Here is a 139,139-nt window from a genome sequence, read left to right on the forward strand (position 1 = left end):
AAATTACAGAGTGAAGTTCCAAGTTTGGCACACTTTTCGGTTAAATTTTTTCACCATAAGTGATTCAATATTTAGGTATGTTATTCAAGATCATCTTTACAAATTTCATCTAATTCGAACATCGTTAAGGTATTGAAATTAGATTAAATCAATGAATGAATTAAACATGTTCAACATGAACCGTTCATGTAAATCTCAATTTAAAAAGCCCAAATCATTGTCGAATTAGATGAAACTTTGTAGAGATGATCTTGAATAACATACCTAAATATTGAATCGCTTATAGTGAAAATATTTAACCGAAAAGTGTGCCAAAATTGGAACTTCACTCTGTAATTTTAGAGTGAATCTTCACTCTGGATAGAGACTGTATACATATTGGACATCGTTAAGGTATTTAAATTAGATTAAATCAATGAATGAATAAAAAATGTTCAACGTGAACCATTAGTGTATATCTCAATTTTGAAAGTTTAAACCATTGTTAAATTAGATGAAACTTTGTAGAGATGATCTTGAATAACATACCTAAATATTGAATCGCTTATGGTGAAAAAATTTGACCGAAAAATGTGCCAAAATTGGAACTTCACTGTGTAATTTCAGAGTGAAGCTTCACTCTAGATAGTGACTATATATATATATAATATTTTTAATAATTTACGACAATTGTTTCATCTCAAATTACTACAACTCACTAGAGATTAATGGTTATATGATAATTTCTTATGAAATATAGTAGACAATTGATCAAATAAACATCTCTCAAAAATTTATTCAAAATTTTCATGTTTTTATAAAAACATTTCCATCAATTTATTCAATTATTTTAAAATTCGATATTTTCTCAAAATTTTCAATTTTTAAACCCTCGATATTTCCATTCTCACCGAAATTTTAGTTTGAGAGTGAGAATTAAAAAAGACCAGAAAGATGAACCCACCAAACCAAGGCTCGTCAACGGGCCGGGACAAATGTTTTCACAAATATGAAAATTCAAGCCTGCCCATCTAAAGTGGGTCTTGTTGGCTTTTGTGGGTCAGGCCTTACAGGCTTTTACGGGCCGGGTCTTGCGGGCTTGTATAAGAAAAAAACATAATATTCTTATAAGAATTTCGAACAATAAAAGAATTCTTGAAAAACATTCCATTGACTGGGGCTTTGCCAAATTGATTTCCTCAATGAGACCATGCACGATCGGTAACAAGAATTATGTGATTTTAGTTATGCAAACAGATTTCGGTGTTCACATCTTAATAATGGCTCTTCCCTTATGACATATTAGTGGTGTTTTTGGTTTACCGAAAATTTCGATGGTCAAACTAGGTCCGAATTGGATGCAATTTTTACAGGGTCACTAAATATATATACCGATCACATCGGTTGGTGTCGATCGATCCCGAGAAGTTTCTTTCATATAGTCGCTTCATAATACAATAGTTTTATTCTAAACCTAATATAAAGGTTATGATACATTAGTGGACACTTTGGCGATTGACAACTCTAGTTTGAAATATGGTCAATCGACACCAGAAGATGTGATTAATTATACATTTAGGGATTCCGTAAAAAATTCATCTGTTTTGAACATGGTTTGACCGTCCATACATACAGTCAACCAAAAAAGAGGTGTTTTGACATATTAAAACTCCATTGACCGAGGCTTTGCTAAATGGGTTTCCTCGGTGGGATGACACACAATCGATGACAAAAATTAGGTGATTTCAGATATGCAAATGAGTTTCGATGTTCAGATCTTGGTAATAGGTTTTTCCTTAGGGCATATTAGTGGTGTTTTTTGTTTACCGAAAATTCTGACGGTCAAACGAAGTCCGAATTAGATGAAATTTTTATAGGGTTACTAAATATATATATACTAATCACATCAGCTGTGTCGATTGATCCCGATAGTTTTCTTCATAATGCGATAGTTTTATTCTAAATCTAATATAAAGGTTATGATATATTAGTGGGTACTTTGGCAATCAACAACTCCAGTTCGAAATGTGATCGATCAACACCAACAAATATGATCGGTATATATATTTAGGGATCCCATAAAAATTTCGTCCTTTTGAACATAGTTTGACCGTTCGTACCTACAGTTAACAAAAAAAAGAGGCATTTTGACATATTAAAACCCTATTGACCGGGCATTCGCCAAATGGGTTTCCTCGGTGCGACCGCGCATGACCAGTAACAACAATTAGGTGATTTTAGATATGCAAACAGTTTACAACGTTCGCATCTTGGTAATTGGTCATCTTTTAGGACATATTAGTGGTGTTTTCAATTTAACATATATTCTGACGGTCAGACGAGGCCCGAATTAGATGAAATTTTTACAGGGTTACTAAATATATATACCGATCATATCGGCTGGTGTCGATTGATTCCGAGAAGTTTTATTGATATAGTTTCTTCATAATGCGATACTTATATTCTAAACTTAATAGAATATATATGTATGATATTTTATTATTTTGCAGGCTTTTACGGGCCGGGCCGGGTTTCACACTTTTAAACTAAACATGACCCTCTACTCACTGAAGCGGGCTTTGGCAGACATTCTCGCGGGCCGGGCCGGATAGAAGCCCATCGGGCTTGTGGACCTTTGTGGACTTATCGGATCTGCGGGCTAAATGATGAGGCCTGCACCAAACTTTAACCCTTTGCTGATATAGTAAGAGACCAGAGTTGGCCACTTCACTTATTCTGACTAGCATCTTTCGGTGGAGCAGAGTTCAGAACATGCCATGAGCACAGTCGACTACATGTCTACATGAAGTTACTGCCAAATGTTCACATTTTACCAATACCCAACCAAATGGCTAGGTCCATGACACATTACTACCAACATTAAAATGGCTCAGACAGGTATATACAGCACCAGACAACTTGAATTTGGGGAAAATGATTCATGCCCTTGACAATTTGTGTGGAAAATGTAGAGATAGACTTTCATGGAGTGATTGAGAGAGACGAAGTTTACTGGAATTCAAAAATTAATGAATTGTGTCAGTTTATGGATTGGGAACATGCTCTGGAGGCGTTTACGAATTGGAACTCATGAAGATTAGGCTCATTCAAAACTTTTGATTACAACTTTACAAGCACAACTAAGTTCCCCACTAAGTAAACCTATGAAGCAAGCAAAACCATATCCAAACATTGTGCATTCCAGCGATATCTCATAGTCATACTTAAGATAGTTTTCATACTCCAGTTATTGAACTACCTGGAACTGCTTAAATGACAGAAAGCTAATCATTAGCTCCTATGTCCCTAACCATCACTGTAATTCATTATCTAGATTCTAGATAGCAGTTCTTAGTGTCAGATACCAGCATGGATAAAGTACTTCAAAATTCAAGCTGCTGCTTCATCAGCAGAAGAGACCATGGTTATTCCTGCGCTATTTAAAGGGATCTGCTGGTCAGGGTATTGTTATGAAAAATCATGGTCATTGTGATATTCTGGGATATACTGATGCTGATTGGGCAGATAATGCCTTGGATAGAAAGTCCACAACTGGTTTCTGCACGTTTGTTGGAGGTAATGCAGTCACTTGGAGGAGCAAAAAGCAGGCTATGGTTGCAAGATCAAGTGCAGAAGCTGAATATCGAGCAATGGCCTCGCTTTCCTGTGAATTAATTTGGTTGCAGGCCCTTGTTTCTGAATTAGGGTTCAAGAGTTCTATGCCAATGATCATGTTCTATGACAATCAATATGCCATACACATTGCAAAAAATCCAGTATTTCATGAGAGGACCAAACACATAGAGATTGATTGTCATTTTATTCGTGATCAAGTGCAGGCTAAGGTGATTCAAAATGTGTACACTTGCAGTGAAGATCAAATAGCAGACATGTTCACTAAGGGCTTACCCTCTACAAGATTTCAGAATTTTCTCTCCAAACTTGGATCAATTAATCCTCTTGATCCAGTTTGAGGGGGCGTGTTGAAATTTGTTCTAGGTATCTACTCCTTGTACCTTGCAGACAAGGATACAACTGTTCTCATGCTTCCTCTCTTTTTGTTCTTTTTCCTTGATTTAAGGAAGTTTGTTCTGTTGCTTTTTCCTAAATTAAGGAAAGTAGTTTGACTCATTGTTGTATATAATGTTGTTAAACTGATGTAATTGATAGAGAATCGAATATAGAGTTACTTTTTCTCTTATTCTCCACTGTTCAATTTCCTTCCATGTATGCGGTCTAGCGCATTCTCGGGGAAGGAAAGTATCCATGGTTTTGTGATTAAGAGGAGTCTGGAAAAGAACAGGTATGTGCAAAATGGACTTATGGATATGTACTCTAGAATGGGGAGAACAGGAATTTCAGAGACTATATTTAACAGCATGGAAGGAAAATACATTGTATCATGGAACACCATGATCACTGGTTATGTTATTTCCGGACGTCATGATGACGCCCTTAATCTGCTATATGAAATGCAGTGTGGAAGAAAACAAGGATACCAGTGGTACTGGTTATGATAATGAAAGAAGGGTTCCCCTTAAGCCGAATACTATAACACTTATGACTCTTCTTCCTAGTTGTGCTGTATTATCAGCACTGGCTAAAGGGAAAGAGATTCATGCTTATGCTACTAGACATTTGCTGGCACTAGATATAGCTGTAGGTAGTGCACTAGTTGACATGTATGCTAAATGTGGCTGCTTAGATTTATCTAAGGCCATGTTTAATCAGATGCCGGTAAAGAATGTGATCACCTGGAAAATGTGTTTATTATGGCTTATGGCATGCATGGAAGAGGAGAGGAAGCCTTAGAACTCTTTAAGAATATGGTGGATGAAGGAAGATGGAACAAAGAGAAAAGGCCTAATGAAGTTACATTCATAGCCATTTTTGCAGCTTGTAGTCATTCTGGGATGGTAGATGAAGGTCTGAATTTGTTCCACACGATGAAACAAGACCACAGGATTGAGCCTGCACCAGACCATTATGCTTGTGTTGTGGATTTGCTTGGTCGGGCTGGTAGCGTGGAGCAAGCATATGAAATCGTCAAAACCATGCCTTCTAAGTTTGATAGAGCAGGTGCCTGGAGTTGCTTGCTTGGCGCTTGTCGACTTCACCAAAATGTAGAGATTGGAGAGATTGCTGCTAATCATCTCCTGCAGCTGGAGCCTGATGTGGCTAGTCACTATGTTTTACTCTCTAATATGTACTCATCTTCTGGACTTTGGGAAAAAGGCTATGGATGTCCGTAGAAAAATGAAGGAACTGGGAGTGAGAAAAGAGCCTGGTTGTAGTTGGATTGAATTTGAAGATGAGGTTCATAAGTTTTTGGCAGGGGATCTGTCGCATCCACAAAGTGAGCAGCTGCATGAATATCTCTTAACCCTTTTCAGAAAGGATGAAAAAGGAAGGCTATGTGCCTGATACTTCTTGTGTACTTCACAATGTTGATGAGGAAGAGAAAGAAACTTTACTCTGCGGGCACAGCGAAAAACTGGCAATGGCATTCGGCCTCCTCAACACCCGTCCAGGGACTACCATTAAAGTTGCCAAGAACCTTAGAATCTGTAATGACTGCCATCTTGCAGCGAAATGTATCTCAAAGATGCTGGACAGAGATATCATTTTAAGAGATGTAAGAAGGTTCCATCGTTTTAGAAATGGAAATTGTTCATGTAGAGATTATTGGTAGAGCAAAAGTATTATTCACATTTTTCTTCAAGATTTGGTACCATGTCAGAATTTGTGGAGTTTTCAAAACGTCTTGAAGAAGTATGAGGCACATAGCCATGGCCCATGGCTAGGCAAGAGATGATTTTAGAGTTTTTTTACTCATTTAATGAGTTCTGAACATTATAGCCAATGCCAATATGTTTCCAGATAGTTCAGCAGGATACTTTCATGAAAAGAAAGGTAAAAAGATATTCTACTTCTCAGTATGATTTCATACTTTCATATTTAATTTTGAGTTACAGGATTACTAACAGAGCAACTGAACATAAATTATACTATTGATTGTTGATAACTGAAGATGGGGTGAATTTAGCATTCTGAATATAGAAAAATTTGTCTGAAACAATATATATATCCTTCCACATACAACTGGTACCACTGTTTAAAAAAAACTGGGACAGCAAAAATTGAATTTATTTTCAAATAAACTAATCAAAAGTTCAAATCCTAGTGGTCTCTTTATTCAAACACCATTCAAGAACCAACTTCAACATGTCAAAATACTAGCTCTTGCGCTTAGAACGCTTTCCTTGACCCTTCTTGGGCGGTCCTTTTCCTCGACGCTTTAATATTTCAAGCTTGTTGGTGCGCCTGCAGGGTAGCAAGTGGAGATGAATCAAGACTATAAGCTACTGAGCAATTCTATTCAAATCAGAGGGGAAAAAAAGAGAGGAAAACTGATTTCTTAATATAAAGTTGGTGGCAGAATCAAGAGGCTGACTCTTTTGTATAATGCAGACACCATGAAAGTGATAAGACATTAAATTATAACCTAACCATTATCATGCTTCCTCTTAATCTGTAACTCGATTGTAGTGATGATGTATTATTCTCATCCTTCTACAATGCAACGCCATTAATAATGAAATTTTACAACGTTCCTTTGTAATTTTATACGAGATTGAAACATAAGCAAATGGATAGATAATAGAGCAAATGAGATGAGCAAGAGAGCATACTCTTTTTCCTCAGCTTCCATGACTAGGGGGTCATCTTTCCGGATGTCATGTGGGTACCACTGGGCAACTTTCTCCCCAATCAGCTTCTTACGCAGAATCTTATGCGCAGACTTCAGGCCTGTGGGGTTGAGCATATGCCCGAATATCCTTGCCCTAGCCTCAGTTACCCCAGTATTAACCGCCACACTCAAAATGCTCTTTAGACTTGCCATCTCACTTTGCCTTTGTAATTCAAAGACAAAAAAAACTTTCAGCTTTCAAGGGTTACTACAGTATTTTACCTATAACAGAAAAATGCTTCTAAGGCAGCACCACATTGCGAGCTAATTCTTTCATAATCTCAATTTCCTTTCAGAGGTTTCACAAGAGAAGTAAACAAAAATGCACCATCTATAAGTGCAGATCACATAAACATACACATAACAATTACAAAATGATTCACTTGCCTAAAGAAAAGTATAATCCTGCCAAACACTCAATATTTGATTACTGTGTTAAAAAAAAAGGAAATAACACATACAAAATCACTTGTAAGGTTACAGTTACTATCTCAGATAAAAAAGAACCAAAACCCAACAGACCTTCATCAAATAAATCCAAAACAAAATCAACCTCTACCAAAACTCCAACTCGGGAAATTCCAGAAAATTACCCCACCCCAAAATTCCCACATATCTTCCTAACACAAAAGGCATTATGTATCTCATATAACATAACAAACACAACCAACCCCAATCAAACTTTAGTGAATCTAACTGAAAAACAATCACGTTATAAAAGAAGAAAGTAACTTCCTTCACCAAATAAAGTAACACATTCTCGAACTTGGATCACCGAAACTAAACAATATAATCAAACTCATAAGGCGACATTGACAGGAAACCCAAACTCTCAATAAGTGTAAGGACAAAACAAAACAAAGTTCAGTATGCAGATGCTTCCTCATACTACTCAGAGATTTCAAATGTGAAACTCAGATATGAAAAGCAACAGGAATGAAAACATCCAAATTTAATTTCATAACACATTGATAGACATCAAACATTCACACGACCAATTTCAAAACGAATAAAACAAAACCCGTAAAAAAAATAAGAGCCCAATATCTTGGAAAAAGAACACAACTTCAAATGTGGAAGTCACTCACAAGTCCCAAACCATTCCAAATCTTTGACTGCTAATGGAAAACCGAAAACCAAAAGGAACAGAAACAACGCAAACCAAACTAGCAACAAAGCTCCTCCTTCACCCAAACCAAATCCTACGACAAGAGCCATCACCAAAACACCAGAATCTCATTCATGCCCTCAAAATCAGTACCCAAAACTCTCTTTACTACCTTTTTGAATGGCTACAACAGCTAAAGGAACCATGTAAGGCAAATGGCACTACCATATCATCTAAAGCGGAACACTTTGATACCGAAATGAAACTTAAGGGTCTGAAACTGTGCTTATGTATTCACTGGGGCATTTCATCGAACACTTGGTGTGCAACCCAAAAACCCATTGATTTTTACAGATAAAGTCATGTCCTTGTATCAAACTGATACTTAACACTCTTTCCTCGCTACTTTTCCAACCAAACAAAAGCCAGAGAATCACTATGGGACCGACAGAAACAAAGAGTGCGTTGAGGAGTGAGATACCTGATACTAATGTAAGTAAGAGATGACTAGTGAGACAACGTTGTTAAGGCATACGATGATTGCGATGGAACGAGGTGGAGCTATATCAGTCTCAGGGAACACTTCTGGTCGGCGTATGTGTTTAGTTTCGGTCGGCGTCCTATTGAATTATTTGAAATTAGTTTTTTAAATAGCAAATACGCCCCCGTTTGGTAACTTCTTTTTCCTTTCCTTTTTTTTTTTTGTTTCCCTTTCATGTGTTTACTAATATGTAGAAATCAGAATTCTATACGAGAATCAGCTTGTTTTTTATAGAATATATGGGAAGTTCTGGATTGAATGGTTAACCTACAATTAGACCTTAGTTATGAGCTTTGATAAGCCCTTATATCTTCCACATTATTATTTTGATATGAATTAGATGCATTGGTGGAAGGTCAGAACACCCACAATCAGAGTATAGATAGCCTATAGCTTATCTAAATCGATCTCCATCCTTTATGTGTTCAAGCTTTATATGGTGGGTTCGTATAGGTATCTTCCCTTTGTATTTAAAACGTTTCCTATCTGTTATTTGTTATCTGCCACAATAGTTCTTCACATTGTACAGGTTGACTTAATCCGACACAATTTGAAACAAAAGAGATGTCAAAAATGCTTAGTCTCTGCAACCACTCATCTTTTCTAGCCTGAACTTCCATAAACTGAAGCAGAGTTTGGATCAATTAGAAGTAACAAAATTTCCTAGCTTTTCTAAATGTCTCAAACTTTATCAGAATAATATTCTTTCTTGATATATATCCAGTGCCTGCATTACTTTCTCAATGTACAACTTCCGGTGCAATCTGTATCTGCACAAGTCCAGACAAGCAATTAAGTCATAAATGCAGTACTAAGAGTTCCCCTACATTTCAAGTCTACAAAGCTATGGAATGGAAAACAGTTGCATACTTGATCACAGCTTCAAGCGTCCTAGTAGTGTCTGGCATAGAATCTGTTCAGATATGACGAAGGCAAGCATGAATTTTTCAACATCAAGAAACAAATTTCACAGAAATGATAATTTACGTAGTAGGCTTGCCTAAGATAGCTTGGTCTTCCTTAGAGTTGGTGGGAAATGCGGCAAGCATCTGCCTGCATTCTTCCTGCAATTCCTTTATTGCTCGTCTTTCCATGCTTGGGATTGGAGGAACATCCCCGTCTGACCAAGTAGGCAATGTTCTTGCTGCTGCAATGACAGGTCCGTCGACAAAAGTATCCCCTCCACTAGATAGGCGATCTGTTACAAAGTTTTACAGGTATTTTAAACTACGGAGATACTTAGTTTAATCAGGTACAAATCAATACAGAACAAAAGCAGTAAAAGAATCTGAATGACTCATACTGTTATGATAGTATTCTTGGGGAAGTCCTGAGATATTGAATACTGACAAGAAGGAATCCAAATGAATACGTGCATTTCCAGAGAATGGGATTACATCCCATGGATTCTGCAATCAAGCCAGGTAAAAGATAAATGACACATTGGATATACTACAAATGATACCATAATGCTTCTATGACTGAACAAGTATAGCCAATACGAAATTACCACAGATGAAGAAAACCCATATCTTTGCATCAACATGTTGTTCTGTTGTCCACTCATGTAATTAATAGTCATCTGTGAACATTCATCAAATTAGTAGCAGACCATATTCATATAGGTGTGCGACATTAAAATGTTATAGCGAAGGACATATTTTTTTACATGATAAAAAAAATTAGTGAAGGAAGTGAGACATTACTGAAAAAAATAAAGTATAACCAATGTGGATAACAAAATCTGCCCAAAACACAGTAGTGACAGTACTATGCGAGCACAAGTTATTCATGTCTCTTGAGGCATGACAAGAGTTGTCAGAGGTAAGGATTAGTTTCTTTATCATAAAAAGTTATATTTTTCAGCTTCTAATATACTCTACATTACAAATTTCAACTCAATCAAAGAATAGGAAACTTTGGTTAATGGATTGCAGGCATGTCTATGGACATTCAGGGTTTTTCAGTCAGAATATCAGACAGCAAACTTACAAATGTTTCCATTCTTTTTCCAGTACAGTTTCTCAAAGAATCAGCTTTCTGACTTTTGCTATTACTTAAAGCCTTAATGTAAGACCACTTGAAAGCTTCACTATTTCCAGCTGAGTTTCATATCAAAATTACAAAATATAGGACAATTACCTCATCACCTTTCTTAATCCGTTGTCCAGCATTTATCATTACTTCAAGCATACGATCCTTAAACCGCCAATGGAGAAAACAATTTGGCTGGAAGGAATGGTTTAGCATGTCTGAAAATTGTGGGTTGATTATTATTATAAAGCCATCTATTTTCAAAATCTCATGCTTAAATTAAAGCTTAGATGATCCATTTATATGTACATAATACAACACAGGGTTCTTACAATACAATGTAACAATGAGAAAGCATATCTTCATAATGGATGGTTTTAGAATAATTTAAATTAAATTGATTTCAGACACAATTTTTTCATTCAGTAAAAAATTTCATTATCTTCATCTATCTATTATGTACAAATCAAAATGGTGGACAAAGGTATGTCATAGAATAATAAAAATTTAAGGATGAATAAGTTTTAGTTTTACCTCCTCAATGAAAATTCTTCATCTAATTCATGAATATAAGAAATAATACATGGAACCAAGAAGAGGTTAAAAGGCTGAAACTGACCTGCATAAGGAATTAGCATATTGGAGTCTTGAACAAGTGCACCAATTCTAATTTGCATGCCAATGCATCGTGATTGTGCCATACTCAGTGCCCAAATGAACCTCTCAGAATCACGAGCGAGGCGTTTAATCTTCAAGGGTACACCAGAATGCTGATACACAAACAATAAGCAAAATGAGTTAAAAGAGGGTAGTCACTTCAACTGGCACGGATGAAATGAAAAGCAGAACAGGTGTTGCTGGGTACCCAATTTTTCTCCCAAAATTCCAGAGCTCGGCGTTGCTGTTCTCTCATTGTTGAAGCAAGATTCTGATCCTGTAGTTCTGAAAGCTCCTCCTATAGCATATATGAAGCACAATTAAAGAAAAACCTGACATAGAATAATTATTCACGAACCTCGAAAGTGAAAAGCTACAAGATGAATATAAAAAAGTTTGAAGCAGTGATAGATATGCATGTTCATGTCATTTCTTCTCCTCCTCCTCCAACCAACCATTAGAAGAGGAGCTGACAGTAGCATCCAATATGACACCACATGATTTCAAGGAAGATAATAAAAAGGAATGACCTAAACAATGAGATGCATTCTAGAATACCACATTATAGCTACAAGATATGTCTGCATCACTAGGCAAACTCAAGGCCACAGGTGCAAATCATACTTAAAACAAGGGTATCTACAAGAAGGGTAAACTATAAAGTTGGCCTTCTGAATGTTTTTTTAGTTTTGTCTATGTTTCGCCTCAAAAGTAAATGATTTAGACTCAAAGAATGTCAAAGCTCTTGGTCTATCCCCTTAAAAAAAAGCTCTTGGTCTTATAGTATAAGTCAAAGCAGATAGATACATCTGTAATGTGTATTGATCTAATCTTGAATCTAGTCAAAACAAAAAAAATTGAAGAAAGGAAGAAAGTTTACAATGAATTTTTTTTAAAGGACAATGAAAAATATATATGCTGTTAGTTCATTCACCTCGCTAGCTAAAAGCAGACTGGGGCACTCATCTGCACTGGGTAAAAAATCACCATACAACTGCCAAAAGTTATCCTCCCGATCAAATGCATACAAAAGAAGGCAAGCTAACCTTAGATCCCAACCTGTCTGCCACCAAGACGAAGGCAACAAAAGTTGAATGTCATTCCATCTTTCAAATGAATTTAATTTCAAATAAACCAAATTGAAGGATATAGATAATCAATGTCAGTTTTTCTGGTAAGTGAATGAGAAAATAGATCAGAATGGAACAGGTATAACATAATACAGATACCTCTGGATCAGTTGAGTTGATGATATCAAATATTGGATGTCCCACTGGAACTATATCTGGAAAAAACATCCATGGCAGCTTTTGGCTTATAGTCAACATCAGCTCTAGTGGAATTTCCATTATCACCTGTTAAATTGATCAAGCATTAAGCTACATTAACATCAAAAACTCAACTTAATTAAGAACTAGTACTATGAGTTCAATCATAAACACTGAACTGCATTGGCCCAATTATTAATGAACTGTATTGCCAGCACACTCTAGAAACTGCAAAAGATTATCTATAAAAACAGAGAAAACAACTCACCCTAGCGCGGCGAAGTGGTTCAACATCCTTGGAAGCATAAACTCCAAACCCATCGGGGCCTTCTTTAAATTCAATTCCATAAGCTCTCATACTTCTAACAAATCCTATCTTGTAGAAATCAGGATCTGCTGGCTCCAACTATAGACATTAAGAACATGGATAAGCTTTTAGCAATGAGATTTAAACAAAGGAAACCAGTTCTCTTTGAAAGTAAACATCTTTCAGTCCAAAATCATAACATGCTGTTCTTGTCTTCTAAGAACACAATTCACATTAGCTACTAAGAAACTGTATGGCTAATTACAACTAAACATAATGAAAGTCGAAACATTTCATCAAAAAAAACAAACTTTGATGAATTCTAAAGTACTATGAAGTTTTAAATTGCATTTCTTTAAGTTCCTGAGCAGCCAAACAGAACTTAAATGTGATTTGGAAATGGGTAATGACCTCAGAGAGAGACTCTTCAGCATGGGGAGACTGAAGCAAAGGAAATGGAGAGGCTTCGGTGGCTGCTCTGGCTTTAAGGGGTTGAATGCGAATGCCTTTGTCTGTGTCTTTAGTGGTGAATGAGAATTTGGGTCTTGGTGAGCCTCCATAGATGAAGCCCTGCAACTTATTCAAATACACATCATCAATAAGGAGAAGAAGAAAATGGAAATGAGAGAGAGAGAGAGAGAGAGAGAGAGAGAGAGAGAGAGAGAGATGGGACCTGTGGATTGGAGATGAGGCAGCGAGAGGGGTGATGAAGTGGAAGAGAAGAGGCCATTGGAAAGAAGAGAGACAGAGTAGTACTAGAATTGAGAATGCAACATGTTTGAGCGAAGCAACAGGAGAGCAACTGAGCAAGGTGTTGGAAGTGAAGGACGAACTAGACAACAACGTTATCCACCATGACAGTCTCCTCTGTTTTAAACGCTACACTCGCAGTAAGAAATCGTTTGTAATTTTATTTTTTTCCCACTTTCACGAGCACTTTCACTTCAAATTGTTTTTTTTCCCATTTGTCGTCACGCATATACTGTATTAGCTTGTGATATGATTTGTCTCAAGCTGTCAAGCATATCCTCATTTACATGCTTTACAATTGTAAACAAAAATTTTACGATTGTACAAATATGTGGATCAAATTAGTGAGAATGACTAAACAAGACTGAAAGGATGGATAATTTCTAGAAATTTATATAAAAGAATAACAAGATTCTGGTCAGTATATTGAAGTATATATGTACACCAGATGTGCATAAATCTGAATATATGCACCATGTTGGGAGGAAAAGAACTTCATGACTCATGAATCGTGACCATGGTTATTGTCAATATTTACCATGACAGGCTACGTTACACTGACCTTGATATTTAGATAGGAGCACGAACAACCGCACTTAGCAAATTGAAATTCATTCCCTGAATGTGGTTACACTAACACTACTTTAATTTGGCAATGACACTTCTATATCGCCCCCCTCATACATCCATAAGCTTTTTCACGTCTTCAAAACCTTCATACTCTTCGAACCCCTTTTGTTCACTAACTACTATATAAAACTGAAGCCTCATTACTTTATCAAACAATTGGCACAACTCTGGTTTCTTGGACATGTATTCATACATGATCTCCAGTCTCCACGTGAGCTTTCCGGAAAGGGGTACTCGGTTCAAGACTTCAAGCACCGTATATTTAAAGCATGTACAAGAACTTGAAAGTGTGCATCTCAGAGCACCAAATCAAATACGGGGCAAAAGAAACTCCATTTTCATTGGGGACTAATCAAAGGGTATCCTTTGTAATCCCGGAGCTGGTTTCTTTGATGGTCACGTCATCAGGGTTCGGTGTTTAGGATGTTGATAATAGGGAATGGACACTGAAAAACCTTGATCTCTCCAAGTTTTCAACTGCGGAATTCGGATCTGTGGTTGGGATTTGGGATACAATTTTTTTCGTTTGATGTAAGATGAGCTCCAGACACTGCTTTGGCAATGATGTTGAAGTTGAACACATCGAGCTCTATTGTATATAAGTGATAAACCAGAGCACAGATACAAAAGAAGACCAGCATGGGTATAGACCAACATCATATCTTATAGAAGATAGCCTTTAATATCATATGAAAAAAAACTCCACTCCAGCAGAGGAAATCAAAATATTAATCAGAGTTACACATACTTTCACACTTAGAAAAACAAAATGAAATACTTCACAGCACCTCAGCTGGAATATATAATCTAGTATTTTTGTCAAAGTTAATTAGTTGAGACTTAATAATTTAGGCATACATTAGGCACACAAACTCATATTCAATACTGTTCTTCACTATAATCTGTTAAAACGGAAGATATTAAATTGACACCAAATTTCTGAAATCACACAGGAATGGCTTCCATTACACAACGGACAAGTGAACAAATAGTTTATGCTGTAGAATCGCCAACTGAAATGATACACAGAATACCCAAAATTCTAAAGGAACAGATCATACATCAGAAACGATCCTTTTATCTCTAAACAGAAAACCAGGAACACATTCGGACATTCGTACCAGAGCTTCATTATAAGATTTATTCTAAACATTGAGCGTGCTCTACATTCTCAACTACTGCCTGATCTATTCTCTCCAATTAGCAATCATATGATCCAATAAAGCAAAAACCTTTCTAAAATCTTCAGAGTCACCACCTTTCTCACTATCCAGAACAAAATCCAAAGCCTCATTCAACTCTAATGCTTCCCCAATCCTAGCATCCCTCAACAGACCCCTATAAACCCACTTCCTCAAACCAAACCCCGGCACAATATTCGCACCCAGCATTGCCCTCAACACATTCAAAGCCTCAAGCACCATCCCATTCCTACAAAAGCCACAAACCAAAACCCCACAAACCCTCTCATCAAGCACAACAGGGGAGCCAGGCCTCACCATCCAGTTGAACATCTTGAGGGCCTCTCTGGGTCTCTTCCTCCTGAGATAAGAGGCGATGAGCATGGTGGTGATGGGTGTGAGATGGGAATGGGAAGGTGGGTGGTGGCGGAGTCGGGTCAGGAGTGACATGGGTCGGGCCATGTCGGGTTGGGAAGTGAAGGAGTGGATGAGGACGGAGAGAGAAATGGAGTGGATAGGTGGGTTTGTGAGGAGGGCTGTGATGGTGAGGTGGGTTGCGGTGTCGAGGTGGTCGGAGAGGCAGAGACGTGGGAGCAGGAGGTTGATGTTCGTGAGTTCGTCCTGGGTTAGCGTTTGGGTTTGAGTTTGAGTTGGAGCTCGGGTGATTGGTTTTGATGAAGTGATTGAAGCAATGGTTGAAGAAGAGGAGAAGGGAAATGAGAGTTGGGTGATGGTGGGTTTTGGGGCAACAGAGAAGAGTCGCTGAGCTTTCTGTACTGATTTCATTCTCCCAAGTTCTGGAGCGGTTTGACTGTGGTGCGTATTTATATAACAGTTTGACTCATTTTGGTAATCATTTTCATTTTCTGTGAGTTTCATTTTTTGTGAGTTTTATGAGTCAAAATAAGCATTACAATTGGTGTTGAGTGAAAAAAGAAATTCCTTCAAATTTTATAAAAATACAAACTCATATAGCGCGGTCAACTTCATCAAGATTATATGAATTTGATGCAACACAATAATTCTATAAAACTTTAATCCTAGTCTAAATAGAAACTAAAATCAACTATACATTTGTAGAGCACTAGAGTTGTGCAGAACTTAGTTTTAGTTTGTTTCAAATATCTCATCTAATTGTAAAAGGGAATTACAATGTACCATTTTGATGTCTTGATTATCTATGTTGTTATAAATGCACTGAATTCATGCACTCAGTGAAAACTAATATCATGTTCCTTTTGCTTCTGTAAAATTGTCACAATTTAAACCTGCAACGAAGCAACAAAGGGCATACGATGAATTGTACATGTATGAACTGTACTAAGAAAAATGTCCCTGCAGTATAAGAATTTCATAGCTCTGTTTGATTGGAAGGATTCTATTACTTATAGGACTGAATTACATACCAAGCCAAATCTAAAGAGTGATGCCAAAGAAATTGCAGTGGAGTAAACTACTAACTGCATTTTCAAATGCCTTTATAAGAGCCACATTTTTCCATAATATATTTTCGTATAAATGGCAAGCAGAATCTTGTTTGACAATTTGTCTTTTGTTTAATCAGTTCTGCTTTGTTTTCGTGTTATGATTACATAAAATCCATGTTCCTCCTCAACCAACAAAATTACATCTCAGCATTTCTATTTACACACATAAAAGTGTTTATGTGATAATGTGAAGAAAGTCCTGTATATAATCACAAACTCTTCCTAAATTGGTGCTTGGTATCGAACTGGACCTTCCCTGCTTTACTTATGAGCTATCTAATGGTAGTTGAGTATCCACAGGAAGCATGTTCATAGAACTATGAACTGTCCCTCTTATGTATGCCCTTTAAATATCAAAGGTTGTTTGGATTTTGTTTCTGCAGATAGCAGGAAGATTTTCCAGTTAAAATCATCTCAAAAGCAAGTAAGAATGCTCATGAAGTCCAAAGTAGTTACCTCATAGTCTTATACTGAGCCTTGTCGTAGAGGTTCTACCTCGGCAGTATGGACTCGATTGGCCTGTTGACTGTCTAGAGGCATGTATTGTGACATGATAGCCATGATCTCAGAGTCCATGTAAGACTGCAGGTGAGAGTGAGAGGTGTTAGCAAGGTTATGTAGTTTAGCATCCAAATTAACCACAGTGGGCATAGAGGTGTTCAAAGGAGCATTTCAAACTTACTCGAAGCCTGTATTTGTAGAATATGTAACCCGCCAAGCCGACCCCAGCCACAGCTGCAAGAACCATGAAAGTTATGAACCACGCAAATCTTGATCCTTGTCTCTCTGCATTGCAATAGATAAACAAAAGTCAGCACACATCTTGCATTTTTAATTGTTCGAGTAATGATATGGATTGAAGTCTTTCTGGATATATATATTAACCAATTAGTGATCATCACTTACCAATACAAGTATCTTGCTCCTTTATATAAAGATGGCCTCCCTTACATTTGCAGTTGTATCCACCCCAAGTGTTCTTACAGCTGCAGCCATCACACTGACAAGCGCTACGCTCCTTGCATTCATCAATATCTGATGCACAACCCAAAAGATTGAAATCAATGAAATATGAATTACAGAGACCTTGAAATTCAAGTTGGGGAAAATCATTCTTCGACAGTCACACTGAGAAGTAAGAATCACCTTCACAGTGATGACCATCCCCTTTGAATCCTTGTGGACACTTGCAGCCAGATAACTCTGAATTCTATTTACCAAAAAAGATAAAAGAATTGATTGGTGAGAAAAATGTGAAGGGAAACGATTTCGATAATTAAGCTGTAACTGAGCTCTCCTAAAAGGCTAATAAGTTAGGTGATAAGGAAAAGAAAAACAGTTCAAGAAGCACAAAGACACAGTGAGAAAAGAGGGAAGGAAAGATCACTGAACTGAGCAAGCAGATATAGTTACTCCATTTCTAGATTCTGACCAGCAACCTCCATTGTCTATGGAGCACCTTGCCGGTCCAAAAGCTGTCCAGAAACGAGTAAACGTTATAGACTTATTGGCGAAAGCTGCTATATTGGTCACAATAAAGGGGAATATTTTACCAGCGCAAGATGTATATCCATCGCCTTTGTATTGAACACCATCCACTACAGGGCACTCACAAACTCTACCCCGAAATGTGTCCTGAAAATTTAGAATTGAATCCGTTGCAGTTAATATCTCTTTCAGAGGTGGCATCAACTATAAAAGTGAATTGTGGAAGTGTTTATACCTTGCAAGCAGTTAAGTTACCTCGGTTGTCCAGCCAACAGCCACCATTTCTCTCTAGACACTCATTTGTTTCAAGATCTGTTGAAATAACACAGTGGATTAGGAGTTAGCAACTGCAAAAGACATTAGTTCATTATCCAAATATCAAGAGAGGCTCACCCCCGTTCAAACAGATATGAGGTTCAGTTGTCTCCTTGAATCCAGCACATATTGCCTTTAAAACACCAGTTCGTTCCAATTTTCCTTCAGATTAATAAACTTAACTTCAGCATTCTCATACAGTAAATGCATAAGGTGATATCAATTATCAAGTGATTATGTCAATATCTTGAATGAAGAGAAAAAAAAACGTTAATAGGCCAGGAGGTTTATAATCAACGCATAGAAACCAGTAATCAACACATAAGTGTGTACAAACCTCGATATTGAACATTATTAATTACTAATGTTGGCAGGATGGTAACATCACCACGAGAACCTCGACCAACCTGCATAACCAAAAATGTGAAGCAACATTCAGAAAGTGTACTAAAGTCAGTCCACTTACGCTGTATGTGAATTTGAAATAGGAATTTCCTGTACACTGAACGACCAATAAGGAATATATGTGCTGACCTGGATTTCTTGTTCAGCTTTCAGCACTTCATTCTCCACATCATCTTCAGGATTGCCCATACATTTTTTAACCTTGTCAGTAGGCAAATCTGTTGCACAATAAAGGTATCAGCTGACATGCAAAACAAGAATTATTAGTATACAGAAATCACATATAAAGCATTTACCAAGTGATTTCATGACATCCTCAGCACATTCTTTGCTGTAACGCTTTTCTTTCATGGAACATCTGATATGGAAGTCTGTCACAAAATCCCACCAGACCCATGACCGGTTGCTCTCCTTGGCAACTCTATGCACACAAAGCTGCCTCAAGTTCTCAAATACCACATCCTTGCCTTGGTACCCTTCTCCGAAATCTTTCTCCGGATCTGGTGCACAGTACCTCCCCTGGTTTATACATTGAGACTTGCATTGAGCGGTAAGGACAAAAGCCTGAGGGCAATACCAGGTTATGTAATGTGGAGTGAAAAGAGTGTAACCCCCTTTCTCAAGAATCTGAGCATGACCTTTGAAGTTTTTGACAAAACTCATTTGCTCATCACAGCGAGCCCCACATTCGTCATTGCTGTTTGTCCAGAACTCATACTCAACTCTTTGATCAGGGTGGGGAACTGACTCTCTCCAGTCAAGTTTCACCACAACATCTTCCTTGTTTTTCACAGCATCCTTCAAGCTGTCACCAAATGATTTCTCTATTAAAGCTGATGGGATTCCAATCTTCTCTATGTAACCATCTGCATCTTTACTCTCCTCTGGCGAGTCCATTGTAATTAGAGGCTCTTCAACACTGTCAGCCACTAAAACGGCTGTAGCTCCTGCCTCTTGAGCATTCCACACCTTCAAAGCAAAGTAGCAACCTACACCAGAAGTAAGGCAATAAACATATAGCGACAATCTCTGTAGCATATTTTGACACATAAAACTCTCTCTTTGAATCAATCTATCACTTTACAGCTAAAAGAGGGTGAATCTTATCAAACAATCTGCATACAAGCCTATTGAATTCTAATGCAATCAAATCATCCCAGTATGAATGTCAATAACAAAGATCATAACTTGAAGAAATAAAACTAAGAACATATCCTTCTGCATGTCAAATGGAAATAGAAAATCATCCAAAGAGGTAAAAAGGAAAAGAGGGATGGTGCTATGGCAGTATGGCACAGTGGAATTGAAAGTATATAAAAAGGCAAAGCCTTTAAAGTAATTGACTTTTGTAAATCTGAGAACAGAGGAAAAGGAGAGCAATCTACATGTAAAGATGCTAAATTCCAAATTCACCGGATAAAGAATTACTCTCATCCTAGCCTGAACACTCTCCAAACTGTAAGAAAACCAAAAATAACATTCACCCTATTCCTAAATTTGTTTACTTTATTAGAATCAAATCAAATCAAAACTCAAACCAGAAATTAACTACCCATAGACTTCATTACAGAAACAAACAGACGCCCATTAAGAACACAAAATAGAAAAAAGCATGGTAATTTAAGACATTTGAGATTGATTACAGATAGAAGAATTGGCTTACCTCCACGATCAAGAAGAAGAATAGTGGGGCGAGACATCTGAGACCTGAAAGGCTTATCACCCTCAAAAGCTTCACACCCAGTAGACCCTTTCTCAGGATAAACCACAGTACCTACCAAGGAGCCTCCATAATCCGGCAGACCAAAGTTGCCAATTGCACCATCATGATGACCCCTCAGAGCCATTGGATACAGAACTTTAATACTACCAGTCTCCACCACAAACCTTCCATAAACACCAACATGGTGCCCAAGAACAGCCAACACCGCAAGTAGAAACGTAAACTTCGATAGCAAATCCATGCAGTCAGGCTTTGATTATCATAAGCTACAAAATCTTGCTGCGATGAGTTTTGTACTGGTGGGAGAGTGGAGAATTGGATAATAAGAAAGGTTGGTTTGGTGGGTTTTCCAGAGGTTTGTTTGTCTTATAGAGAAGGGGTTTAGCTCTCTCTCTCTCTCAAAGCTGTAACGTAAAGGGAACGACAGGTGAGAGAGAAGGGTTGTGAAGACGAAGTCATCGGTACTACGTAGGAAATGGGAGAGGAAGAAAGCCACACATACAAATTTATATTGGAATTAAGTGTTTTTTTAATTGTTTAATGGTAAAAACATGCGTTTTGTTTATTGTTTGTTTAGAGCGTTATCCTTCTCTTCCAGTTTTGAAGGTAAGGTAAGAGAAGAGAACTCATCATGATCATATTATTATCTTGGTCACCATGTGTGTGATTAGCTTTTGATCGGTTGTGGATTGTAAAAGAAACATTCACTTATACTCACAGTTAAAAATTTTGATTTTAAAAGGTGAAACTAATCGCTCGATCATACGTGTAAGAGAAACTTCTCAAGAACTAAGAAATTCGTCGGAAAGATAATGCAAACACTAATTTTTTTAGGACGACAGATAATGCAAACACTTGAAGAAAAGTAATCCAAATAAGGAGATACCAAGCCAGTGACAACCAATCATTGGCTTCTACTAATTTTATGTTAATTGATAACATACTTAACCATAAAGCTTTGTTCGTCTTTGAAACTGAATCTACTCGCTTTAACATGCTCTGATGACTTGAAGATTCAACAATCCAAGTACACCTTATTAAGCAAAATCGGAATCACTAGCAGTTAAACTACTCTTATACTATATGATATCCCAACGGAAGACTTTTAGCATTCATGCTAATATTGATATGATACATATAAAAACACAATGATGCAAGCACATTATATTTTAAATGTTAGGTGCCACTCCATCAATATATGCTTGCATGATGTTTTGAGATGTAACCAAACTAAATATCAACCCCAATTTACACTCAAATTGTTAATTTCTTATGATTACCCTGAGCAGAATCATGTTCCATGCCTTTAACAATTGAGTTTGGATTGAGATAACTCAGGAGCGGTGAGACTATGAGACTAACAACCAGGGGAAAATAAGAATAAGGAAGACTTGACTAATATATATCTACACCTCAAGTCTTCTCTGAAAGGTCAAAGGAAACTAGATGACCTTACAGGGCAGGTTAGAGTGTTTAAAGGGTCGAGAAAATTTAAAATACATGACATATTATGCAGATCACCATTGGAGGGATTTAACAAATTCTTCCTCTCTGCTCAATCTCATTGGGCAAAGTAATCTTTGGTCAACTTGATTGGTGAAGTCTATACATCACAATATGTCCAATTGCTGAAGTGCTACTGTACTACATAGCAAAATCAATACTTCTCTTCTCTTCCAATTTTAAGGTCTTCATGCATTCAGTTGACTGGGCCAAATCCGTTTAATTCTATGATTCATATTCCAAATAGTGATGGTAGTATGGATATAGCTAGTTTTCATAAATGTGTGATCTGTAATACTACAAGTGATCATTTTTCCTTCCCCCCTGATCGATGCGATGAAGACCAGTATGTTTAGTGCATAAGATGAGCTATATGTGATGAACCAAAAGGTGACACACTAAGTTCATACGTGATACGTGACAACTCAAAAAACAACGAAGAAATGCCTCTATTTTTTTAAAAAAGTTTGGAACCTAGCCTAGTTGAGAGGCTCAGTCCCACGTCTGGTTCTGTTTATTAAAAAAATAAAAAATATATATATAATAGTGAAGATTAGACCACCTTACAAAGAGAAAAAGAACGACAAAACTTAAACAAATAAGACACAAAAAGTAAAATAAACTCATGTATATGCATACACGAACGCAGGAAAATAGTACCAATAAAATCGCTAGAATCGATCCCATAGCGTTTTTAATAATTTATACAAAAAAGCTCTTCAAGATTTTCAACACGATGTAGATGCAGTCTTATGTGACTCAGTTGAGTTTGAGGCTCAAATCTGCAAATATTCTTGAGCTTCCAGAGAATTACAGGCCTGTTGAGGATGGAGTAGAGCAGGATCGAGATGATACAATGGCTCTGCAGTCTCATCTAATTTCAAGATAAATCATAAACCATGTTATTGTTTGGGTTAATTATATTCTTGTATACAAATACAATTTTTGTCACCAATTAGGGGAGGAATACATAGTCACTACCCTCTGATTTGCAACACATTTTTACTGACTTTGCCGTAGGTATAGTAGAACATCATATGCCAATTCACTGTAAGAGAGTCAAATATCTAAACCCTAAAAAATATAAAATGAACGGATCACTTACACACGAGTCCAATCTTTTTGTTGGCCCTGCAAATTAGCGTACTTGTGATTCTACTAGATCACTACAAGAGTTGCAGTTACTATTAGTCAGTTCACCATCAATTTGCACCGATATAAATATTTCATACTACCTAGAGACAAGAGTGCTAGAAGATGCTTAAAATTATCCTGTTGTATCAAGATTAATTACTACAATCAACATATTACTTGCATTGTCTACAGTTATACTATTTTCCATATGACAAATTGACAACTAAAATTGAGTTCTTATTAAGAGAGGTATGAACAGAGGAATAAAATAAAAAATCTGCTAAAACTTTGAAAAGCTAAGATGTTTTTCTTTTTCCTTTACAAAGCGAATTAATGCCAACTAAGCCAAAAACACTGAGGCACACGGCTTTATTACGGAAGTAAATTTACCGACCACCATTTTTTTGTCCATTTCTTTAAACTTATGACATGTGTTTTTTCCCAACTCATATTTAATTAATAATTAATTAATTGGACACATATTATGAGTTAAAAATGGTGAGCACAAAATAAGCACAAAAATTTTGGTCGGCGAATTTGTTTCCGACTTGTTGTTGTCCTTTCTGCTGCTTATGCATAAAGTTGATACCTATTACACAATTACACGTGCACATTTAGTGACTACTTTCCATTCTGCTTATCCATAATATAGATAGGGAACGACGTACACCCATATTAAGTGACTACTTTTCATTGTCTTCTTTCCCGATCATGTTTTCTATGGAAACGTGCAACTTTCAGTGCAATTGCTAGTGCTACCTTCTTTTTGATAGTGTCAAAGAATTGGAAATAGGTTTACCTCCATGACTTGTACAGAATCAACGTGCCGAAAACACCCCAAAAGCCTACATCAAAGCCAAGAAAAACACTAATATAGAAACCAAACTTGTCAATGACATCTACATGACTACATGATCTTTATCGTCTTCTGCATGAGGCACATCGTCTTTTGCATGAGGCACATCATCATCATCATCTTCTCCTGGACATTTTGAAAGAGGAAGCCCACAGAATGAAGGATTATTGCCTTCATAAATGGATGGATCATCGAGCGACTGAAGTTGGCTGCCCGAAGGAATCCTACCACTCAAGTTGTTGTAAAACAAGTTCAAGTGAGACAAGAATGTCAGATGGTTTTGGGAGAGGTCAAGTGTTTCGAGCCGAGACAAGTTTCCTATCTTGGAGGGGATATTTCCACTTAATAGATTCATCAACAAGTTCAAGGTACTCAATGCCATTAGACCACTTATTTCTTCAAGAATTTCACCTTCCAAACCATTTGATGAAACCTGGAGGGGGCCATCAGATAGATTATGGTTAAATCTAGGTTATATAGATTTGGAAAGTTGAACCAGAAAGGAAGGTTCTCGCTTATTTGGTTGTTAGATAATTCCCAAATAGATTTGAGAAGAGATACTGGACAACCATTCCTCTGGTATTGCACCCGAGATTCCAACATTCGTAAGTATGGCATCTGAGAGCTTTGTTTGAGATTGAAGCCATAAAGGAAAGCCAGGGCCTACTTGGAAGTTCTCCATCTCAAGTATATGGAGCTAGAAAGGAGGAATCCACTTATAATCAGTCAAACTGAAAATGATGGGCACAAGTTGGTATGTGCTTACTCGGAAAGACTCTAATCTTGTGAGATCTATGAAATGGGCTTCCGTCAAACTCCCTACCCATGAACTATAGTGCAGATCAATGCTCACAAGCTGAGAGAGTTGTCCCACACTCTAAGGAATGGAACTATTAAAATGATTACTGTTGTGACCAAGATGCTGCAGGTTTTTCAGCATTCCCAACGAACTAGGCAACTTTCCTTTCAGCCCACAGAAATACAAATCTAAGGACTCCATTCTATTAAATGAACAGTTTGAAAAACCACCCAAAAACTCTTCAAACCCTCAATCAAATGTGTTGCTTGAAAGATCCAATGACTTGAGCTTGCACAAATTTCCAACGAATTTGGGAACCTGACCGTTGAGTCCCGTACCAAATAACTTAAGGTGTTCTAGCAAAATTTAAGGGTTGCAAATTCAACTAAGGGGTCACTGAAATGAGTAAAACTTAGATCAAGTTTTGAAAGGCTGGAAAGATTGAAAATTCATTTAGGAAATGAAGAATTGAAAAGAAATTGCTTTGACATATCAAGGACATCAAGTGATATCAAATTAATGGAATGTAGTTAGTGTGGAATGATTTAGATATGACAATATGACAAATGCAACTCTAAGAGTGAAGGAAGCTTGTTAGCAACATGTAGCCAACTAGCTCCTGTCTTGCTAAGGTCTACACCTCCGAGATTGAGGTACTTCATGAAAGAGAGACGGGATAGCCAATTCAAGTTTTTGGAATGAGAATAAGAATAAGAATAAGAATAAAAACCAGCATCAAGCCCAAAATGAAGGTCAAGATAGTTCAAATTTAAGAGGATACCAAGAGAAGAAGGAATCTCTCGAGAATTTGAGAGATTGAGATACTTTAAACTTGTTAGCTGCCCAACGAATTTTGGAATGTGAGTCTCATTGACGTCATTGTTGCTTAAATCCAAGTAACGCAGATGTTTCAAGCCAAGCAACGAAGGATTAATTAGCTTACCGCGCAAAAAAAAGTATCTTCATACACCGTGTAGTTCCACTGAAAGTCTTTTAAGGGAGTTAAGGGTGTATGTATTACGGAGGTCAACCATAGCAACATGGCATGTGCGGTTGTTGCATGAAATCCCTCTCCATCGACAGCATTGGTGACCAACCCAAGAAGAAAGCCTACCAGACGGGTCAGTGAGATCTTGTTTGAAGTTGAGAAGTGCTCGTCTCTCTTCCTCCATGCACGATTTCACAGTACTGCTACTGTTTAGGCATGGAGAGGACAAAATTAGCAAGAGCAGAAATTGAAGAGTGAGGCGAGAGAAGGGGTTGAAGTAAGCATGGAAATCCATAATTAACATCAGGCTCTCTGTTTGTTGCTTATGGATGGGATGCATAGCACAAGTGAATTTATAGCCCTCTTCTGATATTTTGAAGTCACATTCTCCACCCATTTTGAAAATTGGCTCGCAAGTTCTTACTCTGTAATTAGCTGAGAAAGATTGATGTGAATTTCGTACTAATATTTATTTCTTGGATGACTCCAACCGCAAGTGTCAATTTGAATATTTTCTCTATAACAGCCACGCCTCGGCAAATGAGTGTTTCTCCCCTTCCTGGCTTGTCACAATTTTACAAGTCGAGCTCTGTTTCAACAAAGACTCCCTGCCGTAGTCTTCACTCTTCAGAGTCTGCTGCAAGCTTCCAGTTCTAGATAGGTCAGGAGAAGTGGACAGATTCATGTTTTTGTTACTTCTGGTAATTGACGTGTAATTCGGTGGACATAGATCCGCTTAACATATCTACAGTTCAGATACTGGAAGTTGGAACCCTCAGAAATTATATGGGAGAAAAAAAAAACCAAACCCCTGAGTATTGTGCATTAGCACGAGTACAAAGCAATGATTTTAATTTGGAACCTTGAAAGGCCTCAGAGATTACATATATTAAGTGTAAACCACAGTAGCAATTTCTCAAAATCTGGTTATATATCTCTCTAAGATGGCAACACACATCAGCCTCTCAGATATGACGCCTCTTAACCTTTGAGCCCTTGCCCTTGCCGTGACGCCTTCTCTTGCCGACCTTGAACACCCGTTGGGATTTCTTACCCACCCCACCAAACGGCTTTAAGGAACTCTTTGTCTGACTGCCATCAGCCATCTCCACATCTGCAAATGGAGAAGACAACATATAGATCAACAAACTTCAAGACAACAAAGAGTGAAGAACTGAAGTAGATGTTTAAATTCAAAATTTCAGTGGTATGTCAAATGTTCTAATTCGCGGGTAAGCTGGTGAAACAGCAAGCTTATCCACCCAAAAACAAACCAATCCTATAACGTAGCGTTCTCTCTATTCCGATGACCATCTAATACTAATCAATCAGATCCTGTATCGACTGTATAACTCTTACGAATCTACTTGGAGGAACCGGTGAGACAGAACAATTCACTGATATATGCCAAAAGTAAAATTTCACTCATGCTTTTCATATGTGAATATGATCTGGTGGGATGCTTGAAATCCAATTACTACGTATAGATAAACCATAATGATAAAGAGCACTGAAACACCCTCTTCTTCGAATTCCATGAAAAAAACACCTAGGTACTATATCAACTTAATCTACATGGATCATACTAGCCCGATACGAGTTATACCACAAGCTCGCATCCACATATATAGAGAACAATATATGCAAGACATTGGCACCTGATCATATTCTCGTTTCAGATGCATACATAGTAAGATCATTGTAGGCAAATACACGAACGTGTTTATTTTAGAACAAAAGGCAAAGCCAATTGGGTTCACATCAAGTTCAAGCAATACAATTCAGCCAAAACTAGCAAATGGGTAGTTGAAGAGAAGCATACCCATGGCGTTATCAGACGGCGTCGAGGTGCTGACGGGGGTGAACTCCATGGAAGACGAGGCCTTAGAGGAGGACTTGACGGGCAGCTTAGGGGCAGCGAGGGCAGCTTCTTGGGCAGCGAGCTTGGCCTCGTCTTTCTTCTCGTAGTAGGGCTCCACCATGTCTCTGCGAATAGCTCGCAGCCTCTTCTCTCTCTTGCATCTCATCGACTTCGCCATTGCTCTCTGCTTCCGAGCTCCGCCGCTTTCTTCTCTTTTTGCTTTTGGTTTTTTTAGGGTTTTTGCGAAATGAGTGAGGGGTTTTGATTCGGGGGTTTTTATAGTTTGGGCGAGTTTGTCACTGTTGTTTGGGCCTGATCTGTCGGGTCGGGTTCGAGTCCTTAGAAGTTCAGAGGCCCTAGTTTTTGTGGAGTGAAATTTGGGCGGGTCAACCCGAACCCGAATGAGAGAATGTTCAACTTTGCTTGATCAGAAGAACTAGCGAAGTTGAATTTCTATTAGAAATCAATAGGTTGTCTGTGAGTTGTGACATGTTAGTCGTTTGAATGAGCGACTCCTAATGTTACTCCATCATAGTGAACTAGAATAGATAAGCTGAGGAGTTTGTACGGTGCTCAAAAACATCAGGTCAAGATTTAGATCAGAAAAACTTTGTGGCTAAATTTAGTTTATAGACTATGAGCAAACAACTTGGTGAGTAAACTAATCATCTTCTCATCAGTGATGGCATCCAAAGATATTCAAAACACTCTGAATTCCACCATTAAGAAATCATTGTCGCTTGATAGAAATACAATCTAAGGTTAAAAACTGGTTTATGAATCTACTGTACCAGCAAGCATGGGAGGAATTCCATCGCCACCAAGAATACCTTGGTCCCACCTTTGATTACATATGAGATGTTCCAAAACACAATACTTAGTCCAACAGTACTCCCAACTTAGGAGGCTAAAAGAATAATGCTAGCTGCTATACTAATGTGTTTAGCAATGTCCCTTTTTCGTTTTACAGAATTATCATATCATCATCATAGCCATGTGAATTAGCTATATAACTGAAAATAATTTCTCAAGATCAAATCTACAAATGGAGAAGACAACATATAGATATAGCTAGTTTTCATGGATGAATGATCTGTAATACTGCAAGTGATCATTTTTCATTCCCCCTGATGCAATAAAAACCAGATATAGTTTGGTTAGAGCATAAGATGAGCTATATGTGATGAACCAAAAGGTGACACTAATAACAATAAAATCCCTAGAATCGATCCCCTAGCCTTTTTAATAATTTCTACAAAAAAGCTCTTCAGGATTTTTCAGCACGGTGTAGATGCAGTTTTATGTGACTCAGTTGAGTTTGAGGCTCAAATCTGCAGCTGTTCTTGAGCTTCAAGAGGATTACAGGTTCTGTTGAGGATGAAGTAGAGCAGGAGATGATGCAAAGGCTCTGCAGTCTCATCTAATAAAGGTTTATTATCTATATTTTGCAAGGTAAATCATGAACCATGTTATTGTTTGGGTTTTATTCTTGTATACAAATACAATTCTTGTCACCAAAAGTTTCAAGAGGACTTAGGGGTGGCATGCATAGTCACCCCCCTCTGGTTTGCAACACATTTTTACTGACTTTGTCGTATGTATAGCAGATCATCATATGCCAATTCACTATAAGACTCAAATAAAAATCTAAAATAAAATTCTAAAGTAAAGGGATCACATACACACGAGTCCAGTCTTTTCGTTGGTTCGCCCTGCAAATAGTCGTACTTGTGATTCTGCTAGATCACCACAAGAGTTGCAGTTACTACTACTGCAAATTATGCCACAGAGAAGTTCACCATCAATTTGCACCGATATAAATATTTCATACTACCTAGAGTGCTAGAAGATGCTTAAAATTACCCTGCAGCTGTTTCAACTTTCAAGGTTATTTACTACAATGAAAGGCTCACCATCAACGTTACTTGCACTATCATTCTACAGTTCTACTATTTGCCGATCAGAACAATAAAATTGAGTTCTTATTCAGACATGTATGAACAAAGAAATTTAAACAAAAGTTAAATAACTTCCTAAGTCCATTCGGCATTTGCGCAACATTCAATTTCTGAGCATCAGTAATACAAGGATAGAGTGTCTTCCACAAGGAATTACAAAATTGCTCAACATGTGCCATCTACTTATGATTCACTATAGTGGAATGTTTCCACACATCCAATTTAGCAAGGGGACTAAAGCGCCATCAAATATTTGTGAGGTGCAGAAAATGTAATGTGTAATGAATATTGAATCAGAATGAGATACTTTTCAGACTTATTGGGAACTTGATTCAACTCAAATCCCTCGAAATATCGAATATGAAAGAAAGAGTTGATATTGACTTTTGGGTTTTAATTAGAAACTTGACTATGCTTCATACATTAGATTTATGAGCATGTAACGAAGAGAAAATTCTTCAAGTGAAAGAAAAATCACCACCACTTTCCGCACATTTAAAAATTTTATTTGAAAGGCAAACTACAAAACGTAGTAATACGTTGGATGTATTCATTGCATAGCCTCACAAATCTACTGATGCATTGATCTAGACTAGAATACGATTTACTTTCCACATTGAAGCATTATCCAATATGTCAATTCTCAATCTAACTAATGCATGCGTTTGGGAAGAGTTAAGTTTCCGCAAAGGCTTTGAAAGCAGGTGAAATTACAGTTGGTGACTTTTAACTCGTTGAAAAAGATGACGATTGAAAAATGAATCATGTCGAATCTCTGTTACTTAGGGATTGACAATTGCATAAAATTGAAGACAATGTCACTGGGCCTTGAATATTGTTCTAATCTACAAACTATGATCCTAATGGATGTTCTAAGACAAATTATAGACCTTATTCGGAAAGGAGATGCAAATCTCTATTAAAGAACAACATATCCGAACGATCATACATAAACAATCATCTAATCGGTTATTTAAAAATTTGGCTTAATAATTATTTCCCCTACAAGTTACGTATTTACCCTTTTATCATTCAATACAAATAGTGGTGCACACTTGTGACACTATACTGCAATGACTGCACGAAAAATTTATAAGGGTACACACTTGTGACACTACACTGCAATGACACTTGTGAAGGTCTTTCGTTGTCTCTTGTAGTTTACAGTGTTATGTCATCAAAAAAGTCACCAAGTGAATGGCACAGAGTTTTAAAGACTTTAAATTGGTATTTAGACAATAATTCAATCCTCAACCATTTGAAAATCTTATTATTTTCTAAATTTTAATGATCTGATGTAACAACTTAAACATTGCTTATTTTATTGTTCATTTTTCTCGGAAGGTTATGTTATCTACTAGAAAATGATCAATGAATTGTGCATAATTAAATGGTTTGTTCAACATAAGAATGAGATGATCACGCCAAAATAATTTGCATAATGATATCTTTTGGGATTTTGTGCACTTCTGCAGCACATTGTAAGTTGTTGAGTAAAATGAATAAAGTAGATCGAGAAAAGTTAAGATGCATTATCATATGCGAGAGCTTTTTTGTCGAAAGACAAAACAGAAAATTTTGGTAATGTTTACAACGGCCAACAAATAATAGATGAGATGTCAACCCGTCGGTTGACAATTCACAAATTGGAAGGATTAAGCAACCTAGCCCGGGTATATCAAAGAATAGTTCCTTCTTGTATTTGCAACTGACATGTCCTCATTATTAGATGGACTGCTTTCACATTTCAAATGTTGAGAACAATAGACTTAGAGGATGTCTAAATCGATATACTCCCAGATGCAATCATATACTTTTTCAATTTGAGATATCTAAACCTGTAGAGCATCTCTCTAATTAAAGAACTTCTCAATTACATTGGGCGTCTGCACAACCTTCAATTTCTTAGCATCAGTAATACAAGGATAGAGTCTATTCCATAAGGAATAACAAAGTTGTTATGTTTCGCTATAGTGAAACGTTTCCTGGCTTCCAATTTAACAAGGGGACTAAAGCATCATCAAATATTTGTGAGTTGCAGAAATGCAATGTGTAATGAATATTGAATCAAAAAGGGACACTGTCAGCCTTATCGGGAACATGACTAAACTCACAGCCCTCGGCATATCGAATATGAAAGAAATAGATGATATTGACTTTTGAGTTTCAATTAGAAACTTGACTATGCTTTAAACATTAGATTTATGAGTAAGTATGAAAAGTTTTATTTGAAAGGCAAACTGCAAACCATAGCAATACCTTGGATGTCTTCATTGCATAGCCTCACAAATCTATTGATGCATTGGTCTAGACTAGAAGACGATTTACTACCCCACATTGAAGCACTTCCCAATCTGTCAAGTATCAATCTAGCAGAGACTTTGTAAAGTTAGTGGAATAACAGTTGGTGACTTTTGACATGTTGAATAAGATGATGATAGAAAAAGAAGACATGTCAAATCTTTGTTACTTAGGAATTGATAATTGCATTGAAATGAAGACAATGTCAATGGCCTTAAATTCTTTTCTAATCTACAAACTATGATCCTGATGGATATTTTAAGAGAAATTATATACCTCATTCGGAAATAAAGTGCATATAGCTATATATTAAAACACATCGCAGTGATTATATATAAATAATCATCCAACTGTTTCTTGAAAATTTTGGTTTAATAATTATTTCTCCAGTAAATTACATATTTATCCTTTTATCATTCTATACAAATAATAGTGCATACATGTGACACTATACTAAAATGACTGCACGAAAAACTAATAATGGTACACACTTATGATACTACATTGCAATGACACTTGTCGCACTACACTGAAATTACACTTGTGACATTCGTGAATGTCTTTCGTTGGCTCTTGTAGTTTTACACAGTGTTATGTCATAAAAAAAATCACCAAATGAATGACACATAGTTTTGAAGACTTTAAATTGGTATTTACACAATAATTCAATTTTTAACCATTTGAAAATCTTATTATTTCTAAGTTTTAATAATATGATGTAACAACTTAAACATTGAAAATGATGAATGGATTGTGCATTATGTTTTGCTCAACATAAGAATGAGATGATCACGCCAAAAGAATTTGCATAATGATATCTTTTGGAATTTTGTGCACTTCCGCATAAGTTGTTTAGTGAAATGAACAAAGTAGATCAAGCAAAGTTAAGATGCATTATCATATGCGAGAGCTTTCTTTGTTGAAAGACAAAACAGAAAATTTTGATAATGTTTACAACGGCGGACAAATAATATGAGAGATGTCAACCCGTCGGTTGATAATTCTCAAATTAGAAGGATTAAAATCAACCTGACCCAGGTATATGAAAGAATCGTTCCTTCTTGTATTTGCAACTGACATGTTTTCATTATCAGATGTACTGCTTTCACAATGGAAATTTAGGAGGATCAATGATACAAGAATGAAGTCTCTTCCATAAGGAATAACAACGTTGTTATGTTTCGCTATAGTCGAACGTCTCCTGACTTCCAATTTAGCAAGGGGAATAAAGCATCATCAAATATTTGTGAGTTGCAGAAAATGCAATATGTAATGAATATTGAATCAGAATGAGATACTTTTCAGACTTATTGGGAACTTGATTCAACTCAAATCCCTCGAAATATCGAATATGAAAGAAAGAGTTGATATTGACTTTTGGGTTTTAATTAGAAACTTGACTATGCTTCATACATTAGATTTACGAGCAAGTAAGGAAGAGAAAATTCTTCCGGTAAGAACAAAATTACCACCACTTCCGCACATTCAAAAGTTTTATTTGAAAAGCAAACTGCAAAACGTAGCAATACATTGGATATCTTCATTGCATAGCCTCACAAATCTACTACTACATTGGTCTAGACTAGAAGACCATTTACTACCCCTCATTGAAGCAATTCTCAATATGTCATTTCTTAATCTAACTAATGCACACGTTAGGGAAGAGTTGAGTTTCTGCATACCCTTTGTAAGCTAGTAAAATTACAGTTTGTGACTTTTGATTCGTTGAAAAAGATAATGATAAAAAAAATGAATCCTGTTAAATCTCTGTTAGTGTAGGATTGATAATTGCATGGAATTTAAGACATTGTCACTGGGTCTTGAATAATTTTATAATCTACAAAGTATGATTTGGATGGATGTTCTAAGAGAAATTAAGGCAATATCACTAGGCAATGAATATTTTGCTAATCTACAAATTATGATCCTTATGGATGTTCTAAGAGAAATTATATACCTCATTCGGAATGGAAGTTCATATTGCTATAAGTTACAACACATCTCTGCAATCATACATAAAAAATCGTTTAACAAGTTCTTTGAAAATTTGACTTAATAATTATTTTCCCTGCAAGGTACGTATTTACACTTTTATTATTGTATACAAATAATGGTGCACACTTGTGACACTACACTGCAATGACACTTGTGGCACTACACCACAGTTACAATGGTGACACTACACTGCAATGACATTTATGAAGGTATTCCGTTAGCTCTTGTTGTTTTACAGTGTTTTGAAGACTTTAAATTGGCATTTACATAATAATTTAATACTCAATTATGTGAAAACTTTGTTATTCTTAAGCTATAATAATCTAACATTATATTTTAAATATTACTTCATTTATTGTTCCTTTTTACTAGACCACGATGATTGAAGTTTCATATCAAGAATGGCGGGTATCTATATGGTCATGGTTTGATATCCCTCTCAAAGTACTAGACTCAGTTTTAGTACAAGTGAGTGAAACAATGAATCAAATGACTACTGTTGAGAATTATTGAGTCACAGTCATAGAGAATGGGTGGTCCACTAAGGTTGGGCATAGATGAAGACCGAAGACTATGAAGAAAGTCTATGGTCCTCGATTTAGACTAACTACCCTAATATCATGTGTAAATGTATGGATTTAACCTTCCTTTTTTTATTTCTTGTAATTTGTATTTGCATTTTTTGTATAAGTGCGGCTATTGCCACCGCATTAACTCTTTTGTTTACCCCTCAAAGATTTAATTACTGAAATACTATATTGCCCAAATACAAAAATGATTGTTAAGTACACCAATTTTTTAAAATACATATCTAATTAATTATATGTATACAAAAAATAATTAATTTGCCATGAAATATTATTATTTTCTACCCTAATTAAAAACATTTATCTCTTATTCATTGAAAATTTGCATCTTTTCTGTTCGATATTCATATGATATTCGTTATTCAAATATTAAATAATTACTGTTAATACCTGATGAACATCACAAATAAAAATTCTAACACCAAAATCAATCTTTTTGCATTGCTTAAAGTTGATAATCTATGATTTTTTTCCACCACTCAAAGTTGTTAATCTATTATTTTGGCATTTATATTAGATAAACACTTAATTATTTTTAGAATAAATTAAAAAGAAATATATAATTAAGAAAGCAATATATGAATTAGATTATGATTATATTTGGAAACTATATCATTCATTTTATATTGCTGTAAATTAATTGAAAGATTGTCTCTAAAAATTATATTTTTCAATTCGATATGTCATCTAAGGACAGTTTTAGAAAAATAAGTGGATGAAATAAGCAAATTTAATGTTAAATTTAAAATGCATGTTGAAATGAGTAGATGTGGTGAACAAAGTAGATAATGCGGTGGCAATAGTCGCACCCTTTTTGTATTTCACTTTTTGAATTCTCCCATAGTCCCATATATTATTATTTCAGTTTATATTTTCTACGGTATTAGTATTTCTGACAAATTCAATTTTTGGTGAAGCTGTTGACACTAAAATATGGCTTCTAGTTATAGTAGCTCGCATTTACCTGTGTATATTTCCACGGACGATACACAATCATTTCAAAGAAATAATATAGTTGGTTTATCAATATGATTTAAAATTCATAATTTCCCACTTTGCACAGGGAAGTAGGGTTTGATCAAAAGACAAATGAGGCTTCTAATTGTGAGCCTGTAATTGAAATGTAATAAACTTTTTCAAGAATAAAGTCTTTTAAAAAAAACCAGGAGCTCATATTTGCAGAATTACTGTTTTATCGGCAGAGTGAGACAAATCTACGAGTGAGGGCAAAATAAGAAGTCTTAAACATAGAATAACTATGGACACAATATATCAGTTATGACTATCAACGATGACTCAATTAAGTAAACACCTTGCATAGTTGAACCAAGTAGAATTGTGGCTCTGTTAAATCTGGGGGTTTTAGGAGCTGGTCTCAACCTAGGTTGGCGGTGAAGAAGAAAAAGAAGATGAGAGAGACGTTGTCTTTTAATCAAATTACTACTTTGACTCAGATGTGTGGCATTATTGTGCTAAATATGCTACCTAGGGTTAAAAGTTGGAACTATGGGGACTTGGCACGAGATATTTATTCTAAATATACAATACTTTACCATTTTTTTACTAGGGGAAAAATCTGAAAACTTATGGGGCAAAACTGCATCACAAGGCCAGATTTCATAATCTCAGTGTGGGCACTCGTCCTTAGCTCGCTCTGCCAATTTACACACTTTTACGTGTAATTGATGGATGTTTCAGCTAAAATGGTTGCCCATCATATTTAATTTTTTTCTTCTAATTGTTATTTTTGGATTCACATCAAATGAAATTTTTACAGTGTGTCTAATATTTTGTACTGATTATATCGGTTGGAGTCAAACTTGGGTTGCTAAATTGTTGTTCAACTTAGGTCCACTAATATTAATACATTAATAAGCATTTTAACTAATTACGACTAAATAAAATACAAGTCCTCAAGTTGAAGATACCCATGTGTCGAGCATAACTGTTTCTGTAGAACTTACCATAAAAGTATACCTGTAAATGATGGCAACAATCCTGAGGTAAGAGCATATGAAGTTTTGAACAAAAGAAACTTCCTAAGTCCATTGGACGTTTGCGCTACCTTCAATTTCTGAACATCAGTAATACAAGGATCGAGTATCCTCCACAAGAAATTACAAAGTTGCTGAATGTGTCATCTACTTATGTTTCGCTATAGTGGAACGTTTCCACACTTCCAATTTAGAAAGGCGACTAAAGCGCCATTAAATATTGTGAGTTGCAGAAAAATGTAATGTGTAATGAATATTGAATCAGAAGGGGATATTGTTAGACTTATCGGGAACCTGACTCAACTCACATCCCTCGACATATCGAATATGAAATAAAGAGATGATATTGACCATTGGGTTTCAATTAGAAAATTGACTATGATTCAAACATTAGATTTACGAGCATCTAACGAATATAAAATTCTTCCGGTGAAAGCCGAGTCACCATCAATTCCGCAAATTCAAAAGTTTTATTTGAAAGGTAAACTTCTTATCGTAAAATATCATGGTTTTTTCATTGCATAGCCTCATAAATTTACCGATGCATTGTTTTAGACTTGAACACGATTTATAACCCTACATTGAAGCACTTTCCAATCTATCAATTCTCAATCTATCTAATGGAAGTGTTATGGAAAAGTTGAGTTTCCGCAAACGCTTTGTAAAGCTGATGGAATTATAGTTGGTGAATTTTTACTCGTTAAAAAAGATGACGATAGAAAAATGAGTCATGCAAAATCTCTATTACTTAGAAATTCACAATTGCATGCAATTGAAGACAATGTCACTGGGTTTTTAATACTTTTATAATCTACAAATTATGATCTTAATGGATGTTTTAAAAGAAATTATAGACCTCATTCGGAATGGAGGTGCACATCGTTGTAATTTACAACACATCCTAACAATTATAAATAAACAATCATCCAACCAGTTCTCTAAAAATTTGCCTTAATAATTATTTCCCTGCAAGGTAAGAATTTGCACTTTTATCATTCTATACAAATAATGGTGCACACTTGTCACACTACACTGCAATGACACTTGTGGCACTACACTGCAATTACACTTGTGACATTACACTGCAATGATGCTTGTGAAGGTCTTCCGTTGGCTCTTGTTGTTTTACAGTGTTATGTCGTCAAAAAAGTCACAAAATGAATTGTACAGAGTTTTGACAACTTTAAATTGACATTTACATAATAATTCAATATTTAACCGTGTGAAAACCGTGTGCTTCCTAAGCTTTAAGGATCTGACGTGACAGATTAAGCATTGATTCCTTTATTGTCTCCTTCTCCCGGAATATTATATTATCTACTAGAAAATGTTGAATAAATTTGGCACAGTTGAATGGTTTGTCCAACATGAGAATGAGGTGATCACACCAGAAGAATTTGCAGAAGGCTATGTTTTGGATTTTTGTGCGCTTCCGCAACACATTGCAAGTTGTTGAGAGAAATTGACAAAGTAGACCGAGAAAAGTTAAGGTGCATTATCTTATCCGAGAGCTTTCTTTGTCGACAGACAAAAAAGAAAAGTTTGGTAATATTTACAACGGGCGACAAATAATAAACGAGATGTTAACCAGTCGGTTGACAATTAATAAATTGGAAGGAATTATCAACCCGACTCCGGTATATGAAAGAATCGTTCATTCTTGTATTTGCAACTGACATGTCCTCATTATCAGATGCAAAGCTATCACATTTGAAATTGTTAAGGACTCTAGACTTGAAGGATGTCTAAATCGATATACAATTGGTGACTTTGTATCAGATGTGTTAGGAAAGAGTTGAGTTTCCACAGAGACTTTGTAATGCTAGTGGAATAACAGTTGGTGACTTTTAACTCGTTGAAAAAATGACGATTGAAAAAGGAGTCATGCCAAATCTTTATTACTTAGGGATTGACAATTGCATGAAATTGAAGACAATGTCATTGGGTCTTGAATATTTTTCTAATCTACAAACTATGAACATGATGGATGTTCTAAGAGAAATTATAGACTTTATTCGAAAAGGAGATGAAAATCTCTATAAAAGCACAACACATCTGAACGATCATACATAAACAATCATCTAATCAGTTATTTCAAAATTTGCCTTAATAATTATTTCCCCTACAAAGTACGTATTTACCCTTTTATCATTCAATACAAATAGTGGTGCACACTTGTGACACTATACTGTAATGACTGCACGAAATATTTATATGGGTACACACTTGTGACAGTACACATCAATGACTCTTGTGTAGGTCTTATGTTGGCTCTTGTAGTTTTACATAGTGTTATGTCGTCAAAAAAGTCAAAAAATGAATTGTACGGAGTTTTGAACACTTTAAAATGACAATTAAATAATAATTAAATATTCGACCAAGTGAAAACCTTGTTGTTCCTAAACTTTAATGATCTAACGTTACAATTTAAATATTGTTTATTTTATTGTTCAATTTTCCTAGAAGATTATGTTATCTACTAGAAAAGTCTGAATAAACTATGTATAGCTGAATAGTTTGTTCAACATGAGAATGATGGGATCACGCCAAAAGAATTTTCAAAAGACTATCTTTTGGAATTATGTGTGCTTCCGCAACACGTTGCAAGTTGTTGAGAGAAATTGACAAAGTAGACCGAGAAAAGTTAAGATGCATTCCCTTATGCGAGAGATTTCTTTGTCGACACACAAAAAAAAAAGTTTGGTAATGTTTTACCACAACCAACAAATAATAGAAGAGATATAAACTCGTCGGTTGATAATTCACAAATCGAAAGAATTAATAAACTCGGCCCCGGTATATGAAAGAATCGTTGATTCATGTATTTGCAGTTGACAAGTCCTCATTATCATATGCACAGCTTTCACAACTGAATTATTGAGGACTCTAGACTTGGAGGATGTCTAAATCGATATACTACCAGATGTAATCACATACTTTTTTCAATTTGAGATATCTGAACCTGAATGACGGCTCTCTAATTAAAGAACGTCCTAAGTCCATTAGGCATTTGCGCAACATTCAATTTATGAGCATCAGTAATACAAGGATATAATCTCTTCCACAAGGAATTACAAAGTTGTTCAACATGCGCCATCTACTTATGTTTCGCTATAGTGGAATGTTTCCACACTTCCAATTTAGCAAGGGGATTAAAGCGCCATCAAATATTTATGAGTTGCATAAATGTAATGTGTAATGAATATTGAATCAGAATGAGACACTGTCAGACGTATCAGGAACATGACTCAACTTGCAGCCTTCGGCATATCGAATATGAAAGAAATAGATGATATTGATTTTTGGGTTTCAATTAGAAACTTTACTATACTTCAAACATTAGATTTATGAGCAAGTACGAAGAGTATATTCTTTCGGTGAAAGCAGAATCACCACCACTTCCGCACATCCAAAAGTTTTATTTGAAAGGCAAACTGCAAAACATAGCAATACCTTAGATGTATTCATTTCTTAGCCTTACAAACTATTGTTGCATTGGTCTAGACTAGAAGACGATTTACTACCACACATGGAAGCAATTCCCAATCTGTCAATTATCATTCTAGCTAATGCATGTGTTATGAAAGAGTTGAGTTTCCGCAGAGACTTTGTAAAGCTAGTGGAATAACAGTTGGTGACTTTTGACATGTTGAATAAGATGATGATAGAAAAAAGAAGTCATGTCAAATCTTTGTTACTTAGGAATTGATAATTGCATGGAATTGAAGACAATGTCAATGAGCCTTAAATTCTTTTCTAATCCACAAACTATGATCGTGATGGATATTTTAAGAGAAATTATAGACCTTATTCGAAAATAAAGTGCATATCGCTATCTATTAAAACACATTGCAGTGATCATACATTAACAATCATCCAACTGTTTCTTTAAAAATTTGGTTTAATAATTATTTCCCCTGCAAGTTACGTATTTACCCTTTTATAATTATATATAAATAACGGTGCATACATGTGACACTATACTACAATGACTGCACGGAAAACTAATAATGGTACACACTTGTGACACTACACTACAATGACACTTGTGAAGGTCTTTCGTTGGCTCTTGTAGTTTTACACAGTGTTATGTCATTAAAAAAGTCACCAATGACACAGAGTTTTGAAGACTTTAAATTGGTATTTACACAATAATTCAATTTTTAACTATTTGAAAATCTTATTATTTCTAAGTTTTAATGATTTGATGTAACAACTTAAACATTGCTTACTTTATTGTTCATTTTTCTCGGAAGGTTATGTTATCTACTAGAAAAGGATGAATGAATTGTATATAATTAAATGGTTTGTTCAACATAAGAACGAGATGATCACGCCAAAAACATTTGCATAATAATATGTTTTGGAATTTTGTGTACTTCCCCAGCACGTTGTAAGTTGTTGAGTGAAATGAATAAAGTAGATCGAGAGCTTTCTTTGTCGAAAGACAAAACGGAAATTTTTGGTAATGTTTACAACGGGCAACAAATAATAGATTAGATGTCAACCCGTCGGTTGACAATTCACAAATTGGAAGGATTAATCAACCTCGCCCTGGTATATCAAAGAATAGTTCCTGCTTGTATTTGCAACTGACATGTCTTTATCATCATATGCACTCCTTTCACAATTGAAATTATTGAGGACAATAGACTTGGTAGATGTCTAAATTGATACACTGCGAGATGCAATCATATACTTTTTCAATTTGAGATATTCGAACCTGGAGGGCAGCTCTCTACGTAAGGAACTTTCTAAGTCCAGTGAGCATCTGCGCAACCTTCAATTTATGAATATCAGTAATACAAAGATAGAGTCTCTTTCACAAGGAATTATAAAGTTGCTCAGCATGCGGCATCCACTTATGTTTCGCTATAGTGGAATGTTTCCACACTTCCAATTTAGCAAGGAGACTAAAGCGACATCAAATATTTGTGAGTTGCTAAAATGCAATGTGTAATGAATATTGATTCAGAAGGGGCATTGTCAGACTTATCGGAAACATTACTCTACTCACAGCCCTCGGCATATCGAATATGAAAGAAATAGATGATATTGACTTTTGGGTTTCAATTAGAAACTTTACTATACTTCAAACATTAGATTTATGAGTAAGTACGAAAAATATATTCTTTTAGTGAAAGCAAAATCACCACCACTTCCACACATCCAAAAATTTTATTTGAAAGGCAAACTGCAAAACATAGCAATACCTTGGATGTCTTCATTGCATAGCCTCACAAACCTACTGCTACATTGGTCTAGACTAGAAGACGATATACTACCATACATTGAAGCACTTCCCAATCTGTTAATTATCAATCTAGCTAATGCATGTGTTAAGAAAGAGTTGAGTTTCCGCAGAGACTTTGTAAATCTAGTGGAATAACAATTGGTGACTTTTGACATATTGAATAAGATGATAATAGAAAAAGAAGTCATGTCAAATCTTTGTTACTTAGGGATTGATAATTGCATGGAATTGAAGACAATGTGAATTGGCCTTAAATTCTTTTCTAACGTACAAACTATGATACTGATGGATATTTTAAGAAATATTATAGAGCTCATTCGGAAATAAAGTGCAGATCGTTATATATTAAAACACATCACAGCGATCAAGTGGTTCTTTGAAAATTTAGCTTAATAATTATTTCCCATAAATGGTACGTACTTACCCTTTTATCATTCTATACAAATAATGGAGCACACTTGTGACACTACCCTGCAATGAAACTTGTGGCACTACACTGCAATAACTCTTGTGGCACTACACTGCAATTACACTTGTGAAGGTCATCCGTTGGCTCTTGTTGTTTTACACAGTGTTATGTCGTCAACAAAGTCACTAGATGACTGACACAGATTTTTAAAGACTTTCAATTGAGATTTACATAATAATTCAATTATCGACCATGTAAAAACCTTTTTGTTCCTAAATTTCAATGATTTAACGTTACAGCTTAAGCATTGTTTCTTTTATTGTTCCATTTTCCTAGAATATTATGTTATTTACTAGAAAAAGGCTGAATAAATTGTGCATAGCTGAATGGTTTGTTCAACATGAGAATGAGGTAATCACACCAGAAGAATTTATAGAAGGCTATCTTTTGGAATTCTGTGTGTTTCTGCAGCACGGTGTAAGTTGTTGAGAGACATGAACAAAGTAGGCCGAGAAAAGTTAAGATGCATTACCTTATGCGAGAGCTTTCTTTGTCGACAGACAAAAAAGAAAAGTTTGGTAATGTTTATAACGGCCGACAAATAATATAAGAGATGTTAACCCGTCGGTTGACAATTCACCCGTCAGCTTAAACATTGCTTCCATTATTGTTCCTTTTTCAGGAAGATTAGGTTATATCGTGGAAAATAAATTGTGCATAGTTAAATGGTTTGTGCAACATGCGAATGTGGTTATCATGCTAGCAGAATTTGCAAAATGATGTTTTTTGGAATTCTGTGCATTTCGACAAATAATAGAAGAGTTTTCAACTCGTCGGTTGACAATTCACAAATTGGAAGGAGAAATCAACCAGGCCCCGGTATGTCAAATAATCGTTATCTTCTTGTATTTGTAACTGACATGTCCTCATTATCAAATGCATTGCTTTCACAATTGAAATTGTAAAGGACTCTAGACTTGGAGGATGTCCAAATCGATAAACTGCCAGATGCAATCGTATACTTGTTTAACTTGATATATTTGAACTTGAAGAAATGCTCTCTAATTAAATAACTTCCTAAGTCCATTGGGCGTCTGCGCAACTTTCAATTTCTAAACATCAGTAATACAAGGATATAGTCTCTTCTACAAGGAATTACAAACTTTTTCAACCTGCACCATCTACTTATGTTTCGCTATAGTGGGACGTTTCCAGACTTCCAATTTAGCAAGGGGACTAAAGCGCCATTAAATATTTGTGAGTTGCAAAAAATGCAATGTGTAATGAATATTGAATCAGAATGGGATACTATTAGACTTATCAGGAACCTGATTCAACTCACATCCATCGACACATTGAATATGAAAGAAAGAGATGATACTGACTTTTGGGTTTCAATTAGAAACTTGACTCCACTTCAAACTTTAGATTTACGCACAAGTAACGAATATGAAATTTTTTCAGTGAAAACATAATCTCCACCACTTCTGCACATTCAAAAACTTTATTTGAATGGTAGAGTGCAAAGCAGTGCCTTGGTTGTCTTCACTGCATAGCCTCACAAATATATTGTTGCATTGGTCTAGACTTGAAGACGATTTACTACCTCAAATTGAAGCACTTCCAAATTTGTTAATTCTCAATCTGACTAATACATATTACATATGTTGGGGAAGAGTTGTGTTTCGCAAAGGCTTTATAAAGCTGGTGGAATTACAATTGGTGGATTTTGACGCGTTGAAAAAGATGACGATAGAAAAACGAGTCATGTTAAATCTCTATTACTTAGGGATTGATAATTGCATGTTGAAGACAATGTCACTGGGCCTTAAATATTTTTCTAATCTATGATCTAGATGGATATTTTACGAGAAATTATAAATCTCATTCGGAATGGAGATGCAAATCGCTTTAAGATACAACACATTTCAGCGATCATACATAAATAATCATTAAAACGGTTCTTTAAAAATTTGACTTAATAATTATTTTCCCTGCAAGTCATGTATTTACCCTTTTGTCATTTTATACAATTAATGATGCACACTTGTGACACTACACTGCAATGACTACATGGAAAACCAATAATGGTACATACTTGTGACACTACACTGCAATGACCCTTATGACACTACACGGCAATGACACTTGTGAAGATCTTCCTCTAGCTCTTGTTGTTTTACAGTGTTATGTCATAAAAACATTAATCAGATGAATGACATAGAGTTTGAAGAGTTTAAATTGACATTTACATAACAATTTATTGTTCAACTATGTGAAAGCTTTGTTGTTCCTAAGCTTCAATGATCTGACATCTCAACTGAAGAATTGTTTTCTTTTTTCGAAAGATTATGTTATTACTGGAAAAGACTGAATAAAATGTGCATATCTGAACAAATGTGGTGATCACGCCATAATAATTTGCATAATGCTATATTTTAGAACTATGCGCGCTTCCGTAGCATGTTGAAAGTTATTGAGAGAAATGGACAATGAAGACCAAGAAAAGTTAATATGCATCACCTTATAAGAGAGCTTTGGTAGACACAACATGTATTTCGAACATTGGACATGGCAAGTGGACAAATTCACGTTTTTATTACTTCATGTTTATATTACTTCTGGTAATTTGGTAGACACAGATCCGGTTAATGTACCGGAGCCCTCAGAAATTATATGGGAGAACAAAACCCAAACATGTAAATCCCTGCTTGAGTTACCACACAAATGAAGCACATATTGCATTAGCATGAGTACAAAGCAATGATTTGTTTTTAATCAATACTCGAACCTTTCGATTAAAAAACAAGGGCGGAAGCCACAGAAAAAAAACTTACAACGAAACAATGAGAAAAAGCAACTAGCTTACTTCTAAAACTAGACAAAGACAGAAATCCATAACAAAGACCAAAAGAAACAGCAGAACAGAGGGCTAGGGAGGGCCTGGAAGCCCGTCATTTCTCAAAACTTGCAGGAGGGAGGTTGGGGGCACATTTGCCCAATCCGAGGAGCACAACCTTGCCATGGCTAGCTTTGACAGGCAGCTGCGCGGTTAGCTACTCGAGGAACCCCGTTCCACACTATTTCATCAAATGAACACCTCAGCAATGATTTTAATTTGGAACCTCAGAAGGGAGCTACCTCACAGATTACATATAATGTCATATATCAAGTGTAAACCACAATAGCAATTTCTCAAAATCTAGTTAAATCTCTCTAAGATGGCAACACACATCAGCCTCTCAGATATGACGCCTCTTAACCTTTGAGCCCTTGCCCTTGCCGTGACGCCTTCTCTTGCCGACCTTGAACACCCGTTGGGATTTCTTACCCACCCCACCAAACGGCTTTAATGAACTCTTTGTCTGACTGCCATCAGCCATCTCCACATCTGCAAATGGAGAAGACAACATATAGATCAATAAACTTCAAGACAGCAAAGAGTGAAGAACTGATGTAGATGTTTAAATTCAAAATTTCAGTGGTATGTCAAATGTTCTATTTAACGGGGACAAGCTGGTGAAGAAGCAAGCTTATTCCCCCCCCCCCCCCCCCCCCCACCACCAAACAAAAACAATCTAATCTTATAACATCACACTCTCTATTCTCATGCCCATGTAATGATAAAAGTAAAATTTCACTCCAGTACGTAGAGATAAACCATAATGATAAAGAGCACTGAAACACCCTCTTTTCGAATTCCATGAAAAAACACCTAGGTACTATATCAACTCAATCTCCATGGATCATACTAGCCCGATACGAGTAATACCACAAGCTCGCATCCACATATTTAGAGAACAATATATGCAAGACATTGGCACCTGATCGTATTCTCGTTTCAAATGCATACATAGTAAGATAATGGTAGGCAAATACACGAACGTGTTTATTTTAGAACAAAAAGCAAAGCCAATTGGGTTCACATCAAGTTCAAGCAATACAATTCAGCCAAAACTAGCAAATGGGTAGTTGAAGAGAAGCATACCCATGCCGTTATCAGACGGCGTGGAGGTGCTGACGGGGGTGAACTCCATGGAAGACGAGGCCTTAGAGGAGGACTTGACGGGCAGCTTAGGGGCAGCGAGGGCAGCTTCTTGGGCAGCGAGCTTGGCCTCGTCTTTCTTCTCGTAGTAGGGCTCCACCATGTCTCTGCGAATAGCTCGCAGCCTCTTCTCTCTCTTGCATCTCATCGACTTCGCCATTGCTCTCTGCTTCCGAGCGCCGCCGCTTTATTCTCTTTTTGCTTTTGGCTTTTTTAGGGGTTTTGCGAAATGAGAGGGGTTTTGATTTGAGGGTATTTATAGTTTGAGCGAGACGGGCGCTGGATGCTTGGGCCTGGTGTCGGGTCGGGATCGAGTCCTTTGAAGTTCAGAGGCCCAGTTGTTTGTTTTGGGTGAATTTGGGCGGGTTAACCCGAACCCGTGAGATAATGTTCAACTTTGCTTGATCAGAAGGACTAGCAAAGTTGAACTTCTATCAGAAATCAATAGGTTGTCTGTGAGTTGTGATGTTAGTTAGTCGTTTGAAATGAGCGACTAGTAATGTTACCGGTCTTAATTATTAGCAATTGACATCGTGAGATGGGTGGGTATCATGGTTTAGTTTCTTCTCAGGACAAAAACATGAGCTGCTTTTCATCTCCAATGTAAAACTCGATCAGTGTACAAAAACATCAGGTCAAGATTTAGATCAGAAAACCCTTGTTGCTAAAATAGTTTATAGACTATGAGCAAACAACTTGATAAGTAAACTGATCATCTTCTCATCAGTGATGGCATCCAAAGACATTCAAAACACTGAATTTCACCATTAAGAAAGCTTTTGCAAAAGGTAGAGGCAAAAGGAAGGGGGAAGAATAGGTGATGGATCGATTGAGACACTGCTGGTGTGGCAGGCTCTTTGGCCACATCAAACAAAAGAACTGAATTCGGAGGAATAACGCACGAACCTGCGTCATACAAGATAAATAATAAGGAACGTGAGCCTACCAAGTCAGAAGAAGGAGATAGCGAAACGAAATAGAAGGGCAGTGTTCAAGAAATGAAGAACATCAATGCTTTACCTCCTCTACACCCAGCTCCCCGTGCGCCATACGCAAGTTCTGCAGGGATCTTCAAGGTGCGCTTCCCCCCTAATAGAGTTTCGAAGAGAATAAACTGTGCTTGATAGAAATACAATCTAAGGTTAAAAACTGGTTTATGAATCTACTGTACCAGCAAGCATGGGAGGAGGAATTCCATCACCGCCAAGAATACCTTGGTCCCACCCTTTGATTACCTATGAGATGTCCAAAGCACAATACTTAGTCCAACACTCCCAAAATAGGAGGCTAAAACTCCCTAAAAGAGTATTGCTAGCTGAAATACTCATATGAGTACAGAGAAAGCAAAGTCCCTTTCACTTTTTACAGGATTATCATATCATCATCATTGGCATGTAATTACCAATGTAACTGGTAGATATGCTGCAAATAATTTCTCAAGACCAAATCTTAAACCTGGATAAAGTTGCTAAATTTCATTCTGGGATAGGAGTACACTAAACAGACAAAGCAAATAGCCGATAATCACGAACGATGGCCCTAAACCAGTTAACTGAAATTCTTGAGTTGTGCAATCAATATACTTTGAGGCCAAAAACACCATTCAGTTTCGAGAAATTATATTCCTGTATATTTAACTTAGGGAAAGGCAAATCATACCAGTAGCTACTACCTGCACCTTATGAACATCTTTCATACCTCACCAGCACCGATTCGAAACGTAAGGGGCTTCCCCCGATTATAGCTACTATCGAACACTTTGCCATTCTCCAGTTTCCCAGTATAGTGTACCTGTGAGTTTGTATTGCAAAATCAAACTACCACTCATGAAATGCTTGAAGAACTAAATGCCATGTGAACTTTGATTTCTTAAAAGTTTATTGTCCCAAGCAAAAATAAGAAATAAGCACGGTAATCATGTTGACTAATCAAAAACTAGCCTTTGGTAATTTGAAACAACGCATAATTGGTCTTGTTTATACCTTAATCATCTGTCCCTTAACAGCCTCAGCTCCATCTCCCACTACTTTATCACAGTAAGCTAGTCAAGAAGGAGCTTCTGTAAATTCACACAGAGCCACTTCAGCTGCTTCAGTGGGTTGAACTGGCAAGAGCACATCAACAAGACCAAAACAGAAGCCAAAACCAATTGCTTCCCTCCTCCGCAATAAACTTGGCTTCCCATTATCTAACTGCAGAGCTTGTTCAGATGAAGATGTACTTTTCTGGGACTGCCCCAATATTTTGATTCTTGAGGTTTCAGGTGAACTGATATCCTTCTGTGGTAAAACACCAAGCGTTCTTAGCTTTCTGGGATTGCAAGTTCCAATTGAAGATGCCAACGAGCTCATTTCGACCAGCAGTAATCTGAGAGAGAGAAATCAAGATTTGGCTTCTACTAAAATTATAGTGTTGGAAACTAAACCCAAATAAGGATCTTACATGGGCTTGTTGGTGACCAACATACATAGGCCCAATAACTCCACCTAGCTCTGTTAATCCACATCTTATCAAAATTGAAGATTGGAGACCATATTTTTGCCTAGGACAATCATCATCTATAAAAGTTGCCTGTGGCATATAGAATTGGTTTTCTCTGCTAATCCACTTGAACAAAACTAGAGCCCCTTACGTTCCTCACCTTGTGATTCACCATCAAACTCCTTAGTCTCTCAGCATCATCCCACTTCCCACCCAGAACATACAAATGGGCAATAAGAGAGTAAACCCTACCATCATTCTCTGGTTTCCCCAAACTATCATTAACTATGTAATTCACAAAGTACTCTTCTACTTTCTGCACCACAAAAATAACAGATAATTGACTCATTTAATTGCTTGAGTACAAATAGATTAGCAGACACATGAAGTTTAAGTCAAAAGAACGCCTTTGAAGGATTTCATGATTAATTGGAAGATCAAGGATTAAGGAGAGAATATCCACCTTATAGCTGAAAAAAGTTCAACGTTTAACTCAGCATATGATAAGTCAAAGTAATACCTCAATCGTGACATCATGCTCTATCTCTATAGTTGGTGCTGGGGTATAATCCATAGGTTGGATTACGGCTACCGGTGACGCGCAATGACAGCGCAGATAGTGCACACCGCACTCTCCCCTCCCAGGGCTCCTGTCTATACCGACCGGAGTTGCAGCGCCGGCCCACGGTGGCCAGAATCTTAATAGTTTTAATGAAATCATAAGCTTCCTCTAACATCCCCGCCTTACCAAACAAATCGACCATGCATCCACAATGCTGAATCTTAACCTCCAAGCCACATTCTTCAATCAGATTGAAATATTTTTGACCCTCGTCAACTAGTCCCAAGTTCACACAAGCACTAAGAACTCCTGTAAAAGTCGGTTGATTAGGTCTTACACCGGCATTTTGCATCCTCGCAAACAAACACAATGCTTCTTCATTGGAACCATTTTGCGCCGATCCACAGATCAATGCAGTCCAAGTCATCACATTCTTCTCTTGCATCAACTCAAAAACCTCTTCTGCTCCCTTCAAAAACCCACATTTCGCATACATGTCAATCAAAACTGTACCGAGCTCCGCATTCATCTCCCACGTGTTCTTCACAATAAACCCATGAACTGACTTCCCCACCAACAACCCAACAGAACCCGAATGAGCACAGCCAGATAAAACCACCACTGCAGTCCTTGGGTCAGGTCTCACACCTTCTTCACCCATCACCATATCCCGAAAGAGTGACAACCCAAGCTCATGTCTCCCGTTGTTCACATACGCTGTGATCATTGCATTCCATGACGAAGCATCTCTCAATGGCATATCCTCAAACATAATTCTTGCTCTCTCTACATTCCCGGTCCTCGAGAACCCGGAAATCATCGTGTTCCAGGTGACTGTGCTCTTCTCAGGCATTTCGTCGAACAGTTGACTAGCATGCACAAGCGAGCCGTAAACGTAGGCGTGAAGAAGTGAGGTGGCTACATATACGTGAGAATCAAACCCGAGTTTCACGATGTGGGAATGGAGGTGTTGAATGGCTGCGTGGTTATGAAACTTGGTACATGAATTTAGAGTAAAGAGAATGGAGTAAGTGTCGCAAGGCACAGACTGGCGGTGCATTTGGGTGAAGATACGCAGAGCTTTATGCGGGGAGGAAGAGCTGCGTATGGCCGCGGCCCATGAGTTGAAGGTGTTGAGGGACCGCAAAAAAAGAGTTTGGCTGTGGATTGCATTGCGTAGTTAGTACTTAGTTGAATCAAATCTTAAACCAAACGACAGAGAATCTGGAGAATGCCTGCTAAAGTAGGTACCTTACAAACGAGAGACTAAACCCTAAACCCCTTTTTTTTTTTGAGTAATTGTTTCAGTGAGTCTTGAATGAGCTATGAGCCCCTCGATCGAGAAGTTGATGCCTTTCATTATTTTTATATTTTGTTTCTTTTAACGTGTTTTCTGTGTGTGCAGGTCGTATTGGGAAGATAAGTACAACTAAGTAGCAAAACATGCCTCAAACAGAGTTCCAGCAGTATAGTCAGTCAACTTTGGACGCCCGCCGTTTTCAGCTCCGAAAACTTGAGAACATGCGCCACATATGTCTAAAAATCTATTTGAATCTAGTTTCTGTATCTTTTTACAGAACTTGATTTGGAGTACGAACGAATTCTCAGTTCCAATTTGAAGGTCGGCAGGTCGTTCCAGCAAAACAGAAAACTGTACACTTGTATCCGACAAAAGTCAAAACAGGGTATACTTCCCGTGGTCCAATGAGAAGCAAACTTTATATGGATCTGAAGGTTTGGATGTTAGCTTCAAAAGTGTTCTAGAGGCCCATCTTCATTGGAGCACCGGAACTTGATGAAACTGAGGTTTGAATGGGTAAAGGTCGTTTTTCTTCTTTTCCGTGTACCTCTATTTTTTCGTATAACTCTGCAGGGATGCCATTTTCAATCTATCTGAAGTTAGGAGACGTGCTTTATATGCACGTGCAGCTAGCCACACCACCTTTCACCTCCAATTGGAAAACCAGACATTAGATGCTGCATCTAACCACAAGGCTCGAAGTTGGTCTCCTAAGACCATCTCCAACCGGAAATACTAAAATAGCATCAGTTTAACTCTAAAAAGTTGAATTATTTATCAATTTGACATCAATTGTTTTTAATTCATAAGACTAAATTTTTAACCATAAATTATATTTTAAAATTTGAGTTTATTATTATATCTTTAAATAATATAATTTTGTATTAGATTTTTATTTTAAGTAACTAAGTTATTTTCATAATTAAGAAATTAGTTTTGACATTTTATTACATATTTTAATTGAAATTATTATTGCCTCTCACTTCTCTCATTCAACTATATTTGACTTCATAGTATATATTTAACAAAATAAAAAAAAATGAAGCAATGACATTGCGAATTCATCTATATCAAATAACATAAAGGAAAGAATGATCAATCAAGTGTGTTATCATATATATATACAGATGGATTATTTTCTTTAATCCATTCATAATTTTAATCATGAAAATAATAATTTATTGTATTAACCAATTAAAATTTAATTTAATTGTATTAATCATATAAATTAAATTTAAATTAATTGTATTATTCATTAAAATTAAAATTAATTCTACTAATCAACAAAAAATAAAATTAATTGTATAAATCATCAAAATTAAAATTAATTGTATTAATTATCAAATTTTAAATTAATTGTGTTAATAAAAAACTTATAATTAAAATTAGATGTAGTTCATGATAAGAATTAGATGTGGGACATCTATTGAATAAACAAATGAAATAAAATTTCACTCAAAGGACTAAAAAGCATTGTTAAGGGCTAAAAGGCCAACTCTAACCCTTGGCCAAGGGGTGTATATAGCCCCCCAAATTGGTTTTTTCCATCTCCAATCCAAGAGGTCATGCCAAATCAAAAAACAATTCAAGGGGCTGGTTTTTTCCCCCCACATTCATTAGTCTTTTTTTTGTGTCATTAGAAAAATTTTGTTCTATATTTTTGTTATCGAGTCTTTCAGTCATGTCTTTCAACTGTCGATGAAGAGTTTATATTTTTGAAATTATTACTAATAGAGGATCACAAGATTGAGATGATTTCTAAATGTTATTCTTTGGTTAATTGGGATACATGGGTAACATGTAGATACATAGTAGATATGGATCTGTTACTTTGGTACATAATGAGCATTCTAAGATGAGTTTAATTCATAATACCCATGAGTGATTATCATTCTCCATGGCTTCATTATTTGCGAAACTCATTATTCTTCTATCCAATTTATTGTCATAGCTCTTTAATGGACCATAGTGTTGACTATAACTCGCTCTTGATGATTTTTAAAGCTTATAGTCATAATATGTTCTGATTTTGAAAGAGATGGAAATGAACTTTTTAGGGATACACCACCAAAGCCAAATAAGCATGTGTCCTTGTTTGTGTGTGATGGACACCTCTTAGTAAACCACTTTGAGCCTACGTTTAGCCTTTTTGTCATCACCTGCATAAACCGTACCTTGAGCTTAGTATAGTACCACATTTACCTTTATCATAAGGATCTAGTAGAGCTTTATTTGTGACTGTGTGATGTGATGAGATGATAACAAGCAAGTGTGGGGGAAAAGGAGACCGGTCCACGTTTAAAAAAAATGATATGAAGAAAAAAAAAGACAAAGAAGACGGATTAACTACCTTGGTTGTGAATAAAGAGTTTATGTGTATTTAAAGGCTACGAATCAAAATATATCGTCTTTGTTCTTTTTCACAATAATTGTTGATAGATATTTGAATGATGTACGAGCCCAACACGATGATATTTGACCCTTGTTGCATGAAAACATAAGGTGTTGGAACCTCTGCTAGGTTCTTAGGAAATTTTGAACCGTATATCTTATGTTTCTTATCAACCTTAACTCTTGGCCCTATTATGACCTGAAACAAAGACCTTCTTGATCCTTAAGATGGGTGAGCTTTGATCTGTGGAGATTTTCTCAAGAGTTGAGCATATGGGGTGGGTCCATTTGTGCATGTAATTAGTATCTTTCATGAGGTTCTTTTAAAAATAAAATAAAAAGATATTTCACAAAGTGCTTTTGTTTCTTAAATATGCAAGCTATTTGAATGTCTTAAAATAATTTCTCTTGGGTTTTGCATATATATTGAGTGGATAAGCTTTTAAGCATAAGCCATAAATCTTAGTGAAGATAGAGTGCATAATCCTTTTGAGGTTGAATTATGACTTGTCTGAAAATGCTAAGCTCCAACATAAAAACTTTTTAACTACTAAGTCTTACGTGCTTATGAGTGAATTATGTATACTAATTAACTCTTGAATTTCTTATATTGATTTTTGGTTGAGTGCTAATCTTGATGTTGTTAAAGTAAAAGATTCAGGAGGCAACAATGTTGAAAGACTAGTCTATTTTGAGTCTTGTGTCTCATTTTGCGTTTTTTTTTCTTTGATTTTGCTAAGGGACTAGCAAAAATTAAGTGTGAGGGTATTTGATAGAAGCATTTTATGTTATGATTATATTATCTAATTCCTCATATTTTTATGTGTTATTCTCTTAATAATCATCATTATAACTTACTTTCACTATTTTAAGTGTTTTTGGAAGCAAATGAGAGAATCATGGAGAAAAGATGCATTTAAAGCCAAATCAGGATTCTGCCTCAGCAGAAAAGTTAACTTCGACGGACCATAGGGGGCAAGCTACACGGTGGAAAATTATGAATCATATATCGATGAAAATCCCTATGAGTCTACTTTCAAAAGCCGTTAGAATCACATCAATATCATTTTTCTACAGGGAGTTATGCTTGATTTAGCGAGCAAAGGTCTTTCTGGCGGAGAAGCACGGTTTGAGCCGAAAGTTATATTTCAAGGCTCGGACCACTCCAAGCAGCCCATGGATGAGTTTTGCAGTATCATTCTAATATATTAAAGATTATGGAGTCATTTTATGAGTCAATTAAGAGAAATCATATAAGGAAACAAAGAAATGAACCCTAATTTGAGAATGAAGTTTGTAACTCTATGAAAAAGAGACTTCATCTTCTTGTGCTCTCTTTCTCTCCGTGTAAATGAGCCGAGCCGAGCCGAATACTAGTTTGTTTATGTTTGGCTCATTTTCATTCGATCAAGCTCAAGTCATGCTAAAATTTAATTTTTGTGCTTCATGATCAAACTCGGCTCGACTTGAAAAAGCTTGAGTTAGGTTCAGACTTACTCATTTTATAAGATGAGGTTGAACTCGAATTGAGCCGCCTTGAACCATATGAAATTAAAATTTTAAATTTTTAATCTAATATAATAGCACACACAAAATGCTTTTTATTTGTAATAAACTAAAAATAACAAATCAAACTTATTATTGAACTTAAAGTCTTTAACTAATTATTCTAGAAAGAAGCATTTCAGTTCTTTCGAACTAATATTTTATTTTTAATATTATTTGTTATATAAAAATTATAGTTTATATATACTATAAAAGTTAATAAGTTAAACTTAATTAATAAACGAGCTAAATTTTTAACAAGGCCGAACTAGCTCGCGAGCTAAACGAGTCGAACAAGCCGAATACTTATTGTTCAAACTCGGCTCATTTTCAAGATCGGGCTTAATATTGAACTCAAATTCGGCTTATTTATCTTTATAAGATCGAGCCAAATAGGCTAAAAGAGAGCCTAACACGAGTCAACACGAAATGCTCGAGCCTACTTACAGCCCTACTGTCCTTATAGCCCCGTTTATGTAAAACTCTTGATTATATTTTCTTAGTTTGATATCTTATTGTTATGTGATTGGTATGCCTTGATTTGTGCTATGGATAACTTTTGCATGTTTTTATTCTTTGGTGAACAACTTAGATTATATACATGTGATCGTAGCTAGAGTTATAATTATTTCTCTCACAAGTAGTGACTACCTCACTCGCGGAGGTAAATCAAGGGATGCTTATTGATTTGGGTAGAGAATGTGTTTCACACTACCTAGACTTTAATCAACGAACAAACTTTCATAGATCTTAATGATTTCTGCTTGAGTTACTAGACTACTGCGTTTCAGAGCTAGTAAACATGTTAGAGGATGTTTTTAACAAAAAGTGTGTTTCACGACGTTAAATAACTTCAAGAAAGTAGTAAGAACAATTTTAATACATTTCATGGTTGTTCTTATTTGTTGTCAGTCACATAATTGTTAAGTGTTTTCTAGAATTGATCAAGAGTGGAGTATAAACGGCGGTGAATTGATATAGTTTCTAACTTGTTCATCTCATTCATTATATATTATTAATTTACATTGTTTCTCTACTTTAGCATTGATAATCAAAACCCACATATTTATTTGTATTGTTTTGTTTAGCATAAATTGTTAAAGTATTATTAGTCTCTAGCATCGAACGATCCCGCTTATTCTATACTATAATTGACAAGGTAATGTGGTGAATGTAAAAGGGTTAAAGAAGAGGGAAACTTCTAAAGAAAGGAAAAGGCGAATAAACAGCCAGCTAGAGATAAGCATGAACAAAAATAAAAGATGAAGCCAATCCAGTAAAAAAACCATTGAAGTAATAATTGTTTTCTTGATTCTAAATATACTTATTAGTTTGATTAACTTTATTTATGGTAACTATGAGTTTTTATTTCTTTAACATTCTCTTTATCATTAAGGTTACTCATGATTCTATGAATAATGTATACAAGGGGACTATTGATCCATTGAGTAATGTGGAGAACGATGCATTTGATCTAACAAGGGATGCGAAAAATCTTACTCTTGATAATTCTCTTGATCCAATCCTCACAATTAATGCAGATCAATATTTGGAAAACGATTTATCTGCCTCTTTGATCACTTCAGTTTCTTGCTTGTAATTAGGTACATTAATATTCAGTTGGCATTAATAGTTGTGGTATTACAATTCAATATTACTAACCATCATGCATTTCACTATACATTATATGTACTAGGAACTTGATCTAAACAACGATCCTCAATGATTTATATTGTCATGGCCTCCCGATATTAAAAGGTAATCTAGTTCTGATTTCATATATATGGTTTTTTCATTAATCTTATATAATGAAAGGACAATAATACAATGACCTTTTTGGTTTTTTACAGCTGGTTGTGCAAGCTTCTATTTTATTTTTGTAAGAGAAAAACTGAGCACATAAATGGTGAAACCGCATCTTTGGTTTTATGTAAGGCAATTGTGCAGACTTTTTTTTGTTTATATAAGAAATGGACTGGCCAACTGAATATTGGAAATTGATATATTTCACCATTATGATATATTTGAACTCTTGTTTTAATCAATGGAACACTCCAAATTGGTTATTTGGTTGTCACTACAAATTCAATTTTTTTTGTTTGAGGAACAAATTATTTACTTTGTTCTTATGGAGTAATTAATTAAATAAAGATGCTTTTTTACCCCTAAAATCAAGCTCTAGATTCTTAGTGTTTGCCTTATGTAGTAACGTATATCTTTGCCTATAAGGTTGTATGTTTGTAGTTGCTGACTCACCAAAGTGACCAAACACTTACTAAGGTATAAGAGCATCTCCAATGGTGGTGTCAAAATCCACCATGGAGCTTCAACAATTTTTAACAGTTCTAGTCGTCTCCAGCAGAGATGTCTAAGTTAATCTCGCACTATTAATTCCCACTTGTATTTGACATTGATCTCGGCGATGTCAAATTTGGCAAGCGAGAGGAGGAACTGCCATTTTTTTTATTGTTTCTCTACCTCTCTCTCCCTTCTTTATCTTCTCCCTCGTTCTTCACCAACTGGAAAACATGTTCCAATCTCTCCATCTCATGTTTTCCCATCCTTTAGACTCTTTGATTTATGATCCTACTAGCTTCGAACCAATAAATTTGTCATCCCTTCTCCCTAATTTCTGATCCCAGAACTCTTCTCTCCACATATTGTCTTTCCCATCCCTGTAAGTATTGTAGATACTCATGGAAATTCAGCTTTTGTTTGGAGCCAAAGATTTGAGTATTTTGGATAATTGTTAAAATTGAGTCTGCTAATAAAAATTGATGTGATTTAGGTTTTCTGGAAACTGTGAGACATGAACAAGACGAAGACAATGATGTTTTTTTAAATTAAAACCAGTGTATTGTAGAAAGAGAAAGTGGGTATTGTGCAATAAGAAAAATCAAAAGGAGGAAGATTGATAGAATAAGGCTGAACCATGAGAAGAAGAAAAGAAAGTAGAACAATTAACATGGAAAACAATTATATAATAACTACAAATACTTAACTTATGAGTTGCAGTAAAAATTGCTGAAGATGTTAAATTCTATGTCAGCCTTTACAATTGTCAAATTTGAATTTTGACATTACTATTTTGACATCTTCATTGATGATTATCTAAGTTACCGTCAGATATATTGTAGGCCATCAAATCTCATTTGAACACGTGTCATCATCCTAAAAGAAGCTTAAGTAGCTCAGCTTGGAAATAAGTCAGCAGACGATCCCAATCCTTAAATTGCTACCCAGTGCTTGAACATGTTTTCTATCAGGTATTCAGGTTCCAACTTGACTGTACCTGAATTGTTGATGGAAAGCTGCTGTTATATTTCTTCCCGAGAGCTTTTCCAGTTTTAAACCCAATTTGAGTTAAGTCTCTGAGTTAGATTGTCAAAGTTACATGTGTCGGGTTTTGGTCAGCTGGCCCTAACCAGGGCTGGTCAGGTAAGTTTCTTCCCTCAGTGGCGTCTTCTCCAGCATCGGATAGCTTTTAAGCAAGAAAACAATTTCATCTTGCTTTCTTTTTCGAATCAATCAATTTCAAGTTCTGTTTCACTGTATGTTTTATCTTTAAGATTCGCTTCGATCCTCCTCTTTTGTCGTACGTTAGAGAGGATATAACTTTTCTCTTTCACTCGTCTCCCCGAACAATAATCTTGCATTGTTTTGTTTTTCCCCTAATAGTGTTTTTGCGTCATATTTATTCGAGCCGCGCATCGTTGATGAGAACAGTATATACTGAGGAAAGAAAACAGTTGAAAGGGAGCACTAATTTATACAAGTCGTCATGAAGATATATGCATTGACAAAACTTAGTGGAGATAATCAAAGCTGGTTATAAGCTTTTGAATACAAATTGGTCTAAAGTAATGTTCATCATACATATGGAAGCAGGAAGCTGTCGGTTAAAAAAACCGAAAATTTTATAACGGACTGTGCTTCATCATTCTATTTACTACTTATGCCCATACATATTTGATTAAATATATATAATCGACCTCGATCTACTGCACACAAAGCACTTGCCCTCCTTTACCATGGATAAAGCCTAATCCACCTGATACGGTTGGGTGAAAGCCAGACAAATATTTGATCACTGTTCATTAAAGGGAGAATCAAGAATAACACAGTGGAGTAAACTCGACCTTGTTTTTCCATCAGAATTTGGCGGGATATGTCTTTCGTTTTCGAGCAAGCATCAGACTTAATCCCAACAATTTTTTTTTAAAGATTTTCACTCGTTGAATTTGAAAAAAAAAAAGGATGATGGTTATTTATGTTGATTAATTAGTAATTTGATTGTATGGTTTATATATAGTTGTATTGCAGGTACTACTCGAATACTATTTCGAAAGGTTTTGTAAAGTAGAGCTAGCTTTCGATTATTATATTCTTGTTTTCTAGAAATCCTCGTAGTGCTGCTTTACTTTTCCACATGATTTCCTTTCCTGATCATCAAAATATTTTTAAGCAATTCTTTGATCACAAAAGGAGAAACATAGGAAAATATTGTTGATATACTAGGGTGAAAATCATCATGAAAGGATACATAGTTGTATTTATATATTAATTCAATCACCATCATCGTCGTTGACACCAAGAAATATCATTGTGAGTGAAGGAAGGATATGCTGTCCGTCCTGAATAAGAACCGGGCTGTGAATATGAACTATCCCAATCGAGACATTTTTCTTTTTTTGGAGTCAACATACAAATATAGCGATTTCCATGTAAATCAATTTGGAAATTAAAGCACAATGTCGGTTATCTTTAAATCATTAATTAAACATTCCCTCATATAGCCATGTACCCTCCATTTTTAGTACATTCATCTTTTTTTCTTTCTTTCTATAAATATACATATATATAGTTTTCTAAAGGTATGGTTTCACGTCATATCATTATAGGGAGACGAGAATCGGTCAAATTAATAAAGATGAATGTGTAATTCATCATGAGATCGAAGTTGGCACTCTGAAAAGGTTAGTCCGGTATCATATACAGATTTGTTGTTTTCATGACTCCCGGATGGTAAAAATGTTAACAGCATTGCGGAGAGTAATGGTTGATAACATTTCAGTCTACGCATGTTCATATATTCATGTGCATGTTTGTGATACTTTTAAATTTTTTTTGAACCATTTTTTTCTTAAATGGAGAATTAGGTCAATAGTTCATCAACATATCTAAATTAGCACAAATGCACAATGGATCTTCCCCCACGTTTGTTACTTTTACCAATTGGTCGATAAGTTTCGTACGTGAGCATTCCTTCTCGACCCTCTTAATGGACGCAAGCATTACCCTTCAAAGTTCAAACTAATTATAAACAAGACATGTGTCATTATGTCTAGCTATGCACTTATGCTTGCACTCAACGTAACTAATATTCTGGTCCCTAATAATAATAACTAGAAAACCGCTCACACCGCCCCGGGTGTGGGATGTGGGAAGTGGCATGAGTCGTTTTTCTTTTACCAGGGGTAAACAATTAAAATACTTAAATGAGTTTGTTGCGAGTCGAAATCACGACTTCATCTCTAATAAACAGAAATTATGCCACTAAAACAAATGTTACTAGGCAAAGTGGGTGGTAAATTTATGAAAATGAAATATTATTTTTTACTTGATTACAATAGCACTGTTTGTTTGTCAATGTAGCTTATTATAATAGCACTTGATTATAATTGTATTTTTAAAAGTTCACTTTTTAGTACTACTCTTGAATCTTGTTTGAGGTTTAAATTATCCCTGATATCTTTGATATATCTACTAAAATCTTTTTTTTTAATTTATCGATATATTTTAGGGATAAATATCTTATTTTCTCTTGTATCTGCGATATTTTTCCCACAAAATATCTCAGATATTTATGATATATTTTCAATATTTTGTGTATGTAATTCAATACTAAATAATAATAAATTTTTTTGGAACATAAACAATATTTTTTCTCCAATATCCTCAATATATCTCTAATATATCCGATATTTTTTTTAAAAGCGATATATATATCGATACCAATATTTTAACCCTTACTCTTGATGGTGACTTTATAGTAGTAAATAAAAATATATATATATATATATATATTTTTTCTGCGTCGAACACAATAGAATAAGCTGGAAATCAATATATTATTAAGAATGACAAATTTATAAGATCGAGTGAAGTGTGATTCGAATGAAATTGTAGACTAAAGTCTAATGTTCTATTTAATACTTTTGAATTATTACTGAAGGACGGACATCATGATTTTATACTACTCCTACTCGAGTAAGTTTTGAAAACACAATATAGTAGTAACTTTGAAATATTATAATGAAAACAAAAATGAAATAATCAAGCTTCCAGCTTGGAGCCATGGTTGATTAGACTTATAGATAGGGCTTGATAGGATACTGCCAAAACAGTCAATCATTCAGTAATATTAAGTGCATGAGTAAACTCCAAGTTAATATTCTCTCTATCTCTCTCTGTCTCTCTCTTCTCTCTCTCTCTCTCACATACCCTAGCTATATATATGTAAGTTGAGTGTGTAAGTTTTCCAAATCAGGAAACTTGTATAAAAGGTGGGAACCAGCCAACCAGGGATCACTAGACGATAAGAAATATGCCGATAGAAATGGGCCATAATTGTTGCAGCAAGCAGAAGGTGAAGAGAGGACTATGGTCTCCTGAAGAAGATGAGAAGCTAATGAATCACATACACAACTATGGCCATGGTTCTTGGAGCTCTATACCAACAATAGCTGGTATGTATGTTTGTGTGGGGTTCATTGCATATTCAATTTCATGATTTAATTACCATTAATTAACTAATCAATATATCTTGCAGGTTTGGAGAGGTGTGGGAAGAGTTGCAGGTTGAGGTGGATTAACTACTTGAGGCCAGATCTGAAGAGGGGTTCGTTTTCTGAGCAAGAAGAGAGAATCATTATAGATGCTCATAGGGTATTAGGCAACAGGTGGGCTCAGATAGCCAAACAAATGCCAGGAAGAACAGACAATGAGGTCAAGAATTTCTGGAACTCATGCATCAAGAAGAAGCTCATTTCTCAAGGTTTGGATCCCAACACTCATAATCCTATCATCCCGGCTTCTGATGCCAAATATAACCATGATGGTAGGCTTAGTAGCTCAATCGATGGAAGCTCATCTAGTACCGTACCTACGTCCTATTTATACCAAAACCCTAATCTGCTTTGGACTGATCATTTACAAGAGCAATATCCAACAGGAACCCAAGCCTCAATAGAAAAATATGAGAATCCGATCATCTCATCTTTTTCTCATCACTCATATCCATCGGAGCTCGATATTATAATTCAAAATTGCAAAAAATGGGATACGGTTGGCGGTACCTCGGAATCCAGTACTACTGCGGAAGCCGTAAAGGTGGAATATATATCACTGGAACCAGAACCGGAGGAGGAGAGTCGTGAAGTGCAAACTGGAAAGCGCAGCTGCACTGCGTTGAAATATAATGGTCAGCAGACTAGCATGGATGCTAGTTCATTTGGGAGCTGTAACTTGTTGGATTTTGACTTTGTGGAGTCTACAGTACTAGTGCCTTGTGAAATGGATTACCATCTGAAGGCCAATAGTATGGATCAACTTGCATGGCATCGTGAGTAGCTAGCAGCAGTCATATAGCACTCATCATATAAATATTTGTTTTCCTTTCGCGCTTTAGCACCTGATTTTTGTAAGTTTGAGACTATTCTGTTCAAAATATTGTTAACTCTAAAATTGTACCAAAAAAATAATATTGTTAACTCTAAAGAGTGATCGTTTGTACGTAGGTCATTAATATTGACATGTACAAAGTACCTAAACAAAATTTATGGGTTGATTTTGACAGTTCACGTTTAAGCAGTGCCAGTAAGATTTTCCCATCGTTCAGACTAATGTTCTCAGCCATGACAGGAATCTCTTCAATGGGTTGACATGAAGGTGCACAATGATCATCACGTCCCTAACCTTGTTTGGAGTATTGCCATACCAAACAAGCGAATTAAGCCCAAAATATGCAAAAGCATCTGCAGCTTAATTGGTTTTCATCATGAAGATTTACGAAGGTCAGAATGTCGACTTTGTAAAATACATGCAGTTCAAAACATTATCAGACACGTACAATTCAAATTCGCCCCAAAAAAAAAAAGATCCACAATGTGGCTTCGTGTGTGAATCAACGTACATTTTGATTGTTGTAACATGCCATCTTTCCGAGTGCAAGAAATGTGTTTCAGATCGTTATAATAAAGTATCATCCCAGCAAATTCTGTTAAACAATGACAAACGTGGCCCGTGGACCAATTGTACCGATATTTTCCTAACTTAACCACCTCACAGGTGTTGGGTTTTAATCACAAAAGGCCTCGGTACAATTAGTTATTATCCACCCACTTATAAGCTTTTATTTTCTTTGTCACTTCTTAGATGTGGGATCTCTCATCTCCAACACGCCCCCTCACGTGCAACCTAATTTTTAGGTCTGCAAGTGACAGATTAACATCCCACATACTGGGACGAAATAAACCAAGGTCAAGTAATCAACGACACTTGGTGACAATCCAATCGGAAACTCTCCGATGGCATGATAATAGCACCAATCTCGGGCCCATGACAAAGTGACACCCAACTCGGGCCCACAACAGAATGGAGACGCGACTGGAGAGGGACCCGCTCTGATACCATGTTAAACAGCAACAAGCGTGGCCCGTGGACCAACTGTACCGATATTGTCCCAACTTAACCACCTCACATGTGTTGGGTTTTAATCACAAAAGGCCTCGGTACAATTGGTTATTATCCACCCACTTATAAGCTTTTATTTTCTTTGTCACTTCTTAGATGTGAGACTCTCATCTCCAACAAATTCACTGTAGTTCCCTACTGCTGCACTCGCAATTGATGATGCGAAGCTTAGAAACAACATTTGATTTCCAAACTCTCAACTCGATCAAGACCAATCTTTTCGTGACCAATCCAACCCATAAATAATCCAATAATGAAAACGTTCAGGTCTGAACAGTATTGCTAATAATTAAGTGCTCCCCATCAGACTTAACCAGACGAATCATCCATGGATAATATTCTTGAGGGGAGAGGATTGGAAGCCTAATTATGAACCATTCTTCATGCGCTACATCAAAGGTACCCGGCCAATATCTATTAACTTCAAAGAATTACAGATTTACAGAAATCCTGTTCCACAAAAATGCCGTGGAAATTTCCATCCATATACACAGACGGGTGCGTGCTTGCCAATAACACAATCTTGACAAATAGCACTCCATCTTTTATCTCTGAAGTCAGTTGTGCTCAGGGTCGGCCTTGAGATATTCGAGGGTATAGGCGGAGCGAAAAGATAGGGCCCCTTACTTTTTAATGTAGTCACAAATTATCTTGCGTTCGTAACAAAAATAATAATTTGTGACTATATTAAAAGGTAATGAGCCATATCTTTTCGGCAAAATAGTTTGCAAATTGAAAAGAGTTTGCGAATTGAGATTTGCAGACAAGACTTACCCACAAGTTAAAAAAACTACAAGTGAGCCCCCTAACATGACTGTTAAGAGATAAATCAAGCTGAATAGTTGAATTAAAATTATTCTTTCTTTATTGTCTAATTCTCAAATATGTTGGAAACTAAAAAAAAAAATCATGTAGAGCAAATGATGAGCAATTACAATAAGATAAAAATAATCATAGATATAACCGACGAAATAATAAGATAAAAAATATGACCGTATGAAACTAAGAAGTCGCAGTCGCAAAGTAAAATTTAGAAAACCTATAACTCTCTATTTCACCTTAACCTTATATATATAATATTATTTTTAACTAAGAAATATATACATTTTCTTTTCAGGGAACTACCTGGGTTGGGGGCTCTAAGCGGCCGCCTGCTAGGCCTAGCGCCAGGGCCGACCTTGGTTGTGCTTATGGATCGCCGTTCGTTTGCCTCCTTAAGAGGTTCACCATTTGGGTTGAAACGATAGCGGATGACAAAGATAACACAATCGAAAGAAGTTGGAGAGGCGTCGTGATCAAATAGAAGGTTGCAGCTCTAGCTTAGCTTGCCGGGAATATCTTGTCATCATGGTTGCAAGGCAAGAAGGCAACGGGGTAGTTTTATAATCTATTGTCACGATTGTCACAAAATTAAAAGGATTATAAAGAAAAGCTTCGGTTGAGTACTAATTAAATAATAATATTGGTGCGTTTGAGAAGAGCAACCAACCATATTTCGAAGCCAAAACTCCGGCTCCGGATAAGTTTCTTATAGTAGTGAATAAATAGAGTGATTCCGCTGCAATAGTAGTTCGAAGAAGAAGAATTCACCAGCGTGCACACGATACGCGACCAGGCACGGACTAAGTCGTTGTGCCTCGTATCCAACAGCTTTCCGACTCGTACATACTGCAAGCATGTGTAAGAGATCTAAGGATGATACACGCTCTGCGACTTGGGGTCGAATCTATCGAACGGCAGATCACAACATGAATTGTCTGCGTTGTTCATCCTTCCCCCTTTCTCTCTGATCGCGGGTTTAGGGTTTGGCTTCCTACCTAAAACCGTGTGAAAATGTAGATAAACTCGTGACCCTATAAAATAGTCAAAATCTTGGGCCGGGCCTCAGGCCCAGAAAGTTAGAAGAGTAAGCCCTAGAGACTTCAAGGCGGGCAATTCGGCGACCTTTCTCTGCTTTATTGAAAACCCACCACCGTGTCAAGCCCTCCGTCTTCTCTTTCACTGAAGAAACCCAAACACAGCTTTTTTCTCCAAAATTATGCCTCAAGGTACTATTTTTATCATAAAGTTTCAATCTTTCTGGGGATTTTTGATTTCGTTTACTTCAAGTTTTGATTTTTATTTATATATTTGGGTGCAGATCTTCCTGGGTTTTACTATGATGCGGAGAAGAACAGATACTTCCCCAACAAGGGCCCAGTACCCGGCTCTCGTTGTACTAAAGCTGCTGCTGCTTCTTCTTCTTCTAGTGATCAGAAACTGAACCAGGTGAACTATTTGTACTGCATTTGGATCCAAGTTCATGTTTTTTTTTAAGTGTTCATGCTTGTTCAAGTTTGGCATTCTTGTTGCTTATGACGGGTTTCTTAAAATTGGGTCTTTGAGTTTGCATTGTGTTTGCTATGGTTTATTTGCACAGTTGCTGTTGGTGTCAGGATGAAAGGCTGATCATTGCAATTAGTAGTTAGGATTTCGGACACATGGTTTACAGTTCTATATTCTTGAAACATTTACTAGAAGATTGCCCGTAGAAGTGTTTCTCTTATTTTATATAAAGGTGTATTGGTGTTGGCTACTTGGTTGTAGAAATTGGAGCACGAGTGTTTGCTTTTGTTTTCTATGAACTGTTTTTCTCAAGAAGCGAGTGATCGAATTACTAAAACATAGTGCACAGTTCCTGCTTCCTATGTAGTTTCATTACGTATAATTTTGCATCTTAAAGCTCGAGCACTTTTAATCAGCTGGTTATTTGCTGGACTTTGTATTTTCTGTTTGGTGGTTATTGCCGAAATAAATTTTGAAGACCTGGTTCATCTTCTTTTACTCGCAGGTAGCCAACAAATGTAAGCGAACAAAAGTAAAAACTTCTAAGTTGCTTCAGGCCAGGGAGTTATATGGTAATGTCATTGCTTTCAGTAAAGGGAGGTGTAACTTCAAGGAGGAATTTCTAAAGGCACAAGCATCCCATCCTGTGGTATGCTGGTTCAATCAGTCTCAAGTTTTGGTTACCATTTCTATATAAATGTAGCAAAATATGAAACTCAGCATCTTTTTTCAAGCGTATACGTTCTGCAAGGTATATTGCTATATTTTGGGGTTGAACTTGTTTTTATGTAGAAGTGAGCTTTGTTTTAGTTTTTGAATTCTGTACGAATTTACCAAATCATTACTCCCTGCTATATATATATATTTACATTTTTTTTCTTCTGTAGCTTATGCTTTCTTACAATGGTTTCCTATATGAGACAATAGTCTCCCCTTCTTTTAGTGAAATACAAGTACCTTATCCAGCTCTTATACTGTTTTAACATTCCTCTAAAATTAGTAAATTGATATTGATGACTCTTAGATGAGATAATGTTTCAGAGTCCATCTAATTGAAAATAAATATATGCCTAACTACATTCATGCACAGTTATTTGGTGTTTTTCTGATGATGATGAACTTGCATGATATATAAATTATCAAGTCGGAAGATTTTAACAGTAATTCTTAAATCACTAATTATATAGTATATTAAGTGCTGCAATTGACTACTCTTTAAAATATAGGTATGGAAGTATCTGGGAACAAAGAAGCTAGGTGATGCTGCTTTGGAGCGAATAAACATTGAAGTACAGACAGGAGAGGGTCTAATTGATACAGATTTTCTATTAGCAGGTGGCAGAGATGGCTCTTTAAGGTATAATACAGTAGTTTCACTTTAATGTAATCTCACATGTATATTACGTTTTAATCACAGAATATTTTAGGACTACTGAAAATGTATGCCTCCTGACTCCTGTAATGTTCATTTTTCTTTCTCTTCAATTTTAAGGGTCAAAGTAACCTATAAGTTGCTCCACTTTTTGTTTAGGGAGAGTTTGATCGTTTTTCCTATTCTTGACAAGAAGAGAATGTTTGGGTGGCATTTCTTTCAAACTGTAATGAGCCTGCAGTACATACACTGGAAACATAGTTTTGGGCTCTAAAAAGAAAGATCTCTCTACTGCTAGTTGTTTGACGTATTTGAAAAATGTTCATAGCTAGGGTGTAAAGTCAGTTGTACAGATGTGTATCATATGAATTATATGTGGGAATAATGGTTGAGTGGAATACTCATGAGTTCATCTATTTGCCACTAGCAAAAGCAGCATCTGAATTTTGATTTGTGACAAGATATTTATGTTGCGTTTCTCTCTCAATCTGCCTGTAACCATCTTTGAATGTTAGACGCCTGTACCTTTGGAAGCTCTCATCCTTAGTATGGTTTATCACATCCTTTCTCATAGTAGCTTACCTCTTGAAGTTTGATCTTCTTGCAGGTTTTTTGCACTTGGAGAAGTCGGGCAGGGTTTTCATTATGGGGAGAAATGCTTGCCAGACCTTGTATGGCCTCTCTTAAACACAAGTCAAGTAGAATGCAGAAATGTGCCTGGGCACATATGTAGTCCACTCCAAGGTACAGCTCAGATGCCATCAAGTATATCTTCTATAAAAACATTTGGCAAGCACAGCACAGAAAATGACGGTTCTAGCATCCAGAATGCTCTGTATCCTTGAATATGTCAGATTAAACTTGGGTTTTTATGCAATACAGATGATGCTTAGACACATGTTTATATGGTACCGATTATTTAAATTCTTCCAGTGCCTTAGTAGATAAAAGCTAGAGTGTTTACTGTTGCATTCCTTAACAAAAGGTAACAGTGTATCTACACTGGGGGCAGAAGACCGTCGTGGATCTCTTTTTGTTATTAACCTTACCGAACTATTAGATTTTCGTCCAAATAGACTTGTCTTAAGATCGAGCTTTAATGAAGTTGCAACTTTCAACTGCACTGTTTGGACATCAGATTGTAGATCCGATGGGAGTTGTGCGGTGATTGGCAAGTACTGTTTCTTTTTCTTAAGAAATATATTTATATGGAAGATATATGACTTTAATGTTCTCTCTTTCATTCTGCGTCTCAACATTGTCATTTGATTGCTGGCTGTTGTGACATAATGTAATTAGTGTCAAGGATTTTTGACTTTGTGTTGTTAATTGATTACGCATTGCTGATGAGCTCTGTAACTGGAACATACTCTAGGTTGTAGATGTTAGCCTTAGCTATATAGTATAAAAAAAATTCTTAGCAACAGTTTTCAGAAATGTAAAACTTGTAAAAGATATTTTCTCTCTTGATTTAGGTACCAATGCGGGAGCTGCTTCGGTGGATCTGGAAACTGGGGTAAAATCATGGTTGTTGCACAGTAAAAGTGATGTTTTGGCACAACAACTTGTTCACTCGGTAATCTATCCCATATTTTTGGCTCTTAGGAGATTATCTTTTAGTTTTATTTTTATTTTGCATGAGCTTAAGTTGGTTTGACATTACAGCACTACAAGGTCAAGGCCATTATACTCTACTGTTATCAAGAATTATTGGCCAAGTATAATTCTTCTTTGATTCTTAGAACAATTGGTCGTATCTAAATAATTTACTCCTCAGTTACCACTTCCCCTATACTAATTACTATTAGAAAAAGCTCTGCCCATTTGAGTGATTAGACAAAGGTGTTGTTGGTGCAATTTTGTCGATCAGATGTAAAACATAAGTGAGGAAGTTATGAATCCGATAAGATCAGGCCATCAGGGTTGTGCTTGAAAGCCAAGTTTAATAGATTGCAATCGACTGACTTTTCTTAAGCTGCTAGATGCTGCGTTCTTGTCAAGTTCAGAAGATAACAACTTTATGAAAATTTGTTATAAAATATGACAAATCCGGAAGAGTTAAGCAAACACTACCTACATCCACGACCTTATGATGACAAAATATATGTCTATATCGTTTCGATGAGCTACCTACTATATTGCGTTTAGAAACAATATCCTCCATCTACTTTGTATTTTCTGTTATGGAGCCTATGATGCATGTTTACGCACCCTATAACATTTTCCAGTGAATTCCTGGATTATCTCACATTTTAGGTCTTGTAAGTTTTTTCTTATAAATGATCTTTGTTTATCTATTTTAGGGAAATGTTGTTTTATGTGGACTCAGAAATGGAGCGATTGTAACAGTTGATGTACGTGAGAAACAGAAAGTGTTTTCTGCAAGACATGCTAGTCATATAATACAGCAATCACCTTTGGATAGTACTCTCGGAAAATCTAGGAAACAATGGTTCAAGGTATAACGTTCATTGCTGATATAACTGCTTCTTCTTTAATATTTTTTTCCCCTCCACACAGAATGTTATATTTTGAAGTTAGGAAATAATATCTTCAGGTGAAAGTTATTTATGAAATTATCTTAATTTAATGTGGTGTTAATGTTGTTGCACTACAGTCATTCTATTCCATTTTCTAGCTGAGTTTGCTTTTCTATGCCTGAACTTGTTAACTTTGGGTAGTTATTCAATTATTGTGCTATGCAGCTTTCTGGAAATATACACCCTTCTCATACAATAAAATTGCCATCATCTATTGCATGGTCAGTGTGCTTTATTATCTGACACTCTGTCAGTAATTTATTTGTATATGTTTTTAATAACTCCTACTCTTGTTTCTGAAATGGTTTTGATAACTTCTACTCTTGTTTTTGATTCTTTAGTTTAGTATCACTTCAGTTTGATGATCAGTACTTCTTGGCAAGCTCCATGGACGGAACGGTTAGTATTTATTTCGACATTGTTTTAGATATACATTTGTTTAGCATGTTTGCTTATGGATCACTTGAAAGTCAGCATCAAATGATACGTATGAACTAAATACTGTTGTCTTGCTTAGTTATGTAAAATTAAAACTCTACTCTGCTGCTCTACTTAACCTAAGTTTGATCAAAAGGAAAGAAGGCCTGTACCCTGGAAATACATACCACTCAGCCAAAGAAAGATGATGGAGAGTAGACCTAAATAGGCACTATTTTCTTATTAGGGGGCGCCATTTTTTATCACGGGGTTTCCTTGAAAGAACAAACTTTATATTTTCAGTCATACATTCACATTTCCCATGCAACGGCTAGGCAGAAATTAACTAAAGTCACATAACATGTACAATCTCAGTATTAGAAAGCGATGTTTGTTTTGAAGAAACAAATATCACATCTCTGTGGTAAGGTTCTGTTTAGTTCATTGCACATATCCCAAAAAAAACCTGATATATGTCATATTTCTACGGTTGATGGGTTGTAATGCTTTTTTAATGTCATTTCTACAAGTTTGTGTAAATTCATTTCAATCACTTTGTAGATTAAGCTTTATGACCACCGCATAATCCAAAGAGGAGCTGTACAAACGTACGAGGGGCATGTGAATTCCCATACTCGTTTGCAGCTTGGGGTTGACCCATCTGAGCGATTTTTTATATCAGGCAAGCATTTATTAGTACTTGGTCTTTATTTCAGCAAGTTCTAGTTTGAACTTTCTCTTACATTTTCATCTTGTAGGTGGAGAGGACTGCAATTTAAGACTTTGGAGTATAAAGTCCGGTGAACTGCTTTTTGAGGACAAGTTAACAAATACAGTCACCTCAACTGTGTGCTGGCAAAAAGCTGAATGTATTTTCTGTGCCTATAGTCTTATTCTCATTGCCATTGATTTTTAGATGTGACATTGTGACCTTAATTTACCCCTTCTCTATTTCATTGACATCTAGTTTCCAATTCCTCTGTAGCGTTTAAAGGATTGCAGGATGAAAGACAAAGCTATGACAATATAAAACATGATAGCTTGGGTGCTTGGCTTGGATCGATGGAAGGAATATTTTACATGGACTGGGAACTTTGATGCCAGTACTATGGTCTTCCTCTATAATCTTATTAGAAACATTCTCGTAGCACAGCTATACATTTTCTAGTTAGGCTTCTGGGTTTTGCAACTTCATGCATGGTCACCAGGCATGAAGATGAATAGCAAGGCAATGCTGTTGTCAAAAGGATGAAAGCAAAATTACCCTTTCAGCTGAGATGCTCGGACTCTTCACCTTGAGAAGATTATGTTAGAATGTAAAACAACTGTTAAACAAAGTGCCAGCGGCTTCCTAGATTTTTATTTTTACTGTTTTGTCAGTATTTCTTTTGTAAAAAAGTTAATTGTCAGTCTGAACATTGCAGCTATCAACGTGGTATATCATATGTGAAATCAGATGGGAATTTTGTGATAGTAGAAAGTGTTGTAAAATAGTCATTTCAAACTTGGGAGTCGTCATCCAAGTTTCTGTATATCCAGGTCAAATTGTAAATCAGTATCTGAGCTGAGGTAATTGATAAAGCTAGTGGGAACTTGGGAATAGATGAGTAAAAAGTTTACAAAGCATAGAGATGACGATATCCAGAAACTTGTGTAGATAATTTGAGAAGTCATGCTTCCTATCTTTCGGATATAGATAGGATCATACACGGCTATGTTCCAGATTTAATCGACAAATGTGCAACTCGTACGCGGTGAATAACAAAGACGTGGGGGTCTATGTCATCTTCATCCCTCGTAGTGCCTTACGTAAAATAAGTTCATGAATCATGATTGTATCGTCTTTATCATCTCTATGATTGTGTATTACAAATGGGGTAATTGACTCAATAGTATCTGACTTATTCCATTTTCTAACTTTTGGTATCTCAACTTTTCAAAATATCAAAACGGTATCTCACCTTTTATAACTTACTTAAGAACCATATCTGCCAACGTTTACTATGTTACGAAGATGAAAAGAATTCAAATTTAAGAGGGTATTTTCGTCCAGTCATCTAATCTCCCTTAACCCTAATCTTTTCCCCTATTTTGTGTAAAACAGCCGCATATCTCTTACTCTCGAAATTTCTCTCTGATAAACTGTCACAACCTTAAAAAAAAAAGACAATAAGATTGAGGATCCGAAAGAATGAGCCATCGATGGAGATATTTTCGTGTTGGAGGAGAACCACCAGATTATGCAGGTAAATTGATCCCCTTTTATTAAAGCTTTCCTCTACCTTTTACAAGTTGGGTGTAATAGAATAGTGATGAATTTGGCCCCTTGCGAATTTGTTTATGGGTTTCAAGGGTTTTTCCCCATGGTGGGAGTTTGACCCTTTTTTCTTGTCTGCATCTACATTTTTCTATTTGAGATGTTCGATTAATATCGGGATCAAGTCATTGTGCGTAGTAGTTTGGGACTGGGTTGGTGAGAAATTAAAACTCCTGCATTTTTAGGGTCTCAGTGACTTAAACAAATGAGGATTTATTGCTGGGTTGATGACTTAAACAATTAAATGTTGTACCTTGTTCTTGTACTTTGTCTCTACAATGTGTAATAACGGTTTGCATAATTAGATGTTAAATGAAAGAAAATCAGTTGATTTAGGTTATCATATAAATGAGGTTTTGTACCAGATAGATAAGAGGTCTGCATATTTGATTAAAGTTACATATAAATGTATTTGTGCTGTCAGCATTTGATTTCCAATATGCAGACATCTTATATGATTATCATCTCTCTTATCTACAATGCATGGATAATACAAATGATATAAAAGAAAGGTTATGTACCTCTTAGTGTTTGTTGGTAAAATCCTTAATTAGCTTAATATGATAACCTTAATTAGCTCAAGATAATTCCAGATTATAATGAAATTATTAATTTTCTGATTACATATTGTTGCAATGAAATTATTAAGTTTCCAAAGATACAAATTGTTGCTTCTGTAATATTATTAACATATATATATATATATATTTGATTGTTGCCTCAACATGTTCAACTTGTTGTTAAATACTTGATTTGATTGTTGTAGATCTGACTATCTTTACCATGAAAATCTGTCATGGGGGTAGGTTTTATAGTCATAAGGGAATAAATAGAAGATATGTTGGGGGAAACATTTTATATGTAGATGGGGCAGACCCTGATAAGATTTCTATGACAGAGTAAGTTTATTGGGCATATGATATTGGGTATGAACATCCTCCAATTCAGTGGTGGTTTAGGATACCTGGTAGTGAAGATGGCAGTGGTTTTCTTCATATAACATGTGATGAGGAGGCAACAAACATGTGTAAATTTGTGTCTCCAAGAATCAAAGTTATGGAGTTATTTTATAATTTGTGAAGCAGAAAGAAGAATGTTTAAAGATGACAAGCTAGGGAGATTTACAGAAAATTTAGATCACACAAGATTTATCGGATGAATGATTAATGATATTGAAGATGGACCTATTGAAGAGACTAGACCTGAGGCCACACCTAATGAGGACTTAGATCCGATTAAGGTAATTGAAGACAACGAAAGAAGTGTAAGGGCTGTTGTAGATATGCAAGCTCAAGTCCAAATGGGAAAAAGTAGAAAGGCGGATAAGGGTAAGAGGCATGTTGAAGAAGCTCCAAAGTCACAAATAAAAAGAGGAAGACCAAGCAAACATATGACTAAGAGGTACTCAACCAAAAGTCAAAGGGAGAATTCAAGGCAAGGTGGTGGAGAGAGTTCAAGACAAAGGGAGGAAGAGGTTGAATATTCTTCTGAAAGTTCTACAGATTCAGATGATCCTAATTTTCATGGGATGGTCGATTCAGATTATGATCTAAATTCAGAAGATGATGATGTAGATTTTGAAGGGAATGTGGATGGTGACACTAGAAGGGTTGATGAATGGGATGAGATGGGGTTTGAGGGAAACATTTAAGAAGATGATGGAGATGAGTCTGATGGCTTAAAGGGTTTGCATGGTTCTTCCGATGAAGAAGGTGAGGATAGAGGAAGGTTCCCTGTGACATGTAGGAAAAGGGACTAATGGCTTAAAGAGTTTGCACGGTTTTACGTATGCATAAAAGCCTTGAAGAGAGGATGGAGGGCAGGTTGTAGACCTATTACAGGTTTGGATGGCTGCCACTTAAAAAGTGTTCACAAGGGTCAAATTCTATCTGCTATAGGCATTGATGGGAACAATGGTATTTATCCAATAGCTTGGGCAGTAGTTGAGGGAGAAACCAGAGATAGTTGGACCTGGTTCTTGGAGTCTTTAAAGGAAGATTTAGATATACATCACTCTAGCCACTACGCTTTTATGAGTGATAAACAAAAAGGGTTGGAGGAGGCAATAAAAGAGCTATTCCCGGATGCTGCACACAGACATTGTGTGAGACACCTCCACAATAATTTCAAGATTGATGGTTTTTTAGGTACAAGTTGACACTTTAAGCTCTAGATTGAATTTTGAATGGTTAAATTCGATCAGCAACTTCTATTTTCTATTCTTATTGTAGGTTTGGAGCTTAAAAACAAGTTATGGGCAATTGCTAGAAGCTGTACACAAAATAAATTTCAGGCAGCCATGGAAGACATGAAGAGTAGTACAATTGAAGGATACAATTGGTGTGTGCCCAGACCTGCAGTACATTGGAGTAAGTCACACTTCGACCCCAAATTTAAGTGTAGTCTATTGTTGAACAACCATAATGAGAGCTTCAACTAAAACATTCTTCCAGCGAGAAATAAACACATTTTAGGGTGTTTAGAGGAAATAAGAATAGCAACAATGGTCAGGTTGGGAAACAGAAGGCAATCAAGGCCAAGATGGTAGTGTAAAGTTGGACCAAGGGTGGAAAAGAAATTGAGGAAATCAGTGATGTGGAGCAATGAGTATTGGGCTGTTCAGTCTAGTCCCTGGAGGTTTGAGATTCATGGAAGGGGTGCACAATGCATAAGTGGGGTTACTTCTGTTCATTATGTGGCATTGGACTTGAAGAGATGCACCTGTAGGAGATGGGATATTTCAGGACTACCATGTGGACATGCAGTTTGTGCAATATTCTCAATTAAAAAGTCTCATGCAGATTTTGTGGATGACTACTACACCAAGGACACATATATGAAAGCTTATGACCCAATCATGTATCCTATAGCTGGAGTGGAGGAGTGGGAGAAAATACATAGGCCTATTGCACCTATTCTATATAGGAGGCAGCCTGGGAGACCCCCTAAAATGGCTAGGAATCTATCTGCAGGTAAGTTCTTTACTATTTGGTTGAATAAATAATATTTTGCTTCTTATATGAAAAGAATAGTGTTGTATATTGCTAATTTATCTTTGTGCAGGTGAAGTAGAACCACCAGCTGGGGCAAACAAATTTCCTAAGGTGTATTATTCTCAAATCACTTGTAAAATGTGTGGCAAAAAGGGCCACAATAGTAGGACTTGTTTACGAAGGAATCAGGTTTGTGCATCTGGTTTGCTTGACTTTTGTTGGTTGGAATAGTTAGATGATATTTGTGATTTTATTGTTTTGTAGGGTCAAAATGTGCAACAACAACCTTTTCATTTGAATACACAAGAGGGTATGCAAGAACAAGCACACCAAAGTCCGAATGTAAGGGAGGCAGTAAGCCATGGTGTTCAACAACAAGATGTTCATGATCTTGTAGGCAGTTCCCAACCACTACCTGAAAGTCAGCAATGTCCCTCAAACACCGGCTAAAAATTGGGGAGTTATTTGCATTAGGGTCGGCTTTGTAATATGCTTGTTGTACGATCTTTTATGATGCTAGCTTATTGGTAAAAGAAACACTTTTGTGTTGAATTTGACTACATATGTAGCTTTTGAAACATTTGTAATGCAAGCTGATGTGTTTTAGGATTAATGTGTTATTATGTAGTTATTTGTTTTTAATTAGATTGTGTCGGATTCGAATGCAGTATATTTATATAAATATCTATGCATCACATCGACTTACAAATATCAGGTACCAAACTTAAATATACAAATATACAGTACCAAACATATATTTTTGAAAAAGTTCTGAGATAATGATCCATCTCTATATGATGTTGAATTAGAGGGAAAAGATATTGAATTGGAGGTAAAAGACATCAAATTGGCACCAAATGATGTTGAATTGGAGAGAAAATGGAACTGGTGCTAAAGGCAAGCTGGAAAAATATGAGAAGGGATTGAACTGACCAAAATACCCTTCAAAATGTGTCACCTACCATACTCCGTAACAGAGCAAACATCGGCAGATATAGTTCTTAGGAGAGTTATAAAATGTGAGATACAGTTTTGATATTTTAAAAAGTTGAGATACCAAAAGTTAGAAAATGGAAAAAATCAGATATTGTTAGTCAATTTTTCCATTACAAATTTACAATGTTACTTAACAGATGTATATAAATGCCAGCTCGTTTTTTTGAATAGAAAAATGGTAGTGTTTTTCACATGGGCATAAATGCCAGCTCGTTTGTTTATATATTTGTCAGACTTAAACGAGAGGGTGTCGTCGTATCGCCTAACGTCTAAATCGACTGCTTACGAAAACTGTACGTAGTAACCTAATAATCTCCAGACGAGTCACGGAGAGGTATTGCCGAACGGTGCTTTGGACCAACGACTCCCCATTCCTACACCCTAAACCTGATACCAATGCGGCAATTGCAAGCAAACACGCCCATCCACGATCAAGGCGCACATGATTTCTCAAGTGTTGGGATAAACTGCAAGAATAAAACTGGACTACTGTTTGACACGGCAGAATTTTTATTAGTAGGTTGTCATTGAAGAAGGAGAAACAATTAAGCAGCTGGTTTTTGCGTTCTGATGGGCCACAATAACGTACGTTAGTCCCAGTTTTAACTGGACGTGGTTTGCAAAATTTTACAAGCTACTGCGCGCCATCAACACTTTCGGCTTAGAATCGATCAGTCATATATTCAGATCGATAAGATACGTACATTAATTGTGACATGCATGCATGTAGGCTGCAGACGCTACACAAACCCATCTCACACGTACAAGCGCGCAAGGGCAGAGTAACGTACACTGCAGGGTACTCGAGTTTGGGATTAATTTTTTCCCTAGCTAGCTACACTTTGTAAGAGTAAATATGGCCTAATCTCTTATGAGATATCAAAAAAAAAAAAAACGAAAAATGAATAGCCAGTGTCATGCTATAGTATATCCTGATCGAGATGATAAACTGTAATGACGCAATATGATTAGTGATGGAGAGTTGAAGACAAAAAGATGCTTCGTTGTATTGCCAAATGAAAGCCGACCAATTAACTAGTCAATTACCTCTAAAAGAAGAGGCTAATTATAAACCTTGGGGTCAATGTCGCAGACGTAAACATGGTTTTCTGAGGTGTCTCTTTTGTCTTAAGATCAACAAGATATACAATATTATACATGGAAAGCAGATAAATGAGATAATCGGTTTCTAAAAGAGATTTTCGATAAACCAAATAGTTTGATTAGGGATAACTTTATGCCAATTAACTTACCTCTCTCTCTCTCCTCGATCTGCAAACCCTTGACACTTCTAAGTTTTAAATTGCCTATATATATCATAATTAGTATACAGGCACCACAAGAACAAACAATTTCTTAATTTTATCCGTACACAATTAACCACAAGCGATTCCATCAATCACATGTATCTAATTAAGGAGAGAGAGTGTACACTAACAGCACGTGCTAAGGCACGCGACATTTTTAAAAACCTTCTGTTAGTCTCTATCTATTAGACGGACTCTGAAAAATAAGATAAAAACAATAAATTAAATATTTACCATCATTATTGGCTGGGCACGTGGGACTCCTAAAATCAAATCTTCATCACTCATCAGCTATGGCTGAGAAAGAACCTGGAAAGTGATCATACAATGATATGTATGCAGATTGTCCATATGACAGATGAGAAGGTGCTGCAAATATGATGGGCATCCATGTCTTGAAGGTTAAAAACGACAGTGGCAGTTTTTCATTAATGAGAAATCACAGTAATCCCCACCTCTCCAATCCACTCCACTGCTGCTGGTTTCGCTGAGCAGACAACTACCGCAACCAGTATAGTCATACCTCCTAATCAAGCCTGTCCCAGATCAAAATTGGAAGAATTTGATCCAAATATGAGCGATCCCCACCCCTACTCCTTCGAACACAAGCCCTGCCGCGCCGCCTCCGACCACGCAACACTGACACCGGCCGAGCTAACCATCACCACAAACTCCCCTAACCTCAGATCTCACAAGCAAAACACCCGCCGACCACACGCAACAAAACACTGTCAAGGGAAAAGGTCATCATCAGCATCAGACGTAGTCGGACCAGTGCTGCCGCCACCAAGAAAGAGCTCTCTCTCTCTCTCTCTCTCTCTCTCTCTCTCTCTCTCCGCGAGTGTTGTTTTTTTTCTGAAACTTCGAAATCAAGTTGGGTGAAAAACTTACAAATTTTAATTATTTACCTCAGTGTTGTGTAGTCAACAAAATATTAACCGTTAAAGGCTTACTTACCAAAAAAAGGAATCTGATGGCTGTGGATTACCTTGATAAATTAATGGCTCAGTTCATCTCAATATCAATAAAGTATGCGACGGTGGTTGCACTCCGTGGTGCATACAATCCGTGTCCATTAAGGAGATCGATCGAGAGAGGTAGCCCTAATATAACAACTGCATGACAATTTGACAAAAGTGGCACTAAGTAGCTAGCTCCACAATTAATTGTGAAAATGATGAACATGTTAGCTCAACAACTTCTTAATTTATGGATATATTGTATTTATGTAGTTATAGTAATTGACTTTTGTATTCAGTGTTCATATTATATAGGTTTCCTATAAATGTATGATCTTAACTTGTATGAATAACAATCATTCTATTATATTTGAGTTAGTATCATAGCAAAGATCCGAACGACTTTGTCTTCTTCTTTTTTTCGCTGCAATATGTTTGTGGAATTAAACCTCATTTTTAGGGTTATATTTCCACCACAGATCGTCACGGCTTTATGATTCGTCAGTCTGGCATCATCTTCGTCTGGCGTAAGTTCTCGGTCAGACGCAATTCTCATTCTATCAATTTCAGTTCGGCAGTGTCTTTGATATACAGTCTGGCACTTTGGGCACCAAAACTTCTGCTTTAAGCACCCAGAACACAAGCATCGTCATTCCCACAGTTAATTTTCAGCGTCTTCATTCTCCGGTGGCCTTACCCGTCGGCTTTCACCCAATCTCGGCTTACGACGAATTCAAATCCAATCACTTCACCGCAACATCTCCTAGGTTGAATCTCAACGCACGTAGGCGTTATCTCCGGCCTCGTTCTCCGTTCTCCGCCTGCCCAGCCCACTGCATCACCAGTCAGGCGTCGACGTCTAATCCTTCTAGCGTCGGCTTGTTCCTCTTCCCGGCGTCGTCTCCATCGTCACACAATGATTTACAGATCGATTAGATTGGTTTCAACGCGACCCGGATTGTGTTGTCCGACCCGTTCCAGCTCTGACCCGCTCCAGCTTCGACTTGCACTGTCAGGCCCAACTCGTTTTGGGCTGCTTTGTTAACCACACCCAAGAATTTGATTAGTACACTCGAGAAAAAAATGCCTCGTATGTATATTGTCAATTTGAATTCTCGGGTTTCAGAAAAGGAGGTTGAGATTGAATTTCGTAACTTCGGAAGTATCAAAATGATATGGGTTGCAAGGAGACCACCAGATTATGCTTTTATTGATTTTGTCCACATTAGAGATGCAGAGAATGCCATTAGAGAGTTAGACGACAAGAATGATTGGAGAGTTGAGTTCTCGCACGACTCTAGACATGTTGTGGGGCAATTATGCACTAATGGTAATAATTATGTGATCACAAAGCCTCGAGCAAGTGGTAAGATCGGTATGACTTTAAAGGTTTCTCACTTTGTTGGTTCTGATACTTGGATTATTGATTCTGGTGCCTCTGATCATATGACTTATGATAAATCTTACTACATTACTGAGTTATTTCTCCCCCAGTGTCTTATGTTACTAATGCTAATGGCGAGGCTTTTTCAGTGTTCGAGAGAGGGTCAGTTCGTATCACTCCTACTTTAGAACTTCATAATGTTCTATTTGTACCTATTTTATCACATCACTTGTTATATGTTCCCCAGTTAAACACTGAGTCTTGATTCTCTATGACCTTTTTTCCCATGTATGTGATTTTTCAGGATCTTCTCACTAGGGAGATATGCGGTCGAGGAGATTTGAGGGACAAATTGTTTCACCTGGATCAGACATATGCATGACAAAAACCAGGAGCACAACCACCCACTGCTATGACAGCAAGTTCTAATCAGCTAAGTGAAATTTGGTTGTGGCATCGTCGATTGAGACATTCATATTTCCATGTTATGAAAAAAAAACATGCCTTCTTTGTATATTGGTGTGAATGAGCCATCTTTCTGTTGTGAAACATGTGTTCTTGCTAAAAGTCATTGTTCTACCTACTCTCAGAGCTTTTTTAAAAGTCATATTCATTTTGAATTAATTAATTCTGATGTCTGGGGACCTTCCAAAGAGCCTACGGTCATGAGTATGCGGTATTTATGTGTCTTTTATTGATGATTACACTCGGTTGTCATGGGTCGTTCTTCTTCAGACCAGAGATGAGGTTTTTCCTGCTTTTCAAGCTTTTGACACTCATGTTCAAACACAGTATAAAAGTACCATTAGGATTCTTCGTTCTAATAATGGGGGGGGGGGGGGCGAAGTATGTCAGTCATATTTTTCAACAATTTTTGAAAGATCATGGGATTATTCACCAAACCACATGTCCACAAACACCGGAGAAAAATAAGGTGTCTGAAAGGAAAAACCGTCATCTCTTTGATATGACTCGTTTCATTATTTTTAGTGCTCATATGCCTAAATATTCATGGGGTGATGTTTTAGCAGCTTCAACTTATCTTGTCAATCGTCTTCCATCTAGTGTCCTTCAGGAAAAAGTTCATTTTCAGGTTCTTGCATCTCATGTGTCCATTCCCTGTTTTCACAATATACATGCCCGTATTTTTGGTTGTGTGACTTTTGTTCATGTCCCTAAAAGCCAAATAAAGTCGAAGTTAGATCCTCGGGCGATCAAGTGTGTGTTTGTTGGACATGAGAGCAATCAGAATGGATACATGTGTTATCATCCACCCACTAGAAAATACTATGTCATTATGGATGTTACTTTCTTTGAGGACATGAGTTACTTTACCTCTTCTTGATCCAACCTTTCAGGGGAGAATTCATTTTTCAAAGAGCTGTATCATGGCGAGGGGGAGGAATAAGAAAGAGTCATTGTTTGAAATACCTTTACTCCAACAACAAAAGCTTATTCTGAGGTGGAAACTTCAGATAATCAGGTACCAACAGTGGTAGAAGCTCTACCATAGGTATAAGCATCAGACACCTAGGTTTCAGAAGAAGAACCAATAGTTAAAAGCACAATTGCCCCTCTCGCCATCACTCATACCCCCGACTAACGACTTACTGGTGCAGAAGGTCACTTATCTGAGGTATGTCCATCCACTGGTACTAGTAGTGAGTCTGATAGTGGGTAATATGTGTTACTAAACAGGTCTACTAAAGTTCAACCCCCTAAAAGATATGAACCTAGTTTACAGGCCAAATCAAAATATCCAGTAGCCAATTATATGTCAACTATAAGATTATCAATATCGGTACCTAACAAAGTGCAGGATACATTGAGGGATCTAAAATGGAGAAAAGCAATGGAGGAATAGATGGAGGCATTGCAGAAAAATAATACTTGGGAACTTATGCCTCCACCACATGGCAAGAAGGTTGTAGGGTGTCGTTGGGTGTTCACTGTGAAGCATAATTCAGATGGATCAATTAGCAGGTATAAAGCATGCCATGTTGCGAAGGGGTTTACTCAGATATATAGTATTGATCAATGGAGGAATAGATGGAGGCATTGCAGAAAAATAATACTTGGGAACTTATGCCTCCACCACATGACAAGAAGGTTGTAGGGTGTCGTTGGGTGTTCACTGTGAAGCATAATTCAGATGGATCAATTAGCAGGTATAAAGCATGCCATGTTGCAAAGGGGTTTACTCAGATATATAGTATTGATTACGATGAGACTTTTGCTCATGTTGCAAAGATGAACACTATCTGAGTTCTCCTTTCATTTGCTGCTACTTTGAATTGGCAACTCCGACAGTTTGATGTGAAGAATGCATTTCTTCATAGAGAGTTAGCTGAAGAGGTGTATATGAGTCTCCCTCCAAGGTACGTAACTACTTCTTCTGGTGATTTTGTGTGCAAATTGAGAAAGTCTTTATATGGTCTCAAACAGTCACTTTGTGCCTGGTTTGAGAGGTTCTCACAGTTTATGCGGAAGATTGGTTACAAACAGATTAATTCATATCATACTCTGTTTCTTAAGCATCAGCAAGGGAAGGTAGTAGCTTTTATTATATATGTTGATGATATGGTGATTACTTGCAATGATACTATAGAGATGGATCGGCTGCCGGAACAGTTGTCTTCTGAGTTTGAGCTGAAGGACTTAGGTAATATCAAGTATTTCTTAGAGATTGAAGTAGTAAGGGGGAGAGACAGGATCTACTTGTGTCAGAGGAAGTACATACTTGATTTGTTGACAGAGCAGTTATGTTAGATTGCACACCTATCGACACCCTTATCGAGCAAAACATTGTCTAGCAGAGTATCCAAACCAGACACCGACTGATCGAGCTCGCTATCAGAGGTTAGTTGGGCGCATGATCTATTTGATCCATACTAGACCAAATATTGCTTATACAGTGAGTGTAGTGAGCCAGTTCATGCATAATCCAAGCGAGAGTCACATGAATGTTGTTGTGAGAATTTTGAGGTACTTGAAGTCAGCTCTAGGGAGAAGAGTAATGTTCTCTAAACACAACAACATTCTTGAGGTTAGTGGCTTTACAGATGCAGACTGGGCTGGAAATATTACAGACAAGAGGTCGACTCTACCTTTGTGGGAGGTAATCTGGTTACATGGAAAAGTAAGAAAACAAAAGGTGGTGGCACGGTCTAGTGCGGAAGTTGAGTATAGAGGTATGATTTATCTTCTGTGTGACCTACTGTGGCTAAGAAACCTGATATGTGATTTAGGTGTCAAACCAAAAAATACCATAAATTGTATTGTGACAACTAGGCAACAATTGATATTTCACAGAATCCGGTACAACATGATCGCACTAAACATGTCGAGGTTGATCGTTACTTCATAAAAAAAAAGTTTGATGCCAATATTATTAGTTTTCTTTTTATTCTTACAGAAAACCAGCTGACAGATATATTAACTAAAAGTGTTTCAAAAAAAGCCTTTTATGATTCGCTGAACTTGAGGGGGAGTGTTAGCTCAACAATTTTTTGACATATGGATATATTGTAGTTATGTAGTTAGTACTTTTGTGTTCAGTGTTCATATTAGATAAGTGTTCTATAAATGTGTGATCTGAACTTGTATAAATAACAATAATTCTATTATATTTGAGTGAACAAACACTATACATGGATGGATCAGATGTAAATTAGTTAAAAATCAGGATATAGATATGAGAAAGAAGTTTGCTAGCTAGCTAGCAAGAGCATCGATCCTTTGATATGTGGGTTTTAGTTGGTTCTGCAGCTTCAGCTTTTAAAAGGATGAGAGACTGGTTAAAGGGCATGAAAGTAGTTCAAATAAAGAAGCAAGCTAGGTTATTCAGTGAAATTGAATTCTAAAGAGAGAAAGCCATTCACCATTGGCAGCTTTGGATGCTGCTGGGGCTTAGCGAGCTAGCTAGGTCTCTGGTTTTTTACCTTTACACGCAAAACAATGGTGTTTCGTGACCCTTTTCCACTCTTTTAATTTTCCCTTTAATTATGCCATACGCAGTGAAGTGATTTCTCGTCTCAAACTATAAAGCCTCAATCCACAACAATTTCTGAATCATTATGTCGATCTTCTTGTTTATTAACACAGACCAGGTGCATGCACAACTAATCAAACAACTCGTATATATCATCTGTAGAGCATATACATCCTAAAAACATGTTTATTTATATGTGTGTGTACACTTCCAGAAATAATAGTATCATATACGATAGTGGGTTATTAATTACTTATTAGAATGAAGTATCAAGATCGATATTTTGTTTTTCTAATGTATAAACAAAAATTCAACACAAAGTCGGAGATATAAATTATATGCAAAACCAAATGCTTTTTTTGACAGAGTTGTCAAAAGGCGAAAACAAACTCTATTATGAATAAAATCTCAGAGTCCCTCGACCAGCCTGTCGACCGTCATGCATGATACTAGAGATGATATAATCTTATAAGATATGTGATATAAACTTGCATGACATATGCATGAACTTAGATGGAACATCTATGTGGATGCTATCATGCTAATATGTCAAGAAACTTAGATCAAGAAAAGAAATCTTAAATGGTCTAGGTTTAGGAATGGTTAATTGACTAAATTCTTCAATTCTATTTAAGCTTAATATATTATTCAAAAGAGAAATTGTAGTGTATGGATTATTTTTTCCTATTGTTATCGGGCGGCCGGGTGACTGGGGAAGAAAAGATAGAACACACAATGGAATAATGATGCCATGTTTGGAACTTGGAAGCATATAATCGACATGCATGCCTGTACTGACAGAATGATTACCAGGAGGTTCGATCATGTTCATAATATAAGAGAAGAAGATGATTCAAAATTAAGCTGTAGTGATCTCTTACAATATTACTGATCTATAAATAGCAGAAAATACAAACCACGATGAGGAGAAAATAAATCAAAAGCTGTATATATGGTTTACCCTTCCCTTAATAATTTCTTCACATGTACTTTGATAACTTTGTTTTGCTGCCGCAATACTCCTCGTCACCTATTTGATATTGGATTTGGGCCACTTGGAACTTCATGTTCACCGGCGTTGAATACCTCTTCTTGCCGCTTGGAATTTCTCGGACGACCTCTGGATCCTCTACTTCGACCTGACTCATCAGCAAATGAATCAACCTTCTTTGAACTTCCAGTGCCATGTGATCCTCTTGAATAATCTTGAAGGGCGGTTTTCTTGATAGATCTTCCAGCTCCATATCTAGACGAATGAGTAACAGTTGGGATTTCCAAGTTCTGCTGGTTTTTAGCCATGGTGGTGTGAAGTAGGAAAAGCAGAAAGAGGAGGAAGACGAAGACGGTAGGTAGTTTTGCATTAGCACTAGCCATGCAAAATATATTAACTATCATTTAGTTCTGGATGATCATCATGGAACCACATCTAGCTACGTTTTAATAGGATAATATAAAGGTATATATGGCCTTGTAGACTGGGGTTTTCAGATCGAGCTACCTGAAGATAGAAAGAAAAGAAACGCTCTGCTATTTGAATTACCTCGTAGGGTTCTATACTATGAAAGTTCAAATGAGAGAGAGAGAGAGAGAGAGAGAGAGGTGTCGGTCTGTAAAAATGTAAAGAGGGAAAGCAAGGTGGTGTTTGTGGAGACTGCTTTTCAAGGTCCACATTGAGGGTGATTCATCAAACATTTAACAAGCAACAAACACTCGAAAAGAAGATCCTGTACTGTATTGTTCTTTCTATATATAACCGGTTTAGGATTAATAAATTCCATAACTAAACTAATGATTGGACTCCATGATAGCTTATATATATACACGAAACTCATTAAAGACGATTACTACAATGCATGATATCATTGATAATTTGATATGTACTTTTACCGCGTAGTTTTCACCTGAGGTTCTCGTAGTGTAACTGTTTCCTTTTTTTCTTTGGGGTCAATATTCATGGTTTGACCATATCGCAAGCGAGCGCGCGCTTGGAATTGCAAGCCATTCTACTTACAGCTAGCCACAAAGCATAGAAGGAAATAGGAATGAAGGAATCTTTGATTATATGATTTATATCTTTCGGCCAATGAGTTACATGCAAATGTTGAGCGTAGCAGGCCCAGTATTCATATCCAAGCATAGCAGACTCTGCTTACAGCCCAGAAGCCAGAAGCCGAAGTGTGATTTGATCAACAACTTGGAGAGCATGACCAAGACACACACACAAGTAATGTGATTTTCCTTCAACGTTGATAATCTTGCGGATTCTTGCCCTACCTAAAGAAAATTTGGGAGCTGTAGACAAAGCTCCGAGAGTTGGTTCCTGCTTTAGTACTTAGCTTCTTTTTTTGTTCATGATCGATACTAGACATTTTCTTTGCATATCCGCTGCTGACTCTTTCGTCTCATATGGGTGACAGCTCTTGACATGTTAAATAGATGTCTTTGCATATATTGATGCTTGATACTTGGCATAACATCATGAGCAAAACAAAACATCGTGGACAGAAAGAATGCAACAATACTTACTACTAAATATGGCGTGGTCATACCACAATCTTTAGTATACGTTTTATCATTAGTTTGATCAAACTCTAGTACGTACGTAGACAAAGTATTATCAGACATCCCGCCAAACACACATCGTGATCTCCAACAGAAACTAGTATATATATAGATTTTCTCAGCTCTGGACGTCCAAAAGGGTTTTCTGTCCGGATTTTCGCCGTTTCTCCACAATTTAGACGTCAGCAATGCCGTTTCTTCTCGCTAGAGTGACATCACACATTCCTAGACGCTGCTACGATGAAGAAGAAGATGAAAGAGATCGGGATCGGAAGTTGCTGCACAGACCTCCGATCTCGATCTCTTTCATCTTCTTCTTCATCGTAGCAACATCTAAAAAGGTGTGGTGTTACTCCGGCAAGAAGAAACGGCGTCGTCGGCTTCCAAATCGTGGACAAACGACAGAAATCCGGACGGAAAACCCCTCCGGATATATATATATATATATAGAGGCCTGATCAAGGACGGACATCCCCAACTCTCCAAAAGTACAGGCGTCTCAACTTTTCCGACTGATTGCACGCCGACGACGGATCTTCTGCTGTTGGATGGGGTCTAAGCCTCTACTTGGAGCTTATTCGCTCTCCTTGGGTCTTCATCTTCATGGTAATGACGTCTATGATGCATCTGCAGTTCCTCCGACAATCGAAAAGCCGTCGCTGCGGTGCGATCGGTCGGAAAAGCTGAGACATCCGCACTTTTAGAGAGTTGCGGACGTCAGTCTCTGAATGCATATATATATATATATATATATATGTAGGATAATTTTCAAGTCTAAACGTCTGTACCTTACATAAGGTACGGATTTGCCGATTCCAGCAATGATGGGACAAACCACGACAGCTGCACTCCCCACCTCTCGGCGGTCCCGTCTGTGTCGGTCGGAGCTCAATCGGCGATTCACGGCGGCTGGAATCACGAAATCGCCGGAATCTGCCCAGAAACTTGATTTTTACAGATTCCGGCCACTGTAGGTCGCCGATTGAGCTCTGATCGGCACATACAGGATCACCGGGAAGTGGGTAGGGCAGCTGTGCTGGTCCGCCGCGCCGTTGCGGCCTGCAGTCGCCAGAATCAAGACGTCTGCATCTGAACCCCCATATATATATATATATAAGTCGAAGTGATCAGCATCAGCAAACGCGGAGGAGTTCATGTTCAACATAGTATGGGTACGTGGAACTATAGAATTAGCGTACGTGTGAAGAAACGTGGAAGACCGGCCAATACCACCTCTTACTGGTTCTCTCTGATTTTTCTTGTTCCCTGCTAATTTCTTGAGGTCTTTAGATAGCAGCCAAGAGGCATTTAAACAACACTAGCAATAGACGCTGCGTGAAGTTCCATTCTAGCTAGCTCTCTAGGAACTTATTTCATTTCATTTTGTCAAATGAGTGAAATTAGCAACGAGATCAGACAATATTTCCTATAAATGTATATGCATGTTGGCCTATAATTGACCTCACTGGAGTAATTGGACCACTCCACCACACCATTGGAGCCTCACGCAGATAAATCCAAGTATAAGCTAAGAAAGATCGACCATGAAGAAATCGAAATCAGAGGTGGTGTTCATCTCAACCCCCGGAGCATTTGGAAATCTAATCCCACTCGTCGAGTTCGCACAGCTCCTAGTCAACCATGACCCTCGATTCCACGCCACCATCCTCATCATCACCATGCCCCAAAGACCCGTCATCAACACTTACATCGAATCACGCGCCGCCGCGTCAGCCACCAGCATCAACTTCCTCCACCTCCCCATCGTAGACCCACCTGCAGAGGATGAGCACCAATCCTCCATCGCCTACCTTTCTCTACTCATACAAAAAAACAAGCCCCACGTTAGGCATGCACTCCACGACCTCAAGTCCTCGGTCGAATCAAATCCTGTTGCGTTTTTCGTGGACATGTTCTGTACGTCCATGATCGACGTTGCCAACGAGCTTGAGATTCCTTGTTACATGTTTTTCCCTTCTCCGGCGACGTTTCTGAACTTCATGTTCCATATTCCGGTCTTGGACGCCAAGATCTCTGGCGAATGGGGCGACTTAGATGCTGAGTTGACCATACCGGGTTTCGTCAACTCGGTGCCTCCTTTGGTGTTGCCTACGGCGCTATTGAATAAGAAGGGGGATGCGTACGCTTGTTATTTAACCCATACGGCAAGGTACAAGCAACCCAAGGGCATTGTCGTAAATACATTCAAGGAATTGGAGCCACATGCGCTTAGCTCGTTGGCTATCAGCGATGTGCCGCGGATCCACGCTATTGGGCCGGTTGTGGATTTTAATGGGCCGGCCCATTGGCAGAGTCCAGATCATTACGAGAGCGTGGTGAAGTGGCTCGATGACCAACCTCTGCTGTCGGTGGTGTTATTGTGCTTCGGAAGTATGGGAAGTCTTGGTGCACCTCAGGTGAGGGAAATAGCATTTGGGCTCGAGAGGGTTGGGTTTCGGTTCTTGTGGGCTTTGCGTGAACCGCCCAAGTCCAATGTTTACCTCCCTAGCGACCCCGCAAACGCCGACAAGGCATTGCCAGATGGGTTCTTGAAACAGACATCTAAATCAGGCTTAGTATGTGGGTGGGTCCCACAGGTCAAGATACTAGCTCACCAAGCGATCGGAGGGTTCGTGTCGCATTGCGGGTGGAACTCGATTTTGGAGAGCTTGTGGTACGGCGTACCGATTGCCATGTGGCCTATATATGCGGAACAACAAATGAGTGCATTTGAGATGGTGAAGGAATTAGGATTGGCAGTGGAGATTAGGGTGGACTATAGGGAGGGCAGTAAGATAGTGCTGGCGGAGGAGGTTGAGAAAAGCATTAAGAGCTTGATGGACGTTGATCGTGTAGTGAGGAGCAGGGTGAAAGACATGAGCGAGATGAGTAGGATGGCATTGATGGAAAATGGGTCTGCATACCAAGCATTAGAAGGTTTAATTGAGGAACTAGCGCCGAAGATTTGAGACAACCTAAAAATATATTGCCCTCCCTCCATGTCTTTTGAATAGATTGGAATAATTGTATGTTGTATAAAGCACTCGATGAACTAGAACAACACACAATCTCGTGTGTATCTTACATTTATTATTAAACTAAAAAAATATTGTTTTTCCTTCTTGAAGAATGGACGTTATATTTCTATCAAAAGAGAGAATACAACATAAGCAAGATCCACATCCTATTGGGTGTGGTAGAATCAAACCATATGAAACTCTCTAGAACCCAAGCAGTCTCTATATTGAAATACCCTAACATGAAACCCATAGAACAATTGAGACCTGTTCGACTAACCTAACTATTCAAACCACCCAGTAACATCCTCCATGTAATGACTCAAATATTAGTCATTATGTCGTCAATCAAGTGCGCCAAGGATGTAAATGATGATCCGTTTTCCATCATAGCCTTTCTACTCTTTTCTTTCATCTCTATAGCTTTTTTCCTTACGGAGTCGTCACCGTTCATTAAACGTGTTACTGCTCTCTCTACCTCCTCTGCCGTTATTAAGTCATTGTAATCCCTATGCTCAATTTTAATCCCCACAGCTAATTCTAACTCTTTCACTATTTCAAAAGCATTCATTTGTTGCTCGGCATAAATCGGCCATGTAGCAATTGGTACACCATACCATACACTCTCCAAAATTGAATTCCAACCGCAATGTGATATGAACCCTCCGATCGCTTTGTGTGCCAGGACCGCTGCTTGTGGGACCCACCCACACACCAAGCCCTTCCCAACACTTCTTTCTAAAAGGCCATCAATCTCTTTCTCAAGATCCATGTACTTGCTCGAAAGGCCCAATGACTTCGGTGGCTCGCGCAAGGACCACAAGTAACGAACCTTGGCTTGTTGAAGCCCAATTGCCACCTCTCTCACTTGGGGTCCGGCAAGACTTCCCATGCTTCCAAAGCACAAAAATACTACTGAAGCCAGAGGTTGATCATCTAGCCATTTCATTATGGTATCATGGCTAGCCTTCTCTTCATACCAGTCATCTGGTCCAGTGACATCAATGAGTGGTCCGACTGGATAAACCGGCAGACCTCGACCATCAGAAACAACATTAAGTGCATGTGGTTCCAGTTCGTAAAATGTATTCACGATAATCCCCTTTGTTTCTTTATACCTATTTGCATGTTCCAAAAACCAAAGATAACCGTCTTCTTTTCTTTTAAGCACCACTACAGGTAAGACTTGCTTTGGTACGGGACTAACAAAACTCGGTATAACTAACTCAGTACTCGAGTCACCAAGCACAGTCGTAGTTGATTCTCTGTCGAGGGTTGGCAAATGAAGCATGAACCCTAGAAATCCAGCCGGAGACGTGAAGAACAAGTATGGAGGAACCTCTAGTTCTTTAGCCACGTCAATCATCTGAGTGCAAAGTACGTCCACAACTAATGCTGCAAGATTGACTCTAACCGGGTTGGAGTCTGACTCGGCTTGCAAGGCATCAATGATTGCTTGCTTAACGTGAGGTTTGTAGCTTTCAACAAGGAGAGATGTCAAGGCTTCCATTGATCTGAAACGATCCTCAGGAGGGAGGTCTATGACAGGTAGGTCGATGAACTTGATATTATTAGAACCGTAGGCTTTTGCCCTGGACTTCGCATATTGGTTAACCATGGGCATATTAGGTGCCGGAATGATGGGGATCATTACTGAAAGTCGACCGTCGCGGTTTGTAATCTGTCGCGCAAACTCGATCATGGGGACCAAGTGACCGATGCCTGGGCTGGGAATGATCACCACCATTGCTCTTTCTTTAGTGTTTGATCCGGCCATCTTTCTCTCTTTTTCAGCTTCGTAAAGCATGTACTATATGTTCTTAATCATTGGTTCTTCCTTGTGTTTATACGTGCATGTGTCTAATGAAACGTAAATATTAAAATCGGTAACGTTTGTTACTTTAATATGAAACCGAGAATTTGTGGTTTCTCTTGGCTGACTATTACTAGAGCCATTACGCCCATTAGTTAGATACAAACATAATAATTACCGTTCTTAATTAGCTTGTCGAACAAAAACATGATAGTAACAGTTCATTTTAAGATGAATAATTCAAATATATGGTTAAGCAGCACAGAGGAAAAGATTCAGAGGAAACTTAACGTTTGCTTCTTGATAATTAATGATAAGTAATTAAGGTCATAATCAATAAGAGTTGACAAAATTGCAATTGGTTCGAATTTCGCCTTCATCTTGGCCGGTGAGGACTTGAACATTCCCCAGTTTGGCCATGGAAACTCCAAACTGGTGGTAGAAGACTGCGGGCTGGTGAGCCAAAGCAGTGACAAGAGGTGAAGTCCGTGTATCAGAATGCAACAATTGATCTGTTTTGAGAAGTCCCATCTTCCTCTGCAGATTTGAGTAGTATGCAGTGTCAAAAGCCTTTGGAGTTGTAGCATCAAGGTCAACATAGTCTGATCCCCATCTGCATTTTCTTTTCAAGAAGTTCAAGTATTTTTCATCAATGGATGGATCAGAGTTCCCATGTCCATCGAAATTATAGAGCCTGTTTTGTATGGAAGCACATGAGGACCTTCCTATGGTGTGTGCTCCTGCCAAAGAAGAAAAGGTCGGTTATTTTTTTAGGAATTTATGATATCCTCAAAGACTAATATGTTATATGTTTCCAACGGTCGATATGAATGGTTTTCAAGAAAAGTTCAAAACATATATAGTCACTTTGATCAAACAGTACACTAGATCAAATCATAGTAAGGATTAGTAGAATCAATTACCAGATAGAACCACCAAGTCAAGCACATTCAAGCCCTGAGATTGGAATAACTCAACTAAAGCGGTAATGTTCTCATGACCCATTGGCACCCCTTCAGCTTCCTTCGCAATCGAAACTCGACCATCTTTCCGACCATAGGGGACCATCCAGTATGGACCTCCGATCATGACAGTGGCATCTCTTGTAGCTGCTGTCAAGATATCTGCACAAGATACTACTTTGGGGCACTTCTTCTCGACCTCTGCTTTGATATCATCTATTACTTCAAAACCTCTCAGTGTCTTACTGACCAAGGCACTCCTTTCACTTTCCTCATGGTCTAATAAGATGGAGGCATCACATCCCTGCATATGTATATAAATATAATATTTCAAAAACAGAAACTAAGGTCGGAATGTACAAAAGCTTACAAAACTAGTATTTCATACATACAAATTAAAATCACGTTAAATTTTAGGCTGCCAACTTAAAAACAGTTTGGGAAGAAAGACTCGCATATATAGTGAAATACCTATTTTTTCCAACACCTAAAGTTATCGATGTGGGATTGATTTCATTTTTCAACACATATATACAGACACTCCTATATAACCATACAGCACCACATGCATATATGAATGTGTTTGTACATTGAAATTAGGCAATGCGATAAAATGAATTGTCCTCAGTCAACTTCTGATACCATGTAAAAAATCTAGGCACTCAACTAAAGACTAATTGGCAACAACAGGTTCTCGGAGATTAGAACATCTCTAACTTTGAATAGTTTAGGTCAACAAGATTCTAGTGCTAATGTAGTATCTATGATACACTATCAAATAGCGTGAAGTAAATAAATCTTACCCTGACGGCACAGTCGTGGAAGTGCAATCTCATGAGACTTGCAGCTACGCTGTAGTCCTGCTTAAGCCATTGCCTCATTTTCTCATTGATAATGCGCTCAAGATCTGGACAACTCCTGTGGTAGTGAGAAAATGAGAGAAAATCGCCAAAGGGCAAGTTCTCTGAAAGGGTTGGAACCTTTAGAGGTGTGGCACCCTTCCAGTGTTCAGGTGATTCATCATCGTCGTCGTAATGGTGGTGATCATCTGCTGGGTATGATAAGGTTGGACTCAATTGAATAACAACGAGGAGGACAAAGAGAAAAGAAACTAAGCGGGGATTCATGATGATATCAGATACCAAGTGAATTTCTATGCACAGAAGGGGAGACTGCGCAAGTTAATTTCTGCTTCCAATGAAGAAGTGTTGACAAGCTTTGATTTATATATTGCAAGCTATTGGAGTTGATTATTGATTCGTTGAGGACTACGTGGGAAGCACACCGAGCTAAAACGAGATGACATGCCGGCATGTAGAGCTTGAGAATTATTCCTGAAATTATTATACAAAATCTAATAGATTGATCTTCATTACTAAACTACTATATTTAATCGTACATGTTTGGCCCCATAAGGATTTATTGGTTCTATTAAATTTTCCTACATTAATTTAAGAATGTCAAACTTCAATTTCAACTGGTTTCGCTTTGGTATCTATTGCATGTTTGATCTTCTATTATAACTGGAAGGAACTCTCAAAATTTGACAAAGTTCATCAACTTCTTTGGAGAACGGTGAGGTACATATATTGTAACATTGTCTTCGATTTAAGTTTGAAATCACTACTCTTGGATTCTTTGGATCCGTACTTGCATCTATTTCATACTTCATACACTCAATGTGTATGTGTGAATTTGTATCGATCAAATTCAAATAGCACGAGATCGAGGAAGTTGTATGCTGCTAATAGTGGTGTTTATAACGTATTGCATAAGTTTCATTCTAGGTTGATGCCAAGACGAGTTAGTGTCTAAAGGTTACAATAACGTGAACATATGTCGTCCAAAACATGTCCACAAATAGTTCAAGGATACTATCTGAATTAAGCCAATCGTGGAAACTTAATTGGGCCGATTATCCGGTCACTTGGATCAAGAGAATTTCAACAACAAAAAAACTTGGATCCGAAGTTCAAAACTTAATCAGCCCGAAGTGGACGTTCAGGCATAATCGGAAAATTTCAACCACCAAAACAACGGCCACCTACCCAGTTTTGATTTCGGAAGTTCTGAACAGAAATGTTATCAGGGATGACGAAGGTTTGCCTATATTAAAAGTAAAAGAAGGAAGAGGACCAAAAATTGAAGTTGGTGATGGCGCATGCTCTGGTTAGCTCTTTCCCAAAATGGCACAGATCAAAAGCATTTGGTCCATCAGCTCCATAATCGATCAACGCTTCTAAGCTTGTGTTTCAATTGACCTACTCGACCGTCAAGTCGTCATGTAAATCTCTATACGTTTAATAGAGTCACTGCTTCTGCCACAAAGATTTACTACTAGTGCAAATATTACTACATAGCTAGCCATGTGATATATACGAAAATATCGAAGATAATAATCTCAAGATGTTGACCACTCTGTGAATTGAGACAATAATTGGCATGATGCAAGAACCAAAAGTCTATGTATTTCAATCTTTTAAATAATTGTGTGAAGGAATAATTGTAATAACATTTTGGCAGTGAGAAATGTTGGCCGATCTCTCGTAGCTGTACCTGCATGGCTGCATCATGCAAGTTCACACGCACTTCTCATATATTTGTTCTATAGCTAACAGTTTATCTCAATTTACACACATATTTCATATGTATGTTTGGCAAATAGGTCTGCCATGATGCGAACATTATATAAAAAAAAAACTGCTTGTCAAACGTGAAAGTCGAAGTATATATTTTAATAACAAAGAAAATCATTCATCTCAACCAAAAAAAAAAAACAAAGAAGAATCATAATTAGCTAATTGAATAGATTTTTATCAAGATACTTCCCAAAAAATTCAAACGGGTATATAATATAAGAATTTTTTTAATAGAATGGGTATATAAGATTTGAGACTAGAGTATTCTGATAATTTCAAACGGGATATCAGAAAGCTGGTACAACTCACATAATTTCTCAGACAAAATTCAATTAGTTATAGTTAAATTTAGAAGTTCATATATATACAATCTCATTCACACTGTCAGTAGCTGACCATAAATTCATGCTCAACCACCATTAGATGTAAATCCAAAACTGAGGAGAATCTTTTTAAAATTGAGTTATTTTGTTTTCAACTCTTGGATTTACATCTAATGGTAGTTGAACATGAATATATTGACAATTACTGACCGTGTGAACAAGATTGCATATATATATATATATATATGAATTCGAATTAGAAATTTAGAAGTCAATAAACCGTTTGTCAAATAATTGTGAAGGATATGTTGTGAACAGGGTGTGATGGCTTTAAGAGTTTAAGTACTTTTTTAAGAATGATCTTCTCTGTCCTATTCTCTTGGATAAGCACATATATGCATCTAAGTTCTACAAAATATGTCATCATTTTTGTAATGTTTAACAACTCATTCCTTCCTCCTATCTTTCACCACGCGGTCGTGATTCTAACGTATATATCAGAGTATGACTTACTTGGTATAATTAAACTACTTAAAATGATTATGTATTCATATGTGGGGAATCTATATTTGGTTGCATTCAAATGCAAGCTTGCTAGTTTAATTAGATAATGGCTAGTGATTTAATTGATTAAAAGTTAATATTATTCCCTGATGTATATTTTCATTTTATTATTTTTGTATGTATTACCTCAGCACACTACACGGATGGTCATGCATGAACATGAACATTTGATTGACAAATCAAGGAGCTAGATTGGTAGCTACTATTGCATTAACGGATATTCAATAAGCAAGAAAACGACCGTGATCGACTATTCTTTATGTAGCGACATGCATGCAATTATTATAACTTTTCAGAAACGAGCTCGATCATAGTTCATAGACATAGATCAGCGATCACATGTCCTGGACCATTTACAGTGCATAGTATTAAACAATCGCTACGATCGTATCTAGATTAATCACCGTATTAAGATACTGAATTAACTGCACTGGTTGCCGATTCGAGAGACAAAGAACCCTAGCCATCATACACGTATTGTATGTCTCCACTTGTTCGTGATCAGAAGTTCAGAACCATGCATGTTTAGATACCATTACTGCATGCGATGAGAGAATAAGTACGACATTAATGTTGTCAAACAAATTAGGAGTGATTGATGTACAGTACTTAAACTCGAACCTCACACGTCGAGATACTAGGAGGGATATGATACTAGGTCGCATAAAGTATACATGTACTATTATACTATGAGCTAGCTATCAGATCTTTCCGAGGGCTTGGTTGGGGGTAAACATACTGAGGGGAAAGGTTCAATTCACATGGTTCCCCCGATCGATCCGTCAGAGGTTCACATGGTGTTATAGACATGCAGAGGCTGAAAATCCTGAAATCTCTGATGTATAGGAATATGCATGGGGGCTTAATAGTTAATTGTCTAGCACTCTAGATGAACTATCTCTCGGAGCTTAATAGTTAATTGTCATGTACGAGTTAATTCACTACCGCTTGCTCCATTATTGTTGCTAGGTTTTTCACTTCTCACCAACTTCCTGTGTTGGGAAAGAAATATAGGATTGAGCGGTTGGTTACCAAACAAAAACAACAAAAGCCATTGTAATTTACTTGCTCATATTAACTGCTCTATATATACGCACACGTATAAAACTTCCTGCATAAATTTGGTATCCATCAACTTTGATTGGAGTTGTATATAATGTAGAAGAACGGATATGGCGTACTTAGAAGAAGACCAGTCCGACTGATAATGAGATGTGTCGATGTTGAATAAAGGAGACATGTATATTCAATTACTGTAGTAAGATAATGATAAGATGTTTCATTAGTCAATTAGGTGCAAAAAAAAAAAGGAACAAATTAAATTACAAGGACCCCATATAGATTATATATAACTACACGAATTATGAAATATATTAGCAGCTTGACCATATAATTTGATGAAGCAGGTTGGAGTTCATTTGTTTGCATGCACAAATTAATTGATGTATGTAATGTGTTGATTAAGATTTAACAAAGCTTTGCATAATTGAGTGGGGCAAAGATATAATACTCTTAACTTGGAGTAACACATAGGGTTATCATGCAAACCAAGCTTATCAAAACAACTACGAACCTCCACAAACGGACATGAGGATTCGGTAGCTCAAACTCGACAGACCATCACATAAACTATTAAGTACTTCACTTTTTCAAAGGGTATGATACATTAAGCCCCAAGCAAAGATATGTTACAAAGAGATATTCGATTAATTTAATTGAAGGAATCACATTAGTTTTCCTTCCGGGCGCATTTGTTGAATAATGCAAGCATGTCCTCTACTTAAATTTGCCTCTTATAATGTGTTTTTTTATGAAAGTAAATTTTTTGACCACTATTTTTATATCTATCTTTTTAAACTCATGACATAATCGGTAAATTTCTTTTTCTCTCATAATGTGGTTGAGAGTCAAGATTTAGATAACTTTGATTGTTAATATATAACTTGTCTAGTACATATTTAGCCCACCACCAAGCACAAGTATGAACGTAAGATAGTTAATTTTGTACTACTAAGTTATGTCATATACACTCTAATACTACTCTCATAGAATCATACACAGTATGTAATCGCGAAAATTGGCATTAAAATTGTGATCGTGATCTTTATTCTTAATATGTGATTGGAAATCATATATTAGGCAATTCAGAAGGACTTAGTTGGGTTACGTGGGGAATGACGGGTTTGGGGGACTACTCTGTTTGACTCTGTAAAGCTTTGTTCATTCATTCCAATTGTTGAACTGTTCATACATTTAAAACGGAAATTCAACCGCTCACTTTCACAGTAGGGTCTTCTTCATATCTGAACCAAAACACCCAAATTCGTAAACCCACGGCAATCGTCCCCTGTCGGTCACCCAACTACTGTATCTTCTCCATGTAAGCCATTCCAGCAGTCCCATATCTTCTTTAACTTCACATTCAATCACCCACGAAACCCAGCTCACTCCCTATGTGTGTGTCTCCCTCTATTTTCACTACAAGTTTTGTTGCCTTTCTTATTCTCTGACCTTTCTTGTACCTGTTCTCATTCCCTTCCCATTCCTTGATCTTAAAAAAACCAATTTCTTCTCTGACCCAGTTTGACCTTCATCTCTATCTCTTCATTTAAAACCACACTCTTGTTTATAGGTTTGCTCTTAAAAATGGGCAGTATTGCAGACTACAGCTGACAAAACTTGTGGCCTCATTGATATGGTTGTTCAATTTCTAGTCTTATCTCTTGAAATCACCAAACCCCTCAAGTTACCAATGCATGCAATTACGACCTTTTATATTTGTACACCTCTTCAAGAGCCATATATAGCTTCTCAATGCATGCACCCTCTTCTCAAAACCCAAGATCAACATTCAACCACCATTTCCACCACCCCAGTATTTATTACTGCCTTCAATTCCCTCATCATCCTTAACCCTTTGATCTACTGTTGATATTTTGATCCATTCCTGTATATGAATGAAACAGTTGCCCTGTTTGTTACTCTGTTTTGAATGAAACAGAGCAATGGCTGCAACAACAACAACAACAAAGATGTCCTCTTTGCCACTTTTTCTCATTCTTCTTGTCATTTCTTCTACTTTTGTCGTGGCAGAGCTCGATGGCCATACGACTCTTAAGGTACTTTTGGAAGTGAAGAAGTCGTTTCTGAAAGACCCAATATCCGAAACAGCCCTGCATGGATGGTCTGAAAGCAACCCAAATTTCTGTACTTGGAGAGGAGTGACATGCGGGCCTGACTCGTTCGGTGACTCGGTCCAAGTGACCGGACTCAACCTCTCCGATTCGTCGCTCGGCGGGTCAATATCTCCCCAACTCGGTGGTTTGAAGTACCTGCTCCACCTCGATCTCTCTTCTAACGGCCTCACGGGTCCCATCCCACCAGCCCTCTCAAACCTCTCTTCCTTGGAATCGTTGCTCCTCTTTTCGAATCAACTCGGTGGCCCCATCCCGAGTGAACTCGGCTTGCTCACGAGTCTCCGAGTCATGAGAATCGGTGACAATGAGCTAACCGGGTCCATTCCGGCCTCATTTGGTTACCTTGTGAATTTGGTCACTCTTGGGCTTGCTTCATGTGGTCTCGACGGGCCAATACCACCCCAGCTCGGCCGGCTCGATCAGTTGGAGGATCTAATCCTCCAGCTGAACCAACTTGAGGGTCCAATCCCGATCGAGCTGGGAAACTGTTCTAGCCTCACTGTGTTCACAGCTGCTGAAAATAAACTCAACGGTTCGATTCCCAAGGAATTAGGCCAGCTCAGTAATCTGCAGCTACTCAATTTGGTCAACAACAGCCTCTCCGGCGAAATACCGAGTGAACTCGGTGGGATGAGTCAACTTGGGTACCTGAATTTGATGGGGAACCAGCTTGAGGGTGCAATACCCAAGTCCTTGGCTCAGTTGGGCAATCTTCAGAACCTTGATTTATCCAGAAACAGGCTCACAGGAGGAATCCCAGAGGAACTAGGTAACATGGGTCAGCTGGTTTACTTGGTTTTGTCCAACAACAATCTCTCTGGTGTTATACCAAAGACTATATGCTCCAATGCAACAAGTTTGGAGCACTTGATGATATCGGATTCTCAAATTTTCGGCGAAATCCCAGCTGAACTGAGTCAGTGTCAATCCCTGAAGCAACTTGACTTGTCCAACAATTCAATGAATGGATCAATTCCACTTGAGCTTTATAGCTTGGTGGAGTTAACTGACCTCTTGCTCCACAACAACAGCTTGGTTGGTTCAATTTCTCCTTATATAGGCAACCTCAGCAATCTTCAGAGTCTTGTCTTGTATCACAACAATTTGCAGGGTCCTCTTCCGAAGGAGATTGGTATGCTTGGGCAGCTTGAGCTTTTGTATCTCTATGATAACCAGCTAAGTGGTGAAATCCCAATTGAGATTGGGAACTGTTTGAGTTTGCAGATGATTGATTTCTTTGGGAATAAATTCAGTGGAGAGATTCCAGTCACTATTGGGAGGCTCAAGGAGTTAAACTTCCTTCATATCAGGCAAAATGAGCTAGTTGGTGAGCTTCCTGCCACATTTGGAAATTGTCATAAGCTAACTATCCTGGACTTGGCGGATAATCATTTGTCTGGTGGCATTCCTATTACATTTGGGGCTCTTCAAGCAATGGAGCAGTTCATGCTATACAACAATTCACTTGAAGGTAATCTCCCTGAAACATTGGTTAATATGGTGAATTTGACTAGAGTGAATCTGTCGAATAACAAATTGAATGGAAGCATTGCTGCATTGTGTAGCTCAAATTCATTCCTTTCTTTTGATGTCACTAAAAATGCATTTGATGGTGAGATTCCTTCTCATCTCGGAAATTCAACCTCCCTTGAGAGGCTGAGATTGGGGAACAACCATTTTACGGGTCCAATTCCGGTGACATTGGGAAAAATCAGTGAGCTATCACTTTTAGATGTGTCTTGGAATTCACTTACAGGAGTCATCCCAGTTGAGCTTTCATCCTGCAAGAAATTGTCCCATTTTGATTTGAACAACAACCTTCTGTCGGGCACCATTCCAATGTGGCTTGGAAGCTTGCCTCAGCTAGGAGAGTTGAAGCTTTCCTCGAATCGTTTTACAGGGCCCTTACCCCAAGAGTTGTTCAATTGCTCTAAACTGCTAGTGCTTTCTTTGGATGACAACATTCTCAATGGAACCCTTCCTGCTGAAATTGGTAACTTGGAATCTCTTAATGTCCTAAACCTCGACAGCAACCAATTCTTGGGACCAATCCCTCCAGCCATTGGCAAGCTAGGCAACCTCTATGAGCTTCGCCTATCACAAAACAACTTTGATGGTGGCATACCCTATGAGCTTGGACAACTCCAAAATCTTCAGAGCATGTTAGACCTCAGTTCCAATAAACTGAGTGGTCACATCCCAGCCTCTATTGGGACACTCTCAAAACTTGAGGCGCTTGATCTATCTCACAATCAACTTACTGGAGAAGTCCCCTCTACAATTGGTGCGATGAGTAGTTTGGGAAAGCTTAATCTCACTTACAACAATCTGGCAGGAAAATTGAGCAAGCAACTCTCACATTGGCCAGCCGAGGCCTTTGCAGGAAATATACACCTTTGTGGCAACCCTCTTGGTAGCTGCAATGGCAGCAAGAACCAGTCAGGCCCAAATGAAGTGACTGTGGTAGTCATTTCTGCATTATGCACTTTAGCTGCAATTGCCTTGCTAATATTTGGAGCTGCTTCTTTCTTGAAACACAAGCGAGAAGCATTTAGAAAAGCGAGTGAAGTGAATTACGTTTACTCATCGAGTTCTTCTCATGCTAAGCGCAGACTGCTATTTTCAAATGGTTCTGTCAAGCCAGATTTCAAGTGGAAAGACATCATGGATGCCACCAACAATCTAAGCAAAGAGTTTGTCATCGGAGCAGGAGGTTCCGGAGTAGTCTACAGAGCTGAATTATCTACTGGTGAAACTGTAGCAGTGAAGAAGATTTTGTATAAGGATGACCTTATGTCAAATAAAAGCTTCACAAGGGAGATTAAGACGCTCGGGAGGATAAGGCACAGGCACTTGGTGAAGCTAATGGGGTATTGTAGCAACAAAGGAGCAGGCTCCAATCTGTTGATCTATGAGTACATGGAGAATGGAAGCGTTTGGGATTGGATACACCAAGACCAACTTACCAGTAAGAAGAAGAGCCTGGATTGGGAAGCACGGTTGAAGATTGCAGTTGGCTTAGCTCAAGGAGTGGAATATCTTCATCATGATTGTGTCCCAAAGATTATTCACAGGGACATTAAATCCAGCAATGTCTTGCTAGACTCGAAAATGGAAGCACATCTAGGGGACTTTGGCCTTGCCAAGACAATGAACGAGAATTTCGAGTCTAACACAGAATCAAATACATGGTTTGCTGGATCCTATGGTTACATAGCACCAGGTACTAAACGTTTTTGCTTTGGATTATACTTGTTTCTGATAATTTCATATGGGTTCCTAACAAATTCTTATGATTTCAGAGTATGCATATTCGCTCAAGGCAACAGAAAAGAGTGATGTCTACAGCATGGGCATTGTGTTAATGGAGCTCGTCAGCGGAAAAATGCCAACAGATGCATCTTTTGGAGTGGAGATGGACATGGTGAGATGGGTGGAAACACATACTGAAATGCAAGATCATGCTCGTGAGAAGTTGATAGACCCTGTGCTGAAACCACTCTTATCTGGGGAAGAATGTGCAGCATTCCAAGTGCTGGATATAGCACTGCAGTGTACAAAAACTAGCCCCGCAGAGAGGCCTTCATCAAGGGAAGCTTGTGATCAGCTATTACATGTTTTTAATCATAGGGTGGTGGAGTTTGATAAGATGAATGTAGATAAAGTCAGACATGGGAGTAAGTACACAGGGGTTGTAGTTTATGGCTAGCAACTACCTTGCATTGCTGAAGCCATTTGTAAGCAGCTAGAATAGGGTCTCTTGAGGCAAATGTCAATGGCATTGTTTTATAAGAGTTCATTATAATCTATGAATTGATGGTTTATTTTTTTCACCAGAAGTGTATTTTGCAATCAGTCTTTCCAACATTTTAGTGTTTCTCCTCAAATATTGTTCTTCAAAAGAAAGAAAGAAAAAATCTATATCTCCACTCAAGAAATCAAAGCCAAAGATTGACTACTATAATAGTATAATTTACAATTGGTGATCAAGAAAATAAAAGACATCAAAGGAAAAGGAAGAAAAAGTAGCTGCTGCAGATCCAGTAACCTAATAGCACAAAAACCCCAAAGGTGAAGGCTTGGGGAGTTGGTACCTTTTCCTTGCCAATTAAGCTTTAACAAACTATGCAGTTGGTCAAACTGCTTCTGAGAGCTCTTACTAAAACTTTATGTTACATACTTTGCTGATGGATTATAGGAACTACTGAAATATCAGAGCCTGGCCTGACTAAACCACTTCACAAACAGATACCTGACGCACCCACCTCACAAAAGAAGGGGAAAAAAACCTGTAGCTAATGACTTAGAGATGCTTCCTTCATTTTAAATTTAATCCATGTATGGTTACCATATGCTGTAACACTTCAATACCAACACTGAATTCACAACTTCTGGGTACATAAGCAGATGATTCTATCTACATAACTTTCATATTTTTATGGCAGGATCCGCTATAAAATTAATTTCATACATATCAATACCAAAACCTCTCCGTTACTTAAACACCATCTTTACTGATTCATTTACTTCTAAACCTAGTTTGTAACACTTGAGCACCATCATCCGACTTTCTTATTTATAGATATGAAATATAACTAAACTTCTAATAGCTACTTGAGCTATGCACATTTGAACACAATTTGGCAATAGCTTTGTTCATTAAGTAATATCCTGCTGGGAGAACTAATGAATCAATCCGTTTATTAATAATGCACAAGGCAGTGCGTTCATTCTTTGCAATCTCAAGAATAACAAAGCTTATGCATCTCAAAACAATCAGGGAAGTTTTCAACTTGTAAACATATCAACATTACAGAGAAAGCAAAAAAGTGCCTGCAACTTGAGGGTCCAAAGGTATCTCAGGACTGGAACATGCTGCAACAACCCCAACTGCAAGCTATTCATCATCTTCATCTGCAAATTGGAATAAGAAACTAGAGTAACCATATGAAAGATAAATAGACTATTTCACATTTCAAGAATATTATTACTTGAATCAAGAACTAAATAGACTAGACTAAATGAAGAAAATCAAATTCCTGTATAGAAATATCAAGATAACCTGCTCAACACATGTCTATTAAAGACCTACATATATAGGGTGCAACAACACTTTATGACTTATGAATTCACACCTTCTTAACCTTTTGCACATATAAAATCTCATACTTAGCACACGACAAGGTTCAAATCTCTTAACCTAAACAACAACAAACATATCTCCATCCATTACCCCAAGATCCTAGCATGCACAGACTTTTAATCTTTGCAATTCAAGCATCCTATTCTCAGATAATAACTTAGAATCTTAGATGATCGTATTATAAGGAACAACCAAAATACTTGGATTCCCCGGTCAGAAGTCCGCTCAATTCACATTTCTATCAATGATGAGGTGCAACCCATCTTCAGCTAGAAAGACACACTACACATGCCTCACAAATCCATTTCATTCACACTTACATTTCGTTCTGGCTTCACCTCCCAACATGTTCAAACCACACAAAACAACAGTAATCCCCCTAAAAACGGAAACTTTCATTTATCTCTCTCCACAACCCTCCACCATTATCACCAATAGCATACGGACTACCATAAAAATGGGTTTCCTAATCTAATTCTCAAATCCCCCCAAATCCTCACAAAACAAAACTAGCTAAAGAAGCCTAAACAATCCAAAGACCATAACTTTATCAATTGGGTTTCACAATCACAACCCCCAAACAACGAAAACCGAACCGAATTGTCAAAAACTGAAGCAATCTCTTTGCATACCAAAATAACGGCGCTCGTTGGCGGCCTTGGCCTTGTCGAGCATCTTATCAAGGTCCTCCTTGAGCTTCTCGTCCCATTTCACAAGCTGGTTTACGAACACGGCGCCCAATCCCATGCCCAGCACGTGCTCCCATGGATCTGAATCGGATCACCGGACAGTGGAAATTAGGGTTTTTTATATGACGGCAGAAATTTGAATTGAGAGAAGAGAGGGCTTACGGCGCATGTAGGGTAGCTTGCGGAGGGCGTTGGAGTACATCTGGGTGCCCAGCCCTAATAGGGCTCCGATCGCCGTCGTCCCTATCGGCATCTTCTTCGCAGTTTGCTCACTCTGTGAAAGCTCCGAGTGTGAGAGAGTAGAAGTGAAAATTGAAATTTATGTTTATCCTATGTTGCACGGTAAAAGGTAAATTGCACGGTGGTAAAACAGTTTCCCTTTTTATTTTTTAAATTAGGAAAGAATGTCAAATAAGTACGGAAATTTACAGTTTTGCCCCACACATCCTTTTCCTAATCTAATTAGGTCTCTAGTTATTTTCGGTGAAGAAAACCTAGTTCATATTGGGTTTGAATAAGTATTGACATTTTAGTTTTAGGGTTTTATTTTGAGCTCTCCTTATGAATCCAACTCGTAGAGGAAGTCAAATCCAGATTGGTTTTATTCATGATTTTGCTTATATAGTCATCTTATGGTTTCCTTATTCTAACTCACTAAGCAAACCACTCAGTTAACTCTCTCATCCCCATTTTGCCGAAGCAGATACTTCATTTAGCTCCTGCATATTATTACACATATTAAAAGAACGCTTAAGAGTCGGGTGATAACAAGAACCAGATTCTTCCGCATAACCAAGTACTTGAAGTCTCGATCAATATGCCGCCGCAGGGAGGCTCTAATTGTTTTGAGTCCTTTGATGATGATGGTCGTCTCAAAAGAAACGGAACGATTTGGACTGCGAGTGCTCACATTATTACGGCTGTAGTTGAATTTGGGGTTCTATCCTTGGCTTGGGCCATAGCTCAGCTTGGATGGGTGGCTGGCCCTATTGTCATGGTCTTGTTCTCTTTGGTGACTTACTACACTTCAACGCTACTCTCTGAATGCTACCGCTCCGGTGATTTTGATACTTGAAAAGAAACTACACTTACATGGATGTTGTTCGATCCAACCTAGGTGGAGTCAAGGTCAATATTTGTGGATATGTTTAGTTTTTGAACATCGTTGGAGTTGCCATTGGTACACTATAGCATCCTCCATTAGCATGATGGCAATCAAGAGGTCTAACTGCTTCCACAAAAGTGGTGGAAATGATCCATGCCATACCAATAGCAACGTAACCCCTACATGATCGCGTTCCGCATAACACAATTCATATTCTCTCAAATTTTGATCAGTTGTGGTGGCTTTTCCATTGTTGCTTTAGTCATGTCCTTTACGTACTCAACTATTGGACTTGGCCTTGAAATTGCTAAAGTTGCAGAAACTAGAACAATATAATCATGGGAAGTATGACTGGAATAAGCATTGGAACTGTGACTGAAATTAAAAATATATATATAGGGAGGAGCTTCCAAGCTCTTGGTAATATATTGGCCTACTCTTACTCTCTTATTTTGATTGAAAATCAAGATATGGTTAGATCTCCGCCATCTGAAGCCAAAATAATGAAGAAGACCACTATAATTAGTGTTGCAACAATAACCCTTTTCTACATGTTGTGTGGCTGCATGGGCTATGCTGCTTTTGGAGACTTATCCCCTGGAAACTTGCTCACTGGTTTTGGATTCTATAATCCATTTTGGCTCTTAGACATTACCAACGTTGATGTAGTAGTCTACCTTGTTGGTGCATACCAAGTCTATTGCCAACCCTTATTTGCATTTGTTGAGAAAACAGCAGCAACAAAGTACCCAAATAACAAATTTATCTCAAGAGAAGTCAATATCAAGTCGTGGCCGTTGCAACCTTAACTGCTTTAGATTGGTGTGGAGGATTGCCTTTGTGATTGTGACCACTGTAATATCTATGATCCTTCCATTCTTTAACGATGTGGCTGGACTTCTCGGGGCTTTCGGATTCTGGTCGTTGACTGTTTACTTCCCAGTTGAGATATACATTGCGCAGAAGAAGATACCAAAGTGGAGCGCAAAATGGCTTTTCCTCCAAACCCAAAGTGTTGCTTGCCTCATAGTAACAATAGCTACTGCTGTTGGCTCAATAGCTGGGGTGATTTCAGACCTCAAGTCATACAAACCCTTCACAATCAGCTATTGATAATTGGTTCATCAAGAGTTAACCTGTTCCTTTATTAATTTGTATTTTCTTAATCAAGGAAAGAGATTTGGTCATTAGTGTCAAGTCCTCCTCTTCTTCGTATATATAACTGAAGCTTCAACCGGTGATGTAAATTGTTGTTAGCTGAAGGCCAGCAAAGCTTTGGCCATGCATGTAACAATGTATTTCTCCCAAAAAAACGTGTTTGGTATTACAACTTAAATCTATGCTCGTAATTGAACATTTTCAACAATACATATACATAGAAAGCAATAAAGTGCCTACAACTTGAGGGTTCAAAGGTATCTGAGGACTGGAACATGCCACAACACCCCAGATGCAAGCTATTGATCATCATCATCTTCATCTATAAATCGGAATAACTAGAGTAATAAACCATATGAGAGATACATTTAGAGAGACTAAACGAGATTAAAGAACAATATTGTGGCTTCATTTTCACTTATTTATAAGAAAAGAAAGGGAAGGAGCACTACCGTCGCTTAAGAGTACCATTGTACACACATGCACAGAACCAAAACAAGAACCGTAAAACTGTGAAATCAATCAGAAGGTAATATATGATCTCAAAACAAAATCAGAATGTTATATATAACACAAACCATGCTGGTAACCATAATTCAAACTATTAACAGATTAATTCTGTCTTAGTAAATTACATTTACTAATTCTTATTTGTATATTTGAAATTGATTATATTTATGTAACCATAAAGTTTAATGTGCTTTATTGTTACACCTCATACGTTTTGCAATCTTAAATGGTGCCGACTATTCTATGCGAGTATTATCTCATTATGACTCAAAATTAGCAGTCCAACTCTCTACTTTGTGGATATTATAGTTTAAAATTTTGAATGGCCTCCCACTAATTAAGTCATGATCTTTGAGAGAAAGCTTCTGGTTTTACTCATGACTGGTTAATACATATGAATGGTCAAATCAACATCATTAATTTATACGGCAAACAAACTTGGCAATTGATATTCTCTGTACTCGGTTGCATTGTTAATGCAATTAGCTAGGGATGTTCTAAAACAAAATCCAATATAGAGGGTAATTAAATGATAAAATATAGAATAATAAAATGAGGGCTAAGATTGGAGGGAGGGTTTGAAGTCCTTGAACCCAGCATCCCCCAAATTGGCATGTAATTTTGGTCTAAAGAAAAAGATGCAAACATAGTTGAGACCAATGTTTTAAAAAGCGAAGGCGTACCCCAAGGCGTTTTCTTGAGAGCCTTGAGCCTTAAACTTGAATTTGTAAATGTGTAAATATATAATTATACACATACAAAAAGAACAAATATACATAAGAACTTTCCAATTTATTGTATTTAGATATAATGAAATTCATAATCCAAACATTTTAGATAGTTTTCACAAATTAAACACATTATATAAATAAATATAAAAAGATACTTAAAAGATTATTTTCTAAGGCGTAGTAAAATGCGTAAAAAAACGTAATATAAGGCGTAAAAGGCGAGCCTCGGTATCCAGACCGAAAAAACAGAGGCGTTATGTAAGTAGTTTTAAGCTTTTTAAGCCTCAGACGAGCCTTGAGACGAGTTTTTTAAATCATCGGTCGAGACACCTAAAATGCTATTGACTGGAAACCAAGTAGAAATGGTAATGACCGTAATGTAATGAATTGTGTTGGACTCCAAAAGGCCTAAAAATAGAAGAAAATAACCGAATCTAATGCGTTCTAGAAATACATTCTATACGCTTTGACTCTTGGTATGGTAATGTTCATACGAAGGGTCAAATAGTACTACAAATCTTACGGTCGCGGCGGTATGGTATAAGATTAAAGGAATCTAGTAAGAGATTTAATCCAGAACTACCAGAAGTATGGAGACGCTCTCTATTAACAAATTTATCAGTGAAGTTAGCTTTTTGGGTATGCTATAGATTGCTAATACGAACCTACGTTTCCAACGTCTCTCTCTCCTTCAATCCCTCCTTTTCCCCACCAAACTCTTAATTTACTGTTTTATTAGCAACACCCCCTTCCCTTGTTCTCATCGTTTTCATTACCAAACACTCTCTGTCTCCACCTCCATCTCTCTGTGTCTGTATTTCTTTCTCTTTGGGGTTAAGGAGTTTTACTAATTATAGGTATAATCTAATTGTGTTTGAGGTAAATACTTTGGTTGGAAAATTGTTTTAGGCCTAAAAACGCTCCTTTGTTTTCGTGTAAAATCAGAGGCTTGTTTCTCTTCCCTGTCAGAGATGGGATTTTCCGATTCTTAGAAAATTACAGATTGCTCTGTTAACGTAGGTTTTGTGAGGATTTATTTATTTTTATTCTCCTCACCCGGTTTATTTTGACGGGTTTTCTCAGATTCTTCCTTCTGGTTTGGATTTGATTCACCCCAATATGATTAGAGTGTAGGGTATATGTTTCTTACATGAACATAAACAACAAGCCTAGGTAAGATGGCATCATCAGTTGAAATGGCCGCTGCTCCATTCGGTTGCGTTTTGAGGGATCACAACCGCCGTGACCGGTGCAGAGAGAGCAATGCCAGAGCCACCATGGGTGTTTTTCAGAAGAACCTTAAGAGTTTGGTGAGAGATCATCTCTGCATTTCAGTTTCTCCAACCTGTGGCTCCAATGACGCCAACCCTGAAAACCAGAGTCATAATAATGACGATTCTTGGGTTCGAGACAAGGAGGCTTCCTGCCGTTTAAACAAGGATGAGAATAGCAACATAACTGGTGAAAGAGAAGATGGCTCGGGTTCGGGTTCGGGTTCGGTTAGGCATGCTAGGGTTCTTGATCGATGGGCTTTCGCAAGACAAATGGTGTCAAAACCAATGGAGAGGCAGAGGAGTGCAGAGGCTGAGGTCATCTCTAACAAAGTTGAGAACAACAACAGAAAGGAGGGAAGAGATGATGGTTCTAAAATGAGCCCAAAGCATGCTAGGGTTCTTGATCGATGGGCTTTTGCGAAGAAAATGGTGACGAAACCGACGGAGAGGCAGATGTGCGAAGAAGCAGAGGTGTTATCTGTGCCGAACTCAGCTCCTAGCTCGGCAAGGACGTCAACTTCTGCCAAGGAAGAGACTATTGCAAGAACAGATAGCTTGGCTGATCTCACCAAAAAAGGCGTGGGGGCTTCGTCTCTGGTTCAAATTTGGGAGAAGAGGCTACACAAATCAGACAGCCTCAAAAGTAATTCCAATGGAAATACAATATCCGACTCAAGTAGGTCTAGTTCTGGAGTAAGCTCTACCGATAATGATATTGAGAATGAGAACAATGCTTCACCATCAAGGGTTTCTGAAGCAGAAAAAGCAGAGTCCCCTGTTGAGAAAGCAGGGGATTCTGTATTCTCTATTGAAAAAGCAGGGGACTCTGATTTTCATATGGATAAAGCACGGGAGTCTATTGATGATAGTTATGACGCCGGTGAGGTAGCTGAATACTCCTTGGAAGATTCCGATGGCATTGAGGTGGATAGCCGGAATTTAGATGCTAAAGAGAAAGAGAAGAATCGAGTTGTGGATATTATTAGAAGACTGACTGCACAGGGTCCATCAACGAGTGAGGAGAATAGTAATAATGATCACGATCAGCAGTATAGTAGCACACACAGTTCGCCGTGTAGGGAGTTGCTCCGAGACAGGTGCTCCGGGGCGGTTGATCAAGCTGAGAACAAAGGCTTATCTCATGTTCTAAAATCGTCTCATGTTTTAAGCTCACCACGCATTAGAGGCAGGCAGGCATTTGCCGATTTACTAATGCAGATGGAGCGTGACAGGCATAAGGAACTTGACACCCTCGTAAACCAAAAATCTGTTACGAGATTTCCACAGCGTGGCCGAACTCGAATCCAGGTGCATTTCTCATTCAGCATAACTCAAATTTTCCATAGAAATCGTTTAGTTATTGATTTACCTTGCGGTTTCAATCCTAAAACATGCACTCATGTACTTTGTCAAATGTTGTCATATGTTTGTATGCAGTCATTACTTCGGCTTAGATTGCTTCAACGTGGTACGGCGTTCGTGGGTTCAGATGTGCCACCCCTTCCACCAAAACCATCTCGAGTAAACAAACCGGCGCAAGGATCTAGCATCATGCAACTCAGGTATAATTCTTGCTTAACTGCATCAGATATTAGTTTGAGCATTAAGGTGGGATATATTAGTTTTAAGATTTCATTATATCAATCTAGTTCTAATACTAGGTTTCTCCTTCAACTTTAGCTTGGCTCCAGCTGGTAAAGAACATCTCAAAAATTTAGGTTGAGTAGAGCGGTTGAGGTCTTAATAGCTGCTGATATGATCAAGACAGAATTGAACTGAAAATAAATAGTTTGGTGGATTTTAAAACTAAATAAATAGTTGTTCAATCTGAAGTTAAGTTTGCTTTGAATGATCTTAGTTGGGTTGATTTATTATCAATAGTGTGAAGCACACTTCGAACTATAGCTTGAATGGGGTCAATACACATTACCCAGAAATGAATGAGTCTGACTTTAGAAATGTCAGGAGCTTGGAGAAACTTACAAAAATGGATATATTCGTGAGGGTTTAGTGCTGCAATGAAGCTTTCTGTTTATGCTTCAGAAAGTTAAAGTGATTCAGTTGTCTATCACTCTGCTATTACATCAGATAATTAAAAGTCATAAACGAGTGATCAGATATGGGTGTAAGGTAAAAAATAAAAAAATACGGGTGTAAGTCTTCAATATGTGTAATGTGTAATATTGGTTGTAGAAATTTATATGGTAAGTCTTTGTTGAACTAGACTGTAAAGTTTGTTACTTGATAATTTCATTAACATTATTTAGTATTTACTCGAATTCAGGGAGAAATTTTGTACTAGTCTTGAGCAGGGGGCAGCAGTGCAATGTGATGTACCTTTTGCGAATAGCCCTCGCAAGGAGATCATAAATAAAAGTGTCAATGCAGGCAAGCTCTCCACCTCGAATAAGCCTAGTGAAAGCACTACTTATGGAGAAGTGAAGGTTATGGAGAAGCCTAAAACCTCCACACTACTGCGTGCTGGTGAAGCTGTTTGTAAAGAAGCGACCAGCAGTTTAGACAAGTCCTCCACATTCAATAAGCCTAGTGCAAGCACTCCTAATCGAGAAGTTAAGGCCATGGAGAAGGAGAATGCTTCCACAGTACTGAGTGCTGGTGAAGATGTTTGTAAAGAAGCAGCCCCCAATTTAGACAAATGCTCCACCTCCAATAAGCCTAGTGCAAGCACTCCTAATGAAGTTAACTTTATGGAGAAGCAGACAACTGTCACTGTACTGCGTGCTAGTGAAGATGTTAGTAAAGAAGCGATCCCCAGTGTAGACAAATCCTCCACCTCCAATAAGCCTAGTGCAAGCACTCCGAATCGAGAAGTTAAGGTTATTGAGAAGCAGAAAACATCCACAGTATTGCTTGCTAGTGAAGATTTGTGTAAAGAGGTGACCGCCAGTTTAGACAAATCATCCCACTCCAATAACCCAAGTGAGAGCACTTGTAATCGAGAAGTTAAGGTTATGGAGCAGCAGAAACCATCTCCAATATTTCGTGCTAGTGAAGATGTTTGTGCAGAAAGGACCTTAACTGTAGAAAATTGTTGCACCTCCACTAAGCCTAGTGAAAGCACTCTTAAGCGAGAAGTTAGCATTATGGAGCAGCAGAAAACATCCCCAGTTCTGCGTCCTAGTGAAAATGTCTGTAAAGAAGCTACCCCAAGTTTAGAAGTCGCAAATCAAGAAACTAAATCAGTTTCTAAAAGTACCTTGCCACATGTTAGTGAAGGTCTCACTGAAGTATCCAGTTCAAGTTCAAAGGTCACCAGGAAAGAAACAAGTTTGATAGCGCAAAACCTTGATGCGCAAGAAACTGCTAATCCGGCTACACTGATGAATGGTTCAGATGAGACTGAGATATGGACAGGAAAAGGTTCAATGGATAGAAACCTTGATTCAAAAGATACTGCAGATAAAACATCCTCGAACGGTCATGATGGGAATGAATTATGGAAACCCACCACAAGCTCAGAGGCAAGATACCTTGATTCACAACAAAGTGCAGATACAAGGACACCCTTGAGTGGTGGTGATAGTAATGGGAATGAAATATCTAGAGGAACAATTCCAGAGGCTAGAAACCTCGAGACACAAGAAACTGCAGATACAATCTCATCCTTGAACAGTTGGACTGAAAAAGCGTTATGGCATGAAACAAAGTTAGAGGCTGCAAACTTTGACTCACAAGAAAATGCAGATACAACAACATCCATGGTAGACTGGGATGAGAATGATGATTATTACCAGTACTATGGAGAAACAAATTATGACTGGATTAGTGAAATTTCTCGCCCACGGAGCTATTGGGAAGACATTAGGAAATCATGGTACCAAGAGATGCTTAACTCTAATTCAGAAAAAGGCGAGATACACCAACTCCTTGAAAGGTTTTTCTTTTCTCTACCTCATACATAGCCTCAGAAAAATGTTAATTACTCTCTTTTGGCTTTTAATAAGCTTCAAAAATTGCAATCATAACGCTTCACTGAATTGCACTTACCACTCATTTATGTAGGAGAACAGTATCAAGCTTTCTTTCTAGTGATTTTCGTGATAAAATAGATAGATTGATGGTATCTCGCGTAGAAAGACAAACATGTCACAATGCCAGTCAAGAAGAAGAAGATGATGAGAGCAGCCATGATAGAATGAATGAAATGGTGTCTTTCTTACAACAACGCATGAGTACATTAGGCACAGAAGAAGAAGCAGAAGAAGGGCAAGAACATGTACATGTACAAGAACAGGACCAAGTCCAAGATCAAGTGCTAGATTACGTGGAAATTCAAGTCCCAGTCCAAGAAGAAAACCAAGTCCAAGAACAGGTACTAGAATGCGTGGAAATACAAGAACAAGTGCTAGATTCTGTGCAAGTTCAAGAGAAAAATCAAGTCCAAGAACAGGTAATAGAATGTGTGCAAGTCCAAGAACATGTGCCTGAACATCAAGACCAAGGTGACACAGAAGAAGAGGAGGAAGAAGACAATGATGACAACGACGATGGTGATGATGAATCAAGGAGCCTTATCAGTGGTCAATTTCAAGAAGCTATTGATTATTTTGATCATGTATCATTGCAGCCTTCACCATCTCACTTCACAACATGGAGTTACCAAGATAATGAAGTTGGGGATGATTCGGACCAAGCTACTTCTGAATCTCCTCGTCAACAGTCACCCTTTCAATATAGTCCACAACGTTCACCATCTCAATCTTACAATGCTAATCTCCCGCACTGCTATCCCTCCATTAGTCATCCTTCAATGGTGAGTTTTTTCTTCTTCTTTTTCTTTTTTTACTGTAATTTTACCGCAGAATATGGTTTAAGCAACTTACTTAACGCTGCTGTTCTTGCAGGAAATGGAGCTCATATACGACATGAAAGGGCATATGATACAACTCTATCAAGAGATGTCCGAGCTAAGAAAAGTAATAAAGAGCTGTGTAGAAATGCAAATGACAATGCATCAATCCATGAAGCAGGATGTTCATTCAGGTTTATGCTCAACTTTTCTTCTGTTTTTTTTTCCTGTTTTTCTCTTTATTACAGCCTCCGTTCTTGAGGAAAATAAAAAATCATGTACTTCTTTGGACCTTTAGAATCACTTAAGTCTCTAAAATAGTTTTAAGTTTCTCTTTTGAAGTTATAATAACATATCATAAAATGGTTAGTGACTGCATATGTTTGCACCATTACTTCTTCTCTTTCAGTTGTGTTTTTTTCGACACTTAACTTGGAACTATATTACAGGTCAAGTGGGGAAGAAAAGTAATTCTAGTGGGTTAAAAAAGAAAGGGAATTGCCGCATTTGCAATGAAGCAAAGATTGACTCACTTTTATACAGGTACTTGGTTTGAAGCTAAGTAAGTTCTTCATCATTTCAGAGTTATGTTGGTTTTACTGATCTTGTTCATATGATCATTTCAAATCTTTAGGTGTGGACACATGTGCACCTGTCTCAAATGTGCTCATGATTTGCAATGGAATAGCGGAAAGTGTCCAATCTGTGAAGCTCCGATTGCAGATGTCGTGAGGGCATACATGGATTCGTAAATCCCTACTGGTGTCTGGTGTACGAGTTCTTGCTTCAGAGGACCGTCTTCATTTGTAAACTAATTGACAATGTGAAGCACAAATTGGCAAAGGAAGGAAGCTAATTTATTCTTATCTTACCTAATTTACTATCTACTTTAATAGTTTAATTATTGTAATGTCAAAGTTATTGGGGCATCACAGGTGGTTTCTCTTTTTCCACATATACTCTCTACTTTGGAGTGTACGTTTTTTGAAGAGAAATAAACCACAACTAACTCTATAGTTCCTCTTTTTTTTATTTTTCTTTTTGGTAATGTTACTCTATAGTTCATCTTACCAGATGTACAATCCAAAAGTGGTTGCTCGTTTTCAGATCATGCTCGACTTGATAGTTGATACGTACCTGTTTCCATGATTAAGAGAAAAAAAAAAACAGAAGTTCAGATTCTATGTTGTTTACCAATTACAATTAGTCTACATCATCAATGTAAGTAAATTCATTTTCCTGAGTACCAAACAGCTTGAGCTTGAGCTTCATAATGTGGTCTGAAAATGGTCGTCAGTAACTCTTTTTTTCTTTCCAATCTAGCCAAGGACAAGACACGGAGTTGATGTAACCTAATTTATTGTACTAGTCCACTATTGAGATGTGAAGGGAGGTATAACATTTTGCAGAAACAAAGAGAATCCAACAGAATTATAGGACCTTTTAAAGAATTTTCAGGTATAAAAAGCAATTATATAGATTCTGGTTTGTGTTGATTATTTCCTTCAACTTGTAGAGCTCTAAGTGAGTTGTCATTCCTAACAACTAGGAGATGAGATAGCTTTCAGCTACTTGATGTCTTAACATATACAGCTATAACTGTTTTAATTGCTGCACATGCATGGTGGAGCTAGAGGCTTATACGAGCAGCTTGATCAGACTGCAAAGTGTCAATCATCTCAAATAGACAAACTTGGTAATATGGAGCATCAGTAGTGATCTGGAGTATTGAAAGCTCAGATATGTGGTGTGTCGATTAATACAATGTGTGGAGCGCACTGAATAATCTAACCGTTCACATCTTTAGAGTTTCGATGCTCCACACTGTCGAATCTGCTAAGGGAAATTGGAACTGCAAAATCAGAATCATACATTCATCTTTTTCTTGCTTTTCAGAATCACAAATTCATCTTTTCTTTCTTTTTTTTCCTCATATTTTCCCTACACTTTATAGTTTATATGTATATTCACTTTTGAATGTTAATGTTTTGAGCATTTATTGGTTTATAGTCTGTATGCTTTTAAAGATTTCATATATCCATGAATGAGTCTTATCTGAACAGAATGGCTCCCAAACACTATGGACCAAGGTCGACATCTTAAGGAGCAAATGCTTGGAAAGACAGAAGGACAAGGGCACCAAAGCCCTTTTCCTTCCAATCAAATTAAACCATGCCCCCTAACAACTCATCAGACAGGCCATGGTTTACATTATTATAATTAAGTTCTTTTTTTTTTTCGGGTTGAATTAGATTTCTTTTCTAGATAATCTGCTTCGAAGAATAAGAATTTAAGCCTAGGATACGTGTTGTCTACGAAACTTGAATGAGTTTTTCAAATAAAAAGTTATATTTTTAATATTTAAGAAGAACTGGATAATTTTATGAGTGATTCACTGCTAATATCCCGTTAAGACTTGTCTTTTTTTTTTCACTAAGTTATTTTTTTTATTAATTAATTTATTTAACAAAGGAGGGGGCAAAAAACCTGACGTCCTATGTCTGATAAATTCCAACAAAGAGGATAAACAAAAGCTCAATCCGGCATGTGTACACCCACACATGCAAAACCATATAAAAACCCTAGCAAATAGCAAACCCTCAGCCAAGAAACCTTTAATAAAATGATGGGATGAAGCTGGTAGCATTGGCAGACAGTTGTGAGATACCAAAAATAGAGAAAATAGACATCTCGTGATGCTTCTTGTAAAGAATGAAAAGCAAACTCTCTGAACAATTCCAAAAGATGACGTTGGGCTTCCAACATATAAAAAATCTTACATTCGAAACACACCAGATTTCTAATGATCCAAATAAACCAAATTAGATTACAGGAGACTAGAAACCAAAGTTGACGTTTAGGTTTTGGGAACGCTGAAACACCAACACCATTAAACACTTCATCAAGGGTATCCCAAGACGAGAATGAATGAGAAAATAGAAGGCATTTCATTTCCATAAAGCCACAATTTCATAACAATGCAAAAGAAGGTGTGTACCCGATTCTGCATGACTTCCACAAAAGGAGCAACGAGATGGAAGTGAAAAACCTCGCCGTTGTAAAACATCATCAGTTAGTAAACGCCCATAAAGAGCCTTCCAAACAACAAGAGTTTTGCGGGGTTGAATTGCTTTACTCCAGATCACTTTACCCCAATCTTTATGCTCACCATGATTTGAGAAGAAAACAAAAGCTTTTTTTGCTGTGAGAATTCTTGAGGAGGAGTGCGGCCATAAAAGAGAGTCAAATGTGTCTGCATCAGGCACAACAATGCGCTGAATTTTTTCTGCTGCTTGAGGGAATGAAGAAATAAAATTTGCTGGGAGAACCCAATGAGAATCAACAATAACATCATTCACCTTAGCATGAAGTGGAATAGAGCCACTTACTCCAACACTAGTAGCAAGAGGCTCACCCAACCAATTATCTTGTCAAAAAGATATCCTCTTACCATTACCAACACTCCAATGCAAAGAATTCAAAAACATTGGCCAAACTTTTTTTAGACCCAACTAGACTGAAGATCTCTTGTAAGACTTTATAGGTTGGAAATCATCTTTTAAAAACGAGTTCTAAGCAAAATAGAGGCTGGAGAGAAAGAGGAGAGCATCTCCCAACATCTCTTTATTAGAAGAGCACGATTATATAGATCACGTAACCCCAAGCATCCTTCCTCTTTGGACTTACAACAGTGACGCCAAGCAACAAGAGGCATGCCTATTTTCAAAGGGTCTCCAGTCTAAAAAAAATTCCTGATCCAAGATTGAAGGTCATGAAGTAAACCAGCCGGCCACTCATAAATCTGAAAACTATCAACCAAAATGCCTTGAATCACTGACTGAATAAGTTGTAGCCTACTCGTTTGCGACAACAGAGAACCTTTCTAAGAGGACAACTTGCATCTCACTCTATCTGTAATGGCTTGGAAATACACCAACTTGGGATGTCCCTAGAAAATCGGAACCCCAAGGTATGTGAATGGAAGAGACCCCTGTTTGACACCTAAAATTTTCCGGATAACAAAGCGTCTACGGTGAGCATATTTCCAAAGGAACACAAGCGATTTAGATTTATTGACTCTTTGCCCTGAATTCAAGCCATATTCCTCCATAAACTTTATTAGAATCTCCAAAGATCTATTGGTACCCCGCATAAAAACCATAATGTCATCTGCAAATAGAACATGCGAGGGGAGTAATACCAAGAGGAGCTGACAGTAAATCAATAAGTCCATCCTCAGCCAGCTTAGTGAGACCTCTACTTAAAACCTATTCCGCAAGACAAAAGAGAATATGTGACAAATGATCTCCTTGACGAACACCATGAGAACAAGGAAAAAACCATTCCATCTCACCATTAACTAAAATTGATAAGTGTGCATACCCCAAAATTGTTTTAATCCAGTCACAAAAAGGATATGAAAAACCAAAATCCTTCAAAACCCGAAGTAAGAAACCTCAATCAAGCGTGTCAAGTGTCTTTTCAACATCAAACTTAATTGCAATGTTACCGCCCTTACAATTACGATCCAGGAGGTTAATACATTCTGAAGTCAATATAATGGGGTCTGCAATAGTGCGGCCTCTAAGAAAAGCACTTTGGTTGGGTGAAATAATCCGAGTAGTAATACTTCTCAAACGGTCAGCTAGAATCTTTGTGATAAGCTTGAAAATAAAATTTGCCATAGCAATAGGACGCAACTGCGTTACAGTGTCTGCTCCAGGGACTTTAGGAATCAAGATCATTAAATTGGAATTGAAGTGGGGGAGAATGTATCTAGTATTGAAAAAACTCTAAACAGTTTGGACTACCTCTGCACTAACAACTGACCAACACTTCATATAAAAAATTCCACCAAAACCATCTGGACCAGGAGAACTATTATAATCCATGGAACACATACTCTAAAATATTTCCTCAGATGTGAGAATGGTTGTTAACATATCATTATCCTCAGTAGTCACGAGATTAGGAATTACTTGAGAAACTAGACCAGTGTCTCTTACAAAAGAATCTGCTGTGAAGAGACCATTGAAATAATTTACCACATGATCACTAATCTCTTTTGGGTCATCAATAATACTGTTTCCATCTCTCATAGTTGATAATGACTATTTAAGATGTCAGACTTTAACCATTGCATGGAAGAAAGAAGAGTTTCGGTCACCCTCAGTAAGCCATTTTATTCTTGATTTATCACATAAAAATTTCTCTTGAAACAGAAGAGCCTCATGAACTTCAGCACTGACAACACTCTCCCTGGAAAGCAAGTCATCAAAAGGACCCAAACTAGCAATTTCCCGCTGAATTATATGCAAATCATCAAATGACTTCTCCACCATTATGTTTACATCCCCAAACTCAGCTTTATTCCAAACCCGGATGTTTGGGCCTACCGAATCCGCTGTTTAAGAGTCCGCAGCTTAGAAGCCAAAACAAACATTGGATTACCATAGAAATGAGAACCCTACCAAACCTCATTCACCAAAGAAAGAAAACTTGGACGATCTAGCCACATGCGATGGAACCGAAATGGTGATCTTTGGTTAGGTATAAGCTTTGAAAATGACACTAAAAGAGGACAATGATCTGAGGAAAAACGAGGAAGAGTAGTGCACTCCAAATTGTGCCAAACATCCATCCAAGAGAAATTGCTAAGACACCGGTCAAGTCTCATTTCAACACTTGCACCAACACCCCTTCTATTCGTCCAGGTATAAGGCAATCCTTTAGTAGGAAGATGAACCAACTCACAATTAGTTGACATGTCCTGAAAATCTGAACATGAAACGGAATTGGGAAGAATTTCACCTCGTTTTTCATGAGCACCCAGGACACAATTAAAGTCACCCAACACTATCCAGGATCCCTGAACAAATGCAATTTTAACATGAAGCAGATCATTCCAAAGTCGGCGACGCTCTATTAACGTAGTTCTTGCATAAACCCAAGTCAAAATATAATTAACGTTAAGACTTGTCGACTTTACATATAATCATCAATATCAGTGGGTCAAGCTGGTTTGATATTTGTATTTGATCAGGATCTTCAGTTCAATTATACTCGGCTCAACTTATTGAGTTTACATGCTATTCTACTTTATCATATCTTACTTTTTGATTATGTTTACCTCTTGCTTTCTCTTAAAAACATTGAAACAACATAGCCTGTCATATATGATTCGTGACTAATAGAAGCAATTGCATCGGTTGAGATAGAAATCCAAAACTCCACATTGTGTAAAGGTGATTAAATTGGGAGAGTATCGCTGTATTGATTTGCCTGTAGTTATAAACCATGATTTTTAAGTACTAGAGCCTTGATCCGACTATTTCTACACGATTTTCTCTATAATGTTGAACCACACCTCTAGTGAAAGACATAGACTACTCAGTGGAATTTTTGGAGGATATAATCTTTGCTCAACTCCTAATTTGTCCAACTGGTATGTGCCAAACTCCATGAGAAAACCATCCCCCCACAATGTACGTACTACCCTAGAAAGGGATGTGATATGAATTATTTCTCCAATCAATCATAATGTGGTACCATCACAAGCTTGTGCTTTTGTTCTCGTGACAACATATGCATGTTTCTTGTAGACCAGTCGACCTCACCAACGATCATATGGCGCAAGACAACTTCAGCATTTCGTATTTGTACCAACAACAAATCAATAATGCAATTACTGCAGAAAGTCCGGAAAGTACTTCCACCAAGACAATGAGCCAACGGAAAGTAGCCATATATCAAAAATCTTATCTTTGATCCTTGTGTATATGACTGTAGTCTTATATTGCACATAGCAAATGTCTGCTAAAGTAAATCAAGTCATTCTCACAAATAGAAGAACACAACAGTACTCAACAATAGAAAGACGACTGCAGATTTTACCATTGAGGGTTTATAATTTGCATATATCATTTCCAGTAGTCGAATACCAATTCATTGCGTCCTCCCTATTCATATATCACGCTATTTTGGCTCTTCTGCTGTATGCCTGTATGAGCTACTATCGGATGGGAAATGATAGATTAGGGACCCCTAGGTTAAAAACAATTATGAAGATTAAGAAACTAATGAAAGACAATTCCTTAAGTACCCGGTTCGAAAAAACGCTAGACGGTATCCAGGCAAACGGTTACCTCCTAGCGCCTAGACGGTTAGGCGGATTTAAATTATTAAATATTTATCTATTTTTATATATGTATTTAAACTATTTATATGATTAAAAATATATAATAATGCTTAATATTAATTTTTAAAATAGTCTAAACTCAAAATTACTTAAGTTCAAAGTCCATACAAAATATTAAAATAAAAGATAAATTGCAAAACAAATGCAAGACTAAATTTCAAGTTCTTCTTCTCTAAATCCTTGACTAGCTTCAGTATCAGACTTAAACTCAATATCAATTTTTCTTTCTTCAACTTCCGTGTCATCATCTGAAATAAAATCTTCATCATGAAGTTCTTTTACTTCCATTGTGTTTTAATTTTTTTAATTTCTAAAAGTCCACTAATTTTGACCGTCACATGGAACGACGTGGACCGCTTAGGACTACTCAGGCGGCCGTCATATCCCTTGAACGTCACGGATGGCTGAATAGGTAAAAAGCATAGCGGTAACCCAGGCGGCCATCTTTTTAGAACAATGCTTCCGTACTTATTTGATTTTGGTTTATTTCCTACTAATGAGACAGAGACACGAATCGAGGGCTATATGCAGGGCTAGTTCCTGTCAGTTTTAAGTCCATTTTTGTTGAATTATAGAGATGTACTCCTTGAGTGATTAAGACTCAATCACATGGCTTGTTATAATTGGGATTATGATGTTAGAATTATATTGAACCAAGAACATACATAGAGTTAATTATCAGCTTAGCTGACTAGATTCTGTTATAAGTGAACATTCAAAGTGAAATCAACATGACATAGAGAAATTATACGAGGAATGTGATCTGCTATTTCATTGATAGATGACCCCTTATATAGGGAATTTACAACAGCCAGTAAGTCCATGAGTCCTATTTTTACTCCTCACTGTATCACATAAAAATCACTAACAAGTCTGAATTTCACTAATTCAAACTCCTAATTGAAGCTACGTTTGGATAAGCACATTAGTTTTCCTTCAACATGAACCACATAGAGCTATAGGGAACTCCTCAGAGTTGATTCCTTCAGTTCATTTTCGTTGGCTCATTTCCTACATTAAAGTGTGTTATGAGTGGTTTAACCGCGTGATGTCGGTCGAGGGGTCGTTGGTGTGGTCGGATCCGGTTGGAATTGGATCGGGTTTGGTTTGCGATGATTTGGTCGGAAGTGAAGGGACGCGCGAGCGTCACACAATTAGCCCTATAAAATATCATCGTTAGTATAGAATAAATATGGATCGTTCAGTCCGGGGAATTGAATGGAACTCTAAACTTTTAGTGTTACCAAATAATGGGGGGTTTGAGATTGATTATTAATTACTAAAATAAAACATTAATTACTATTTACATGATCGACTTCTCTTTACCAAACTAAACCAAATTCACCAATGCACCACATAATCACAAGTTTGGTTCTATCATGCATTCTAATTCATCTGATTACATACTTTTAGACACCAACACAATTACAGCCTTAAGAGAACATCTAATCATGCAAGATTTCTATTGACCTTTAGATTGACTTAGGGCCTCACCTAAATTGCATGCAATCAAGTTTAACAACACTTAGGGTAGAAATCAAACAAGATTACATTTAAGCACCAAATTTTGTTGGAGACATGCTTCACAGTGGCGTCACTCACCATGGGGTACATGTAAATTTCCAGAATTTCCTACTTTAATTGACACAACCTACTTAGGGCATGATTCGATTTGTGTCAATATGGATGATGAAGATAGCACTCAAATACAATCTTAGGGACTGCATTCAAGCACTAAATTCGTATGCACATATCTGAAAATTATCTAAGAGCAAGTAAAAAAAGAGTATAACCACAACAATAAAAATACAAACTTCAATAATTATAAGAACATAGATTCGGCATAGTCATATCAAATACAATCTGAAAATTATGAAACAAATACAAAACTAATACTTCTATATAAACAACAACTTACAATCTTCACAGACAAAAAATTGTAAATTAGCACAAATAAACGAAGTCATAGAGATAAGTTACGAGAATCACATGTTGTAGGAACTTTAGATGTACGGCTGCAATAAGTGGCACTCGGTGGAGATGATGATGGTTTTGGGGTGGACGGCTTGGCTAATTTGTGAGGGAAGTTTATGGGTTTTAGTAGAATTTTGGCTCTTGAATGCTAAGGAGAAGTGATGATTTTTCTTTGTGAATGATGTGTTATTTATAGAAGAGTTTTTGCTCATTGAATATTATAGTTTGAAATTTTTCTCCTCAATTTCTTTCACTTATTTTTGTCATTGGTGGGTGCAATCTATTTTGATAAATTCTTTCTTTTTCTCCTTTTTAGGTGTCTCCTTCTTTCTCTCTTGAATTATCTATTTTTATTCTCTTCCTTTTCCTTTCTCCTCAATTTTTTTCACTTATTTTTTTCATTGGTGGGTGAAATCTCCTTTGATCAATTTCTTCTTCTTCCCCTTTTTAAGTATCTCCTTCATTCTTTATTTTCCTCCTTACTTGACTTTTCCTCTATTTTTTCCTTCATTGTAGCTACATAATCTCATCTTTTAAAATCTGAAAATAATAAAAGACAAGAATAAAAACAAGATAATTCATATAAAAAGACCAAGTAAGTTACTAGAATAGGAGAGTAAGATTAGGAAAGTTACGGAATAAGCGTTTCAGTTCAAGTAGGACTTTCTTAAATAGTACGTTTCCAAGTCTAAAAATGACTCCTAATACAAATAGGATTCTCAAAGTATCACAAATGTTATAGAAATGTCAATTAATGAAGACTCCTAATTTAACTAGGTTTCCTAGTCACACAAGGAATCCTACTCTAAATAGGACTCTCGATAATTTATGTGTTTTCAACCTGTTTTAACACCAAAATGCAACTAACGCCACCATAGACTCCTTACTCGACTAAATAACTCAATACTACAACAATAAGAGCTAAACAAAGTACAATTGGAGGTAAAAACATGTTAAGAACGTCGCACAAAGTGCTCCTATCAGGATGTGGCGGTGATGATGTGGGTAGGGGGCGGGGCTTCTCTTCCTTCAAGGCCATTGACCATGTGGTTCTACTGGCGACGAAGTTGAGTTCTCTCAACACCGATAGTGTTTTTCTGGCGACAGCAGTTCGCGGTTGCAGAAGTTCTCTTTGACCGTAGCAGGTTCAGGTCGGCTTCTCTTGGATGCATACTTAATTGAGAGATTGGAAGAAGAGGCAGCCTTTGATCTCTGAGGGTAGTTGGAATGCAGCTTTTCTATGGCTAACAACGAGAAGGAGGAGGCACGGATTTACTAGGGTTTGGTGTGGGCTCGAGTCTCTGGGCCTAGGTCTAGGGCCAAACTCTGGTTGGTTTGGGCTATTGTCCCTGTTTTGGGGCCAATAATTGGATTGCTTGTCCTAGGGCCTAACACAGTTTAGATTTTTTCCTAGCATATTGTTATGCTTCTATAAGTCGTATAATTAGGGTAAATTCCTCTTATGGTACCTGATGTTTGGCTACTTGGACAATTTGATACCTGATGTATGAAAACGGACAATCTGGTACCTAAAGTTCTCAAATTTAGGCCATTTTAGTACTTATGTCAATTTTAACCATATTTTCAGGGTTATTTCCGTCATTCTATCTCTACTTTACTTCATTTTTTCATAATACCTTCAAATTGCCTCTAAATTATCACTAAAAATTTGATAACTCATCCACTTAGTATCTGTGATGAATTTACGTATATAATTTTTTATAATGTAGCTATCAATCTAAATTAATTTTAATTATAAGTAATTAAAATATATATTTAAATAAAATTTTACAATTGCATAAAGGCAATTTATTTCCTTTGCAAAAAAAATTAGGATACAGTAAGTATATTAAGAAAAAAAATTATTTTCGTTATATGCGAAGTAAATGTTAAGTGAAGTAGATATATCAATTTAATTATCTCCAAAGAGAGGCAATTATATGAAGAAATGAAGAAAAATGTGAATTTAATGAGTTTAGGGCTAGAATGACGAAAATAACCCTAAAAATATGATCAAAATTAATAGAGGTACCAAAATGGCTTACAAATGAGAACTTCATGTACCAAATTGTCCGTTTTCATACATCAGATACTAAATTGTCCAAGTAGTCATACTTTAGGTACCATAGGAGGAATTAACCATAAGTTTTTTTTTATGTTTCAATTCGGGATAGTTTTTAAAGAAAAGACATATGTTATGTATTAAATTTGAGTTTTGACTCAAGACCTCTTATTTGCTGTACAACAACAGCGAATGAGTATATAATGACTTTTTAAGCCTTCATTTTATATAAAATCCTAGTAGATTCCATACAAAAAAAACATAATTACCATGAACATACAAATTTTGGCAAATTTGTTTAAGTAATTGACTTATGCTGAAGTAAATAGCATATGCTAGCTGCCGCAAAATAGATATTAGCTGAAGTAATTGGGAAATTTGTTCCTTTAGCATTACATTATGGAAGAAAACGTGGAAAAAGGGTAGCTCTTCCAATAATTTCTATACCTATTAGATAAAAAGGATTCAACCCCTATTTTTGGAATTTATGCTTCATAGCATGTGAGCCTCAAAGAAGACTACATAACCTCAAAAGCAAAGGCTATATGAGATACCCTCTTTCTTCAACTGAATCCCAAAAAACAAAAATCTTGACTATTGTTTATGAACCTATTATAGCTGTTTTCAACAAAAACACTTCTTTTCTTCACAAAAAGCTTCGTGATATTCCAAGTATACAACATGTTAGAATAATGCATTAGTTCATGAGGGGATCCGTAATCTAAAGATTGTCGACTTTCGTTCGATTCCCCCAATTTTCTGCGACTTATCTGCATTATACTGCTCTGGGTTTGACAATTATGTTGCTTCACTTTGAAACCCTCATCAATATTTCATGTTGATATGTCATGCCAGGTTTCACCTTGACAAAATCTCCTACAATCCTTAACTGTTGTAATAAATCTGCATTGGATTGACAGAAGAGCTTGATGGGGATTGGGGAATTTGTGTTTATAGTTCGTGCTACAAGTTCAACTGTACATGACATGCACTTTTGGGCCACTTGTTCATTTCGACATGCAGATTCAACTGTATAACTAAATTTATTAACGACCAATTGATGATCGTGTTTCTTCTTTAGGGGGTTTGATTGCAGCAGAGTCAATAGCCCAAGATTTTAATTACTGCAGTTGGTAGTAAAAACTTGTTTCATGGCTATTTACTTTGCACATATGAATAGAAGTACAGGATCCTCTACCACTTCCATAACTCAAGCACACTTTTTTTTGTCTACAAGTAGCTGGCATCTTTGATCTTCCAATCTATTCTCTGAATTTTACTGTTTTAAATCTGCAGAATCAACTTACTGTTTTGGTACATACACTTTTTAACTTCAGTGATACTCATGAGTTCAAGATTTGAGTTATTTAGTAGTTTGAGATCAGGTATGAAGAGTCTACTTGACCCGCAGACAACTAATTTATGTTATTATTATTATTATTTTTTTTTGAAAGGGGTTTGGAACCCTAATTTATGTTATTAGTTTCACTTATTAGTTGTAAATCCCCCATGACAGCTTATCGAAAGCACCCTCAACAAATTCTCAGAAACACAGAAATGGTCCACTTTCGCAAAACTAAGATGTGATGAGCTAAGCTTTCACTTAGACAGTTAAACTTATATTACAAGTCTTGAACTAAGACCCTGCTTAATTAGTCTCTTTTGGGTTCAATAACACAAACTCATACACATCAGAGTGAAGCAAATTCTAGGGCATTCACTCAAATCTGATTAGCATATCATAAACTTGAGATTTTGTAAGGCCAGCTCAAAAGAGAAGCACAATGATAGGTAACTCTCATAGACCCCAGTCCAACTTGGGATTGAGGACGGTGACTTGAGCAGTAAAGAGAACAAAGTGTGGGAAAATAAAGATCCCTGAGGAAGCTGGCAATGGCACCACAACTGTATCGCTGTTGGGGTCACACTGTCGCACCGATGTTGTCTTCAACTCAATTGCCAAATGGCATAATACATTAATACATGTACATGTACAAAGACCTCGACACAAGTAAGTGTGAGGACTTGCGCTTACTATACCCAATTCAGGACTCATACTCATGATGCAGTTTACACAGTTTAATGATCCCCCAAACTTTTTTCCCATTTTTAGTATATACCAACCTAAATTTTTATTTTTGACATGAAATACCAAACTAGGGTAGACAAATTGGTGAGATCAGGAATCATGAGAGGAATCTTAGGGTGACAAGACTCTAATTAATAGACACACGATGTCACAATATCAAATATCCTCAAAAGCCTAATCTATCATGAAAAGACCAACAATGTAAAAGCCAATGCATACCAAATTGAAAATATATTGATCATGTACACCCAACTTGCATGGTTAGGAGTGTGTCATTTTCAAAACCCCTCATGCTCAAAGAGCCAAAAAAGCAGTAGCACCCCTCACAAGAGGGTGTGTATGGCAGACCCCAACTCCCCCATGTTATAACTTAGCCAAAACCTTTGTTCATGACCCCACTTTCATTTTATAAAATCCCTCCTAAACCCTCCTTAACTTTTTCACCTTCTTCATCCTCATCAGCATCCCTTCCTCTGCTGCCAATAATTTGTAGCACCAGAGCCATCATTTAGTTCATTACACAAAATGTGTTCCTCTAAACCAAAATCGCAGCACAGTCCTAGTATCACCCCAACAACACCTAAAACCAATCGCCGATTGGTTCTTCAGCCAACTGATAACCAATTTCCAAGCTTGGAACAGAAGAAATTGCTCAAAAAGACCAACCATGAATCCCTTATTCCACCTCCTTTGCTATCACCCCTGCCAACACCGAAAACTAAGCCGATAAATTCCCCTCCCATCTCTCCCAAGATACCTTCACCTCGACCACCAGCACTTAAGAGAGGAAAAGACCATAATGAGCTCAATTCTAGTCTTGAGAAGTTAATCCTCACACCCAAGTCAGCAATTAAGCAGACTACTTCAGTGAAAAAGTCAAAGAGATCAAGTGTTGCAGGTGCAGCTTCTGCTGAAAATGTTATAAAAAGTTCATCTTCTTTGATAGTAGAGGCACCAGGAAGCATAGCAGCTGCAAGGAGGGAGCAAGTTGCAGCAATGCAAGAACAACGAAAGTTACGAATTGCGCATTATGGCAGAACAAACTCTGGAAAGTATGAAGGGAAAGTGGTGCCTCTTGATTCTTCAGCTACGAATGTTGAGCAAAGGAGATGCAGTTTTATTACACCAAATTCTGGTATAGAACTATTGACAAGTTCATATTATTGTGTTTCATATGTTTTGGAAATTATAAGAAAGTTAAATAATGTCTTTGTGGTGTACTTGTTAATTTTCAGACCCTCTATATGTTGCTTACCATGATGAAGAATGGGGAGTTCCAGTTCATGATGACAAGTAATTCTCCCTCTGATATATCACTCTATCTTTCTCAGACTAATATATATTTGAAGCTGATATGCTTTTTTTTTGTCACGTTTGCAGTTTGTTGCTTGAATTACTACTCTTGACCAGTGCCCAAGTAGGATCAGATTGGAGTTCAGTCCTGAGGAAAAGGCAGGCTTTGAGGTGGGTTTATCCCAAAGTTCATTACTTTATATCAAGTTGTACAAAATATTGTAAGAAATTGATACTGCTATCTTGTTCTTGAGCCTCAAATCTTAGGTAGTCTTTTGACTTATGCAGGGAGGCATTTTCAGGATTTGATGCAGAATTTGTGGCTAAATTTAATGAAAAGAAGATAACTTCAGTGACTGCTGATACTGGAACTGATATAAGCTTGATCAGAGGAGTTGTTGACAATGCTAAAAGAATTCTTGAGGTACTGTGGCTACTATAAAATAAAAACTGACCCTTACATTACTGTATCATTTAACTGACAGATACTGTGAATGTAATTATTAACTCTCCTTTTTATAACTCAATGTCCAGATTAAGAGGGAAACAGGGTCATTTGACAAGTACTTGTGGGGATTTGTAAATCACAAGCCTATTTGCACCCAATACAAGTCATGCCACAAGATCCCTGTGAAGACTTCCAAATCAGAGTTCATAAGCAAAGCCATGGTGAAGAAGGGTTTTAGGTTTGTGGGCCCCACTGTCATTCACTCCTTCATGCAGGCTGCTGGCCTCACTAATGACCACTTGATCACTTGCTCAAGGCACCAACTATAGATGAAGATGATAATCATCATCATACAAATGTGTGGCATAAATATTAGACTATATGTAACCCAATAAGGATAGTGAGATTATTAGTAGTCTAACTCTAGGGTATTGGCTTTGTAATGTGGATTTGTGAAAGATCTAGTGGAAGTCTTGAGAGGATTTGAAATGGATTGCAATCCTTAGAAAAAAAGTGTTGAATGTAATGAAGGGAAGATAGAGGTAGGAAGACAAGGAGCATGTGCAGGTGGGTTAGGCTAGGGTAAGTGATCGATGTATTTGATCCCAATAGCTTTCATTACTTGCTATGGCCACCACTCCCACCACCTCACCTCTATTATTTGCATGCTTTTGAAAGATTGTGAAGAATAATCAGTGCAGGTAGGACTGTTCATGGACCATGTTCAATCCCTTACATCCATCATCATCCCTTTCAAGAAGGATTGGATCATAAGTCTTGTCAATTCTTGAATGAAAGGCTTCATGTGCAAGCAGAGAGACATAGAATCGAGACCCCCAAAAGACATTGTTTCAAATCAATTTTAGATTCATCTGATCATACTGTCCTTGCTTGTAAAATCCAACCTTTGTGGGAGATTAGGATCATAAACACTAATAATATAAACTTGTGTTATTGCTACTGGGTCTATCCCTCTCACTAATACTTAAATCCATCGAAGTGGCAAAGGGAATCTCAGGCATGGGGGTTGTGGACCTTGTTTAGTTGACATTCCCAAGGCTCTGCCTCCATTGCATTACTAGCAAAAATCTAGGGTTGGATTTCCTCCTTGTACTCCAACCTTTTGCCTATCCGAATATATTCTCAGTCCTAAAATTTTCCCTGAAGTCGCATAGAATGATTGCCAAAGTTGCTGCAAGAAATCTGAAACTCACCACGAGTTTCATGCCCAGATAACCGTTCAGACCACAATGGTCTAGCCCAAAAGGGATATAATTCTCGAGCTGAAGAAGACGATGGCAAAGGAAGAGGGCACTAAACACTACTCAAAGCAGAAATGTACTTCAAAATAACATAAAACTTAAATCATCTGTAGCAAAGCAAATGACAGAAAAAAGAGAGACAAAATTTGCCACATAAACTCCCAAGCTAATATAAGTTACAAGAGTTTCAGATAAGCTTAAATTGTTCTCACCAAAATCATCTAAGCTGCAGCTGTGGCTTGGGCTGCTTGCCTCTTCTTGGCTTCCTCAATGATGGTAAGCTTAATACCCTTACCCTTAGGAAGGCTTACCCAAGGCTTGGTGCCCTTACCAATTGTAAACACATTTCCCAAACGGGTCGCAAATTCATGCCCAGTGGAATCCTGAACATGGATAGTCTCAAAGCTTCCCTTATGCTTCTCTCTGTTCTTGATAACTCCAACTCGCCCTCTGTTCCTACCACCTGTCACCATGACAACATTACCAACATCGAACTTGATAAAGTCAACAATCTTGTTGGTCTCCAAGTCCAGCTTGATGGTATCATTGGCCTTAATGAGAGGGTCAGGGTAACGGATTGTTCTCCCATCAAAGGTATTAATGTAAGGGATATTCTTCTGGCCAAACTGCACAGACCGGACCTTGCAGAGTTTGAACTGAAGGAATATAAACTCAGTTATCAGCAATCTAGAAGCATCAGTTATCATACAGAACTAAAATGAAAACTTCTGGCAGTATATCACATTGCATGGTATAACAGAATAGCCTTATATCTTAAAATCTTTTACAATTTAATGGGAAATCAAAATAAACAATGCCAATGTGTTTTCTTGGGAAAGGGAAGCACCCTGTGATAAATGCAAGAAAAATAGAAGAAAATCACCTTGGCCTCTTCATCTCTGATTGAATGCAGACGGAATCGTCCTTTGGTGTCATAAAGAAGACGGAAATTCTCATTCGTCTTGGGGATTGAAACAACATCTGTGTTCAATGTAAAGCAGGAGGTCAATAAAATGCCATATCCTAAAACCAAGAACACTGAAAGATTTAAAAACCTATGAAATAATAACACCACAAAGAAAAGGAAATCAAGCTACCAGGCACACCAATAAATCACTCTATGCCAGTTATTGTAAGGTAATATAAGGTGCTCGGAAAACTAAAGACAACCCTAATTGAATGGTATAAATAACATTTATTCATCTTGATGCCGATACATAACTAAGAGGATCGTGAACAGCGAAGCAGAAATATAACTAAGGAGGCAATGTTCACATACCCATGAAACCAGCGGGATAAGTCTTGTCAGTCCTAACTTTCCCATCAACCATTACATGACGTTGCATCAAGATGGCAATGACTTCACGGTAAGTCAAAGCATACTTCAACCGGTTTCGCAAGATAATAATCAATGGAAGACACTCCCTGGACTTGTGAGGTCCGGATGAGGGCTTGGGGGCCTAGGCAAACACAATTCAAAAACACAATCAAAACAGAACACTCAACAAATACATTCAACTCAAAAAAAAAAAACAAATCACATGGGGACTTACAAAAGCACCACCCAATTTGTCAAGCATCCAATGCTTGGGGGCATTGAGCCTCTTCAAATGCTTCTTCAATCCTCGCGCCTGTAGTCACCAAGAAACCAAATTAACAACAAAGCTTACATAATCACACATCATCATAGAGCTCACAAACCAATTCAAGACTACAAATTTACTATCACTATACTTGACTATATAATCAGATTTATGACCTATAATAACAACAATCAACATGTTACAGCAATTTTATAAATGAAAGCTGATAAGTTTAGAACCCTAAGTAGAGCTTGAGCAAGTACTATGAGCTGGAGCTGGATCGAGCATGGTACATAAATCGAATGGAATAGAAATTGAAAGGTAACACAGTTGAATTTGAGAGGAGGGACGTACCATTGTCTAAGCTTGATCTCCCGCCGGCGGCTGATCCTTCTTCTGCTGCTTAGGGTTTCGAAGCGGCTCACTCTCTCTAGTTTCAAAGTGCGATGGAGTCGCAGCTATAAATACCCCCCACCCTGCGAAACCTAATCAACTCCCAATATTGGGCCGAACTTGGACCCAATAGGCCGATTGAAATGTTTGGATTATTTTATGCAGATGTTGGCCCAATATTTTTTTTTTTTGGAAAATTACAACAAAACGCCTATAGAACAGTATATATTAGACTTTCTTAAACTGATCTTGTAATTAATTGTTCAATATGATTTTTGATTTTATCAATTCGGACATGTTATGCACTCATGTATTACTCCCAGTTTTCGTCGGTGAAAGAAGAACCATAAGATGAAAGTGTGCTCCTCGCCTCCTCAGTAATAACGTTAACATATTATTGACGCTGAGCTTGAGTTCATAGAAAAGTGAAATTATTTTACGAAATGATAATGATCTGTGTAACTAAAATGCATGAAGAAATAAACGACACGCAGATTAATGAAATAGGTGCATCAAATTAGTTGTGGATGGACGTGGGCATAGGGACCTAGACACTTGCACACAAACTCTATAAATAACTTGAGACCAAAAAAAGACTTGGGCGATGTGATAGATGGACTTGAGGCCAATACAATGGTGTTACTTTAGGCCACAAAAATGGGAAGTCGAAGACAGACAAAATATCAAGAAACAAATGCCCGGTGAACGCTCTGGGTCTTCCCCTCTTCAAACCTTCACAGTTTATTCGTTCATCAAACCAGAGATGGCATAACAATACATGTAAGAAACGACTTCTAAGTTCTTACACAAGTGTTCATACAAATACAATGAAGTAGTACAACAAAGCTTAAACATAATATCAATTTTATACTAAATGGTCGAGTCTCATCATTGTACATCAGAATTCTCATTCAAATCGATGAAAGACGGATCGAGAGATTAAGACCTAGTTTAGTACAACTTCACTTTAAGAAAAAATCAGTTTCTAAGTCGACTTTTAAAATTCATAATATTTAGTAACTTCAAAAAAATCAGTTTTTTTTTATAAAATTTATAGATTACTCAAAACAGCTTTTAGAAACAACATGAATGTTGTTTTTAGAAATTGTTTATATTCAAAGCTCAATAAATATTAATATTTTTATATGAATTCTTAAATTACACTCTTATCTATAATCATTCTCAATATGTTAAAACAACATTCTGTCTTTTTTGTCATTTACCATATCTACATTAGTTTGTTAAAAATTTACCAAAATAATTTATTTATCGACATTATTTGTAAAAGTAAAATTTACTAAATACAAATTTCTGTTAAATCAAAGTTTATTTTTTTTTATAGTACAGTATAAGCTTTTTTATATATATAGAAATCGTAGCAATACTAAACTAGCAGATGCATGCATGATAGTGTAAACTCTAAGCTTCAAAGTTCAAAACCACAGAAAGTCTTTCCAGAATGAAGCAATCACGGCATGACGACTTCTAAACGGCATGACCTTTGCCTCCCCTTCATTTAGGGGTCTCTGGGTAATGGAAACCAACTTAATTACTATCTCCCCTTATAAGTCCATTGGTGTCCCTTAAAATGAAAGCAACCCAAGGAAACAATAGTCCTTTAATTGACACCCCCCCCCCCCCCCCCCCCCCCCCCCCCCCAAAGATTTTGCGAGACAAGTCAATGACTTGTTCCAACCCTCGTATTAGTATGAATAATAGTTAGATTCAAGACTAATAAAATGTCATTGGCATAAGTAAATAAATAAGCCATCCTTGTCTATAGAATACGTTTCATTGAAACATTAATATGAAAAGAAGACATTACTTGGGTTGCGTTTTTGAATTGGTTAAAGACTAAAAAGTGAACTTTCTTTAACACGCTTTAAGGTAATCGATTGCTGCCAGTATCTTTAAGTGTTTAACTAATCCAATATCAACACATCAAAAGTATCACCAAAATTTCATATGAGTATTAAGTGCTTTTTGAAGATTTTTTTTTTTAAATCTCGTTTTTTAGAAGTTGGAACCTTAATCGCCCAAGTCCCATTTGATACGTTTTTCACTTGTTAAATTTGAGCAACATAGACCTTCTAACATGATAGGGAAGGAGAAAGACAAAGGTTCAAGAGCCTGCTTTGATTAGACTGCCTCCCCTTCATGTCACTGGCGACTCGTCGAGACATCCTCTTTCCTCACACGATCAATTGATTTCCAATGTCTCTGTTCCAGTGGCAGAATGCTCAAAATCATGAACGATGTCTTGTAGCTGCCAAATATTTCAATTGCATTCTCCTTGAGGTGGAATGCTACTCATCTATTATCATAAGATGCGTTCAAAACTCAGTCTCCATGGTCAGAAGCTAGCTCTAGTTTCATGACATGAACAATATGTAGGTTGAACGACTCATTTGAGGGCTTGTTCATTTCCTTTATGTTGTGTTGATTGAGGTGGATACTCTTTCTTAGTGCTTTTGTTGATAAGGATATCTCTCCCAAAGCAAACATGACACTCTTTAAACTCAACTCCAATATTTATGAGTTCATAATTTTATTTTTGTTTTTTAAAAATATATATAATAAAATAAATAAATAAATAGACTACTCTTAAACAGAACACCACAATCATTAATGGAATTTAACTAATAGAAAAAACAAAAACATAATAACAAAAAGCAGATCTTTGATAGAAGCGAGTGGAAGCAAATTTACTTACTATCATTTTTGTGTTAGTCTTTCTAAACTCATGACATGTGTCTTTTTTCAACTCATATTGAGATAATAATTGAGTAATTAGACACATATCATAAATTTAAAAATATAAATACAAAAATATAATCGGTAAATTTATTTCGGAAACGCGTCCTAAACAATACACGTGGCACAACTGCTACGTGTCATGGCACCGCCAGGCTGCGTTGATAAGACTGTTCAGAATTCGGAATTATAAAAGTAAATAATAAACAATTAGTCCCCACCAGCTGATTTTTATAAGGACAGCCCATTTTGACAGGTGTGGAGGTTTTACAGAGCAAATCGTCCACGTGGCACCCCTTCCCTATTATTCGCTATCATTTCTTGCACCGATGCCCCTTAATATTTTATTGGTTTCGCAACGGCCGCCGACACATAACATAGACCAAAATTCTACCGCCGTTCACGATAAAAAAACAATAGTTACTAGCTAGTCATATTGGACATGTAGATTTTCAAATAGTAAAAAAACGATAATTAGGGTAAAAACTGAATGGGTTGCGTTGTATATGAGAATCTAGGTACATGAGGACTAGATGGATTCACAAACTTGACTAGAACTCACGGCATTCTCTTTGTTTTCTTCAGTTTCATCAGAAAAAGTGGAGTTGGGGAAGAAGTAGGTCTAAAGAAAATGTAACATGTACCCGTCGATACTAATGATCAAGATGAATAAGAGTCACTACACTTCAATTGTAGTGTTAGAGATGAGAGATCTCACATCTAAAAAGTGACAAATAAAAATAGAGATTATAAGTGGGTGCATAATAACCAATTGTACCGAGGCATTTTGTGATTAAAACCCAATACCTGTGAGGTGGCTAAGTTGAGACAATATCAGTACAGTTGGTCCATATGCCACGCTTTGTCACTGTTTAACATGGTATTAGAGTCGGTCTCTCTCCAATCGCGCCTCCAATCTGTCGTGGGCTCGAGTTGGGTGCCACTTTGTCATAGGCCCATGATGGATGTCATTATCATGTCATCGGATGGTTTTCCGATTGGCTGGTCACCAAGTGTCGTTGGTTACTGGACATTGGTTTATTTCGTCCCGGTGTGTGAGATGTTAATCTGTCACATGCAGACCTAAAAATTAGGTTGCACGTGAGGGAGCGTGTTGGAGATGAGAGATCCCACATCTAAAAAGTGACAAAAAATAGAGATTATAAGTATGTGGATAATAACCAATTGTGCCGATGCCTTTTGTGATTTAAACCCAACACATGTGAGGTGGCTAAATTGAGAAAATATCAGTACAGTTAGTCCACAGGTCACACTTTGTCACTATTTAACAGTAGTACATTATAATACCTAATGGCGTGTGTGTTTTTGTTTTTGGTATAACTTCAAGTCATAAAACATATTAAATATGAATATGCATCCAATTAAGAGCGGAATCTGGCCGAACTGGCGCAAATGCTATTTAATTGACCCGCGTTTTACAAAATGTAGTTTAACATGTATTTTCACTCTGAGCTAACGGAGTGGATGTAGTCTTTCCATCCTTGAGGAAAAAGTTAAGATTAGTGACAAGAGCCTATCAGATAAGAATCCAGTCGAAGGAAAGATGGGAACTAATTATGGTAACATACAAATCTGCACCCGTTTCCTCACCCTCTTTCTTCACCAAGCAAAACACAACCACCCTGTTTAACCAGTTGATAATTTCCATACACCCCTCACTACTGCCAAAATTCACAGTCGAGAGTTGTTAAACACCTAAACTCAGTAATAATCATTCACAGTCAATCAAAGTGGCCTAACCCCAGAGATCACTATTTTAACTTCTTAACTTACTAGTCAAACACGTCCTAATCATGTCTCTTACTAAACGTCTAAACCCAGGGTCCCCAGTATAAACTCAACGCAGCAGAAGCCAGGCTTCCTCCTCCGCGTTCCAGCTCCCATAATTCTTCCCCAGTTAAAATTCAAACCCTTTTCCCATATATACAACACTCCAAAAACCAGAAATGCCAAACGACACCGCCCACTAGCCCTCTCTCTCTCTCTCTCTCTCTCTCTCTGCTTCGCCACCTCTTTCCGCCAACCCATCCTCTTCTTCTTCTTCTTCTTCTTCTTCTTCTTCTTCTTCCATCCACCCTTGTCTGTAACTCACCCACATTACCCACCAATGGCGAAAGAGAAGCAGACCAAAGAAGAGAAGAAGCTCTACGTGGGCATCGTCTGGCACTACACCGCCGAGCTCAAGCTCCTCCTCACCGCCCTCCTCATCCTCTGCACTCTCGCCACCCTCCTCCAGTTCATCCCCCCTTCCCGCTTCACCATCTCCACCTCCGACCTCCGCGTCTGCATCTCACGCGTCCTCTCCCCCTCCTCCCAGCCCCAGCCCCAGCCCCAAGACCAACCCATTACCACCACCACTTCTACCACCGCCACTCCAGCAGTTGATATTTCAGCTCCACCCCCGCTTTTCTCTCCGCCCGCAGAGTCGGTGGATCCCAACGGCATCATAAAGCGCGTGTTCGACCCGCACGGCGCCGCAGCCTACAGCTACATCAGCATGGGAGCCTACAGAGGAGGAATGAACACCTTCGCCATAATCGGTATCGCCTCCAAGCCTCTCCACGTGTACTCCAACCCAACCTACCAATGCCGCTGGATCCCCGCCGCCAACTCCTCCGCCGCAGTCTCCGCCGCCGGCTACAAGATGCTCCCCGACTGGGGCTACGGCCGCGTCTACACCGTCGTGATCGTCAACTGCACATTCCCTCACCCCGTCAATTCTGACAACTCCGGCGGGAAGCTAGTCCTCCTCGCCTCCACTTCCGGCGGCGGTGACCGGAATTTCAACGTCACCGATGAGATTGAGGCTTTGACAGAAAGCCCCGGAAGCTTAAACCCTTCGGTTTTCACTTCCAGGCCGAAATATGACTACTTGTATTGTGGGTCTAGTTTGTATGGGAATTTAAGTCCTCAGAGAGTGAGGGAGTGGATTGCTTACCATGTGAGGCTGTTTGGGCCCAGATCTCATTTTGTGATTCATGATGCTGGTGGGATTCATGAGGAGGTTTTGGAGGTGTTGAAGCCATGGATGGAGTTGGGGTATGTGACTTTGCAAGACATAAGAGATCAGGAGAGGTTTGATGGGTACTATCATAACCAGTTCATGGTGGTGAATGATTGTTTGCATAGATATAAGTTCACGGCTAAGTGGATGTTCTTCTTTGATGTTGATGAGTATATCTATATGCCTCCCAAGAGCACCATCAAAACTGTGCTGGATTCTCTTGCTGAGTACACACAGTTCACCATTGAACAGATGCCAATGAGCAACAAGCTTTGCCTACTTGAAGATTATCACAAAACCAACAGGTAAATACATCATCATAATCATCTAACCCTGGAATTTTATCTTCATTTTTGGCTTGATCTGGTCTTGACATGTGGGAATTGTGCATTAGATCAAATTGGTTGAGTCAATTGACCTATGCAGGTTAGTTTAGCTATCTCATTCTATTGTTGTGTGATCAAAGTTCTCGTATAATTGGGGAGCATTGGATTCCCACTAGCTAGCTAGCATGGACGTCATTGAAGAAGCATTATGGGGTTCTTGTAGATCAACTTTAGGGTCATTGTTTCTTATGGTGTTTTGTGTCTTTTGGAACTTTTTGCATTTTCATGTTAAA

General features: G+C 37.4%; 22 protein-coding genes and 2 pseudogenes across 24 annotated transcripts in view; 12 read left to right on the forward strand and 12 right to left on the reverse strand.

The window, feature by feature from the left end:
• Positions 1-2,864: 2,864 nt before the first annotated feature.
• Positions 2,865-5,671, forward strand: LOC126786929 (pentatricopeptide repeat-containing protein At3g57430, chloroplastic-like). The gene is given in 8 exon segments (XM_050512883.1): positions 2,865-2,877; positions 2,952-3,061; positions 3,441-3,947; positions 4,164-4,456; positions 4,458-4,737; positions 4,740-5,210; positions 5,212-5,367; positions 5,369-5,671. Coding segments are annotated over 8 exon segments (2,133 nt in total).
• Positions 5,672-6,004: 333 nt separating this feature from the next.
• Positions 6,005-8,499, reverse strand: LOC126788329 (uncharacterized). Its single transcript, XM_050514304.1, has 3 exons — positions 8,319-8,499; positions 6,672-6,893; positions 6,005-6,303 (listed from the first exon to the last, which is right to left on the reverse strand). Exons 2-3 carry the CDS (start codon positions 6,881-6,883, stop codon positions 6,216-6,218), a joined length of 300 nt encoding a protein of 99 aa, XP_050370261.1. The 5' UTR covers positions 6,884-6,893; positions 8,319-8,499; the 3' UTR covers positions 6,005-6,215.
• Positions 8,500-8,827: 328 nt separating this feature from the next.
• Positions 8,828-13,459, reverse strand: LOC126788067 (protein PLASTID TRANSCRIPTIONALLY ACTIVE 14). Of its 2 annotated transcripts, none has more exons than XM_050514026.1 (13): positions 13,319-13,459; positions 13,057-13,215; positions 12,607-12,744; positions 12,300-12,425; positions 12,005-12,133; positions 11,279-11,368; positions 11,033-11,183; positions 10,522-10,631; positions 9,890-9,961; positions 9,683-9,788; positions 9,380-9,577; positions 9,250-9,292; positions 8,828-9,149 (listed from the first exon to the last, which is right to left on the reverse strand). In XM_050514026.1, the coding sequence occupies exons 1-13, from the start codon at positions 13,373-13,375 to the stop codon at positions 9,071-9,073; spliced, it is 1,458 nt and encodes a 485-aa protein (XP_050369983.1). In that variant the 5' UTR covers positions 13,376-13,459; the 3' UTR covers positions 8,828-9,070. The 2 variants fall into 2 exon arrangements, with proteins under 2 accessions (XP_050369983.1, XP_050369982.1); XM_050514025.1 differs by having other exon boundaries at positions 13,057-13,221.
• A 3,690-nt stretch (positions 13,460-17,149) lies between these two features.
• Positions 17,150-21,017, reverse strand: LOC126789294 (vacuolar-sorting receptor 6-like). Its single transcript, XM_050515423.1, has 12 exons — positions 20,565-21,017; positions 19,198-19,890; positions 19,031-19,119; positions 18,834-18,903; positions 18,575-18,658; positions 18,417-18,493; positions 18,247-18,328; positions 18,086-18,168; positions 17,840-17,903; positions 17,600-17,728; positions 17,376-17,479; positions 17,150-17,275 (listed from the first exon to the last, which is right to left on the reverse strand). Exons 1-12 carry the CDS (start codon positions 20,863-20,865, stop codon positions 17,159-17,161), a joined length of 1,893 nt encoding a protein of 630 aa, XP_050371380.1. The 5' UTR covers positions 20,866-21,017; the 3' UTR covers positions 17,150-17,158.
• Positions 21,018-24,160: 3,143 nt separating this feature from the next.
• On the reverse strand, positions 24,161-25,117 carry LOC126786931 (receptor-like protein 50). The gene is made up of 3 exons (XM_050512885.1): positions 25,024-25,117; positions 24,884-24,936; positions 24,161-24,550 (listed from the first exon to the last, which is right to left on the reverse strand). Exons 1-3 carry the CDS (start codon positions 25,115-25,117, stop codon positions 24,161-24,163), a joined length of 537 nt encoding a protein of 178 aa, XP_050368842.1.
• A 1,601-nt stretch (positions 25,118-26,718) lies between these two features.
• LOC126789296 (uncharacterized) lies at positions 26,719-27,999 on the reverse strand. Its single transcript, XM_050515425.1, has 2 exons — positions 27,727-27,999; positions 26,719-27,018 (listed from the first exon to the last, which is right to left on the reverse strand). The coding sequence occupies exons 1-2, from the start codon at positions 27,941-27,943 to the stop codon at positions 26,870-26,872; spliced, it is 366 nt and encodes a 121-aa protein (XP_050371382.1). The 5' UTR covers positions 27,944-27,999; the 3' UTR covers positions 26,719-26,869.
• Positions 28,000-40,588: 12,589 nt separating this feature from the next.
• On the forward strand, positions 40,589-44,114 carry LOC126786932 (disease resistance protein RPM1-like; annotated as a pseudogene).
• Positions 44,115-45,022: 908 nt separating this feature from the next.
• Positions 45,023-46,541, reverse strand: LOC126789297 (uncharacterized). The gene is made up of 2 exons (XM_050515426.1): positions 46,252-46,541; positions 45,023-45,654 (listed from the first exon to the last, which is right to left on the reverse strand). The coding sequence occupies exons 1-2, from the start codon at positions 46,466-46,468 to the stop codon at positions 45,506-45,508; spliced, it is 366 nt and encodes a 121-aa protein (XP_050371383.1). The 5' UTR covers positions 46,469-46,541; the 3' UTR covers positions 45,023-45,505.
• A 353-nt stretch (positions 46,542-46,894) lies between these two features.
• Positions 46,895-48,895, reverse strand: LOC126789295 (peptidyl-prolyl cis-trans isomerase FKBP13, chloroplastic). Its single transcript, XM_050515424.1, is given in 6 exon segments — positions 46,895-47,214; positions 47,329-47,397; positions 47,480-47,543; positions 48,007-48,099; positions 48,291-48,675; positions 48,751-48,895. Coding segments are annotated over 6 exon segments (828 nt in total). The 5' UTR covers positions 48,774-48,895; the 3' UTR covers positions 46,895-47,020.
• Positions 48,896-49,035: 140 nt separating this feature from the next.
• On the reverse strand, positions 49,036-51,371 carry LOC126786933 (pentatricopeptide repeat-containing protein At5g66520-like). Its single transcript, XM_050512886.1, has 3 exons — positions 51,301-51,371; positions 49,310-50,511; positions 49,036-49,105 (listed from the first exon to the last, which is right to left on the reverse strand). Exons 1-2 carry the CDS (start codon positions 51,369-51,371, stop codon positions 49,323-49,325), a joined length of 1,260 nt encoding a protein of 419 aa, XP_050368843.1. The 3' UTR covers positions 49,036-49,105; positions 49,310-49,322.
• A 9,774-nt stretch (positions 51,372-61,145) lies between these two features.
• Positions 61,146-62,345, forward strand: LOC126787709 (transcription factor MYB26-like). Its single transcript, XM_050513606.1, has 2 exons — positions 61,146-61,336; positions 61,420-62,345. Exons 1-2 carry the CDS (start codon positions 61,195-61,197, stop codon positions 62,217-62,219), a joined length of 942 nt encoding a protein of 313 aa, XP_050369563.1. The 5' UTR covers positions 61,146-61,194; the 3' UTR covers positions 62,220-62,345.
• A 2,935-nt stretch (positions 62,346-65,280) lies between these two features.
• LOC126786726 (uncharacterized) lies at positions 65,281-71,468 on the forward strand. Its single transcript, XM_050512645.1, has 13 exons — positions 65,281-65,389; positions 65,482-65,609; positions 66,172-66,315; positions 66,893-67,023; positions 67,646-67,873; positions 68,031-68,209; positions 68,514-68,614; positions 69,342-69,497; positions 69,744-69,799; positions 69,920-69,977; positions 70,557-70,677; positions 70,754-70,864; positions 70,981-71,468. The coding sequence occupies exons 1-13, from the start codon at positions 65,380-65,382 to the stop codon at positions 71,091-71,093; spliced, it is 1,536 nt and encodes a 511-aa protein (XP_050368602.1). The 5' UTR covers positions 65,281-65,379; the 3' UTR covers positions 71,094-71,468.
• Positions 71,469-73,086: 1,618 nt separating this feature from the next.
• Positions 73,087-75,852, forward strand: LOC126788652 (uncharacterized). Of its 2 annotated transcripts, XM_050514660.1 has the most exons (5): positions 73,087-74,459; positions 74,544-74,681; positions 74,766-75,284; positions 75,376-75,494; positions 75,570-75,852. In XM_050514660.1, exons 3-5 carry the CDS (start codon positions 74,906-74,908, stop codon positions 75,753-75,755), a joined length of 684 nt encoding a protein of 227 aa, XP_050370617.1. In that variant the 5' UTR covers positions 73,087-74,459; positions 74,544-74,681; positions 74,766-74,905; the 3' UTR covers positions 75,756-75,852. The 2 variants fall into 2 exon arrangements, with proteins under 2 accessions (XP_050370617.1, XP_050370618.1); XM_050514661.1 differs by having other exon boundaries at positions 73,087-75,284.
• A 3,798-nt stretch (positions 75,853-79,650) lies between these two features.
• On the forward strand, positions 79,651-80,333 carry LOC126786934 (uncharacterized). Its single transcript, XM_050512887.1, has 3 exons — positions 79,651-79,942; positions 80,062-80,159; positions 80,256-80,333. The coding sequence occupies exons 1-3, from the start codon at positions 79,651-79,653 to the stop codon at positions 80,331-80,333; spliced, it is 468 nt and encodes a 155-aa protein (XP_050368844.1).
• A 7,700-nt stretch (positions 80,334-88,033) lies between these two features.
• LOC126788514 (UDP-glycosyltransferase 43-like) lies at positions 88,034-89,494 on the forward strand. Its single transcript, XM_050514512.1, has one exon. It carries the CDS (start codon positions 88,049-88,051, stop codon positions 89,471-89,473), a length of 1,425 nt encoding a protein of 474 aa, XP_050370469.1. The 5' UTR covers positions 88,034-88,048; the 3' UTR covers positions 89,474-89,494.
• Positions 89,495-89,843: 349 nt separating this feature from the next.
• LOC126786935 (UDP-glycosyltransferase 43-like) lies at positions 89,844-91,268 on the reverse strand. Its single transcript, XM_050512888.1, has one exon. It carries the CDS (start codon positions 91,266-91,268, stop codon positions 89,844-89,846), a length of 1,425 nt encoding a protein of 474 aa, XP_050368845.1.
• Positions 91,269-91,667: 399 nt separating this feature from the next.
• LOC126788818 (peroxidase 7-like) lies at positions 91,668-93,423 on the reverse strand. The gene is made up of 3 exons (XM_050514831.1): positions 93,100-93,423; positions 92,258-92,600; positions 91,668-92,074 (listed from the first exon to the last, which is right to left on the reverse strand). The coding sequence occupies exons 1-3, from the start codon at positions 93,421-93,423 to the stop codon at positions 91,668-91,670; spliced, it is 1,074 nt and encodes a 357-aa protein (XP_050370788.1).
• A 4,798-nt stretch (positions 93,424-98,221) lies between these two features.
• LOC126789032 (LRR receptor-like serine/threonine-protein kinase GSO1) lies at positions 98,222-102,844 on the forward strand. The gene is made up of 2 exons (XM_050515076.1): positions 98,222-102,242; positions 102,322-102,844. The coding sequence occupies exons 1-2, from the start codon at positions 98,828-98,830 to the stop codon at positions 102,726-102,728; spliced, it is 3,822 nt and encodes a 1,273-aa protein (XP_050371033.1). The 5' UTR covers positions 98,222-98,827; the 3' UTR covers positions 102,729-102,844.
• Positions 102,845-103,703: 859 nt separating this feature from the next.
• On the reverse strand, positions 103,704-105,148 carry LOC126789038 (uncharacterized). The gene is made up of 3 exons (XM_050515082.1): positions 105,014-105,148; positions 104,795-104,932; positions 103,704-103,933 (listed from the first exon to the last, which is right to left on the reverse strand). Exons 1-3 carry the CDS (start codon positions 105,102-105,104, stop codon positions 103,917-103,919), a joined length of 246 nt encoding a protein of 81 aa, XP_050371039.1. The 5' UTR covers positions 105,105-105,148; the 3' UTR covers positions 103,704-103,916.
• A 520-nt stretch (positions 105,149-105,668) lies between these two features.
• Positions 105,669-107,069, forward strand: LOC126786936 (amino acid permease 3-like; annotated as a pseudogene).
• A 2,482-nt stretch (positions 107,070-109,551) lies between these two features.
• On the forward strand, positions 109,552-115,288 carry LOC126786938 (uncharacterized). The gene is made up of 8 exons (XM_050512889.1): positions 109,552-110,683; positions 110,762-110,937; positions 111,067-111,191; positions 111,914-113,524; positions 113,653-114,403; positions 114,495-114,633; positions 114,889-114,982; positions 115,074-115,288. The coding sequence occupies exons 1-8, from the start codon at positions 109,552-109,554 to the stop codon at positions 115,189-115,191; spliced, it is 4,146 nt and encodes a 1,381-aa protein (XP_050368846.1). The 3' UTR covers positions 115,192-115,288.
• Positions 115,289-128,266: 12,978 nt separating this feature from the next.
• Positions 128,267-130,026, forward strand: LOC126789034 (uncharacterized). The gene is made up of 5 exons (XM_050515079.1): positions 128,267-128,897; positions 128,998-129,055; positions 129,143-129,226; positions 129,344-129,479; positions 129,590-130,026. Exons 1-5 carry the CDS (start codon positions 128,288-128,290, stop codon positions 129,830-129,832), a joined length of 1,131 nt encoding a protein of 376 aa, XP_050371036.1. The 5' UTR covers positions 128,267-128,287; the 3' UTR covers positions 129,833-130,026.
• Positions 130,027-130,831: 805 nt separating this feature from the next.
• LOC126789037 (40S ribosomal protein S4-3-like) lies at positions 130,832-132,826 on the reverse strand. Its single transcript, XM_050515081.1, has 5 exons — positions 132,703-132,826; positions 132,319-132,396; positions 132,045-132,225; positions 131,649-131,746; positions 130,832-131,421 (listed from the first exon to the last, which is right to left on the reverse strand). The coding sequence occupies exons 1-5, from the start codon at positions 132,703-132,705 to the stop codon at positions 130,987-130,989; spliced, it is 795 nt and encodes a 264-aa protein (XP_050371038.1). The 5' UTR covers positions 132,706-132,826; the 3' UTR covers positions 130,832-130,986.
• Positions 132,827-137,559: 4,733 nt separating this feature from the next.
• LOC126789033 (galactan beta-1,4-galactosyltransferase GALS3-like) overlaps positions 137,560-139,139 on the forward strand; it is a 2,888-nt gene continuing 1,308 nt past the window's right edge. The window contains exon 1 of the mRNA XM_050515078.1: positions 137,560-138,825. Coding sequence (XP_050371035.1) covers positions 137,624-138,825 — 1,202 coding nt within the window. The 5' untranslated portion in view covers positions 137,560-137,623. The remainder of the gene's footprint in view (positions 138,826-139,139) is intronic.

Source organism: Argentina anserina, chromosome 3, assembly GCF_933775445.1.
Source record: "Argentina anserina chromosome 3, drPotAnse1.1, whole genome shotgun sequence".
Lineage (NCBI taxonomy): Eukaryota > Viridiplantae > Streptophyta > Magnoliopsida > Rosales > Rosaceae > Argentina > Argentina anserina.

Excerpts from the sequence above, each read along its gene's own strand:
- LOC126786934 (XM_050512887.1), top strand. The coding sequence starts at position 79,651 with ATGCCTCGTATGTATATTGTCAATTTGAATTCTCGGGTTTCAGAAAAG. Across the intron at positions 79,943-80,061 it reads TCGAGCAAGTGGTAAGATCG|TGTCTTATGTTACTAATGCT; the intron begins GTATGACTTTAA and ends TTTCTCCCCCAG. Across the intron at positions 80,160-80,255 it reads AACTTCATAATGTTCTATTT|GATCTTCTCACTAGGGAGAT; the intron begins GTACCTATTTTA and ends GTGATTTTTCAG.
- LOC126787709 (XM_050513606.1), top strand. The coding sequence starts at position 61,195 with ATGCCGATAGAAATGGGCCATAATTGTTGCAGCAAGCAGAAGGTGAAG. Across the intron at positions 61,337-61,419 it reads CTCTATACCAACAATAGCTG|GTTTGGAGAGGTGTGGGAAG; the intron begins GTATGTATGTTT and ends TATATCTTGCAG.
- LOC126786935 (XM_050512888.1), bottom strand. The coding sequence starts at position 91,268 with ATGGTGGTGATCATTCCCAGCCCAGGCATCGGTCACTTGGTCCCCATG.
- LOC126789296 (XM_050515425.1), bottom strand. The coding sequence starts at position 27,943 with ATGGCGAAGTCGATGAGATGCAAGAGAGAGAAGAGGCTGCGAGCTATT. Across the intron at positions 27,019-27,726 it reads GCCGTCTGATAACGCCATGG|ATGTGGAGATGGCTGATGGC; the intron begins GTATGCTTCTCT and ends CTCCATTTGCAG.
- LOC126786938 (XM_050512889.1), top strand. The coding sequence starts at position 109,552 with ATGGCCGCTGCTCCATTCGGTTGCGTTTTGAGGGATCACAACCGCCGT. Across the intron at positions 111,192-111,913 it reads TCTAGCATCATGCAACTCAG|GGAGAAATTTTGTACTAGTC; the intron begins GTATAATTCTTG and ends ACTCGAATTCAG. Across the intron at positions 113,525-113,652 it reads ATACACCAACTCCTTGAAAG|GAGAACAGTATCAAGCTTTC; the intron begins GTTTTTCTTTTC and ends TCATTTATGTAG.
- LOC126786933 (XM_050512886.1), bottom strand. The coding sequence starts at position 51,371 with ATGGTCTTAGGAGACCAACTTCGAGCCTTGTGGTTAGATGCAGCATCT. Across the intron at positions 50,512-51,300 it reads GTCTGGTTTTCCAATTGGAG|CCAAACTCTTTTTTTGCGGT; the intron begins GTGAAAGGTGGT and ends TGCAATCCACAG.
- LOC126789034 (XM_050515079.1), top strand. The coding sequence starts at position 128,288 with ATGTGTTCCTCTAAACCAAAATCGCAGCACAGTCCTAGTATCACCCCA. Across the intron at positions 128,898-128,997 it reads TTTTATTACACCAAATTCTG|ACCCTCTATATGTTGCTTAC; the intron begins GTATAGAACTAT and ends GTTAATTTTCAG. Across the intron at positions 129,227-129,343 it reads AGGAAAAGGCAGGCTTTGAG|GGAGGCATTTTCAGGATTTG; the intron begins GTGGGTTTATCC and ends TGACTTATGCAG.
- LOC126788818 (XM_050514831.1), bottom strand. The coding sequence starts at position 93,423 with ATGAATCCCCGCTTAGTTTCTTTTCTCTTTGTCCTCCTCGTTGTTATT. Across the intron at positions 92,601-93,099 it reads TCCACGACTGTGCCGTCAGG|GGATGTGATGCCTCCATCTT; the intron begins GTAAGATTTATT and ends ATACATATGCAG. Across the intron at positions 92,075-92,257 it reads TGACTTGGTGGTTCTATCTG|GAGCACACACCATAGGAAGG; the intron begins GTAATTGATTCT and ends CTTCTTTGGCAG.
- LOC126786726 (XM_050512645.1), top strand. Across the intron at positions 69,498-69,743 it reads CTAGGAAACAATGGTTCAAG|CTTTCTGGAAATATACACCC; the intron begins GTATAACGTTCA and ends TGTGCTATGCAG. Across the intron at positions 69,800-69,919 it reads TTGCCATCATCTATTGCATG|TTTAGTATCACTTCAGTTTG; the intron begins GTCAGTGTGCTT and ends TTGATTCTTTAG.
- LOC126789037 (XM_050515081.1), bottom strand. Across the intron at positions 131,747-132,044 it reads TTATCCCGCTGGTTTCATGG|ATGTTGTTTCAATCCCCAAG; the intron begins GTATGTGAACAT and ends CATTGAACACAG. Across the intron at positions 131,422-131,648 it reads TCAGAGATGAAGAGGCCAAG|TTCAAACTCTGCAAGGTCCG; the intron begins GTGATTTTCTTC and ends ATATTCCTTCAG.
- LOC126788329 (XM_050514304.1), bottom strand. The coding sequence starts at position 6,883 with ATGGCAAGTCTAAAGAGCATTTTGAGTGTGGCGGTTAATACTGGGGTA. Across the intron at positions 6,304-6,671 it reads ATGGAAGCTGAGGAAAAAGA|GCGCACCAACAAGCTTGAAA; the intron begins GTATGCTCTCTT and ends GCTACCCTGCAG.
- LOC126789297 (XM_050515426.1), bottom strand. The coding sequence starts at position 46,468 with ATGGCGAAGTCGATGAGATGCAAGAGAGAGAAGAGGCTGCGAGCTATT. Across the intron at positions 45,655-46,251 it reads GCCGTCTGATAACGGCATGG|ATGTGGAGATGGCTGATGGC; the intron begins GTATGCTTCTCT and ends CTCCATTTGCAG.
- LOC126789032 (XM_050515076.1), top strand. The coding sequence starts at position 98,828 with ATGGCTGCAACAACAACAACAACAAAGATGTCCTCTTTGCCACTTTTT. Across the intron at positions 102,243-102,321 it reads CTATGGTTACATAGCACCAG|AGTATGCATATTCGCTCAAG; the intron begins GTACTAAACGTT and ends TTATGATTTCAG.
- LOC126786931 (XM_050512885.1), bottom strand. The coding sequence starts at position 25,117 with ATGGAGTCCTTAGATTTGTATTTCTGTGGGCTGAAAGGAAAGTTGCCT. Across the intron at positions 24,937-25,023 it reads GCAGCATCTTGGTCACAACA|GGAGTTTGACGGAAGCCCAT; the intron begins GTAATCATTTTA and ends GTTCATGGGTAG. Across the intron at positions 24,551-24,883 it reads CAAGATTAGAGTCTTTCCGA|GTTTCATCAAATGGTTTGGA; the intron begins GTAAGCACATAC and ends GGCCCCCTCCAG.
- LOC126789294 (XM_050515423.1), bottom strand. The coding sequence starts at position 20,865 with ATGGATTTGCTATCGAAGTTTACGTTTCTACTTGCGGTGTTGGCTGTT. Across the intron at positions 18,494-18,574 it reads TCATATCTGTTTGAACGGGG|ATCTTGAAACAAATGAGTGT; the intron begins GTGAGCCTCTCT and ends TTATTTCAACAG. Across the intron at positions 18,329-18,416 it reads GTAACTTAACTGCTTGCAAG|GACACATTTCGGGGTAGAGT; the intron begins GTATAAACACTT and ends CTAAATTTTCAG.
- LOC126788514 (XM_050514512.1), top strand. The coding sequence starts at position 88,049 with ATGAAGAAATCGAAATCAGAGGTGGTGTTCATCTCAACCCCCGGAGCA.
- LOC126788652 (XM_050514661.1), top strand. The coding sequence starts at position 74,906 with ATGTGGAGCAATGAGTATTGGGCTGTTCAGTCTAGTCCCTGGAGGTTT. Across the intron at positions 75,285-75,375 it reads GGCTAGGAATCTATCTGCAG|GTGAAGTAGAACCACCAGCT; the intron begins GTAAGTTCTTTA and ends ATCTTTGTGCAG. Across the intron at positions 75,495-75,569 it reads CTTGTTTACGAAGGAATCAG|GGTCAAAATGTGCAACAACA; the intron begins GTTTGTGCATCT and ends ATTGTTTTGTAG.
- LOC126789038 (XM_050515082.1), bottom strand. The coding sequence starts at position 105,104 with ATGCCGATAGGGACGACGGCGATCGGAGCCCTATTAGGGCTGGGCACC. Across the intron at positions 104,933-105,013 it reads CAAGCTACCCTACATGCGCC|ATCCATGGGAGCACGTGCTG; the intron begins GTAAGCCCTCTC and ends GATCCGATTCAG.
- LOC126788067 (XM_050514025.1), bottom strand. The coding sequence starts at position 13,375 with ATGGCCTCTTCTCTTCCACTTCATCACCCCTCTCGCTGCCTCATCTCC. Across the intron at positions 12,426-12,606 it reads AACCACTTCGCCGCGCTAGG|GTGATAATGGAAATTCCACT; the intron begins GTGAGTTGTTTT and ends TCAATTTAACAG. Across the intron at positions 9,150-9,249 it reads ACGCTTGAAGCTGTGATCAA|ATACAGATTGCACCGGAAGT; the intron begins GTATGCAACTGT and ends GGACTTGTGCAG.